A 144179-nucleotide genomic window follows, 5' to 3' on the forward strand; every position below is an offset into this window, starting at 1 on the left:
GCACTGCCCTGCAGTGCAAATTCTGAATTTCCTCTGCCTGAATAACTGCCCACATACACCACAGCTGCTTAACTTCAGCACCAGAGCCCCTCAAAGTGTGTCAGAACTCTGCGCCAATTGTACTGCCTGTCAGTGTGCGCATTTCCAAGGGTCAGGGACCCTGAGCCCATCTATCCACAGGGCACTTGTGGCAACTGCTGTGAGTTCTTGCAGGGTGTGATCTTGGACAACAGGGACGCACTCCCCATGGCAGTAGAAATTCTGAATTCACTCATCCTGAATATCTGCACACAGAAACCTCAATTACATGGCTTCAGTGGCAGGGCCTTTAAGAGTACTTCAGTGCCCCTTGCTGACAAATGCACCATGGGTTCCCCTGTGAGCCTCCACTGGGAGCGTGCACATATCCACCACAGGTATAGCAGCAAAAGCTGAGTCTGCCCACCCCACAACTACAGAACTCTGGACACCACAGTCATGCCTTTCCAGACACAGGTGTCCTTAGACCCATCACCCCAACAGATGGTTCCTAGGTGCCACTGTGAGTCCCAGCTGGACATGCGTGATTTCAATAAAGGGTGCAAGACAGCAAAAATTGGGACACCTCCCTCCACTTCTAGACACTGCAATTGTATCTTTCCACCTCACAAGCCTACATCAAGAGAACCAAAATAGCTCAAGTAGTGAGCTACACTAGATTACCAAGCTCAGAAGACATGAGAGATCACACCAGTAGCACCATCCCCAAAAGAACCTGAATATCAAACCAATTGGACCTACAATTAAAATATTACAGCAAAACATGGAAAGACAAAAAAGCAATCCCCAAAGGAAAGAAAAAGGAATCATCAGAAAGGAAGTTAAATGAAAATGAGGCTAGTAGCATATCAGAAAAAGAATTCAGAGTAATGTTTATAATGATGTTTAAATGGCTGGATGACAAATACACACAACGCAATGACAAATATACACAACTCAATGAGAACTAACTATAAGGAACTGAATGAGAATGTCACCAACATGAAAAGGAACCAAGAATAGATGAAGAACGACAGCTGCAATAAATAACACAATGAAAGGCTTAAAGAGTAGAATAGAAGATGCTGAGGACCACATCAGTGAATTAGAATACAATGTAGGAAAACACACAAACACAGCAGCAACTGGAAAGAAGACTTAAAAAGCAAGAGGAGAGCCTAAAGGAGCTTTGGGACAACATAAAACAAAACAACATTCTCATAATATGGGTACAGAAAGAAAGGAAGAGAAACAAGGAATAGAAAACTTGTTTGAAAAAATACAGAAAACTTCCCTGATATTGGCAAGAAAAAAACTATGCAAGTCTAAGAAGTACACAAACAAGTTGAACCCAAAAAGACCAACACTAAGCCAAATCATATTTAAATTTGCAAACCAATGACAAAGTAAGAATCTTAAAGGCTGCCAGAGAGAGACAGAAAGTTACCTACAAGGGATTTCCTATTAGAATATCAACTGATTTCTCAACAGAAACATATCAGGCCAAAAGGAAATATACAAAGTGAGATAAACAACATAGAGACTAAAAAACAATACAAAAGTTCAACAAAACCAATAGCTGGTTCTTAGAAAGGATAAACAAGATTGATTACAAGAACCTCTAGCCAGGCTCACCAAGAAGCAAAGAGAGATAACTCAATAAACAAAATCAGAAATGAAAGAGGAAAAATAACAACAGACTCCACCAAAATACAAAAGATTGTTAAAAATATTATGAACAACACTATTCCAACAAACTGGACAACCGGGAGGAAATGGACATATTCCTAGAAAAATACAACTTTCCAAAACTCAATCAGGAAGAATCTAAACATCTCAATAGGCCTATAACTATGGAAGAAATTGAAGCAGTCATCAAAAAGCTTCCAGCAAACAAAAGCCCAGGGCCAGACAGCTTCACGGGGGGGAGTTTTTGCCAAACATTCAAGGAAGAACTTAAACATATCCTCCTCAGATTCTCCAAAAAAATTCAAGAGGAAGGGACACATTCTATGAAGCCAGCATTACCCCAATACCAAAACCAGATAAAGACAACACAATGAAAGATAATTATAGGCCAATATCCCTCATGAACATAGATGCCAAAATCCTCAACAAAATTCTAGCAAATGGGATCCAGCCAGTACATCAGTAAGATCATATACCATGACCAAGTAGGATTTATCCCCAGGATGCAAGGATGGTACAATATCCGCAAATCAATAAATGTGATACATCACATAAATAAATTGATAGATAAAAATCACATAGTCATATCAATTGATGCAGAAAAAGCATTTGACAAAATCCAACACCAATTTTTGATAAAAGAAACAAAAAATCTCAGCAAGGTGGGAATAGAAGGATCATACATCAACAAATCCACAGCCAATATCATAGTCAATGGGCAAAAACTAAAACCATTTTTCCTAAGAACAGGAACAGGGATGCCTTTTCTCACAACTTCTGTTTGACATAGTACTGGAAGAATTAGCCATTAAGATTTGATAAAAAGTAGAAATAAAAGGCATCCAAATTGAAAAAGAAAAAGTAAACCTCTCCTTGTTCACAATGACATGATATGGTACATAAAAAACCCCAAAAGATTCCATCAAAAAATGATTAGACTTAATAAATGAATTTGGCAATGTAGCAGGATACAAAATTAACGCCAAGAACTCTATGGCATTTCTATCCACCAATAGTGAACTTATAGAAAGAGAGACTAAAAAAAGCAACACTATTTACCATTGCCCCCTCCCCCCAAATTAAGATACCTAGGAATAAAATTAACTAAGGAGGTAAAAGACCTATATGCAGAAAACTATAGGACACTGAAAAAAGAGATAGAGGAAGACATAAACAGATGAAAGAACATACCGTTTTCATGGATTGGTAGAATCAACATCATTAAAATGTCCATACTACCCAAAGCAATCTATAGATTCAATGCACTCTCCATTAAAACACCAACGGCATATTTCACAGATCTAAAAAGAACTCTTCAAAAATTAATCTAGAATTAAAAAAAAAAAAACACACAAAAAACAGCAACCCCAAATAGCCATAGCAATCCTGAGAAAGAACAGAGTAGGTGGGATCTCCATACCAGATTTCAAGCTGTATTACAAAGCCATTGTTCTCAAAACAGCCTGGTACTGGCACAAAAACAGGCATATAGACCAATGGAATAGAATAGAGAACCCACATATTGACCCAAATCACTATATGTTGGAAGCCGCCCATTGCCTTCACTAGCAGAGAGGCGTGGACAAGGAACTCAGAAGGCTGGTCAACCTTGAAGCTCTGAAAGATCAGAGCCAACCACCCACTGTTTAGTTGAGACAATGGTAGCTAAAGCAACTTCCACCTTTATTAGTTTTATGAAAATTCTTGCTGATTGGCTATTATTGGAATTGCCTGCCTAAAAGATATGGGTGTATCTCATAGTCTTAATAAAAGGGATAGCAAGGCCAGAGTGGGGTGGAGTCCTTCTCCTTGAATTGGACTCCCACCTGACTCCCAATATTTCCAAATTAATATTTTCTAATCTCTTTCTTTGCATGCAGCCTCATCCAGAGACCAAACCCTGAACCTGAACCCTGAACCATGTGAGACATGGGGTGAGGGACACTCGCAACTGGCAGCCCAACATGGGGCACTTGCAACTATGCTCAATTAATATTCGACAAAGGAGCCATGAACAAACAATGGAGCCAAGACAGTCTCTTCAATAAATGGTGTTGGGAAAATTGAAAGATATATGCAAAAAAGTGAAACTAGACCACCAACTTATACCACACACAAAAATAAACTCATAATGGATAATGGACTTAAATATATGACAGGAAACCATAAAAATACTAGAGGAATCCATAGGCAGAGAAATCTCAGACATATGTCGCAGCAATTTCTTCACCAATACCACTCCTAGGGCAATGGAAACTAGAGAAAATAAACAAATGAGACCACATCTAAATAAAAAGCTTTTGCACAGCAAAAGAAACCATCAACAAAACAGCAAGAAAGCCCACTGTATGGGAGAACATATTTGCAAATATTATCACTGATAAAGGTTTAATCTCCAACATTTACAGGGAACTCATATAACTTAATAAAAGGAAGATAAATGATCCAATTTAAAAAAATCGGCAATGGACCTAAACAGAAACTTTTCAAAAGAAGACAGAAGGAAGGACAAGAGACATATGAAAACATGCTCAAAGTCACTAATTATTCGAGAGATGCAAATCAAAACGACAATGTGGTACCATCTCTCACCTATGGCTATCATCAACAGAATGGCTATCATCAACAAATCAGCAAATGATAAGTGCTGGTGAGGATGCGGAGAAAAAGGAACCCTTGTGCACTGTTGGTGGGAATGCAGATTGGTGTAGCCACAGTATGGAGTTTCCTCAAAAAAACTAAAAATGGAACTCCCAGTTGACCCAGTAATCCCACTTCTAGGAATATATCCCAAGAAACTAGAAACACCAATTAAAAAGGATAGCTATGATATAGTATGCACACCTATGTTCATAGGAGCACAATTCACGATAGCTATGATTTGGCAACAGCCTAAATGCCCATGAGCAGATGAGTGGATTAGAAAACTATGATACATTTACACAATGGAATACTACACTGCTATATTAAAAAAAAGGAATTCCTACCATTTGCAGCAGCATGGATGGAACTGGAGAGCATTATGCTAAGTGAAATAAGCCAGGCACTGAAAGAAAACTACCACATGATCTCACTCATTTATAGAAAATAAAGAACATTACAACATGATAAACAAAAAGGTAGACACAGAGGCAGTAAAGCACTGAATAGATTGTCAAATTACAGCTGGAAGGCTGGGGACTGTTGGGGAGGGGGAAAGAGATCAACCCAAGGACTTGTATGCATCCATATAAGCACAACCAATGGACGCAAGACACTGGGGGTGGGAGGTGGAATGAGGGCATGTGACAGGGGATAGGAGAGGCTGAGGGAAGGTCAATGGGGGGGGGGAAAGGAGATAAATGTACTACTATATGTAATACTTTAAACAACAAAATAGAATAGAATAAAATAAAATAAAATAAATAAAATCAATTGACCATAGATGTATGGATTCACTTCTAGAATTTCAATTTTATTATATTGATTTATATGTCTAGCTTTATGTCAGTATTATACTCTTTTGGTTACTGTAGCTTTGTATTAAGTTTTTCAATTGGAAAGTGTGAGTCCATTGACTTCATTATTTTTTTAAAATATTTTTTAGCTCTAAGGGCCACTTGAAATTCCATATTAAGTTGAGAATTGGCTTTTCTGTTTCTGCAAAATTTTCCATTGGAATGTTGATAGAGTTAGCACTGAATCTATAGATTTCTTTGAGTAGTATTGCCATATTAATAATATTAAGTTTTCCATTCAGTGAACAGAGAGTGTATTTTTATTTATTTAGATTTGCTTTAATTTCTTCAAGCAATGTTTTGTAATTTTCAGTGTACAAGTCTTTCACGTCGGTTAAATTTATTCTAGGTGCTTTATTCTTTTGGATGCAATTGAGAATGAAATTGTTTTCATTTATTGTTGGGTTATTTATTGCTGGTGTATTGAAATACAACCATGTGTGTGCATGTGTATGTGTGTGTTGATCTTTCACTTTGCTGAAATTTATTAGCTCTAATAGCTTTGTGAGTTTTTTTTCTATATGGTAGAGTCTTTGAGATTTTCTATATAGATGATCATGGCAATGTGAATAGAGATAGTTTTACTTCTTCCTTTCCAATTTGATGTCTCTTTTCTTCTCTTTAATTGCTCTGGCTAGAACTTCCAACACATTATTGAATGGTAGTGGTTAAAACAGGCTTCCTTATCTTGTTGCTGATGTTAGGAAGAAAGTTTTCAGTTTTATTACATGGATTTTTCATAAATACCCTTTATCATTTGGACTCAGTTCCCTTCTATTCTTATTTTTATGAGTGTGGTTTTTTTAATCATGAAAGGGTTTTAGATTTTTGTCAAATGTCTTTTCTGTATCAATTCAGATGGTCATGTAATGTTTTACCTTCATCTTATCAATGTGATATATTACATTGATTGATTTTCTTCCATTGTACCATTCTTGCATTCCTGATATATTTCCCACATTGTCATAGTACCACATAGTATAATTTTTAATATTCTGTTGGATTTCATTTGGTAATATTTTAAAAGATTTTTAAATCTATATTTATAAGAAATATTGGTCTATAGTTCTCTTTTTGGTGTCTTTGTTTGCCTTTAGTATCAGAGTAATATGGCTATTGTAGTATTAGTTAGTGTTACCTCTCTTCTATTTTTTAGAAAAGTTTGAAAATTGTATTAATTTTTCTATAAATGTTTAGTAGAACAAATGTGGCTTTAACTTGCACTCTTTAATTTTCTAAAGAAATTGAACATTTTTTCATAGATTTGCTGCCATTTTTTATATTATCTTTTATGAAATTCTGTTCAAGTCTTTCACCTATTTTCCTTGGGATTCTGACCTCTTCTTAATTTGTAGAAGTTTTTATGTTTTCTGAATGAGTCTTTTGTCATCTCATATGTATTTTTATATCTTCTCCCACTCTATAGTTTTTCTTTTCATTCTCTATTTTTTTTTAAATAAATCATTTTATTTATTTTATTTTTTATTAAGATATTATATTTCTACATATCTTACCATTTCCCCTCCCCCCCACACTCCCGTACATGCCTTCCCTCCCTAGAGTTTTTTCATCCATTGGTTATGCTTATATGCATGCATACAAGTCCTTCGGTTGATCTCTTATCTTAAGGGTGTCATTTGATCGAAAGAATTCTTAATTTAATAAGCCATCTTTGCCTAATTTGCAAATATTTCTCCTGTGTGTTTTTCTAAAAGCTCTATAGTAATTTTACCTTTCACATGCAATCTACCTGAAACTTTTGTGTAACTTTTGTATATAAATATCCAATTGACCCAGGACCAATTCTTTCCCTGCTGGCCTGCAGTATCACCTTTTTTATAACTCAGGTAAATGTATATGTGTGTGTTTTTCTTGGAATTCTTTATTCCATTCCGTATGGTGGTTTGTCTATCTATACATGAGTATTACATTATTCAAATTGCTATAGCTTTAGTATATAAATCTTAGTATCTGACAGTGGAAGTCCTCCAACCTTTTTTTTTTTTTTTTCCCCAAGATTGCCTTCAGTATTCTTTGCCCTTTGTATTTTCATATTAATTTTAGGATTAGCTTCTTAATTTTCACAAAGGAAAAAGGAAAGGTCTACTGGGATTTTGATTGGAAGTGTGTCATTGCACAGCACTTTGGCAACTGAAAAAAATAAAGGACACATGTGATATTTGGAGATAAGATCAGAAGAAATATTGTTAATTCAATAAAATCTGTTCAGCGCCCAATTTTTGCTATTTCCCTTATGAGGTGTGGTGGTGTGTAGGGATACAGTGGTAAATAAGACACAGTATCTACACTCAAGGAGCAATCTAGCTAGTCATTGAGAATCTCTGTAGAATAGATGCAATCTGTGTTGTTTTTAATCATGACAGTTTTATAATGGGTGAGATTAGACACATGCTGAGGCATTTTATGATCATTTGTAAGTGTCTTTGTTATGAAAATGGGCACTTTCCTGATCTTCCTGGGGTTTCACTTAAGAAATAGAGGCTCAGAGTTTAGTAACTTCTTAATATGTACCACTAAGCACTTTACAGATTATTTTATTTCATTCTCATAACATCACCCAACATTGAAGTAAATATTATTATCCCCATTTTCACAAATGAGAAAACTGAGGCTTAAAAATTGAGTAATTTGCCCAGGATCATAAAACAAGAATATTTTAGATCAAGTATTGGAACCAGGTCTTCCTATTTCAAAGCTAGTGCCTTAACCAGTACATAAAAAATTAGAAATGATATAAAATGACTTATCCCTATTATTTAATTTCTTGCAATGTTTGCATGTGAAATGTCATGACAGAAAAGCCATGATAGGGAGTCTTAAACAAGATAGAGATATATGAATATGTTGATGTTTCTATTGTGCTCTGGTGGTAACAGTACTGGTGGAAACAAAATATTTAGAGTGATAGGGAAACTGGGATTAGTTATTTGGTCCAGTTGGGACTGAAGAGAATAAAAATATAACTAATATTGAAGGATGGAACTTTGGTATTACATGGCACAGTTAACAATAGTAAGCTATATAATGTCCAATCACTGGGATATTCACATTAAATTAATATATTGTATGTAACTATAGTTTAATTTTTTTTAAATGATTAAAATTAACTAATTAATTTTAAAAAACAACAACAACAAAAAAAAAACAATGGCCACCTGGCATGAAGTGCTATTTCATACAAGGCATCTGAGAGACCCCTGGGCTGTTCCTGAGAAATAGTATGAAGGCATGAAGAATGCAAAGACTACAGGACAGTGTAGGTCCTTCTAATATCCTTGTAGAAGATGATCCTTGATGTGTGTGAGTGCCAACACAGGAAAATGAATGAATATCATACTGGCTATAGTATATTGACTGGGGTGTGATGGGTAAAATGGACTCTTGATTTCATTCCCCAGTGAACTCACAATGAGAGTTCCATGTTCCAGGGTTGTATTATCAGGGCAGGTGTGTGGAGCTGCAGAATGGGAGTGATAAACAGAATGAGCTCTCTAAGGATCTTCATTAGCAGATATCTGAATATTTGATCCTTAGAATGAAAATAGATGTTCAGCCCATTAAGGGCCTACTTGATCTTCAAAACCAAAAATGTCTAAATCTGGTGAATCAAGACTTGTTGTGAGCCTAATTTGTAGGCATTCAGGGCCACTTACCCAGTTCCTGAACCTGAGACAGTTCAGTGTCCAAGAGTGCCTGCAATTGAACGGGGTCTAGGGCTCTTGGAAGAAAACCTGGAACAACATATACTGTAAATCTTCCTCTGGACTTTCCCACAGAAACCTGTGAGTCAATGAGCAGGGTAAATGTACACTGCAAAGGCAAATACCTTAATTATTGGGGGATTACTAATTATTCAGTTAAACTGTGGTTTATAGGGCAGAATAAGATTGCTCTCTTTAAGTTTAGCTCAAATAAGGCCTTCCTTGAGCACCCTATTTAAAAATGCAAACACCTGCCCATCTAGAATTCCCTGTCCTCCTTCCTTGACTTACTTTTTTGCTGTATAGATTGTGTTGTATTATTTACAAAGCTAGTTGATTGTTTCCTTTTGTTAGAATAATAGCTTTATGAGGGTGGTTTTATTTGTTTTATTCCTTGCTGTAAACCAACCCTTGCATATATTTAATACTTAATATTTATTGAATAAATAAAAGTGAGAAATAGTTATGAACTGATTTTTCCCCACACAAAGGCTCATAGGACCCTGAGCCCACAATGTATTTCGTTCCTTTGTTGCAAAGAACATAAAGGAATAGTTGAACTCAAAGTCTAGAAGTATCTCCATAATGACACCTCTATCATAGCAAGAACAGAGCTTTTATGCTAGGAAGGGCCACATTCTGAGCCCTTGGAACACCCTCTGTGTACATCTGTATATCAAGAAGTCACCGAGAAGCAAAACCCCATCCCTGAGGGATCACATAAAAAAGGATCATCAAAAACCTAACATGAAAGAACAAAGATTTATTTCACATCTCTGTTTAAGTCACTTGTATAGTCTGTGAAACTGATAAATGTCTTTAAAAGTATATTCTCAAAATTTAAATTTCCTTTATAGGAGAAGCAAGGTAGTAATGTATCATGTATACATTACTCAGAAGAAGATAGCCTGATAGTGTGGGGGAATAGACTGTTGAAGACAATAATATGGCACAATAGTGTGTTCTCTTATGGGATGACACAAATGTTCTTAAACCAGCAACCAATTCTCTTAGGGTTATAATAGATGTATTTGGGGAACAAGAGGTAGAAGTAAAAGTGAAACCTTTTACTATTATCCTTAATGCTCCTGCACAATGTTTGCTTCTTATCCAATAATACTGGACTCTGGCATAGAGTTCTTAGTACCCAGGGGCAAAATGCTTCTGTCAAAGGCAAACCTTTGGTTCCCTTGAATTATAAGATAAGTATGTTACATGGTCAATTCAGGCTTCACATGCCAGTGAATAGCAGTTCAAGAAAGTATAAGTTGTCTTCTGGGGTGTATACTCCTTACAACTAAAGGAAAATAAGGCTGCCGCCAGATGAAGGGTAAGGAAACAGTATGCATTGCTTGACAATAAATTCATCAGGTCACTTCCTAATAGTACATTAGCGATGATGAAAATTATTTTAAAAACACACACACACCCTATATATGCAGGGCCATTAAGGGCTCAGCTCTTTCAGGAATGTTAGTTTGAGTTATCTCTTTGGCTTAAGAATCCCAACCAGCTAAAGGTAAAGGAAATATGGAACATAGGGTAAAGGAGGAAAATCATAACATCAACTCTGGCCTGTTGATTTATAAGTGAAGGCTATTTCCTTCTTTCCCAAGTCAGATATATATATCTATAAATTTTAACTAAGTTCTATTTTCTCCCAAAGTATTTCCCCATTATTTTAAATAAGCTCTAAATTAATATAGTGATTAACTTTACAACTTAGTCTACAGGTAACATACTATAGAGAGGAGTTGGTGATAAACCTGGAGGCAGAAAGCACATCATCCTGAAATCTGGACTTGGAACTGTATGCATTTACTAATGAGACTTTGGGTTGACTTTGAGAAAGAAGCTGAACACATTTTCTATAGAATTGGGGAGGTTACTCATCATGTTAGAATGATTATTTTCCTCCGAAGATTCTTCTCCTCTTTCCCTCCCTCCCTCCCTCCCTCCCTTCCTTTCCCTCCCTCCCTTCCTTCCTTCCTTCCTTCCTTCCTTCCTTCCTTCCTTCCTTCCTTCCTTCCTTCCTTCCTTCCCTCCTTCCTTCCCTCCTCCCTCCTCCTCCTCCTCCTCCTCCTCCTCCTCCTCCTCCTCCTCCTCCTCCTCCTCCTTCTTCTTCTTCTTCTTCTTCTTCTTCTTCTTCTTCTTCTCTCTCTCTCTCTCTCTCTCTCTCTCTCTCTCTCTCTCTCTCTCTCTCTCTCTCATTTTTGGAAGTTTAAGTCATGGGAGAAGATTATATGCTGTTATGAAGCAATTGAAGGGTTATATACAGGATTGGGTAGACACTTGTTATTTTTTTGCCATCCAATATAGCTGAAGTTTATTTGGGAAGGACCTCTCACTGCTACCTGCTAAGCTGAAAATGTCAATACTTGTTTTTCAAATGTCTTGCACCTACGTGAGAGCTGCCAATTAGATATATCTACCAATTCAAGGTCTTGGAAGCTAATAACACAAAAACACAAGCGTCATATGCTCTGGTGACAGATGCCAACTGTGGCCATATCCTGAACCATCGAGGAGTAATAGTTCTAGTAGTACCCTCCTATTCCCAGCTAATGACAGGTCTGTGCCCAGGAAGCTTGCATGCTATTCACTCATTTGTGCGTAGTGCTATCTTCCATGAAGCAGTGCTGTGGGTGATAAAGGATGCTGTTTCCTAGCTGGGTGTCTTCCAAGCGTTGGTGTCCTAGATAGAGCTAGCAGTGTCAACTTGTAAAAGTAACTGCTAAATTTTCAGGAATTTTGTGAGCCAGTCATTAAATATAATTCTAAACATTAAATGATATACACTTACTAGTATATTTAAGTAAATTATATATAAACCATAGATAACACTCAAAACCCATCATTTTCTAATTATTTTACTGTTATCTATAGACTTAAGGTTATTTAAATCTATTGTATCTGTATGGTATATATCTTTTCCCAATGACATATTGTGACATAAATTAAGAGCTTGATAATAGCCATATTGGAAGTATTTACACTACAGAAATTGGCAAACACCACAAATCAGGGCTTACTTTATTATTTTGTTGGTTGTCTAAAGGTAAAGTGATGAATACATGGTAATAATACAGGTTAAACTTAAAAGTGTGTCATGTCTATAATCATTAGACATTACAAAAATTAAGATTTTTTTTTTTTCCCTAGAGAGCTGGTTTCATGGACCAAAAGTTTCATTTTCTGAACCTCCCAGCTTCTAAAAGCAACTTATTATTCTTTCTAAAAAATCTTTTTTTCCTGAATACATCAGTCAGAATATGTTTCTAAGGACTAAGAAAGTGGATAGATGCACTACTCTATTTATAATGGGACAGGTAACTTTTCAGTAGCATGTAACGAAAATCCCTACAATGAGCACACAGTGTTCAAGATGAGCAGGATTCTTTCTGCATTTCATTCTGAAACTTAGCCTCAGCCTATAACAAAAGCATCCCACCCTTTTGAATAGTAGTCCAATTCCTACTTAAAGATGTTCATCTTTCTACACATCCTAATTTAACATTTATTCCACACATTATAACATACATCTACCTTCCCCAAATGTAACTTTATGTTCTGATGTGGGACTATTTTACATATTTTCTGAGGAACTGTGGTATTCATATGAAAAGTCACAAACATTTATTGAGTACCAACAATTTATAAAATACTGTAGCAGAAATTTTGGGAAAATAAATTAGAAAGTTCTGATTTGTCCTTGGAGAACTTTATGTATTAGGAAACAGAAGAGGTTCAAATTTCTATGAAACCAGCCTATTTTAGAAAGATAACCACTAAGCAATCATACCATCTATAACAATAAGCCAATCTTGATAATGAGTGTCATTCAAATAAAAATGTTAATTGTGTTTGGGGTTTTTTAGTTGAGAGGAAGACTGATATGAGCCTAGAAGCCAGACAGATCTGGGCTTGAGAAGTGACTCAGCAATTTGCTTGCTATATGTGTCAGTTAATAGTTCAATCAGGAAAGCAAAACCACTAGGAATGATGTGGAATAAGAAATTCATTATAGGGATTAGACCTCACACAATTGTGGGAGAATATGTGGTAGGAAAGCTATGAGGTGCCCACATAACATCTGGCTGTGGGGATTCTGTCTGCCAGGGAGAAACAGGAGTCTGCGAGAGACCCTTATAGGGCCAAAGCTCAAAATCTCATTTGTAGCCACTCACCTTGGCCCCAGCTAAGGAGGGCAGATGGGACTAGAGTCATGTGAGGAGACATTGAGGTTTGTAAATCTGAGAAGAGAGCTGAAGGAACAACCAAAAGGATCACTGTGCTGAGTTTATTTCCCACCCCACAGTTGCCATCTTTGTTGGGTAGAGCAAACCCTTCCTTACAGCTTTATCTTGGGCAAATGCAATAGCTCCACCCTCTGGGCTAGGGGTGTCGAACTCAATCAGAGAAGGGGCCAAAATCTAAAATCCAGCCTAAATCTCGGGCCAAATGGTTTACTGAACAGTCATAAACTGACAATGTCATAAACTGACAGCTGAGTGCAGTGATGACAGCGCGGTGCGGGCCACATTGCAAGGCCTGGCGGGCTGGATTTGGCCCGCGGGCCTTGTGTTTGACACATGTGCTCTGGGCTCTCTGTGTGGAGCTCATGTTCTGCTGGAGTCAGCTGCCTGAGCAGGCCTGTAGAGGTCCAGCAGACTCAGGGGCTGTCAGTGACTGAGTTGTGTGGCTTTGGGGTGGGGGCCTTTCCTCCACTTTCCCATGAACCTGATTGCGCCTCTCCATCACAGGAATTCCCCTAGTCCCACCATTTAGGCTCCCAGAGGCCCCACCCTGCTGAGTCTCCTTTCCCCAAAAGGTCTGGAATTTGAGACAGACTGAGTTGTGTGGCACTGGGGCCAGGTCCACCACTCCCATATGCCCCTAAGACTGCCTGCTATCTCCCCCTCACGGGAGATCTGCTGTCCCCACCCTTCTGACTTCCAGTGGCCCCACTGTATGGAGCTCCAGCTCCAGCAGAATGTGGGACAAACTGAGTTGTGTGGCCCTAAGATGGAAGCCATTTTCCCCTCAAACTCCTGACCAATGGTACAGAGCTTTCAAATGGCCAAATCTTAGTCTGTTTGGGCCTGATAAACTTTGTTGGCCTCACTCTGATGACTCCTTGAGACCCCACCCAAACCCAAATGTTTGCGGTACCTGGTGAGGGGCAGCTATACTCGTTATATCCTGGGATATTTGCTGAGTGGCTTCAGACCAAGCACTGACAACAAGTTTAACCTGTATCAATCTGGTGAACATCACATGCCCCTTCCTGGTGACTCATTGAGTACCTACCTCATGTAATTTTAGTAAAGACAGACACTCTTTCAGTAACTGAATCTATCAGGCAGCCAGCAGACGGAGGAAGGTCTTGGGGTACCTTAAGTCTTTTGCTGGTCTGCTCCTGGCTCAGAACTGGTAAAAGCCAGCCTTGGAGCACATCTTGGTCCTTCCCAGACACCCCAGTCCTAGTACAGGCAACCACAAATAGCAGATTGCTTAGTAGCTCCAAACAAGTTGCCAGGGCCAGTCAGAGGAAGCAGCTGACATTGACCTGCACCAGAGAGCCAACAGGTCCCAGAACAGACATGCCAGCTTCAGACAACTTCAGAACAGTATCCAAATAGCTTCACAAGCAGTATATACAGACATATATATCTTGGCCAGCAGCAGAACCTGCTGAGGTGAATTCTGCTTCATATGGTCAGCGCCTGCACAGCAATTCATTCACAGTAATTGGGATTGATTCTCACAGTTGGCCAATGTAACAGTTGACACCAAGCATGATAGCAAGAATTAACATAATTAAAATGTCCATACTACCCAAAGTAATCTATAGTTTTATGCATCCCTATCAAGATACCAATGGTATATTTCATAGAAGTAGAACAAGTTTCAAAAATATATCTGGAATCATAAAGAAATCCTGAGTAGCCACAGCAATCTTGAAAAAGAAGAACAAAGTTGAAGTATCGCGATACTTGATATCAAACTATACTACAATGCCATACTATTCAAAATAACATGGTACTGGAACAAAAACAAACATATAGATCAATAGAACAGAATAGCTAGTCTAGAAATAAATCCAAACCCTTGTTATCAATTAATATTTCACAAACGAGGCAAGAACATAAATTGAGTAAAGACAATCTCTTCAATCAATGGTATTGGAAAATTAGATAGATGCAAAAAAATGAAACTAGACAACCTTCTTATACCATACACAAGAATAAACTCAAAATGGATTAAAGACTTAAACAAAATGGATTTGACTTAAACCCCACAAAAATCCTAGAAGAAAACATAGACCATAATATCTTGGACATTTTAAAAATATCTTAAATTTTTAAATTAAGTTAGAGAAAGAGAGAGAAAAACACCTATTTGTTGTCCCACTTATTTATGCATTTATTGGTTGGTTTTTGTATGTAACCTGACCAGAGATCTGAACCCCGCAACCTTCGTGTAGCAGGTTGATGCTCTAACCAACTGAGCTACCTATCTAGGGTTCTCAGACATTTCTTGTAGTAATATATTTTTTTAGATATTTCTCCTTGAGCAAATGGGGAAAAAAGAGAAAATAAAGACATAGGCCTACATCAAACTAAAAAGCTGTTGCACAGCAAAGGAAACCATCAACAAAATGAAAGAAGGATCCACTGAATGGGAGAACATAATTGCCAATGATACATCTGATAAGGGGTTAATAATCAAAATTTATGAAAAACTCATACAACTCAACAACAAAAAAACAAACAATCCAATTAAAAATGGGCAAAGAAGTTGAATAGAGACTTTTCCAAAGAAGACATACAGATGACTAATAGACATATGAAAAGATGTTCAGTGTCAGTAATCATCAGAGAAATGCAAATTAAAACCACAATGAAATATCACTGTCAGAATAATTAAAATCAATAAATCAACAAAAAACAAGTGTTGGCAAGAATGTGGAAAAAGGGGAACTCTCATGCATTATTGGTGGGAATGCAAACTGGTGTAACCACTATGGAAAACAGTGTAGAGGTTCCTCAAAAAGTTTAAAATGGAATTACCTTAAGACCCAGCAATTCTACTTCTGGGAAATATCTGACGAAACCCAAAACACAAATTCAAAAGAATACATGCACCCCTATGTTTATTGAAGTGTTATTTATAATAGCTAAGATTTGGAAGCAGTCAAATGCCCATCAGTAGAGGAGTAGATAAGAAAGCTGTGGTACACTTACACATTGAAATACTACTCAGCCATGTAAGTGGAGGAAGTGTTTCCCTTTGTGACAACATGGATGACCTGGAGATATGCTAAGTGAAATAAGTTAATCAGAGAAAGAGAATTATCCTAGGATTTCACTTATATGTGGATTCTTGTGAACAAAATAAAATAACAACCAAAATAGAAACAAACTCATAGAGAACAGACTAACAGCTCTCAGAGGTGAGGGGATTGGGGACTGGATAAAAAAAGGTGAAGAGATTAAGCAAAACAAAAACAAAAACAAACCCTCATAGACACTGACAACACTATGGTGATTACCAGATGGAAAGGGAAGTGGAGTATGCAGAAGAGGGTAAAGTGGTATAAATGGTGATGGAAGAAGACTTGGCTTTGTGTGAACACACAATGTATTATAGCATTATACACCTGAAAACGATATAATTTTATTAACCAATGCCATTCCAATAAATTCAACTAAAATAAAGAAAATCCATAAATAGACCCACATACAGCCAGTTGAGCTTTTTTTTTTTTTCCTTTTCTTTTAAATCCTCACCCAAGGATGTTTATTGATTTTAGAGAGGGGGAAAGGGAAAAGAGAGAAACATACACACTCCAACCCGAAAACTAGGTATGCGCCCTGTCTGGGAATCAAACCTGTAGCATATGGGATAATGCTCCAACCAACTGAACCACACTAGCCAGTATACAGTCAATTGAGTTTTAACACCATTTAATAGGCAATTCAATTGAGACAATATAATTTTTCAACAAATCGGGCAGAATAATTGAATATTCATATGACAAAAATCCTAACTTAATTTCTATCTCGTGCAATATATAAAAATTGACTCAAATGAATCACGAAACTTAATATAAAATCTGAAACTGTAAAACTCCTAGAAGAAAACATAAGTGAAATTTTTTGTGACCTTGGTTAAGAAATTATTTATTGTACATAATATTAAAAGCACAATCCATAAAAAAAATTGGACTGAATAAACATTTAAAACTTCTGCTTTTTGAAAGACACTCTCAGGAAAATGAAAAGACAATCTACAAAAATAGCCACAGAAATCTTTGTAAAAAAACTCAAACATTTGATAAAGGACATGTATTTAAAACAGGTGAAGAACTATCAAAACTAAATAATAAGAAAACCTTATAACAATGTGCCAAAGATTTGCATGCATGCTGTACTAATAAAGATATATGTAAGTATCACAAATAGGCACATGAAAAGATGTTTCACATAATTAGTCATTAGGAAAGTGCAAATTAAAACCACAATAACATACCACTACACACCTGTTAAAAAATCTAAAATAACTGATATTACCACATATGAGAACATGAGGCAACTGAGAGTCCTGTACAATGCTGATATGGGAAGGCAATATTAATTTAGCTACTATGGAGAACAGTTTGGCAGATTCTTATAAAGTTAAATATACACATATCATATAACCTAGCAATTCCACATCTTGATATTTATTCAAGAGAAATGAAAGCATATGTCCACACAAAATCAGCATGCAAATCTTGATAGAGGCTTTATTCATAATCTTCAAAAACTGCAATTTAAATGTCCTTCAGTGATGAATGGATAAACAAACTGTGGTATGATCCATACAATGGGATACTACTTGGCAATATGAAGAAATGAACTACTGCCGAAACCGGTTTGGCTCAGTAGATAGAGCGTCGGCCTGCGGACTGAAAGGTCCCGGGTTCGATTCTGGTCAAGGGCATGTACCTTGGTTGTGGGCACATCCCCAGTAGGGGGTGTGCAAGAGGCAGCTGATCAATGATTCTCTCTCATTGATGTTTTTAACTCTCTATTCCTTTCTCTTACTCTCGGTGAAAAAACAATAAAAAAATATATTTAAAAAAAAAGAAAGAAAGAAAAGAAAGGAACTACTAATGCACATATCAACAAAGGTGAATTTCAAAAACTACAAACTGCCTAGCCCATGTTACTTAGCGGTTGAGTGTTGACCCATGAACTAGGAGGTCAATTTCCACCCAGTCAGGGCATATGTCTGAGTTGCATGCAGGAGATAGTGAATAATAATTCTCTCTCATCATTGATGTTCCTATTCCTCTCGCTGAAATCAATAAAAACATTAAAAACAAACAAAAAACACACCTACAAACTGAATGATTCTATTTGTATGACATTCCAGAAAAGAAAAATAAAACTATAGTAAGATAGCCAAATCCGGTCGAGGATCCAAGATGGCTGCTCGGGTATACACCTAGCAGCAGCAGCTCACAACAATTTCAAGGGAATACAACTAAAATGTAGAGTGGACATTGTCCAGAGCTACAGGTAGTCGACTGACTGAAAACTCTACAATAGGAAGGAGGGAGAAAACCAGAAGGAAAATCAGAGGAGCTGAAAAAAAGCCTAAGGTACCGAGACATGCGGCGCGCTCGCACGCACGCGCGCGGAGAGGTCGCAGCCGGAGAGGAGGAGAGGGCTGGGTGCTGCCTGGCGTTCCCGAGCAGGAAGGAAATAGAACCCCCAGCCTGGGCTGAACCCCCGAACCGGCAGCGCTGAGCCCCAAGTTATGTGCCAGACCCTGGGGACCCAGGCTCCGGCAGGGGGAGACAATCCCGGGGGACGGCGAAATGCGGGGCCCCCGGAGTCGTGCGCACATGGCGCGCAGAGGACTGAATGTTGACTCTGATGCTGGATTACCCTAGCCGGAAGAAACAAAGCCTCCGGCGGCAGCTCTGAGCCTCAGTCTAGACCGCCATGAACTCCAGGTCTGGGCCAGTCCCTGGGGACCCAGGCTCGGGCAGGGGGAGACGGAGCTGTGAGGTGGAGTCCTGGGAGCGCGGCGAAAGGCCGAGCCCCCGGAGTCGCGCACACTGTGCGCAGAGGACAGTCTGTTGACTCTGATCCTGGACTCCCCTAGTGGGAGGAAGAAAGAAAGCTCCAGACTGGAGGAACGCCACGAGGAGCAGGAGCCCCTGCCGGACACCGGCCAGCCGGGCGCCAGCAAGGAGCCGGGCGACGGGGCCCCCAGTGGGGGGGGTGCCCCTGAGCCTTCGACTGCTGAGCGCTGGCAACGGAGCCAAGGATGGGGGCTACTTCCTGGGCGGCGCCGACCCCGGCAACAGGCTGGAGCAGCGCGGGAGCCCGCGGAGAACAAAGGGGTGCCACAGGCCAACCTGCTGAGCTCCCAGGACAAGGAGGAAGAAACCAAAGAAGTTCTCAATGTGAAGAAATCAAGTGAGAGCAAATGATAGTAAAATTACTTAAGAAAGAATACAAAGAAGATCTTGAAAAATCAAAGACTACGTCAGAACTCAATGCACCAGCCAACATTGCAACATAAATGCGTTTTGTTTTTTTTTTAAAAAAAAGAGAAAAAAAAAGAGAAAAAAGGGACAGAATGTTGGAACAGCGGCGACCAGGCCTAGAGTGGCCAGGCACAAGGCAGTGGCAGCTGGGCCTGGAGCAGCAGTGGCCAGGCCCCAGAGCAGCAGCAGCCAGAACAAGAGCATCAACGGCCAGCACTGGAGCAGCCAGACCTGGGGCAGTGGCAGCCAGGCCTGAGGCAGAGGCGGCCAAGCCCAGGGTGGCCAGTCCAGGAACACCCAGACACGGAGTGGCTGGGCCCGGAGAAGCCGGGCCCAGAGCAGCCGGGTTGGGAGCAGCTAGGCCCAGAACAGCAGTAGCCAAGCACGGAGCATCCAGGCTGGGAGCGGCCAGGCTCGGAGCAGCCGGGTCGGGTGCGGCCAGGCCTGGAGCAGCGGCGGCCAGGCTGGGAGCGGCCAGGCCCGGAGCAGCTGGGTCTGGTGTGGCCAGGCCCGGAGCAGCGGCTGCCAGGCTAGGAGCGGCCAGGCCCGGAGCAGCAGCTGCCAGGCTGGGAGCAGCCAGGTCCGGAGCAGCCGGGTCTGGTGTGGCCAGGCCCGGAGCAGCGGCTGCCAGGCTGGGAGCGGCCAGGCCCAGAGCAACAGCTGCCAGGCTGGGAGCGGCCAGGCCCGGAGCAGCCGGGTCTGGTGCGGCCAGGCCCGGAGCAGCGACTGCCAGGCTGGGAGCGGCCAGGCCCGGAGCAGCCGGGTCTGGTGCGGCCAGGCCCGGAGCAGCGGCTGCCAGGCTGGGAGCGGCCAGGCCCGGAGCAGCCGGGTCTGGTGCGGCCAGGCCCGGAGCAGCGGCTGCCAGGCTGGGAGCGGCCAGGCCCGGAGCAGCCGGGTCTGGTGCGGCCAGGCCCGGAGCAGCGGCTGCCTGGCTGGGAGCGGCCAGGCCCGGAGCAGCCGGGTCTGGTGCGGCCAGGCCAGGAGCAGCGGCTGCCAGGCTGGGAGCAGCCAGATCCGGAGCAGCAGCTGCCAGGCTGGGAGCGGCCAGGCCCGGAGCAGCCGGGTCTGGTGCGGCCAGGCCAGGAGCAATGGCTGCCAGGCTGGGAGCAGCCAGGCCCGGAGCAGTGGCTGTCAGGCTGGGAGCGGCCAGGCCCGGAGCGGCCGGGACCGGAGCAACCGGTCCCAGAGCAGCCGGGTCGGGTGCGGCCAGGCCTGTAGCAGCAACAGCCAAGTCCAGAGCAACTAGGTCGGGAGCGGCAGTGACCAGACCCAGAGCAGCTGGTTGTGGAACGAACCAGAGCAACAGAGGCCAGGCCCGGAGCAGCCAGGCCCGAAACAGCTCGCTCCTCGCCTGTATCTGCCCACAGCTGCCTCTCAGACATGGCTGGAAACTTTTGCGGGAACTTGAGGGTCTGCTGAATCAAGTGATGAAGGCTTAGATCTGGATGTGTTGAGTTAGTATAGCGCTGGGGTGCTGATCTGTGAGTGCCTTGGGTGGGGCCTGGATGAGGCTGGTTGACCTATTTGGAAATGTCTTTTGTGTGAAGTGTATCATTGGGCATGTGGAAGTATTATTGATATGAGAAAATGCTAAGTAACAGATTTACTATCTGAAAAGGGATTTACTATCGGGGAAAGGGAGGGAGGAAGAGACTGAACATAAACTGTGCACCTATGGATGAGGACAATGGGGGATGGGGAGGGGGCAGAGGGTGGGGTGGGAACCTGGTGGAGGGGGGAAGAAAAGAGGAACCTTTGTAATAATATGAACAATAAAGATTGATTTAAAAAAATAAAAATAAATTAAAAAAAAAAAAAAAAAAGATAGCCAAATCCTGTTTGGCTCAGTGGATAGAGCGTTGGTCTGCGGACTGAAAGGTCCCAGGTTCGATTCCAGTCAAGGGCATGTACCTTGGTTGCGGGCACATCCCCAGTAGGGGGTGTGCAAGAGGCAGCTGATCGATGTTTCTCTCTCATCGATGTTTCTAGCTTTCTATCCCTCTCTCTTCCTCTCTGTAAAAACTCAATAAAAATATATTAAAAAAAAAAAACTATAGTAAGACAAAGTATATCAGTGGTTGCCTGGAATCAGGAGTTTGGCAAGTATAATGGTTGCACAGGGAAACAAGGAAAATTTTTGGACAATTTCAATGCTTCATATCTTCTGTGATGTGGTTACATGACTGCATACTTTTGCTAAAACTCATTGAATTGTTCAATATTTTGGAGTTGGAGAGTTTACACTTCCACATTCTGAATTGTGTGTCCTCCATCCAATGGTAGGTAAAAATTCTTTTTTTTTTCTTCTTGTTTTAAATTTGCTTAAATCTTCCCAATGATTTATGAAGCATGTGGCTCTTTGTAGATGTTCCAAGCAGAATCAAAAGGACCATAAGTATGGATCACTCTATCTAGAGTATGAAACAATAACTCCCTGAAATTAAATGAAATGTTCCAGAGGAGAAGGTGAAGGCACCTTGATTTTGCTCCCAGAGACTTTCTAAAGAGCCGCTAACCATAAGAAATGATTCAAGAAAAACTAGAATTAGATGGAGTAGGAAGAGAGGGAATTGCCCTAGTAGGCCTATTTAAGAGGGAGATGGACACTGGCCTGGATTCTGAGATTCCTGGGGGATCAAGATAATGATTGACAGCAAGGTCTTTGAGGGCCTCTTAGGACTGCTGCTATTAAAAGAGCTCTATCAGAGTCACTTTAGAGTCTCTGAAAGTAAAGAAGTGCTAGGCAGCTCAGAAGCTTTTTGTTTTATTTTCTAAGTAGAGCTTATGTGCCTGGTGTCCTCAAATGGTTACATCATGTGCACAACAGCTGTAAGTCTGAATGAAAAAACATACGACAGTAATAACAAAATTACAATTACAGAATTGCACTATTTGGTTATAATTGCATGCATGGAGCACATGCTAAGGATTGGCTCTGAATGCTTTTCAAGAGACATATGAAAAAGTTGTCATTATTATTTCCACTGTATATTTGAGGAACATGAGACCTAAAGAAAATAAATCCAAGGTCATGGAACTCGAAGTAGGTGGAACAAGTCTTACAGCTTTTAAGATAAAAATAAACTTTTTAAGCAAAGTTATAAAAATCTTATTAAAAACAATAGAATGCATATCTGGATAAATATACACCAAAATATTTTTTATATTTCTTGTCAATAAATAGTCCTAATCAAATGTTATTCAAAAGATTAATATTCCACTTGAAACTAAGGATAAACTCTAATCCTTAAATTTGTCATTTCAACTCATATTTCCAAAATAATTATTCAGATTGTCTTAAAGGAAAAAAAGAGTAACAACTATTTTCATTTTAAAATATGCAATATTATTTCAGTACACAAGGTAGCATTATCTACTATTCTGTTATTTAGCTGGAATAATAATTTAAAATTTCTACATAATATAAAACTGTGCCTGAAATTCTGATGACATTTCATGTAAAGTGTTTTTTTTTTTTAAGTATATTTTTATTGATTTCAGAGAGGAAGAGAGAGAGAGAAACATTGATAAGAGAATTACTAATCAGCTGCCTTCTACATGCCCCCTTCCAGGGATGGAGCCTGCAACCCAGGCATGTGCCCTGACCTGGAATTGAACTGTGATCGGCTGGTTCATAGGTAGATGCTCAACCAATGAGCCACACCAGCCAGGCTCAAGTATTGTTGTTTTTTCAAACCATGTTGAGTATGTTCAAATCTAACCAAAGAGAAAAAACTAAGGCAAACACAAATAGATTATCTTTATGCCATTTATGTCAATGGACAGATACTTAAGGCTTTGTTAAAGATTTAAGTCTGTTACTTGATGATGTATGCTTACCCCATTCCCTCTCCCCAATAATGTGACAGGATGTCTGCTTGCAAAATGTCTACTTTCCTGCAGTCACTCTTGATTTTAATATAACAGGCTATTATTATGACTCAACTTGAACATTAGTCATCATGGAATGACATTGTCTCTACAGACAAATATTGATCACAATAACTTTTAGAAACAGAATAAAAGCAAAATAAAATTAAAATTAATTAATTAATTTATTTATTTATTTTTAAATATATTTTTTATTGATATTTTACAGAGAGGAGGAAGGGAGAGAGATAGAGAGCTAGAAACGTCGATGAGAGAGAAACATCGACCAGCTGCCTCTTGCACACCCCCTACCGGGGATGTGCCTGTAACCAATGTGCATGCCCTTGACCGGAATCGAACCTGGGACCTTTCAGTCCACAGACCGACGCTCTACCATTGAGCCAAACCGGTTTCGGCAAAATTAAAATTAATTTAAAAGTATGAGTTTGAAATGCTTTAGTTTTCTAAAAATAATTTTATTGGTTAAAATAGCTCACAAAAATCTGTATTTAAGATGTTCACCTTGTTACAAAAGTAATTTAAGGTAATCTTCAAATCTACAATATATATAGTAGAATATTGTTTTCCTTCTATTATAATTGGCAAATGTAAAATCAAAATTTCCAATATATGCTATTGAAAGAGTTCTTTTAAAAAGAATGCATATTGTTTATAGAAATTTATAAAACAAAATATGTCTCTTTACTGATACCATTGGTCTTATAAAACATGTCAATTCTCAACAATTTTTTAAAATGTATTTTCATTGATTTCAGAGAGGAAGGGAGAGGAAGACAGAAACTTCAATGATGAGAGAGAATCATTGATCAGCTGCCTCCTGCACACCCTCTATTGGGGATCAAGCCTGCTTCAACCAGGAATTAAACTGTGACTTCCTGGTTCTTCGGTAGATGTTCAATCTCTGAGCCTCACTATCAGGACAATTCTCAAATATTTTAATTAAATTTATAATTAACAAAAACAGGTTTTCTTAATCTTCTGACAACTACTCACCTATATATTATAGGTGGGCCTCATTTAAAATTTTCTGTCACCTTCAAATGTTAAGAGTAGCAAATTAAGTATTCAGTTTTCCTAGGCCTCATTTGCTGACATATTTTCATCTATACTTTTTCTTTATCAAATTTCTCATTTTTTGGTTTATAATTTTAGTGTACTGCAAGTCAAATAAAAATTGCCAACATTAGATTTGATTTAGAATACTATTGCTCCAAATGATCCAGGCTTATTTCCTTAAGAGCAAAATAAAATTAAGTAATTACCCAGATACTAATAACTTAGGTCCCAGTGTCTAATTACATGGACTAAATTGACTATGTTAATACAATTCTCCCTTTCACCTTGTTGCTAGGCATTACAGATTGCAAGCTCCTCGACTTACAATGGTGTTGTGTCCAGTTAACTCATTGTAAATTGAAAATGCATTTAATACCAAACATCATAGCTTACTTAGCCTCGCCTACCTTAAATGTGCTTAGAACCCCTACATTATCCTATAGTTGGACAAAATCATCTATCACAAAGCCTGTTTTATAATGCCCAGAGTCACAAGGGAGTATCAATTGGCATATTGCCACCCAGAGAAGAGATGAAAATTCTCAATTTGAGTAAGTCTCTACTGAATGCACATCACATTTGCACTATTGTAAAGCTGAAAAATTGTAAGTTAAACTGTTGTAAGTCAGAAACTATCTATTTTTTTGGTATTTTGTGACATTAAAAAATTTTTTTAATAAAATTTACTCCTCAATTTGTTTCCATAAAATACAGATTAAAATGCTGACAAAAAGGAATATAATTTTGAAAATAATACTTGAAAGAATTAGAACTGTATTTATGTTTAACCTTAATAAAACAATCAAAAGCTTAGGAAGAAAAAACTGATCCTATGGAGTGGGAAAGACAAGAGGAATGGAAAGTTTTCATGTTTCATTGGTGCCTATTTTCACAAAAATCTATAAAATAACTTCCTGAGCATTTATCATGCTGTACAAATCAGTAATATCTGAACTAAGGTATTCTATGAATAGGTTTATATATCTAAACAAAAAAAAGTAAGTGAATCCAATTACTCTAAAAGTATTTTTAGACTGAATTTTGCATAAAATAATTTCAAATCTATCCTTTGACAAGGGAAATAAAATATATGTTTTCTAAAAAAATAAGAGATTCAAAATAACCACAATTAAAATGTGAAATCCTTAGCTAGTATTATTTAAAATATCATGCATATTATAAAATATTAAAACACTTTACCTAGGCCTTCCTTTGCCAGGTAAGCTCTTTTAAATGATTGATTTTAGTTTAAATGTTTACTTTAAATGAGATAAAACACATTTAGTATAGGGTTTTTAGTGTTTGTAATGTATTTAACTCAGATAATGTATTCTTATGTATACAATTTCCATTCTGAAATGATTCATTTGATAAGTGGTAGTCAAATTTTTCATTTGATAAGCAAGTATAGATTACTGTTACCTGAGTTTTAGTTTATAAAACACTCCTTTCATATTTCTGTTTCCATTTTTTATTTTAAAAATATAGTCTTTTAAATAAGATATGAATATTTACATATTAAATTTCAAAGTTAATATGCAAAAAAGCATGCTTTCAAAATACAAACCTAAAAATTATTGGCTTTACACAATACTAGAGGCCTGGCACACAAAGTTCATGTGCAGGTATGGTCCTTAGGCTTGGCCTGTGATCAGGACTATCTTCCCCAGCTGCTGGCAGCCGGCCCTGACCTCTGCCACCACCTATCCCCCAGTTTGCCTTTGGGGGATCAGAGCCTGCTGGACAAGTGAAGGAACTGAGAGTGGTCAATGTGCCTCATAGCAACTGGACAAGTGGTCCATCTGGTTGTTCTGCCATTCAGTTGATTTGCATATTACTCTTTATATATATAGATTTCAGAGAGTGGGCCACTTTGTTCCATTTTTGTTGAAATTCATGGATCTGGCAAACTCTTAATTTCTGAGGTATGGGAAAATACAGTGTTAGAAGAGAGATTTCAAAATCAGAATTAAAAAAAAAAAAAGTAGAGAATCTGTTTTTCTGTTGCTCACAAATTTGAAGATGTAGGACATCTTGAAAATGATTAGGTTCTGGACATGACAGATGAAACTTCCAGTCCATTGCCAGCATTATTGTGAGGTTCAGTTGAATTCAATGTAGCTAAGAGAATTTGGCTGGAACAGATTGTGTCAGAGAAAATAAACAGTAAATAAGCTTTCTGTGATATTTCTCCTGACGAAGGGAAAAACTATCCTACCACCCTCCCTCTCTCCCTTCCTTCGTATCCTTTCTTTTTCTAAAAATATTTAATCTTTCTCTCTTTTAAAGAACATGCTAATAATTTAAAGAACAGTCTGTAGACATATGGCAGAATTGACTGGATATATTCATCAAAGTAAATGGTTGAATTTACTTTGGTTGAATTCATGGTTGTTTCAATCATGTCCATGCTTCACTTTTGTTCTCTTGTAGCTAACATGGATCATTCTGATTGGTACCAGATCATGATGTAGAAAATTTAAGTGGTAATCTTGATAATTTAGAGAGAAAAATGTTGAGGTGGAAACAGTGCCTATTATCTAGTCTAGTTGATGGAATTTATTGGATGATTGGTCAGCTCCTAATTTTCCTATCACTAGTAAAGTAGGTATGAATTATGTGCTTTGAGGAGTAAATTTGCTTTTTATAATCTATACAAAAGAAAAGTAAATTATAATTTATTATAAATTATTATTTTAAAGATAAGTTAGTTTTATTTGCCTACATAAATTCTAAGACATAATTCAATCTGTTATTTTTTCATTAAGTGTATTGTGGAGTATTATTACTTTTTTTATTCTAATTTCCCAGCCTTTAAATTTATTCCTCATTTCTTCTTAAAGACTTTACAATTTTAGTCTATACAACTCAGATATTCCCATGTAATATTAGTTGTTTTGCTTCAAAATAAGGGATCAAATTCCTAAAAGAAGCCCTAAAGAATATGGCTTTCCTAATATGCACAAAATCTTTTCAAAGTTATAGACTGGTTAGATACAAAGATTTTATGTTAAAAATTATAATTTGATTTTTATACTAGTATATATACCTTTAATGATAGAGTAATCTTATTCTATCTTTATTCTGATTCTTTAAGCTATCAGAATCATGGCATGACACTTGATTAACTACCAAATTTCACTTTATAAAGTCAAAAGTATTCTCTCTTTTTTTTGACAATATCTTGACTATAGAATTTCTTGTTTGCAAAGTTTAACAAAATTAAAGTTTCCTAAATTCAAAAAATGCTTTGAGACTTATCTTTTTAAGAAACTCAGTTTCTTAGTAGTGTAGCTAATTTAACCTGTTAAAACTTAGACTTACAATACTCAATTTTATTTCTTGCTTTATCACATTTTGAAGTTTTATATTTGAATAATTTTATTATCTAAAAAATGAACTTTTAAAATGGTACTAACTTATGAAAATATTATTGAAATAACAACTATACTATGTAGTCTAATTGTTTTGAATAAGTTTTTTTGAGAAAATCTAAAACACTCATGACAAACCATAAGCATGAATTTGCTAAGTGTTTTATTGTATCATTGATTTTCATTCCTTGGTTCCTGTTTTTTGAATGTGACTAGCATTTCATTTTACCACATATTGACACTAATTCCATTTAGTGAATTTGAGTTTTAACTCAAAGTCCACATATACAAGATAGACTATATTATATGAGAGGGCAGGAAAGGCTCTCTTTGCCTATATTAATTATTATGGCAATCACCATTTAGGAATTATCAAGAATTGGATTACATGTTTAATCTACATATCCATAAAAGGCTAAGTGACTGACCGTATGTCCATCCAACCGTCCAGCCAGTAAATATGATGTGCAATTTAAAAATAAATGTTGACTTGTGGATCCACGATATATTGGGTCGGCAACTAAGTAATTGCGGATTTTAAAAAGAAAATCAAAGACAATTTTTTCATGGAACTAAATAACTTTATTCTGTAATGTATTACCCATTTTGATCAATGACCTTTTGCCATCTTTCAGGCAGCATCATAATCCCACGTTCAAAAAACTTCTGGTTTTTATTAGCAAAAAACTGAATCAAGTACGATTTGACATCATCATCATTATTGAAATTTTTACCATTCAAGGAGTTTTGTAAAGATCGAAACAAAAAGTAATCAGATGGTGCAAGGTCAGGACTATATGGTGGATGTGGCAAAACATCCCAACCAAGCTCCATTAATTTTTGCAGAGTGACCAAAGATGTGTGTGGCCTTGCATTGTCATGATGGAATACAACACCTTTTCGATTTGTCAATTCGGGCCACTTTTCTTCAACTGCATTGTTTAATTTCGTTAGTTGTTCAATGTAGACATCAGAATTGATCGTTCGGTTGGGTGGTAAGAGTTCAAAGTAGACAATTCCTTTGTAATCCCACCAAACTGATAACAAAACCTTCTTTTGATGAATATCAGCTTTTGATGTTGTTTGAGTTGGTTCACCTGGCCTGCTCCACGATCTTTTCTGCTTGATATTGTTGTAAACAACCCATTTTTCATCGCCAGTTATCAGTCGTTTTAAAAATGGATCATTTTCATTACGTTTCTTTAGCAAATCGCAGCTGCTAATGCGTTGCGTTAACTGTGATTCTTTCAGTTCGTGAGGAACCCATGTATCGAGTTTTTGAACATAGCCAAGTTGTTTTAAGTGATTTTCAATGCATGTATGTGATACATGAAGCTTCTCTGCAATCTCACGTGTTGTACTGTGACAATCCGAATTGATTATTGCTTTGATTAGGGCGTCATCAACTTCAACTGGACGACCAGAGCGTTTTTCATCTTTGAGTGAAAAATCACCAGAACGAAATTTGGCAAACCAATTTTGACACTGCCGTTCTTTTAAGGCTTCGTCACCATAAACAGCACATACCTTTTTATGAGCTTGCGATGCGTTTTTCCCTTTGAGGAAATAAAAAAGCAAAATATGACGAAAATGTTCCTTTTGATTTTCCATTTTTCAACGAACGCCAAACGAAAATTACAAAACAGATCAAAAAACTTTTTTTACTGATTAACAGCTGAATAGCCAACTATCAAATAACAAAATGTGTTTTACATTTGTACTACGTCTGCAAACCTAAAAATTCAACTGAAGCCATATATGTGTGAAACCCGCAATTACTTAGCTGCCGACCCAATATATAAAGCTCTTGCTGGCACCAATCTAGACAGAGTAGGAATATTCTTAACCTGAACTCATCTTTGAACATGGTCAGTTATATGTTGCTTTCTCTCCAGTTTGAAGAGCGTGGTACATTAAAGTTGTAAATACTTCATCACAAGGGAAATTAGTCAAGCACTCTGAAAGTGTTTTTACTCTTACTGAGGTATACAGGAAGATATTAGATATTAATCAATTTATCAGTCATTGTTTTTATCAATGTTGTTTTTATATCATGTTTTTGTTGTTATGTCATGTTATTGTTTATTAATTTACATATTATTTTCATATACATTTTACTAGTTTTCTTTCATCTCTGACACTTCTATTATAGAGAAAGGGTGAATAGCAATATTAAATTCTTCTAATTAATTTCCTTTCAATGTGCATGAATCCATGCACCAGGCCACTAAGTTTGAAAAGCTTTGTTGTCTCCTCTGAATACTCAGTGTGGTCTGTTTGACAACGTATGGAACATAAGCCTCAATTTGAAACCACTGAACTCTGTGATCATGAATGTGCAAACACTGGACCATTCAGATTCCAAGCCTGACTAAGTTAAGATATTTAATAAAGTGAAAGAATATTATAGATGTTATAAATTTCACTGAAATAATTTTTATCTATACTTTCAAATGTCATGGATAATTCAGTTATATATTTCCCCAACTGTCCATTTGTGGTTAAAATAACTTTAAAAGAGCAATATATATATATATATATATATACATCTCAAGGCTTGAAGATCACTGACCATCCAAGACTCAGTACAAGAGGGGCATAGGGAAGATGGTTTCTCGTCGTTTTTAACTTTCTCCTCTCTAGAAAATGAGTAGGTACCTATCCCATGGCTAGAAATAAAAGAGAACCCCACTAGAACAAAGAGTTTATATGCCAGCTAAAACTTCTGGATGTCTCCTGGGCACTTAGGCATATTAGCTTTTCCCTTTTTCTCCATGGATGTTCAGTGAACTAAAGGAATACTTTCCTTCAGCTTTCTTTGCAATAAAGCAAAAGTACTTACACAATCTAAAAGAATACTAGAAAATATTTTACTTCATAAAACTAACAAAAATACAAATGAGGCCTTTGGGAAAAACTGGACACATAGATCCTATACACACTCTAGACCACTATAATTGTACTCCCAGTGCAGTAGCCAATATTAAATTTGTTTCTAAAAATAAAAAAATTAACCAGTTGAAATGATACAGTGTATTTTAAAACACTTTATAACACTGTTTAAAATGATACTTTATAATTCTTTGAATAACTTCTAGATTCTCAAAAAGAAAATCAAATTTATCAGCATCTACTATCTTAATACTTGCAGTTTAGAAGGAAAAATATATTATTAACATGAGGATGTTTAAATATCTATTTTATTATTTTCTGCTGTACGTAACTGTTATTTTTAAAGGATCTTTATTAGTCTATTAGTTTCAGCCTACAGAATATTTTTAAATTCTAGTGAAAGCTCCAATGTGGTGTTTAGTGACTAAAGCAAAAATTTTAAAGTTTTTCTTCAGACTTTCAGAATGGGTTAGGTACATAGTTTTTTTCTAACAATATAAAAAACATTTATTTTGTTGCTGCAACCAAGAGAGTTGAAATCTGGATAACCATGCCATTTTAATTATCATATTTCAATGTATTTCAATGGCTTACTTAACAAAGACAAACATTCTATTTGCATTGAAACAAATACTTTATCCTGTTTCTCCTTCAAAGGAAGTTGAAGTAAATGTATCTACAGTAGAAAAATTCAGCTTTTCTAGCTTCAAAAAACATTATGGTTAAAATTTTTGTGAACTGGAAATGTACCCATAACTTGGGCCTAACACATGAATATGTTCTGGCAGAAGACAAATGCCCTATAAGAGAAAGTAATTATATATGCACAAGAGAGTAACATAACAGCTATTAGGAAAACAATCCTTGTGAATTTTCTAACTTTTATGCCTACAAACTCACAACCATTTAATTGTATTCCAACTCTTTAAAAAATTTAAAATCTTAAAATCTATGCTCAAGCATTAATGCATTCTTTTCAATACCAAATTGAGTATGATTACAATGATTAATTCAAATTTTATTAAAGTATTAATCAATGTTATGCAAGGTCATAAAAATATATGTAATAAACATAATGACTATTGTTTATATTGTTTAACATTCATACAAATCTGCCTTGTAAATCAGATGTCTGGAAATTTGTCGATTGACATTTTACTACTGATGAGAAACAGAATTTAAGCAGACAATAAGAGATTGGAAGAAAAGATGATAATTAGTAGATATTTGTTTCATAAATAGTCAAAGGAAACTTTTAAATCCTTCACTGTTCCTACATGCTCACTGAAGTGAAGAACTAGTTCATATACCTTTCAAAGCCTTAAAAAAACTTATTGAGTACTCAGTCTGTTACAGCTGCTAAATTATTCCACTTGCATCCTATTGGAATATCAGGTGCTCTCTATGTATTGGTGCAAGGTTAATTTTCTTTTCTTTCAAATAAGCACCTAAATTATGCGCAGAAAAGTCTTTCACGTTGAGTCTGTTTCAAATAACCTCTTCTGAAGACTAAAACACCTTTCTTGTTCTTTATCCCTCCCCATCCACTGGTAAAAAACGGGCATTTTGACTTTTCCTTTTAAATTCTTTTGATCAAAAATGCATAATCAACTTTGCTTCTTGGTGTGTGTATGTTTTTTAAAAGAATCATTCTCGTTCTCCAACTTCATAGATATAATAAGGAATTTAAACTTTATACAATATTTGAATCTTTAAAGTTATGGTTACCCAAAATAGTAACTACTTTTAATAAAATACAACTAGGAACGTCTAGTTGTATTTTACAAAGATAACTTTCTGAGATAAATATATGAAGATTCTTTGAGTAATTAAAAATGAACCCATAGATGTACCGAGTACAGTAGCACACAATTTGTATGTCTACTTTTGAAAGATATTTATTTGCAGCGGAATATACACATTTTAATAATTATGTCAAATGCCTTTTAGAATTACACAATCATTTTAGTACACTGCGTACACACGCGCACTGTGTTATATATGTATCACTTTCTCACCCCACGCAGGAAGGAGTCAATTGCCATACTCCAGAAATGACAATGGAAAAGGAAAAAGAAACAGGAATTACATAAAAGTCGCACAAAAGGGCAGTGCTAGGGGGTTAAGCTGTTGAATAAAAGAAACGCCACAAACTAAAGGGGAAAAAATTAGTTGCTTTAAATTGGAGCTTTCCGCAGGCTGTCGCGGTGTGCGAGAGCGGGAAAGCCGTTTTTTGAGGAAGCGGGGCGGGACCCCGACCCCGTCCCCCGCCTCCCAGGGGGTCTTTCGGGGGGAGGCGGCCGTGAGCCCCGCTGGAGCCGGGGACCGCCCCAGGTGAGCGCGGGCGGGGGGGGGGGGAGGGGGAGAGAAAGCGCCGGGCGCGTCCACAAAGCACCCGGGGCCGCCCCTCTCGCTCCGGCTCGGCAGCTCCGGCGGCCGCGCAGAGGCGGCGGCGGCGGGGCGCGGGCGGAGGCGGGCGGCCGGGGCAGAGGCCAGGCGGCCGCGGGGACGCCCGGCGCCGGGAGGCCCGCAGCCCGCGCCGCCGCCGCCCAGGGCCGCCTGCGCGCGCGGCCGCAGCAGCTGAGCGCGCGGCCCGGGTCACGTGGTGCGCGTGTCGAAGGTCACAGCGCGCTCACAATGGAGCTCTCGGAGTCTGTGCAGAAAGGCTTCCAGATGCTGGCCGATCCCGGCTCCTTTGACTCCAACGCCTTCACGCTTCTCCTCCGGGCGGCTTTCCAGAGCCTGCTGGACGCCCAGGCGGACGAGGCCGTGCTGGGTAAGCCGCCAGGCTCGGAGCTGGGTCGGCCTGGGCAGAGGGCGCTGCGAGGAGAGAGCGAGCCGGAGGGAGAGGGGAAGCCCCGGGAAGAGGAAGTCACCGGGCTCTGCCCTTCGCTCCGGACGGAGAGCGGGGTGGCGGCTCTGCCCAGACCCAGAGCGGACCCTGGCGTTACTCTGTCCCCAGTTGGCACCTGCGCATAGTCAGCTACAGGCTCCTAGCCGGGCTCCCACTCCCAGGCTCTTTGTTCTGTTGAAAAACCCGTGTTTCAGTCTTGTTTGTGGCCTAAACACCGACGGTTCTCAGCCTGGTCCGAGGTGAAGGCTGTTTGACACTTGGATTTCATCAGGCGATTCAAGCTTTTGGTGCTCGGCTGGCAAAGGTTTTAAAGGCTCTGCTTCCAAAGTAATTACTAGGTCAAATAGGGTTGACACCTTCCAATTTAGGGAATACCTCAGGCTCCTCTGACCCCTGCAGCAGGGCAGTGCAGTGTGTTTGCACAGGGTGCACACCCAGAGCGTTAAGACGCGGTGCACAATGTTTGTTCCGCACCAGTGACCCGGGGCGAGGCTCAGTGGTGCGGTCAGTGATTGCGGAGTGCCGTGTTTGTATGGATTGAAGACATATTTTAAGACAGTTCGCTTCTAGGTACTTTTCTTAAATATAAATATCCCAACAATTCAAATGTTTTTTTTTTCTTCTGTAGTTTCATGAACTAAACACGTACAAAAGATATGAAAGTGGAAGTTGTGTAAACGAAAATAGTAGCCACCACCTGGGTAATCTCAAAAAAGGGATGGCTGTCAAAACTTGAAAATTATGTTTAATAGTCTGAACTTGTGCCCTTGCCTTCCTTGAGGTGTTACTGTCCATGAAGGCATTTACACTATAATTAATCAATCTTTAGAGGGAATGTATTCATTCTTAAATTTGCACCACGTGAAACATTTATGTCCTTATTTTCCTCTGAATTTACTCCACCCAGTGTTAGAATGGCCACTGTATAGTTATTTTTTCTTTGGAAAATGTTTCCCTAAGAATACTAAAAATATCAAGGCACAATAAAAGAAGGTAATTGAGATGGGAAATAGCAGAATTATTGATGTGTGCTCTTTATTGTTTTGCCATTGACCTTGTTGCTCATCTCATTTACTTACAATTGCCAGTCCTTACAATGGAATTCTTTTTGTTATCTTGTTAAAGGGGCGGGTGTACCCAAATTAAAATATCCCTTTAAGAAACATGACCATAAAAAAAACTTATAGACATCACTGGCACTTAATTTATTTTAGATCACCCAGACTTGAAACATATCGACCCAGTGGTTTTAAAACATTGTCACACAGCAGCTGCAACTTACATACTGGAAGCAGGAAAGCAAAGAGCAGACAAATCAACTCTAAGGTATAGGATTTACTTAAATTCCATTATCAAATAATATATTTATTACAATTTTAGTTTTAAAATAGGAACTAAACTTTGATTTCTGTTTTCCTTTAGCACTTACCTAGAAGACTGTAAATTTGATAGAGAGCGAATAGAACTGTTTTGCACAGAATATCAGGTTATTTACTTCAATTTTTAAAAATGAACAATTATTGTCTTTTCCTATTCTGTTTGCAAAGATGTTTTCTTTTCTTTTTTTCCCCACCCTCCAGAATAATAAGGATTCCCTAGAAATCCTACTGGGAAGGTAGGTACTGTGTAAAGTGTCAAGTTGAGCCACTTTTCACTTGCAGGTATGAATGAAGAATGCTGGTGTGAAACAAAGTAGGGTAAAAAAACAGGGATTTTGACCAAAAGAGAAGGGGCCAAAGGGCAAGTTAAACAATTGAAGTTAAGCTAATGTTTTTAAAAGATGAAGTTTATTGATATACTTTTTAAAATGATCTTTTACTATTCAAAACTTGAAAATGAAGTTTAACAATGTTTTAAATTCAGAATGGATTAAAATTTTATGTGTGGTGGTGGTGGGGGGTGTGTGTGGAAGCTAGAAACCATTCTTAGTAAAGAAAAATCTTGAAAGTTTTCTGTAGTTATTATGTACAAAATTATCATTGTGTCTTTCAGTATAGGCAGATCTATCCCTCATATAACTGATGTTTCTTGGCGTTTGGAATATCAGATAAAGGTAAAGTTTAACTGTTCTCTAAGGGTGGTTAGGAAACTTAAAAAAGTAGAGTTGAACACTGAAATGTGTTGTGTTGTTTTAGACCAATCAACTTCATAAGATGTACAGACCTGCCTATTTGGTGACCTTAAATGTAGAGGTATTTATACATTTGCCCTGTCTAAAAATTAAATGTGTAATGGAATTTCAATTTTCTTGATTTAAACAGCATTTTTTTTCTTCTCTAGAACACTGATTCCCAATCCTACCCAGAGATTAGTTTTAGTTGCAACATGGAACAATTACAGGTACAGTATTAGGATCTGTAAATATGTCCATCTTTTTATAGATGTTTGAGAATTATGCTTTTGGAAAGTTCAAAAGAAAAATAATCTATCTGTCAGTAGATAATGAAGATTGGGTAAGGATTTAATGGGAAGAGGGCTTCAAGAGCAATATTTTAACGTAGACTTCACTTTTGAAATTAAGATTATACTAATAGAGAATTGATCTATATTGGCTGTTCTTTTCAGTTAAACTTTTGAGTGCATTGTTGAGTGTAAATTCCTTCTATTTGTGATGACTTTGATCCAATAGGACAAAGCAATATTATAAACATGGCTTTGAAAATGTATTCTTTGTTTTCAGAAATTGAATTAAACTTTCAAAACAGGATTTTTAAACTGTGTTTTTAAAAGACTTTTTATAAAGGGGGAACTATTAATAAAATTCTAAAATTTTATATTGCCAATGTATGGCAGGGAAAATTCACCACTACATTGATTAATGGACATGACAATGAATTTATTTCTTACCACTTAAAAATGAAGATGATTGCTTGAAATTTTGGTGAAATTGAATTTTCCAAAAGACATCTTCTGCAGTTTTATTTAATGTACCAGTTACTCAACTTTAAATGTTCAAAAAAGGTGAATACAGGATAATCTTTGTTAGATAACTTGAGAAATTTAATTCATATATGCCTTTCTTGTTAAGAAGATTCGGTTATGAATCATTATTTCAAATCTGAGGGCAAGTAGCCCATTTGAAAATGAACTATTTTAGAGGAAAACCTTCCTTTGATGGTCTGTCAAAGGTTAATATCCTTGTGAATTTTAAACTGTTTATAAAATGTCTCCCGACTTTTTTCTTGAATCTTTCTCAAACTTGGATATTTCCTTTCCATGTTTTATCTTAAAAAACATAGTATTATATACGTCTTTTAGGATTTAGTGGGGAAACTTAAAGATGCTTCGAAAAGCCTGGAAAGAGCAACCCAATTTTAACCTGGGGAAGTTAGCGACCCGCCCGCATCTGGAAGACCAGAACTCCTGGAAGTCCCCATTGGCCGAACCGTCGTTTGGGTCCTCTGTTTTTAATAGAAAAAAGTTTCTTTTTGGATTTATGTCACTCATCAATTTTGACACTTTTTTTTACACGTATGAAAAAGTTGAGGAAAATTCTGCCGAAGTGTTTGAATCTTTAGTATTAACTGTACATTGATCCATTTTGATCATTTTTCATGTCTTAAAAAAGGAAGTAGACAGTATTTACATTCTGAATAAATGCTTTCTCTCCAGAAGAACTGAGCGTTTGTTTTAATGTGTTTGTCAATTATTACTCTGAAGACAGAAGGATTAGCGTTAACTCTTAACGACTGTCTTTCCTCTGGATTAAAATTAAACCTGGTGGGGAAGATGCGATCTCCCGGCCTGAGACTTGGGGAGCCGGTGCAGCCACCCTGGGCGGGAGCTGGCCCGTCCCGCTCCCGGCGCTGGGGACTTGCCCGCAGCCCGACTCTCCCCCGCGGGGCCCGAAGCCCGGCCGGCCCGCTCCGCGCGGAGCTCCCGTCCGGAGGGCGGCTGCCCCAGCGCGCCCCGCCTCGGCCGCTGGCGGGAGGGGAAGGGGCCGGGGCCGCGGGAAGACGGGCCGCGCTGTTGTTTCCGCGATCCCAGCTCGGCGCAGGTTCCGCGCCGCGGCGCCCGAGTCTGGGCCGCAGCCCGTGGGGGCGGCTGGGCCTGGAGGGGGCGGTGACCCGGCCCTCCGCGGCGGGAGCTTGTGGAATGGAGCGCCGCGGGCGGAGGACAGAAAAAAGGAATAGCGGGGCGGGTGCGTGGGGTGGGCCGAGCTGCGTGCGGGGAGGGAGCGATGCCCGCGCCCGGAGCTGGGTGGCGCGAGTGACGTGGAGGAGAGATGCCTGCGAAGCGCGGCCGTCGCGCGGCGCGAGGGGGAGGGGCGGGCTGGCGACGCGCTGCGCTGGGAGGGGGCGGCCGCGGCCCGACTACACCGACACTAATTCCCTGGCCGCCCTTAAGGAATGAGGGAGCACGTGACCAGGGGGCGGGGGCGGGGGCGGGCGGACTCCGAGCCATTTTGGAGCCGGTGTCAGTTTCCACTCGGCCTTCGGCGGTGCATTTTTTTCCACCTCCCCTCCCCCTCCTCGCCCGCCGCCCCTCCCCCCGCGCTCCGCACGCACACTCACGGCGCCCCCCACTCGCTCGCTCCCCCCACAGCAACTATGAAATAATAATTGTGGTATTAAAGGCAGAGATCGGGGTGAGACAATGGGGATGGTGCAGGGGGAGCCCCGATCCGGATTAGGAACACCTCCCGGCCCCGCAGAATAATACTGATCGCGCCCCCTCCGCGCGCTCCCTCCCCCGAGTGCGGAGCGGGAGGCGGCGGCGGCGGCGGCTGAGGAGGAAGAGGCCGAGGAGGAGGCGTTGGAGGCTGAGGAGGAGGAGGCCGAGGCGGAGGAGGAGGAGGCGGAGGAGGAGGAGGAGGAGGCGGAGGAGGAGTGGAGGAGGAGGAGAGGAGGAGGCCGGGCTCCGGAGGCAGCATGAGCAGAGCGCGGCGGCCGCGGCTCCTCTCGGCTGCGCTCGTTGCCCATTGACAGCGGCGTCTGCAGCTCGCTTCAAGATGGCCGCTTGGCTCACATTCATTTTCTGCTGAACGACTTTTAACTTTCATTGTCTTTTCCGCCCGCTTCGATCGCCTCTCGCCGGCTGCCTTTTCCGGGTACGTAGGAGTAGGAGCGCCCCGGGCCGGGGCCGGGGGCCGGCGGAGGCCGCGCGGGGCCGGGGCCGGCCGCGGGAGGACTGGGAGCGGCCCCCCCGCCCTCGCCCCGCCGGCCGGAGGGCGCTGACAGCGTGGGCACGGAGCCCCGCGCCGCCGCCGCCGCCGCCCGCCGGGCCCCGCGCGCCGCCCGCGCCCGCGAGCACGCGCCCGCGCCGCCCGCCGCCTCCCGCGGCGCCGGGACCGACCCGCAGCCCGCGCCGCCCGCGCCGCCGCCAGCCGGGCTCGGCTCCGCTCCAGCCGCCTCCCGCTCCGGCCGGGCGCGCCGCGCGCGGCCCCACGATTTAGTTCCTTTCTCCCCCCCGCGCCCCTCTGCACCCCCGCGGCGCACATGGCCCCCGAGGAGAACACTTCTGCTCGCAGCCCCTGCGACTCCCGCGGCCGCGGCGCCCTTTGTTGGGAGGTAGATTTTGATGAAACGGGGACGGGTTCCTGAAACCGGGAGCTGCTCGGGTCAAGTGGCTTCCCTCCTCTCCCGAAGAAAGGGCTTTTGAGGGGTTTGAACAACCAGAGAACGCCCCCATTTTATAGGGACGGGTTACGTGGGGGGCAGCGGTCCCGCCAAGGTGAATGTTAGACGGGGGCGAGCCCAAATAAAAATGTTATTAACTTAAGTTGGAGGGACACTTGTGTGAAATTGGATGGCTTGTAAGATGGCGGTTCCCAGTTGTTCCAAGGTTTCCTGCGTTTGTGTTTAAAATGGTAAAGTTTTCAAGGTGTTATTTGTTATTAGTCTTGAATAAGTTATCCAAACCTCACTTGAGACGTGCTCCCTGGGAAGTGGCCATTTCAAATTTGGAGGTTTTTTTTGGAATGATGATGGTGACTGGACGTTAGTCTTGCAGGTTTCCTTTCTTTTCAAGCTTTTTCCTCTTTTTCCCTCTCGGAGACCACAGTTTTTCTCTCAACCTCTACAATGGGTTGCACTTAGAACCTCAACTTAAGTCCACTATGGTTTATAGATTTTGCTAAATGTCAGCATAGGTCATATGGTAAAGAGATGCTTTGCAAAAGGAGCACCAAAAAGTGATTGAATACAGTTACGCAGTCTTTTGGGTTTGACAGCGATATTGTCTGATCTTTTAGTCCCAAAGAGGTACAGTTAATAATTGGAAATAAACAAGTACAGAGACTTTAATCATTTCCAATTGCAATAAAAGGATTTAGTGGGCTTAGTTGTCACGGTTCAATATTTGAAAGAGAAGGATGCATTAACCCTTTCCCTTAAACTAGGCAAAATCCTAGCATATTTTTCCAATGCAAGTGTAGGTTGGTGGTACCTAGAATATTATGAGTAGTTCATTTTATATTCTTAACCTTCAAATTCTGGAAACATATTATAAGCTATATGAAACACTTGAAACTTAAGGATGCAAATTGTTGACAATATATACTAATTTATGAGACTACGTTAACATTTGAATTAGACTAATCAGAATCTCTCAGAGGTTGATTTTATGAGCAAATTTATAAAGTTTTAATACTTGAGTACATTCCCATACTTTACCCCGGAGTGCAAATGTTTGAAATAACCTACCTGTGCAAGTTATACATCTAGTAACAATATATTTAAGATCATGGATAAGTCATTGTGTGTGCACTTGTGTATACACATACGAACACTTTTGTAAGAAAATTGAGCATTTCATTGTACTTGATATTCTACCAAGTCTTTAAGCAAAATTTTAAGCAAAATTCTCCCTGGGAGCCAAGCTAGCCCCTACTTCACCCATACTTGCATTGGGCTGTGAGCCTCTACTGGGGTTTTGAAATTCATTTGCATTTCTTAGATTGCAATAGTCAAGCCAATTGTTAGCATAATAAGAACTTGCTTCTGTTTTCCTTCATTTTGACGTTACTGGTATTAGGCCTCCAATCAAATTGACAGCCCCAACTAAGTATGCCATAATGGCAAGTTTTAACTCTTGAATATTTTTACCATTGTACGTCTGATGCATTTTTGCTTGCTTAGTTGACAGTTTCTAGGATGGAACCTTAGAAGGTTTTCACTTCTAAGGTGCAAGTGTTTCTTAAACCTTATCAGCATGTCAAATGTTTTCAGTCTTCATTAAGCTGCCAGTACTTTCAAATGGTGTAAAAAGACAAAGACCCTGAGTTTTATATAGTAACAAAGTGATACTTATTAGCATCATAAATGATAATAGGGTTGTGGCCAAATTCTTCTGAACTTAGGTAGAGGAGTTGTGTGAATTAAGACTTTAAGATGAATTTGAAAGGGTTTTGACCAAGTATATGTGACTTAAATATTTAAAGCCAGTCAATAGATAACCCTTCGCTGAGGTTTGACTGTTCTGGTGTGTTATATTTGTGTTTGGTGTTGGTTTTCTGTAAAGTAGAGAAAGGCAACTCTTTTTATTGAAGCCCCTGACTTAATGTTCATGATCGGTGGCATTAGTGTGGTGTGCTTTCACGGGCGTGGGCAGGTCCTGTGGTGTCAGAAAGAGAGTTTTCTTTAACAACAAAGAATACTTGTTTTTAATCACCAAGTGCAATGGATTTAAGCATTGCTACTCTTTAGGGATATGCTCCACCCACAGCTACTCTGCAACCCTACTTAGACTTATACCAATACTATGTTGACAGTATTCTTCTAAACAAGTAACCCAAAGGTAACTGAGGAGTCACACATGAAGCTTTCTGGTTGAAGTCACTGATTGCCCCTATAGGCACTTTCATAAAAGAGGTGTTGTTTTTACCATTTTTTTAGTACTCTAAAGCTTTTAGTTTCAGCCATTGAGGTATGTTTATTGGTATTTCCCTACTCTACATAAAAATTTCCTAAAAATTACAATCTTAGATGTATCTTCAAGTTTCACAAGCTGCCAGATATCTATTCAAGGTAACTTGGAGAATGTCCTTCAAGAAGGTCTAGAAACTTAGTCTTATTTCAGGTTCTGGGAGTAAAATGTATTTTTCAAGAATACTACACGAAATAATTGGCTTCCTTGATTGTCCACTGGTGTATGATTGCTGATAGTTCCCCACTGTGACTTTTTATAACATATAATATCTGTTGGGAATATCGTTTCATCGTACGAGGGTCTCTGTGGCGTTTAAGCTGAGAAAATGGCATTTGTTTTTCTCTTCCATGGTTGCTCTGGGTTGACAAGGTGTTGATTTAGCTTTGGGAATGGGCTGTGGTCACATGGTTCTTTACATATTGTCGCTATTGTGGCGATTAAAGAAGTTTTTCTAGTCTCCAGCATAGCTCAAATAAAACAGGGCTTTTCCCCTTCTCCTCTTCTTGTAAATTTCAGTTTTTAGTCTTTTCAAAACTTTGTATCGCTCATCTAATCTGCAGCAGAACTTCATATTAAAGAAGAAAGCTTTAGAGAAGTTCAGTTCAATAAACATCTCTGCAATTTGAGCTCTGACGGTTTCGGGCTAAGTGCACAGTTGGCAATTCTCAAAAGATCCTTTCGTGAAATTTTTGATCTAGTGATTGCAAACAGGAGAGACCGAAAGAGTCAAGATCTAAAAGAAGCTCTTCGCACAGCATCGACGTGGAAAGAGGCCCCCAAGAGTGTCCGAAATGGCCGGGAGTGCGGTTTGCATTTCCCTTCACCACTCGCCTACTCTGGGGTCCCCCAAACTGCCCCTCTGGGTCGTGGCGGGCCGGGATCTCGTTCCCCGGAGCCGCGGGCCTCGTGGGGCGGCCCCACCCCCGGCCTCGCGCCCGCGCCCACCCCGCCCCGCGCCGGCCCGCCCCCGCGCCGGCCCCGCCCCCGCCGCTCTGCCACCGCTGCCCCAGCCCGCACGCTGCCTGCCGGAGCTTGGGCTGGGCCCGGGTCCGCAAGGAGTTGTAGCTGTGGCCGGATGCCAAGTGTAAGTGTAAGTTGCTATGGAAACCCCGACAGAGGCGAGTTCCGAATCCGGAGCAGACGGAGCCGCGGAGCCCGGTGCTGCTGGATCCGCCCCTTGCATCCCGGCCCCGGGCGTCCGCGCTCAGGCCCCAGCCCCAGGCCGACTGGAGGTGCTTCTCCCGAGGCCCCAGCACCCAGCTCCGGAAATGCCAGGGATGCAGATAGAGCAGAATTTATTTTCCCTTTGTGTTGCCTAAAAAACGTGCCAGGTTCTGGTTGCTGGAAGCGCCTAAAACAGGAACCCCTGGAAAGCCGAGGCATGCTCCTGGGTTTCGATGGAAGATCCATAAGGCAGCTTTATAATAAACGTGGGAGACTGAACGAGCCCTAGCGGCTGGTAAATGTCTGTGGGGACTGTGGGGCTTCTAGGCTGGAGGACAAATGGAAGAAAGAGACCGAATACTCAGCTCCCTGCCCCCACCCCAGACCTTTCCTTGTCCTGCTGGAATGACCTGAGGACCACAAGTTAACTTTAGTTGGAACCTCTTTCACCCTTTCAGGATAATTGATTCAAGCCTGATTAGTGTATTTCTTCTGTAGAATTCATTGGGATAGTAGCTGTACAATGTTAAATGAGTTTCAGGAACACCGGCATTTCAGAATGTAAGGTTACTAGGAGTTGGAGATAATGTTGATTCTCCTGTGAATTATGGCCAATATTTCTGTCTTGCAGGATCTTTTATTAAGCAGAAATGCATCGAACAACCAGAATCAAGATCACTGAGCTAAATCCCCACCTGATGTGTGTGCTTTGTGGAGGGTACTTCATTGATGCCACAACCATAATAGAATGTCTACATTCCTGTAAGTACAAAGTTTTAGACCTTTTTTGTGTCATATTTCACACTTTATCCTGAAATAGGAAAACTGACAATTCTGCCGCCCATGGGAATGTTGGTACAAAGTGATGGAATTGTTTCTTCTCTTGCATTTAGTGACTTTTTATTGATAAATATTTAATAAAATATAAGTATGTAATGTATAAATGTCCTCAGGATATTAGTTTTATTTAATTTAAAATAACTTTTGGCATTTACCAGTTTGCTACTATTATTCATTTTTAACACAATTTTAATGCTTAGTATATAATTTCTAAATTTGCAAAAATGTGTTTTTACTTCTAGTCTGTAAAACATGTATTGTGCGCTACCTGGAGACCAGCAAGTATTGTCCTATCTGTGATGTCCAAGTTCACAAAACCAGACCACTACTGAACATAAGGTAGAATATTTTTAAAATCATTGTGTGGTTGGAATTACATAATTTAGCTAACGTTTGCCCTGTTTATTTCTTCATAGAAAATCTACCCTCTAATTCCCACCTATTGTGTATGCTTTTTTTGCAAGGTAGCCCTTAATTTCATGCCATGTTAATAATGACTAATTGTAAACAAAGTTCAGTGTTATTCAAGTGATGTTAAGATTTTGAAAACTGAATCAGTTTTTCATTTTTCATTGTTTTCTTGACAAATAATAGGCAAAATTGAATGTGTTCAAAGTACTTCTATTCTCTATTCTCTTTCATAGATAATTTAGTAATTTGAAGGGCATACATCTCATGACTCAGTAAAATTGGAAGAATTTATTGAATATAAAATATTTTTTCTACTGATTTAAAAGTGCTACTACATAAAGAACTTTTGTTATCTTATTAATGTAGTTATAGACAGTCATAGTCAAGTAAAATACAATAGCAGCAGGAAAACAAGGAATCTATAATAACTTGTGAACATTTTAGTTTTTGTCATATTGATAGTTTATTTTTTAAATTTATTTTTCAGGTCAGATAAAACTCTTCAAGATATTGTATACAAATTAGTTCCAGGGCTTTTCAAAAGTGGGTAAATTGCTTAAAATTTAATTTTTATAAAGTATTTTATCAGTTTTACCTGCTATACCAAATGTTTAAGTCTTTCCACCCCCTTTCCCCTCCCCCTCCTCTTCTTTAGATGAAATGAAGAGAAGAAGGGATTTTTATGCAGCTCATCCTTCAGCTGATGGTAAACTCTTTGAGGGGGGAAGACATTTTATTTGGAGGGAGAACTTTCTGTAATTTATTAAAATTGAATTTAATCCAAATATCACTTCTATTCTCATATATAATTACTTAATTTTTAAAATTTGACTTTCATAATGTCTTTATAGCCACCAATGGCTCTAATGAAGATAGAGGAGAAGTTGCAGATGAAGATAAGAGAATTATAACCGATGATGAGATAATAAGTTTATCCATTGAATTCTTTGATCAGAACAGGTAAATTCTTTAGGAAATATGATTTATACTTATATGTTTATTAGATACGTTGTTCCCCTAATAAATTATCTGTTTCTTAGATTGGATCGCAAAGTAAATAAAGACAAGGAGAAATCTAAGGAGGAGGTAAGGTTCCATATTTCAAAAGCATAAAAAAAATTTAGATTCTAAATTTTATGAGTGTATGTTGCCTTTAGAATATTCTAGGGTCAGATGATGCTGTCAAATGGAAGAAATTTGTCAAGTTTGATGTTTAAGAGTGACTTATATATCTGATAGTTTATAAATAGAATTTAATTTACATATGATTGCTATTGTTACAAAATATTTTAAATAAGTAATGTTTAATGCTTTGACATACTTAAGATTTTTTATTATACCAGGAATCTGTTCATTTAGTATTTATAAAAATAGTAAATGCAAAGTATAGTTAAGAATTTAGTCATATCCCACTTTTGGGGATACCTTATGTTATTCAGACAATCTAAAACTTTTTTTTAATCTGAAAGTTAAGAATTTTAAAAAAATACTTTTCTGAATGTACTTAGGTTAATGATAAAAGATACTTACGATGCCCAGCAGCAATGACTGTAATGCACCTAAGAAAGTTTCTCAGAAGTAAAATGGACATACCTAATACTTTCCAGGTATGTACTTTACAATATTCTTGCATTTTATATAGATATTTTTTAATTCAATGACTTTTTTTTCTTTTTGGATTCTGAATCCCAAAAAGCAGTAAATTTTTTAAATTCAATTTAGTACTTAACTTGGAAATATCTCTTAAAATAAATTGTTTTATGCTATGAAAACAAATCCCTTAATAATTTCAAGAAATATCTGTCCCCATTTGAGATTTCAAGAGTGATTATTTGTCCAAATGTTTGGAGAAAATGTTTTTTAAAGCACTTTTGGGTTATATTTAGACCAAAAAAATAAATAAATAAAAATCTAGATTTACTTTTGCACTGTGATATTTAATTGAAATATCATTTTTTAATAGATTGATGTCATGTATGAAGAGGAACCTTTAAAGGATTACTATACACTAATGGATATCGCCTACATTTATACCTGGAGAAGGGTAAGTAGCATATCTGATACACATTATTTTGGTAAACCATAAAGAGTTAAAATTAATTTCTTCCTTTTAACTTTATAGAATGGTCCACTTCCTTTGAAATACAGAGTTCGACCTACTTGTAAAAGAATGAAGATCAGTCACCAGAGAGATGGACTGACAAATGCTGGAGAACTGGAAAGTGACTCTGGAAGTGACAAGGCCAACAGCCCAGCAGGAGGTATTCCCTCCACCTCTTCTTGTTTGCCTAGCCCTAGTACTCCAGTTCAGTCTCCTCACCCTCAGTTTCCTCACATTTCCAGTACTATGAATGGAACCAGCAGCAGTCCCAGCGGTAACCACCAATCTTCCTTTGCCAGTAGACCTCGGAAATCTTCAGTGAATGGGTCATCAGCAACTTCATCTGGTTGATACCTGAGACCTTAAGGAAAACAATTTTAAATTCCTGATTTATATAGATATCTTCATGCCATTACAGCTTTATAGATGTTAATACATGTGACTATCGTCCAATTTGCTTTCTTTTGTAGTGCATTGAAGTTGGCTATAAAAGAAGGACTAGATGTGATATTGATATGGACGTTAATTGAAAAGAAAGATTGTTCCTATGAAGAATTGGTTACTGAGAGGCAGACAAGAATTTTTTCTGTGTTAGGAAAGATATGAAATGGTTTCTGTAACCGTTGTTTGGATTTGAAAATATTCTGCAGTGGATATAAACATTTGGCCATAGTTTGTTAATCTCAACTAACGCTGCCTATGTTAACATTCTTCTTGATTGTTCTTGTTATTAAGCTGTTTTGTGAACCTGTAGAAAACAAGTGCTTTTTATCTGAAAATTCAACAAACAGAAAGAATACGCATAGAATAATGCATTCTATGTAGCCATGTCACTGTGAATAACGATTTCTTGCATATTTAGCCATTTTGATTCCTTTTTGATTTTTACTTCTCTGTTGCTACGCAAAACCGATCAAAGGAAAGTAAACTTCAGTTTTACAATCTGTATGCCTAAAAGCGGGTAACTACCGTTTATTTTACTGACTTGTTTAAATGATTCGCTTTTGTAAGAATCAGATGGCATTATGCTTGTTGTACAATGCCATATTGGTATATGACATAACAGGAAACAGTATTGTATGATATATTTATAAATGCTTTAAAGAAAATATTGTGTTTCATGCATTCAAAAATGGTTGTTAAAATTCTCCCAACCGGTTCGACCTTTGCAGATACCATATGTTTGAGCCTTTTCGGCATAGAATATTTTTAATGTGGATATTTAATTCTAAAGTCTGTTCCTTTGGAAGTAATTGGCAAATCATATTGACTTTCTCTAGTGATACATGTTTACTTTGTTGCAGAAAAACTTTTAACAAAGGAATTTGGAAATAGTGTCTTCATTTCCCATTGCTTATGATGAAATTACTGTGTTTTAAAAACGTATATTGATCACTACAATCTTAAGACAAATTTTAAAATAAACCAGCAAATTGCTGAAGGAAGACATTTTATCTAAAATTATTTTAATATGTGATATAACAGTAGTTTAAAATTTAAGAGTTGCTTTTATAGTTGTAAACAACGGCATATGCCATCTATCTAATGTCTGGAAATAGAAGCAATTTACCATGAGCTTCTACAGGTATTTTTAAATAGAATGAGCATATTGAATTTAAAATATGAATAACCTCAACAATTTTCGGTTTGTATTTTGCTTTGGTCGAACTTGGTGTGTGTTCATCACCCATCAGTTATTTGTGAGGGTGTTTATATGAATATTGTTTCATGTTTGTATGGGAAAATTGTAGCTAAACAATTTCATTGTCCTTAGTCTGCAAAAGAAGCACAATTCTATTGCTTTGTCTTGCTTATAGTCATTAAATCATTACTTTACATATATTGTTGTTACTTCTGCTTTCTTTAAAAATACAGTAAATGAAGTTTTATGAAACTACAAATACATATATTTTTATTTTGACCTAAATTTGTACAGTCCCACTGTGTTGTTTCTAATTATAGATGTAAAATTAAATTTCATTTGTAATTGGAAAAATTTCAATAAAAGGGATATCATTTAGAAAATAGCTAAGACTGTAATAAAAATTTGCTATCAAAAGCACAATGTGCGGAAGTTTTGGAAATCCTATTGTGGATAACAACAGATAAAAGCTAAAGGGAATCCATTGCTGTCTTAAATAGTGATGTTGGTAAGAAGTACATGATTTGTTGTATAATTGCTTAAAAACCCAATTGAAAGATGTATCTGTTTATTTCCTTTATAACCTTTGAAGTAAAAGTTACCCATGTTTGCCAATTTTGGTGAATTTAACTTGTTTTACTAGGCCTCAACTTTTTTCATATCTAAGAAAAGTTAATGAAAATTGCAAGTGGTATTTTTACTTTGGATGATTGTATGTTTAAAAAAATGAAAAAACTTTTCAAAGGCTAAACACTTCAAACACTAGTGGGCTGTCATTTGACTTATTCAAAACCAAATTGTAAAATCAACATGGGACTTAGACTTTAGTGATGAATTTATTTTTGAAGTTACTAAAATATCAGATGTTGCATTTATGGCTTAATACTTTTATCATACTTGAAAATGTACATTTATTTTATTTGAAAGGATTTTTCCCCCCCACTCAATTTGAAAATTGCTTAAGCAATTAAAGGGTATTTCAGCCAAAACGTCATTGTCTTTTAATAAAACAGAAGATTACAGTGATTTGAATTTTCCTATAACCAGCCATTACAGTTTGGCAATTAAGATTTAAAACTTGTTAAACTACTATTTTAAAAATTTCAACCTTGCAAAAACCTATAGCAAAGCTAACTTTGTAACTCTTAGTAAAAGCAAGGTACGTGAAAGTTTGGCTTTTGCATCTGAAAAGTATTCTAGGATTCTATACTACAAAGTTAGTGCTAACAAAATATTCCACAGAAAATGCCTAAATTGATTTCACAGATTTTAGCTTAAAAGCAGAGAATGAAGCTAGTTGCTGTTGTGTAAATAGTGATCTATCTTGCTTTTCACATGCATACCACTTTACAACTACTTTTTGCTTTTAAAATTGCCAGCGGGCCGCTAATTGCACTGCACTGAGTTGGAAAAAAAGAAAGCTGACTTAACCTATCAGCCACATTTCTTCCTTCCCATTTCTGTATGTGCCAACGTTAGGATCTCTGGAGGTGTAATACAACAGGCAGAGTAATGTAGGGACTTTTCTTCATCCTTTTCCCTTATTCTTTCCCCAATGTTTAGAATTTTAGTTCACGTGTGGAATTTGGTACACTCATACAGGCCTACCAAGATAAAGTTAGGTTATGAAAACTTAAAAGGCGCTTAATATGAACCCATGTGACATGCTGTTTGCACTGTCCAACAAGAAATGAGCATGTTTGGTTTTTCAAAAATGGCTTACAGTAATCTTTGAAGGGATAGGATTTCAATTTTAGAAACAATCTGCATAGGGACCCTAGACTCTTTAAGAATCCTGGAGTGAAGGAAGTTACGTGTTTTTTTTTTTCTTTTCTTGTTTTAAAGGTTTGATAAAAATGTATCTTCTCATTGCCCCTGGAATGACAATGGAAATTCTGATTTAGTTTAGTGCTTTCCCTGATACAGTCTAATTCGAATATTATCCAAAACAAAAGGCCTTGGTGACATTACATGTAAGTAACACTTTTTAAAAACATACTTTTAAAGACATCTTTTGGTGCAAAGAGCATAGAGCACAGTTCCAGCATAAGGCTCTTGGGTTAGATAATGTCATTTCACTTGAGGATATTTCATGTATAAAACGAACAGTATAACAGGTGATTTTTGCTAAGATCTAAAAAAAAAGAAAAAAGAAAGAAAGTAACTCCTCCAAAATAAAACCTAGAGCTAAACTGGGACTATTTTAGATAGGCTGGTCCTTTACAAGGAAGAGATAATATCACCTAGAGCCTCCCAGAAAATCAGACTTGGGAAATAGCCCCGTGAAGTCCTTGAGTCTTTAGATCTTGCAAATCTCAAGATCGTCCAGTTTTGATTATGAAAGTCTGAAAATGTTTACACAGTCGAGTGTTTCCTGTTTCCGTAGTTAATTTTTTTTACCGTTTTTTTTTCTTCTTTTGGTTCTTGAAACGGATTTCCTTTATTTGCACCAGTTTCTTTTTCTTAGTGTGCAATTTCTAGGTCGCATAAAGACTTCACTGTCAACTTCTGTCTTCAAGTCGATGGCATCAAAAGTCATTTATCTCTGGAAAGGCTACTTTAAGATCCTTGTGGGTTTTCTGAAGGAGTTCAAGTGTATGTGGGAAAACTCATCCCGAAGTCTCATTTAACCTCAAAAAAAAAAAAATAAAAAAATTAGTAAGCATTCAAAGGCTCCCAATGAACGAGCTCACGTGCTTCCCATCTTTTAACTCTTGCCTTAAAACGTCCCTTCCAGAAGGAATTCCCAAAACTAGCAGGTGCTGCTCCCTCAGAATCATATTTCAACACAAATATTACTTCTTGCTCTGATTGCTGGGGGGTCAGCATGAAATCCAAACTTCTCAGAGGACGTGATTTCAAGTTCGGTACCGATTTGGCGCTCTCCAGCCCGCTATCCTAAGTGGCTAGAACCCAATCTGAGAGAAGAAAGAGGCTTGGAAAGCCTAGGACTACGGGGTGCTCCGGGAAGCGCGTTGAGCTGGAATGGAAGGAGTGAGAGCTTCGCGCGGAAAAGTGACCACTGGGGATGGGTCTGTCCAGGAGCTGCAGCCTTAGGTCTCAGCCCCCCCTGGAGTGGAAGGTACTCGAACAAAGCCAAAGACAAGCGCGCACTGCGCGACTTGGGAGATAAAGCCCCGGCGACGGTGGTTGGGGTGGAGAGATAACAGCTTTCCCGCCGCTGGAAAAGGCTTTCCGAGGTCTAGCGCTCGGTGGGAAGCGCGGGACGCCCGCCAGCAGGCGATGACCTCCCGCTCCGGCAGCGCTGCCTCCCTGGGCCGGCCGGGGACCTCTGCCCGGCGGACGCGCCGGGAAGAGAGGGCTCTTCTCCCGCCCGAGGTCGTACTCGCGGCGCCCGAGGAGTGCGGGAGCCCCGCGCAGGCCGCCCCGCCCGCCGCGGGGACCGGCCGCCCCGCGCGAGCCCAGGCCGCGGGCACCGGAGGCCATTTTGCGCGTGCGCCGCTCGCCCCGCGCCGCTCGGCGGACGGATCCGCGTCCCGCCAATTTTGAAAGCTCCATTCTCAGGCCTGCGGGGCTCGGCTGGCGGGGAAACGAAGTCGTGTCTCCAGCGTCGGACCCGCGGCCACCGGCCGCGACGGCGGGGTGCGCGTGGCCGGACCAGGAAGGCTTCCCGGGCGAGGCACGGGCGCAGCGCCCGCAAAAAACTGACCCCCGCCCTCAAAGCACGGAGGCCGCGGCCTGCCCTCCGTTTGTGGGCCATTCCAGAGCAGCGCCTCGCTCTGCCCTCTGCCCTGCCTCAAATCCCATGCCCCTTCTCCTTCAGTAGCCCGGGTGCCCTTGGAGTTAGGGATTTTGGGGGATCTATGGTAAACGAAATTAACAAAACGTAAAACTGCCACCCAAGGTTCCCCTAGGCTGCGCTTCGCGGGCAGCGGCTGGAGAGGGTCCCCCAGTTGAGCTGGTTGGGTGGGTGAAACAGGGTCCGGCCCCTGGGAGGAGAACTGGGCCGGTGACAGTGAGGAGGAGGGGGCGGTGTGCGGCGGGAACCTCACAACCTGGTCAGGAACCACGCGATGGGACCCAAGGGCGACGCCTGGAAGGACACCTGGGCGGCCGCTGTTCTCCGCCCCCGGCGAGGGCGGCCCAGGTGGAGGGCGCCTCCGAAGGCGCCGGGGACACCACACGGGCTCCCTGCGGAGTCGCGCCCGCGCACACCCCGGAGACCCGGAGGGGAAAGGAGGGCCCCGGGAAGAAGGTCCCGGCGGCGGCACAGAAGTGAAAGCGCCCTGAAATGGGCGCTGCTGGGCGAGGCCTCCATCGGCGCCGCCGACCGCAGGGGCCGCCATTTGGTGACAGATTTCAGTAGCTTGTGTTGCACGTCACAGCAGGCTTGTCTATGTGGCACGATTTCTTTAAAGCCGCGGCTTAAAAAAATGCAAATTTTCTCCCTTGGGCTCTCTCCTTCCCCCTCCTCGGGGTGAATCCTTCCCCACTCCCCGCGGACGGCCTCCCGGCCGCGCGGGCGCCCGCTCCACCCCCGAGGGCCGGTGCGGAGCGCAAGCCCAGCAGACTCAGTGGGGGTTCCCTCCCCGCTTCCCCGAGCCCGCAGCTTTCCTCCCCACAGCGAGAACGAAGAACCTCGTTTCCTGAGGGATCGTGACGGGCTTTGTCCTTCGCCGCCCGCACCCGCCCCGTACCCGCCTCACACCTCGGCGGGAGGCGGGGAGCGCGGCGGGCCCCGCGGCGGGAAGCCGCCCCACAGGCCGGAGCCCGGGGAGGGAGTGCCCGGCGCTCCCGCGGCGCCCGGAGGCTGCAGCCCGCGGGGGGCCGTCTTCGAGGGTTTCCGCACCGCCCCGGGCGCGAGGAGCCTGCCGAGCGGGAACAAAGGCCCCGGGGAGAGGCGAGGCGGGCCGCGCGCGAAGCTGGGCGTTCGCTGGCCCAGGAGGTGCGGGCCGTGCCCCGCAGCCTGCGGCCCCGCCTCCCGAGACCGAAGGAGCCGGTCTTCGAGACCTAGCTGCCATGTTGCCTTCACGGAGGGCGCCAGTAATTTGACGCTCCAGAGGCGGTGACACCCCCAACCCAGGAGCCCCTGGGCCCTCCGTGCGGCCCAGCTGCGGGCGGGCGGGGGCCTGCGGGCGGCCAGCCGGCGTCCCCACCCGCCGCCGCCGCCTTCCCTCGCCACCTTCCTCCCGGGCTGCGTGGCTGCGCGCTCCGCAGAGGCTCGGTTGCCAGTAGCAACCACACGACGGCGGTTTGCAGCCGGTACCGCCGCCTCCTGGTACACCTCGGGGTCGAGCATTTGCAACTCTGGGGGTGGCCCTCTCGCCCCCGCCCCAGGATCTCATCAGGATCCTCAGCTCCCGCTCAAAAGCCAGCTCGCGGGCTTGGCCCTGCCCCCACGGCAGACAATAGGGAGCTGGGAGCGCCCGCTGTGCGCCAGCAGCCACCTGAGCCCCCCCCCTACCCGCCCCCCCCCCCCAGTGGTGCTTTGCTTAGTCCCTGTCCCAGGTGCCCTCCTCACCACCTTCAGCCGAATTTTTTTGTCAGTGGCTAGTCCATTAGGAAGGTGTGTGTGTGTGTGTGTGTGTGTGTGTGTGTGTGTGTGTGTGTGTGTTTTAACATCAGAAATAAGGATGGTGGAAAAGAAATGTCAAGACACCCACTACCTTTCTAGTGACATCCACACAAAGCAAAGCACGTATAGTTGTGTCTGCTCTTGGTAATGGCTTTCCTCTGGGTTAGAGCCACAAGCAAACACTACTACCTTTCATCTTAGTTTGCCATGAATAGTGTGCACGAAATCCATAATGGATTATGATAGCGCAAACATTATATCCATATACGTGTCCTTATTATACAGAAATTGATGGGACATTTCATTCTCCCTCCCCATCATTTAATGATCCGCATCACCCCTTGGCAGTGTGGACTGAGTCACCACACTGATGCATAAAGAAAATGACTGACGTTTAACCCTTATGAATTTTTCTGCCTTAACTGTTTTTCAGTGGGTCTAGGACACCCATTTATTTTAAGTAGAACTCTTGTTAGTGTTTTAAACAGGTTTTTATTGAAGAAAAATCTTCAAAGTATCCAGCAAAGTCTTTCATTTAGCAAGTAGAATAACTTAGGAAATATGTGCATTGCTAAATTTCTTCCCTGTTAATAATTTCCCTAGCTTTAATTAAGTTGAGTATTCTTTGTGGGTTGAGATTTCATGTAAATTACAGATGTGCTGAAATTTCTAAGTTTAAAGCTCCATGAGGACAAGCATCTGTTTTGCTTACCTTTGTATGCTCTGGAGTTCATTTGACATGATTCAACAATTTCTAGAGGATTCCAGAAGTTTAACAGCCCTTATTAGAAAAACAAAACCTTACTGATAACTACAATAAAGCTTGGATATCTTTAATGAACTCAATGGAAAGCTAAACATTTTCCAGGCTATTGACACTAATCAGATATCCTTATTTATTATGCCTTTACGTAATTGTATTTCAGATGTGGTAGAGTGGCATTAACTATCTTAACAGTTCAACAGGAACATTTAAGGGGCTAGTATTGGATATTGCAAAGCTAAGACAATGCACCTTGACATTTCCTATTTAGTTTAAAACATACTGAAAGTAACTAATATGTCTTAACCATATCAGATGGTAAACTCAAATCAAGATGACTTCTAAAATGACTCCTACTTATGGTGTTGTAGAAGGTTTCACCTTTAAGCTGCACAAAATGTCAAGTTCACTAAATAAGACAGTTCACTTCAAAGAAGAAAGTTAGTACTACTTGGTTCCTGGAGGCAACATAATGACCTGTAGCTTGCCCAAATACCCGCGCCCTCCCACTACCTTAAAAATAGGAAAGCAAGGCTTTAGTGAAAAGTTCCTTTCTAAGGTCTTTCAAGAATGAAAAGCTCCAACAACTTGCTTTGGACCAAGATAAAGAGATTATCTCCCTTTTTCATTACAACTGTGTCTTTCAATGAATTGAAGGATAAGATCAAAGTGCATTCATATTCATGTGAATTATCACTATTGACTTGAATAATGATGGATTTCATTGTTTTATTCAATCTGAAACCAGAAATGCTGCTGCTTTTGAGTCTCCACCCCTAAGGCTGTAGGATTTCTTCTAAGAGGACTCAAAAGCCAAGCAATTAGGTTTGACAACCAAGTCATTTCCATAATGTACTTCCGTACAGAGGACCTTTTATTGGAATTGGTTACATTTCTATAGAATTTTACCACGTAAACTTTGACTCTTTTCCAACCTCCTGAACAAAACTCCAAAGTTCAATGAACTCACTTCCAAAATACATAAGTATAAATTGTACTGGGAAAATAGAGTAATGTTTAGAAAGCATCTAGCTGTTCATGAATCAGAAAATAAATGTTATCAGTAATTAACTCAGGACAGTATTTTTGCTTTGAACATGATTCATTACAGTTTGTTTTCTAGTGTAACTGAAGGACTCAGAGTAAGCTTGGGAAAATGTGTTTACCAGCTGTTTCTAAATATGCCTCATCACAATTTTCTTAAAATATTTTCACATGGGTTCTCTTCAGACTACCCCATCATTTTCTAAGGAGAAAGAGATTATGGGATCTAGTGGACCTCACCCACTCTTATCAAATGGCCATTCTACTCATATTTTGAAATTCTTGTCACTTTGGAGAACACCTTTAAGAAAATTTATTACAATAAAGTAAGTTTACAACTGAATAATAAGAACAACCTTTAATACAGACTTAAAAAGATACATTTTCATGAACTTTAATATACACAATTCATATGGTCTCTCTAAGCTTAGAGACTCTAGTGCAACACAAGTCTAGTATGTTGTAATGGTCTGCAGTGGGTTCTGGGAATATCCTTTCTTGGAAAGATAATTGATGCTAGTTATTTGTAGCAATCTCAAACATTTGCCATACATGTAAAGCATTAAGCATCACATTAAAAAAAAGTAACGTTTTTCTATCCATCTGTGCTACAAGAAGTCGGTATTTCCACTGTCCTCATTTGATGTACTCTTTAACCAAAGAGTTAGTAAGTTTATTTTTCTTTGGAATTTGACCATAAACATACTGGCATTATTTGAATAGTTCCAAGTGTATTTGTAAACTCCCAAGACATTTACTTATAATTAAGATAAGCAACTATGTATTATTTCACCAGGAAAAGGAAAAAAACAAAAAACAAAACACCACTTCTAGAATAAAGACCATTTATTTATAATCCATTTCCTATCTTACTAATGGGAAAGGTATCAGCATTTTCTTCTTATAGGTGGTAATTAATATTTTCTTATCTTTTAATATATAAGAAACTTTATTCTAAACTTTAAAAAAATAAATATGGGAAAATGTTGGAGTAGGAGGTAAAGTAATTCAGCTTTAGCAGCATTCAGATATTTCCTCCGAAATACCAAAAACTAAAATGCCAGGAGTTGCAAGTTGCAGGGCAGGTATCTCCTTTAAAGAATGAGCTGCTGTGCCTCCACGTCTTCCAATCTTGCCTGCGTGTTAGCCCGGCTCCCTATGGGCTGACCGTCCCGGTCAGGGATGCAGCGTGGATGATTTTTGTGAAAGCAGAGACCTTAAACGCCTTCTCTCTGTACTTTCTCATTTTTTCCCTAGGCGTCAGAGCATACAGTCAATTGTTCTTCGGCGTAATTAATGAGCAATAAGTTTTGGCTTAGGACTTGATAAAGCGAAATGACGTAAAAATTTTTGAGGCTCGCACATGCGCAGTGAGATACAGCCCCCCCCCCCCCCCCCCCAAAGTGCGCTTTTGGCTCTTCACCCGCCGCTGGGGCTCCTTCCGCGCGCGCGCGGGGTCCGGGCAGCCGGCTGTGCCCGTAGGGGCCGGGCTCCCTCACCCACCCGAACGGAGAGAGAATGGAGACCCTCCCCGCCCCCGAGGACTCTGGGCCCCGAGGGCAGAGCCGGCGGGAGCCGCGGGCCGGAGCCGCGGCCAGCTTTCCTGGCTGCGCAGCGCTGGGGCCTGGGCGCCCGGTCCCGGTGTCCGCCGGCCCAACCCCCCCTCCCCCACCCCCGCCCCGGGCCGCCAACCGGGCAGGCGCGGCGGGGCCTCCGCGGAGCCCGCGGGGGTGCGGCTCCCGCGGGGGCTCGGCCGCGGAAGCAAAGCGAAAGCACAGGCTCCTCCATCCCCTCCCGCCGCCGCGGCGGCTCCGCGGGGCCCGGCCCTCGCCCCCCCCCTCCCGTCCCAGCCGGCGGCCAGCGGGCTGCGAGGAGGCCGGGGCGCGGGACCCCCAAACTCCCGCCCCGCGCGGCGCCCCGGGAAGCCCCGCGGGGGGAGGCGCCGGCCCAGCCCGCGCCGCTCTTCCGCCCTCGGCCGCGGGCCGCGCCCCCGCCCTTCCTCCCGCCGCGCCCCCCCTTCGGCGGCCCAGCCTCTGGGGGGCCCAGCCCCGATCCTCCTTAGAATGTGGGCGGGACGGGGGGCTCTCGGGGTTCCAGAAACTTCGGGATAAAAGAAAAGCCTGGGAAGTCGGGGAATCTACATGCTGACCTCCCCTCCAGCCCCAGCGCCCCGCCACCCTGAACGCAGGTGTCTGCGGGGCCGGGGCGGCGGGCTGGGACCCGCACTCCGGCCGCGCTGGGCCTCTCGGCGCCGGGTCCGAGGCACCGGCTGGGAGCCTCCGGGCGCGGGGCGGGCGGAGTCCGCACCAAAACTGCACGGGCAGCTCGGGTGCGGGTTGGAGCTCCTCTGTGGCACTTTCCACCTCTGTCTCCTGTGTCTCTGACAGAGGCTGGGACGGAGTGCACCGGTATCTGCCTTCTCCCGGAGAAGTCCAGCGCCCCCGGGGTGTTCGAAGTGCGGGCCTGGGCGGCGGGAGCCCTGGCTGACAGACCGCCGGCAGGGCGACTAGCGCTTTCTGTCTGGTGACAGGGAGCTGGTACACTTTTTAAGGGTCACCCCGGGAGTCTGTAGAAAGATGATAGTCACACATCTGTGTGTCTCTCTCTCACCAAGCAGCAGTTTTGAATTTATGCATGTCCCCTTGTCTTAGAAAATGCCATGCTATATTTCAGACTTCTACCTTAGAATCATTAGTTTTCAATATCCATCACTTTGTGCTACATGGTGTTTTTGGGGATGAAATTATTCTTGTGTAATCCCACTAATGACGGTCTACTGTAGGCGTGGGGGAAATCTGCATCACTGAATTAGTGGAAAAGATATACCTGTATCTTTAGAAGTTGGGTGCCAGCCAAGTCACTGTCATCATAGCATTTCATTGACCTCAACACTAAAGAAAATCACCAAAACAAAACTTAAAACTTTCAGGTTTAAACTGTAAAGAGTTGCCTTAAAAAGGCTTCAAAAGCTAAGGTAAGATTGGGAAATAAGACACAAGCATAGAAATGTTCATCTTCCCCTCCTCGAGAGAGAGTCCAAGAGCCTTCTGCCCTGCTCACAAACTTCATGACAGAATTAGACTGTCGGCTCAGACCTGAATGTAAAATCCTGACGTCATCCCCCCCTCCCAAAGAAAAGTGTCAACGCAATATTTAAAATGTAGTATGTTTGCTTTCCTCATTATAGATAATATTTTGAATCCTCATAGTAATGGGGTATGTAATCCTTTATTTTTAACTCAAGTATGTAAATGAGTTATTTCAATAACTTAGATTTAGTGTTGGCAAAATGATTATTGTGTTCTCATAACTTAAACATTTGCAATTGCCAAATGAATGCCTGTTTAAATGCTAACACTATGTTTTTATTATTTGGGGGAGGAAGGAAGGACATTTCACACCTAGATAAAACAGCTAATTTTTCTTAAAAACAAGAAGCCCCTTTATTATTTAAGGAATGTTTTAGATAGTCTTGCCTCTTCACTTTAGTTACCATAAGTTCCCCCTCTTTACTTCCAAAGCACTTACATTGTAATTACAGTCATTAAAACAGGGCAGGCTACAGTATATGCTTGTTGAATGAATTAATACTTTGCATGTCTGTCCCCTACTATATTTCATGTCCTAGAAGACAGACACATTCTATAATTAGCAAAGTGTCTAGCACATATGCATACATAGTTGATTCACCACTCCAGCAGTTTTTAAAATCTGGGTGTTTATATCTAATTAGCATATATAAAGCTTTGATTTAAAAATTCAGCTAGGAGATAATGAAAAAGTAACATGTATGTTAAAATTAAAGTTCTTTTAGGCTTGTGTAGAATATATTCCCATGATGACGGGATTTTCTGAATTTCCAAAGCAAAATTTTAAAGAGAAACGGAACAGAATTTTCAGCTGGCTTTATACTGTCATCTTTTTTTAGTCTCATTTGCATAAATAGAGGAATGCAAAGATGATTTTGAAGTTACATAAGATTAGCTTTTTATAGAAGAGCCAAAGTCTTCCAAACAAGTCTTTCATAGAAACATTTTTGCAACTTGTCCAGATAATGTTTCATTCACAATCAAATGTACAATTTAATGTGTCAAGAACATTGTATGTCTGTATTTAAAGTCAGCTGGTACTTATTTTAAGAACTTTATCTTAAATAGCATTTTAAAAAAAACACCTAAAGTATCCCTTTTAATAGCTCTTCCTCCTCACTGATAGAAGTGTGCATGTGATCATGGGGACATTCAATTCACTTTGTAAAAACAATATTTTATTTTAAAGTTAGGAAGTTGAAAAGTGGGTCAGAAAATATAGATTGGCTTTCTTGTCAGTAAAAGTATTCTGATGCCATATTTTATATTTGAATTGCTAACAATTTATATTATGATCATTTCATGTTACATTTAGCCATTTAAAGACGAAGTAAAAAGAGGAAGCTAGAATTAAGGAGCCAAGGATCTAACTTCTTTAACATCTCCAATTTCAGATATAATATAGGAATCCTATATTGTGTTTTATCAGGTACAGTACAACTTAATTCATAGGCATTAAATGTTAATTATGACAGACTCTCAGAATCTATAGTTAAAATATATTAGATACCATTTGAATTAAAGATTTCAAACTCTGTAGCATTCCATAACTAGACATGTTTATAGATTTACACCTTTTTCACCACTGAGCTCTTACCTCAATATTTTTAAAATAGAAAATACATAGGGAAAAAAAGAAAAGAAACTACATAGTAAAACTACCATTAAAAATGGCAGCTGTACTAACTTGGGTGTTTAAGGACTGAAATCAATTATAGGACCTTTTAGTTTTAAGGGGACCTCCCCTCCCCCCATAATGCAACAAGAAACTGAAAACAAAATTACAATGAAAGTTTATTTGCAATTTTAATTATTTGCTCAATCTGTCGTTCCCCCTTCCCCCATCTCGAAAAAAGGAAACACAACCACTTTTATTTTAAAGGATTTTTCCCTTGGTTAGTGTGGAGATCATTGTGAAACTTAACCCTTGGAGTTAGGTAGAGGGGTTTGGGTATCACTGGCTTCTGAACTGCAGAGCAGAAGACATACATTTGTCTTACTGAGCACATTGCTCTCTCTGATTGCGCGTCCATTCCCAACTATTTGGGGCTCCACAACATGTCAGGACTTCATCAGAAAACTCAAGTCAGAATGAGATCTTCAAGATCATTTTATAGGACTCACACCAAACATAAGAAGCAGCGAGGTTGAAGGAGAGAAGTCAGGAGGTTTCCTGTCTGGGTGTGACTCAGCAGCAGCTGTGGCTGTCTTCTCCACACCTGGTGAGATTTAGTTTCTGATGGAGAAACATTTTAAGTTGACACCTGTGATTGAAACATTTGACATACAGATTTTAGAGAAGTTAGGATCCAGTAATAGATTAGGTACCTATTATTTGTTAAGAGAGACTTGGTAAAGAGCTAGTTATATAAGCTAAGGAAGGTCAATTAAGATATTTGAATTAAGACTTTACAGGTAAAGTCCCCCCCCCCCCTTTTTTTTTAGGAGTGTCACTCAGCAACAAAATAAAGCCTAAGTTTTAAAAAGTACAAATGTTTAAAAATCACACAAAAGTGAGGAAACAGCAAAGCTAGTAGTAGGAGGAGAAAGTCACGGAACACAGGACATTTATCACATCGTTTCCTCATATGCTTTTCTCTTTGAATATCTAGGAGTGCTTATTAAATGCTTTCAATACAACATAAATCAGTGTGTAGACATCGTTGTCTTGACCCACCAGGAATTCCAAAACTTGAAGTGCCAGATATTTAAAAGCTGGAGCAAAGGGGAAAACTCTTACTTGAAGGTTGCATTGACAATCATGTATTTATCAGATTCCACAATGCCACATGGAGATTCCACTGTGGAAGCCAAGACAAGTTCATTGCCCAGTTTCCTTGTCTCTGCCCTTGCCCGGGGCTCCCGGCCCGTGGGGCTCCCGGGGCACGCGGACAGCTAGGTGGGTCTGGGGTCGCTTGTAGGAACCAGTGCTCCGGAGGACGTCCTAGGCACCAGGCTGGCGACACTGGAGGCGCACGCTCCTGCAGCGGATGGGCGCATTTGGCACTTCGGGGCGCCCCTGCAGGCGGAGTTCCCCTGCGGCTGGCCGTCTTTGGGGGTGCGGGTCCCGGTGGCCCTGACATCACTCCCTTCGGGGACTGGGCCTTGCGGCGGCGAGACACCCTTGCAATGTCTCGGTTTCGGTGGGTTGACCGGTCGCGGGTCCACAGAGAGGACCCGTCGGCTCCCGTCGGAGGCCGAGTTGCTGTCTTAGTCCCCTGTCCGCTCCCAGTTCTCCCAGGCCCCTCGCGGAGGAGCCGCGTCGCCCCAGAGCTGTGACCGCCGGGAGCGGTGGGCGCCCCGAGTCAGGCCGGAGCTGCAAATGGGGGCTGAGCGGCGCCCCGACGGCTGGCAGCGGGAGCCCGGGTGGCAGGGCGGCAGCTCCACCGCGTCTCTCCCTGTGGGAGCGGAACCAGGAAGCCCAAACCCAGTTTGTGCAGATGGTGGCAGAGCTGACACCAGACCTCAGAACATGAGACTCTGCAAAGCGCCTAGAACCCCCTACCCCAGCCCTCACCTGAACCCGCCGCACACGGAAAGCTCAGGCCTTGCTCCGCACGCGTTGCCCTGGGTCCTCAGGCCTCTCATCACCCACATCCCAGGACGGTAGCCGGCCTTTGTCCCCAAAACCCTTCAGTGGAGTCCCCGCTTGCCCGCCCCAACCCTCCCCTACCCCGGGCTCCAATCCCATCCAATCCCCTGCCCGCCGAGTTTTGGGGAGGAGAAGCCGGGGCTGGAGGACAGCATCCCTCAATTCCTCCAGCTCACTGCCAAGGTGTGGAAGCTGCCAGTCCCCGGGGACCGCGGGGCTGAGAGGGTGAAGCTCACAGATTGGTGAGCGAGGGGCCCAACGCCCCTATTAACATCTTGATCGCAACCAGGCATGCGTCAGGTTGAAAGTCAAAGCCAAACGAATTGCCTGGAAGTCATTTTATGTGAATGGGAATCTACCCTAATCACTCCCGTTTTATCCGGGTGCCCCTACACTTCTCCCTGCCTTTGATCACCTTCACTTCTTCACACCAAAGGAATTCCAGAGCCGTTGACACATTATTTCTCATTTTGCATTAGTGAAAGAGCCATGATATGCTTGAATATTTCTCAGGAGATTCAAAGTCGGTAAAGACCTAACTTTGAGAAATCATTTTGGTGTTCTCATTTCACACATCAGCCAGAACTCTTGCAGACTATAGAGAGGGAGGGACGGAGGGAGGGAGGGAGGGAGGGAGGAGAGAGAGAGAGAGAGAGAGAGAGAGAGAGAGAGAGAGAGAGAGAGAGAGCGCTTTGTTTCAAATCTAGTAACAATAATGATGGCTCTCTTCTCCCCCTGCCCTTCCTCTCTCATTAAACATGATTCCACCACCATCTGAACTCAAAGTTAAGATAGCATTTTATCACTGTGTCATGAGAAACCTTCAATTCATTGGATATGATCTTTAAAACATTAAAATTAACATGTAATTAAAAAATTAAAAACATATTGAGAGGGCAAAAATGTTTAGTTGTAGTATTTACTCGGTTGATTTTTTTTTTAAAGGGGAATTATTATTGCACCTAGATGGTGTGTGTGTGTGTGTGTGTGTGTGTGTGTGTGTAGGGGGGGTGTCTTGTTTTTTGTCACTGGGAGGGATTTTGGTATTTTATTCCTGTATTTTTGGGAGGAGGGGGCATCAGGAGATGTATTTAGAATGGAGAAAGTGCATTTTATAATCATTAAAAACTTTTTATTTAGGGATAATTAAAAATTCACATGCAGTTGTAAGAAATAATACAAGATCCCGTATACCTAAAAATTGTATCATGGTATCACAACCAGGAGTTGATATTGGTAATTCATTGATTTAATTCAGGTTTTCCCAGTTTGACTTGTACTTGTGTGCTTGTGTGTGTGGAATGCATTTTTTTCTGTGTGTCTCCATCACCACAATAGTCAAGATGTTGCCCTTTATAACCATATCCACCTCCTTCTTGTCCCTAACCCAGGGCAAATGCTATTCTGTTTTTTATTTTAAAACTTTTGTTATTTCAAAATTGATAATCTTTTGTTGTGAAGTTGTTTTATGTGGATTAATTTACTTTCTTCTGCATGTGTGTGTGCTTTAATGCATGCATGTATACTCCTTAAAATACTCAGACCTCATATATATTGGTTAATTAAAGTTTATTAGAGCATATTATATTTTAAAAATGCACCTTTTATAAAGGCCCCCCCCCCTTGGTCCTATTTAATGGCCTTTGTGAATGTATACTTGCTATTTACATTATATTAAACATTTGATATGAAATATGGAAGTATAGATACCACTTAAAATACAGAATATCGTGTTTTAGTACAATAGTGGTAGGTTTTCTCTTCCCATAAGTATACAATGTAGAATATATTATGGAATTTAATCAATCCAAACTATTAGGCTAAATGATCACCAAAGTGTAAGTGACTTAGATGTGGCATTTTAAATAGCCACCTATTTTCACTTATGGTCTGGCTTATGAGGAATGGAGTACAAAAGGAATATAACTTAATGTTTTAAAGTGATCTGTACTTGACTAATGTCTTTTTAAAAGTAATTTATTTTTTATTGAATTTATTGGGGTACAGGTTTCAAGTGTACAACTCAATCAAACATCATCTGCACACTGCATTGTGCGCCATTGCCCAAAGCAAAGACTCTTACCCTTCCCATTTCCCCTCCTTTATACATCTCCACTAACACTCACCCCTTCTTCTCTGCCTGTCACCACACTGTCTTTCCCTCTGGCTATCAGCACATTATTGTCTGTATCTAAACATAAACACACACACACACACACACACACACACACACACATATTTCCTCCCCCTCTTAATCCATTCACCTCTTTTACCTACCCTCAACCCCCCTTCCCTCTGACAGTTGTCAATCTTTTCCATGTATCCATATCTCTGTTTCTATTTTATCAGTTTGTTTATTAAATTCATGTAAGTGAGATCATATGGTATTTATCATTCTCTGACTGGCTTATTTCATTTAGCATAATACTCTCCAGGTCTATGCATGATGTTGCCAAAGGTAAGATTTCTTTCTTTTTCAAAAGCTCAATAGTATTCTACGGTGAAATGTACCATAGCTTTTTAATCCACTCTTTGATTAGTATCTTGATGGAACGTTAAGATTTTTATTTTCCTGAGATATTTATTTTAACATATTTAATGTTACCTAGATTTAATTTAAGCACTTCTTTTTAAAAATATATTATTTATTTAAAATGTGCATTTTATTGATTTCAGAGAGGATGGAAGCGGGAGAAAGAGATAGAAGCATCAATGATGGGAGAGAACCATTGACTGGCTGTCTCCTGCACACCCCACACTGGGGATGGAGCCTGCAACCTGGGCATGTGCCCTGGGTCAATACTCAACCATTGGGCCACACCAGCTGGGCTAAGTACTTCTTTAGTTATTTTAAGTAGAGACAGATAATGAATATTGTAATATGTTTATTCTTTAATTAAAAAAATAACCTGTAAGCTTTTTTTATGAAAACATTTTTAATAGTAAACTAACTTAATCATTCAAATTAATTATTCTAAAAAAAAATCACCTGGATTCAAAAATGCTTTTAAATGAGCCACTATCTGTATACATCAGTTATATATTCTGATCAAGTTTCTTTTTTCAGTTATATGACTTCATTTTGGTAGTCTAAGACACCACTACATTTTATTCCTGACTTTGACATAATTTCTACATACCTGGGAAGGTTTTATTTTCTTACTTTTATATAAACTATTTAAACAAATACATGGCATGTATTCAAGGTAATGTGAAAACCATTTCCATATGGACATCATGATAAATCAGTAGTTCAGTTGTTAAAAATTTTTGAATTCATTCACTATGAAAGGAACTTTAAAGATGAAAATTATTAATGAAGTTTTATTTTATTTTAAATCTCTGCTCTCTTTCATTGTGCTTTTGGTGGTCTTATGAGAGAATCTGTCTTATAAAATATGTCCAAAGTAATTACTAAAGCCAACAATATTCTTCAGAATAATTGGACAAAAATAAGTTTGATTTCTAATTAAACTTGTTCCTGGAGAGAACTGTGTACAATGTGTCTATAACTTAGAGTTATTTTTTTCTCATTGAGATTTGATTTTTTTGAAATCAAAAGAGCATACATGAAAATATTAAAAAGTTTAAAACCTCAAACCTGTACGTTTGAACCATTACATCTCACTGCTATAAATGTGAACTAAAACAAAAATAGGCTCTGCATTTTTAATGTTTTAATTTTTATTTATCTATGCATATTATAAAAATTAAAATGTACAGACAATATAAATATTAAGTAAGAAATATCTACAATCTGTGATTTTTTATTTTCTTCTGTTAATTTGTATTTTCAATTTTTTTATAATGCACATATGGTTTTAAATAGTAATAATAATAAATAATTTAAAACAAAAAATGAATTTTGATACTTTTCCTCTTTTGATAATGACTGTCACAGTAGAGGTAATGCATTGTTAATTCTACCAATTATAGAATTTGAGCAATTTAGGGTGATTGTTTAGATACAAAATATAAGAATCATGTTTTTACATATTGAAATATAAGACCACTCTTATGTTGTTTAGGAGGTCTTTAGAAAAAAACTACTAAAAGTTCCAAGAAAGTTATTTTTAGAATTATTTTTAAATCAAATAAACATGTTTGAAGTGGGGAGTAAAGTTTAAATTAATACTTTGTAATATATTACGTATAATCTATAGCAAATCAGTAAGTATGCACATTTTCAGAAGAGTAGTAAAACAGAAGTTTGCATAACACTTTATGCATCTGTCTGAAGCTAATTTGCAAGTTGAATCAACTTAATGGATTCAGAATTTAAGAAAGTAATATATGTTGACATAAAATGATTTTAATGTCTGGACCTAATTAATGAGCTAGCACCTCAATTTGCTATGAAAAGGAAAAGCCTATGTTAAGCATTTATAATGTATCTAAACATATCCTGGTAGGCAAATGTTCCATGATTCTCTAACAGAAATTATTGTTCTATAGGATAAAGACAACTAGTGGAGCAACTTCAAAATATGAACTATGCTATTTAAATTTGATGCATTTTGTCAATATAAAAGGAATCTTATATTGTAAATTATATCTTAAAACACTTTTTTCTTTTCTTCTTCTTCTTCTTTTTTTTTTTTTAAAGATAGGGAAATAGTTTTTTTTCACCTATGTTTAAGTGAAAAATATTCTATGGAACTATAAAAATTCTGAAAATGTAGCACCTAACAATATGTCCTAAAAACAAGATTATCAAAATTTTATTCTATGTTCTAAATGATTGTTCCTACATGGACATTTATCTGTTTTGTTATCTAAACTTTGGTACATAAGTAGAAAATAATACAGTAAAGGGTAGGGTCTCATTGTTTTTTTAGGAAAAATTAGACAATTAAGGAACAAAAACAAACCCCAAGCTATTGAGCTTATGAAAGTGGGTCTTAGAAATAGTGTGGATTAAATTTAAATGTTATATTTTAAATGTTTCCAAAAGGTTTCTTAAATATTTTCTAATTCCACTTTATACTTTAATAGTTTTATTTTTCATGACCTTTGCTCCTGACTAGAACCTTTTCCTATTCTTCTTTTTCTAATTAATTTCTACTCATTCTTTTAAAAAATATATGTTTTTATTGGTTTTAGAGAGAGAAGAGGGAGAGGGAGAGAGACACATTGACCAGTTGCCTCCTGCATGCACCCACTGGGGATGGAACCCAAAACCTGGGCATGTGCCCTGGCTAGAAATGGAACCAAAGACACCTTTCAGTGCACGGAAGACACTCAACCAACTGAGCCACATTGACCAAGGTTCTATTCATTCCTTATGGCTCTGATTAGATGTTAATTCCTCAGAGAAACCTTCCTTGGGCCCTCAGAGTAAGTTAAGTCTCCTGATTTGTGCTTTCCTTGCTCCTAGTATTTCTTTTTCATATTTCTTATCATAATTGCAATGATTTCTTTTCTGTTTTTTTGGTTTTTTTCACTAACTGTAAATTCTATACCTAATAAAATGCTTAGCACTGAGTAGATGTTTAACATGTTCAAATAGAATGAAGGAATAATTATGTTTCTAAGTGTTTTCATATCTATTAAAAAATCAGATTATTGTAACAGCTCGGGTAGGTAGTGTGGGTATCTTCTTCAGTGTGGATTCTTAAACCCAAAAAGGATGGATAATTGCCCTCATCACAAAGAGAGTTAGAGGTCAAAGTGGAACAAAGACCTGTTTCTTAATTGCTGTCTGATCCTGTGATCCTTCTGCTTATAGGAATTAGTAAACTATTTCTAAGTGGTTTTAGAAATTCCTAGTAAACCTCAATGTTAACTGTGAAAACAAGTTGTCTGTTTAGGCCTTTGGGTAAAGAGGCTGTCCAGTAATTGTGCATGACAGGCTTTTGAGGTCTCCTTAAGGACCATTATGGGAGCTTGAGTGGAGGCCAGATGCAGAGGACTAACTTTGATAAATAACTGGAGGTTTGAGGGAGGAATTGTATTTAGGGCTTAAACTGGTCTTAGAGCTCTAGAAGACCTTTCGGCTTCCTGTGATTTCTAAGAAAAAGCCTTATCAATCCAGAAACTCATTAAAGCACGCAGGGAGGAGCATATAATCCACAGGGGGTTGAGACCCAAGAGAGTACTTCGGAGAGTTATTGGTCTGAGGCCCTACCTGGATCAGGGGCAGTGCAGAGGAGATTTCATCAGAGCTCAGTGGGGTCGGCTGCCTGTGACTGACTGCCTTCTCTCCAGTGTGGAACTCACATGCTCATTGAAAACTACAGTCAAAGCTCATTTTCATATTTCTTTATATAATTATAAACATGTAAGTTCCACTCATTTTATCTAAAAAATATTAAATTGAACCTGCCATAACTTGTATTCTCTACATGCTCACTCAGTTCATGGTGATGGCTGTGACCTAGTCTAGTCAGTTTAATACAGTAATCATGGAAGACAGCTACAGTAATGTTAATGGTAGAATAATATCAATTCAAAGATTATACCCTTTGGTATGCATTCTAAACCTGGCAATAGGCCAGTTTCATTGGTAAATGGTAAATGCCATATAAGTATCTATACTAATAAAAACCTAAGTGGCATCTTGCCCTTGTTGTACAAGATGGCCATCACAAGATGGCTGGCAGGGGAGGGCAGTTGTGGGTGATTAGGCCAGCAGGGGGGGGGGCAGTTGGGGGCAATCGGGTCAGAAGGGGAGCAATTGGGTCAGAATCAGGACAGCTGGGGGTGATCAGGATGGCAGGCAGAAACGGTTAGGGATGATCAGGCAGGCAGGCAGGCAAGTGGTTAGGAGCCAGCAGTCCCAGATTATGAGAGGGATGTCTGAGTGCCGATCAGGCCTAAATAGGCAGTTGGAGGGGTCCCAGATTGGAGAGGGTGCAGGCTGGGCTAAGGGATACCTCTCCAGAAGTATGTACTATGTTAAGTAAATAAATAAATGCATGCTCTGCTTCCTTGCCCTCTTAGAATTGTTGCTAGTTTGTTCAGTGAGTCAGTGGTCTTGGTTTCATCTTCCTCTCACCTCTCCCTAATTGAAAATGACATATCAAGTGTGGTAGCCTATCACTCATAAACAATGAGTTAACAGTGAATCACCAAACAAAATTCAAAGATGCTAAGCATAGTATTAACTACAATAAGAATAATTTAAAAAGAAGAAAATGGACTACTTTTGATCATCATGTAAAAAGATTATACATAGATTTTTTGTGATTCATTATGACCCTTTAAATAAATTATAAGACTCTTGAAAAAGAGTCTTGGCCATTCATGGCAGACCTGGGAATTATTCAGTCTTCATTTTCATTTATTTCCCTGAGAATAAGTCCTGTAAACAATAAAGTTCCCTATGGCTTCCCATTTCACTTAGAACAACATCACAGAGTCTTAATTTGACCTGTAGCCAAATTTGATCTGGCCCTAACCAAGCTCTCCAGCTTTATCTCTTGCCAAATCACCCCCACTTGACATTTCAGGCTGGTCTGACTTTCTCATGGCTTCTTCAACAGTCCGCCACAATTATCACCAATTTCTCCATCTTCTTCACACTAATCAGTTTCTCTTCTAAATATCTCCCTTATCTCCTCCCCTTTGCTATTGCTGTTCTCTAGGCCATCTTCACATCCAGTGTAGATTCCCTACAGCAGCTTCCTAGGTGGTCTTCCAATCTTGCTATGTTTAACCTTTCTTCCCAGTGTAATCATAGGGAGCCTTATTTACAAAGTGCAAATTTGACATTAATGTTCAAATTGAATTGAAATGAATCTAATTCAAAATGCTTCAGGATTTTGGTTTCTGTTAATTTCTTAGCCTTCTTTCTCTAACCTCTCTCCCCTCTTGTACTGTAGTCATACTGCATTCTCAGTTTTGTCAACACACCAAACTGTTTTGGTTTTCAGCTTCATTTGTGTAGTTCATTCTGGTTGGAATACTCTCCAATCCATTTACCTCACTACTCCCTCCAAATTTTTAGCAGGCAATCTTCCCCCGAAGCCTTCTGATCTAAAATTAGATGTCACTGCTCCTGGGTTGCCTTTTCTGTGTTCTTTATATTCTGCTCTATTCTATGTTTGACACAGTAATTAAAAAGACTATATGCACCAAAAGAAGCATTCTATTTAAACATGAATCACATTCTAGTTTCATTTGTTGCATACATCATAATGTGTTCCTTTTGTTTACCTCTCACAGCCCCTTTATAAGTTCCTTGTCTAAGGAGATGCATCTGTCCATGTAAAGATAATTGTGTGTTCAACACCCTATCTATTCTTAATAGATATTTTTTTAAAATTACAGTTTACATTCAATACTCTGTATTAGTTTTAAATGTACAATGTACAGCATAGTGGTTAGAAAAATCATGTTCTTTGCATAGTGGACCCCCTGATATTTTAAGTATCCACCTGGCCCCATACATAATTGTTATATTATTATTGACTATCCTCCTTATGCTGTGATTATTCTCCAACTACCAATTTATACCTCTTAATCCCTTCACAATTTTTACCCTGCTCCCAAACCCCCTCTCCTCTGTCAAGTAACACTCAGTTCTAGGTATCTGTGAGTATATTTCTATTTCATTTGTTTGCTTATTTTTCCCCCCTCTAGATTCCCCATATAAGTGAAATCATATGGTATTTGTCTTTCTCTGTCTGACTTATTTTATTTAGCATAATACCCTCTAGGCCCCTTGCTGCTGTTACAGAAGCTAAGATTTCATTACTTTTTTATGGCCATATAGTATTCCATTATATGTACAACAGTCTTTTTTATCCACTCATCTATTGACGGGCACTTGGGTTGCTTCTATATCTTGGCTATTGTAAATAATGCTTGCAATGAACATATGGGTCCATATGTTCTTTTCAATTACTGTGTTTATTTTATTTTATTTTATTTTATTTTATTTTATTTTATTTTATTTTATTTTATTTTATTTTATTTTTTATGTATTCCCAGGAGTGGGGTTGCTGAGGCATAATGCAATTCCATTCTAAAATTTTTTGAGGAACCTCTATGCTGTTTTCCATAGTGGTTGCACCAATTCACATTCCCACCAACAGCACATGAGGATTCCCTTTCCTCCACGTCCTTGCCCACACTTGTTGTTTGTTGATTTATTGATGATAGCCATTTTGACAGGTGTGAGGTGGTATCTCATTGTGGTCTTGATTTACATTTTTCTGATGATTAGTGTAGTTGAACAACTTTTCATATTTCTCATGGTCATCTGTATGTCTTCTTTGGAGAAGTGTCTATTCAGGTTTTCTTTTGGGTTGCATGTTTTTCTGGTGTTGTGTTGTATCTGTTCTTTTTAAATGTTTGTTATTAACCCATTAATGGATACATAATTGGCAAGTATCTTCTCCTATTCAGTAGTTTGTCTTTTGATTTTGTTGGAGGCTTCCTTGTTGTGCAGAAACTTTTTACTTTGATGTAGTCTCATATGTTTATTTTTTTCTCCTATGTTCCTTGTCTAAGGAGACATATCAGAAAAAATATTGCTATAAGAAATGTTCAAGATTTTACTGCCCATGTTTCCTTCTAGAATTTCTGTGATTTCAAGTCTCACATTTAAGTCTTTACTCCATTTTTAGTTTATTTTTGATATAGTGTAAGAAGGTAGTCTAGTTTCATTCTTTTGCATGTATCTGTCCAATTTCCCCACTATCATTTATTGAATAGACTCTCTTTATCCTAATATTCTTGATTCCTTTGTCATAGATTAATTGACTGAATAGGCATGGATTTATTTCTGAGCTCTCTATTTGTTCCATTGATCTGTGTTTGTTTTTATGCCTTTAGCCTTGCAATATAGTTAGACATCAGGTAGTGTGATACCTCCTACCGAGTTTTTCTTTTTCATTATTTCTGTTGCTATTTGAGGTCTTTTGTGTTTTCACACAAATTTTTGGATTATTGTTCTAGTTCTATTAAATATGCTATTGGTATTATTTTAAACCTATTTTTTTCTTTAAAGATTACTATCTAGAATAAACTTTATTTTTTTATTTTTGTTAATCCTTACCCGAGGATGCTTTTCCATTGATTTTTAGAGAGAGTGGATGGGAAAGACAGAGAGAGATAAAGATTGATGTGAGAGAAACCCATTAACTGGCTGCCTCCTGCATGGTGATCGAGCCTGGAACCGAGGCAGATGCCCTTGACCAGAATCCAACCCAGGACCATTCAGTCCCTGGGTTGACACTCTATCCACTGAGCCATACCTGCTAGGGTGGTATTTTTAAAAATATATATTTTTATTGATTTTAGAGAGGGGGAGAGAGTGATAGAAACATCAATGATGAGAAACACCAATTAGCTGACTTCTGCAGGCCCCCTGAATCCCATGGGGATTGAGCCTGCAACCTGGGCATGTGTTCTGACTAGAAATCAAATCATGACCTCTAGTTTCATATGTCGACACTCAACCACTGACCAACTGGGCTCTATTGGTATTTTGATAGGAAGTAGTGAATCCTAACAGATATTTCTTGAATAGATTATTCACTCCATGGTAATTCTAAAATATATGGTAGAAAAGACTCAATTCATGGGGTCAGCGAACATTAAATATTATTTCATCAGAATGGAAGGCATTGATTAATTAATCAGTAATATACAGTAATAATAATAATAAAATGATGATGAAAAATATGGTCAACATAGGAAATTGATTCCTTTAGTTAGCACTGTTATTTACCAAGCACTTGTGTTTATTTTATACCAAGCCATGTTCTAACACTTTAGAAATTTTACTTCATTGTAGTTCTCACAATAATTTTATGAGGTATTCTTAAATTTTACATATGGTGAAATTGAGACACAGAAATGTTATAATAAGTAACCTTGCTGAGTCCCACTGCAAGGAAATGGCAGCACCCAGATTTGAACCCAATCAGTTTACCTCCAGATAAAGGCTCTAATTACCTCAGTATATTGTTTGTCAACATAGGCAGTCATGTAACAAGCAGAGCAAGTGATTCCTTCTATTTTTAAAGCTTTGAATTTCTTTAATATTCTCATTGGACTTCAAACAGAATGCCTGGATCAAGTACCGGTAGTAACACTGACAGTCAAAGGTGAATTCTTTGTTGTGTATTGGTTAATTGTATGCAAAAATCACTTCTTTCAAAGCTTGTATGAACTATAGTGCAATTTCATAGTAAATGGTCGTATAAAAAGTAGTTTTAGATAAAAATAAAACATTTGCAATAATAAAGAAGTAATAATTATTTTTATTAATAATAACAAAAGTAAAAACTTGGAATCATACATTTTTAACATATTTTATAAGTTTGTGATAATTTTGAATAAAATTGGAAAGTAAAGAATATATACGGTAGAAATAACTTCACATTTAAGTAAAAAATATAAAGAAGGTCATCAAAGGATAATACCAGGAGAGTAAAAAGACAGCTCACAGAATGGGAGAATATATTTGCAAAGCATATATATGATAAGAGATTAATATTAATAGGAGATATATATATCTCCTAAGATTCAACTAAAAACTCCAAACAACTTGATTCAAAAATGGCCAAAAAATTTGAATAGACATTTCTCCAAAGAAGTTATAAAAATGGCACATGAATAGATATTCAACATCACTGGTCATCAGAGAAATGCAATTCAAACCACAGTGAGATACCATTTTATACACATTGGGATGACTATTATTAAAAACAACAACAAAAAAGTAAGTGTTAGTAATAATGTGGAGGAATTGACACTCTTGTGCTTTGATGATGGGAATGTAAAATGGTGCAGCCATTGTGGAAAACAGTTTGATAGTTCTTCAAAAGTTAAATAGAATTACCATTTCACCAAAAATTCCACTTCAAGGTACACAGTAAAAATAATAGAAAGCTGGGACTTAAGTGGATATGTGTACACCAATGTTCATAGCAACATTATTCACAATAACAAAAAGGTGGAAACAGATGGACAAAATATTGTGTATACAAGTGAATGGTATTCATCTTACAAAGGTAATGAAATTCTGATACATGCTACAACAGATGAACCTTGAAAACATGCTAAGTTTGGCCGAAACCAGTTTGGCTTAGTGGATAGAGCATTAGCCTGTGGACTGAAAGGTCCCAGGTTTGATTCCAGTCAAGGGCATGTACCTTGGTTGAGGGCACATCCCCAGTGGGGGGTGTGCAAGAGGCAGCTGATTGATGTTTCTAACTCTCTATCCCTCTCCCTTCCTCTCTGTAAAAATCAATAAAATATATCTTAAAAAAAAGAAAAGAAAAAGAAAGCATGCTAAGTTTGAAATAAGCCAGACAAAAAGGGACAAATATTATATAATTTCATTTATATGAGGTATTTATAGTAAACAAATTCAGAGAGACAGAAAGTAGAATAGAAGTTACCAGGGGCTGAGAGTAGGGAGAAATGGGGAGTTAGTGTTAAATTTGAATAAAGCATCTGTTAGTGATGATGAAAAACTTCTGGAAATAATAGCGGGTGATGGTTACACAACATTCTGACTGTACTTAATGCCACTGAATTGTACATCTAAAAATGGTTAAAATAATAAATTATGTTATGTATACTTTACCACAAAAAAAAAAAATACAATTAAAAAGTTGCAAAACAAAACAGAAGAGAAGTAACCAGGGCAAACAAATATTTATTTTTTTAAATATGTCTTTTAAAGATTGATTTCAGAGGAAGTAAGAAAGAGAGAAACATCAGTGATGAAAGATTGGCTGCCTCCTGCACACCCCACACTGGGGATTGAGCCCCCAACCTCGGCATGTGCCCTGACTGGGAATCAAACAGTGACCACCTGGTTCATAGGTCTACACTCAACCACTGAACCATACTGGCTGGGCCAGACACTTACTTTTAAGGAAACAAAGTTGATATGTTAAATATCTTTGTACACAGAAAATTGAGGTAATATGTATATAAATTATATATATTTATATGTAATATGAGAATGAATGGGTAATTTTTTTTGTCTTTGGAAGCGTTTGATATTTTCTTTCTAATTTATATATGCAGTAGGCATACAAAATCAAGTAATTAGGTCTATGTTACATTGAAAGGAATTAAAGGAAAGAGCTATAATTATTTTGAGTCTATTTTATAATCTCCACTTGATTATTAGTTTCTTGAGAGTAGGAGCTGCCTTCACTCATGTATGTAGTTCTATTCCTTGCCACTTTGTAAACCTTGATCTGTTTTTTGAATGAATGATTTTGGGCAAGATTAGCAAGGTTGTTTCTGTTTGGGGCATAACTGGATTGCAATGTAGGTATTAGCAGCAATGTCTCCAGTATGGCACTGGAACAAGAAAAATACAAAAGGAGCTCAAAGCTATAAAGTTGGGGGTAGGGAAAAATTATGAAGATGTATCTTATAAGTTAAAATTCAAAAATAGTTTCACACTATTTTATCAGTGTGTGTAGAGTGCACTAAATTGTTTTATAAGCATTAGAGTATAATATATGAATTATTTTTAATATTAGGTATTAGATAGATCATGTTGGCTCCTTCAGGGGAGGCCCCAATGAGGTCATTAGCTGCTCCTTAGAGACCTTGTGCATCAGATATAGCAACTATTTCAGACTGCTGTAATTTATGGATTCTAATTTTTCATGCATTTGCTCACTAAGGATCAGTCATTATCGATTCCTAATGGGCAGGTAGATAAGAAAAAATTTATTTTTATGTTATATATACTTTCCCCCACTGTCTTCCCTTTCCTCCCTTTACCTCTTTTGTCTCTCAGTGTCTCTTGTATCATTATCTGTATTTCTATGACAAACCTGTAATTAAATAACAAAGTTTCCATCCATGCTGTGTAAGAGATAAAAATCATGTCCCTAGGGACTTAATAATGATAAGAGAAAATTTAAGGATTAGAAATTAGGGGCAGTATTTTCCCTAAAGAATGATCTTATTCAAACAAAGATATTTATTTATTAATGAATTTATTTGGGTTACATTGGTTAATAAAACTATATAGGTTTCAAGTGTACAATTCTATAATACATCATCTGTATAATGTGTGTTTACCATCCAAAGTTTAATCTTCTTTCATCAACATTTATTTCCCATTTACCCTCGTCTACCTGCGCCCATCCTCTAAACAGATATTTTAAATGGAAATTTTAGCTTTTAATTGTATAGGTTCAGAGATTTAATTTTTTTTTTCAAAATTCTCATTGTGCTACTGTTTGGACTAAGGAATATAGGGAAAGTATGATAGAGCAGAAGTTCCATGCAGGAGTCTAACTTGGATAATGAATACAGGAATAGAAGGAGAGGAATTACGTGTCATTTTGTTGACATTATTTTTCTTAGTCCAGATGCAATAGAAAAATGGAGGAGAAAGTAAAAAATTCCTTTGAGTATATGGACAAGTAAAATACATTTTGGGGGTAAAATATTTTACAGCTAAAATTGTAAACTGAAATTTTCCAAAATTGGAGGCTTTTGGTATATTAGCTAAATATTGTAAGTAATAATAAACACATAATTAAGTTAAATATTATAGGATTAAATAGATGAATTCATCAAATTCTTACCATAAAAGTTCAAGGTTCTTGAGATTTTAATTTGAAATATATAGGTGGAATAATCCTGTTTATATTGATTTTCCAATTATATTTCAAAAGACAAGCCATTACACATAAATTTATCAAGTAAGGAAATAAAGGAAATACTAGAATCATCAGGGAAAAAGAATAACACAAGCCTTGACCGGTTTGGTTCAGTGGATAAAGCGTCGGCCTGCAGACTGAAAGGTCCCAGGTTTGATTCCTGTCAAGGACATGTACCTTGGTTGCAGGCACATCTTCAGTTTCGGGGTGTGCAGGAGAAAGCTGATCAATGTTTCTAACTCTCTCTCTTCCTCTCCCTTCTTCTCTGAAATAAATAAAATAAATTTTAAAAAATAAGAAAAAAATAATACAAGCAATAATCATGATTCTTTTATTTTTAAAATTGTGATTCTTTTAAAACCATTCTAAGTATACTTATAGTTTATATTTTTGCCTCATTAATATATTTATTATGAAACTTTACATATATGTAAACAAATTTAGCTTTTCTTTTTCTTTGCTCTTCTTTTTTTAAATGGTGCATATTTATTATAAAAAAATTTCAAGTTATATTCAACAACTACAACAACTACCTAATTTAAAAATGGGCACAGGACTTAAATAGACATGTCAACAAAGATGATGTACAAATGGGCAATACACAAGCACATGAAAAGACATTCACCATCATTAGTGCCAGGGAAATGTAAATCAAAACCACAATGACATACCACTTAATACCTATTAGGATGCCTATTATTTTAAAACAGCATGGAAAATAAGTGATGGTGAGGATATGGAGAAATCTGAACCCTTGCCCTTTGCTGGTTGGAATGTAAAATGGTGCAGCTGCTGTGAAAAACAGTTTAACAGTTTCTAGATGACGGTGATGATCACACATCATTGGAAACTATTCTAGGCATACGTATAGTTTATATTTTTTGCCCCATTAATATATTCATTATGAAACTTTATATCACTGAATTGTACACTAAAATGGTTTAAGTGGTAATTTTTATGTTATGTGCATTTTTTTTTACAATTTTTAAAAAATGAAGTAACAGCCGGGACCGGTTTGGCTCAGTGGATAGAGCGTCGGCCTGCGGACTGAAAGGTCCTGGGTTCGATTCCGGGCAAGGGCATGTACCTTGGTTGCGGGCACATCCCCAGTAGGGGGTGTGCAAGAGGCAGCTGATCGATGATTCTCTCTCATCAATGTTTCTAACTCTCTATCTCTCTCTTCCTCTCTGTGAAAAATCAATAAAATATATATTTTAAAAAAAAAAACTAAAAAAAAAAAAAACTGAAGTAACAAAGCAAACTACAAAGAAGAGATCGATAAATTGTTTTAGCCCAACTTTCTAGAAATGCTTGGTAATTCTAGTACCCTATTCTGTGCTATAGACTTTTTTGAGTGAGATATTTCCTAAATATATCTATGGAAAAGATATAGATAATCATATAAGCAACACTTATGATCATAGGCATGTTTATTTGTTAAACATGGCTAGGAGCTATGACCTAGCCATGAGCAGGAGTGCTATGTGCCTGCAAAGTTAATCAGCCTGTGGTGGTTTAAACTTGAAACAGTGGTTTAAACTTGTATTTGATGGTCTAACCAAACAACTTAGATGTAAAAATGATCACTAAATGAAGTGCGAGACTATGAGAAGCCACAGGTTACATCATTAAATGTATCTGAGATAAGCATCATTATTCTCTGTTCATATTATTTGATAATACTATTTATCTTATTTTAATCCTAAATGTTATTGTAAAGGTTTTCCTTTTATTCTATTTCAAATGTTTCTGGATGTATCATTATAAAAGAATATTGGTAATATATCTGTTATAGATCACTAAAATATGTTTTTAGAGAAAAGATGTAATAACATCGGTTGAATAGCCTGCTGTAAATTACATAAAGTTTAGAAAGTCAAGGGCACTTTGTTCCAGTTTGAACTCCATCATTACATTTCTAGTAACCTTAGACTAAAACATCATCATAAAGCACAAATGGCCATTGATTATTTTACATATTTTCTAGTTAGGCAAAGTTAATATAAAGAGTGGGGATATCCAATAAAATGACCAAAATGTAACTAGTATTTGTCTCCCTTTTCCTACCTCCTCAAATTTAATACATATTATTTATTTAGCAACAAGAAGCCGAATGCATGAAATTTGTGCAAGAGTAGACCTTCCTTCCCCCTGCTGCTGGCACCAGCTTCCTCTGGCACCCGGGAGCGGGGCCTTCCTCACAGCCCGGCTTTGTCCAGAAGATTGTCCGGGAGGATGTTCAGTCTAGTGAGCATATTGTGCTTTCATTATTATAGATTTAGATTATCAATAAAGAATGTCAAAATTTCTAACCTTTTTTCTACCATTTATTTGTTGTGTGATAATTTTTTAACCTTTCTCAGCCTCAATGTCCCTAACTGTAAAATAGACATAATAATAAGGCCTACATCATAGGTTTGTTATGAAAGGTTAGTTAATATGGAAAACAAATCTTTAAAACAATGCATGCACCGAAACCGGTTTTGCTCAGTGGTAGAGCATCGGTCTATGGACTGAAAGGTCCCGGGTTCGATTCTAGTCAAGGGCATGTACCTTGGTTGCTGGCACATCCCCGGTAGGGGGTATGCAAGAGGCAGCTGGTCGATGTTTCTCTCTCACTGTTTCTAGCTCTCAATCTCTCTCCCTTCCTCTCTGTAAAAAACCAATAAAATATAAAAACAAAACAAAACAACAACAAAAAATAATGCATGCATACAAGTGCTCCACAAATATAAACTGTTTTTATTATTGTTGTGAGGATGGTAAATCTACTCTGTAGTCCATCCTAAAATGATATTGTGAGACCTGATAATACAATATACTTTCTTATATAAAATAATTTATTTTTTGGAGATAATGTCAGATATGATTTGAAACCCTTCATGAATGTGAGGTCTTAGCCAAATGGTCCTCCTGCTCCTTGGCCCTGAGATAGATCCTGATAAAATTTCTGTCATAAACTCTAAGTTCATTTGGGACCAGAGGAAGACCCAACAGTTAGAGGGGGGAAAAAACCCCCAGAAAAACCCAAAACAAAACACACCAACGAAAGACTTCACTAAGAGGAAATAATCTGAACTGAACTCTGAAAGACCTAATTCACAAAGGCTGAGGATGATATTATACAACGTGTTTCACAACTTTTCTTTGCATTAGTCCTGACAGCCTGTCAGGTCACAAGCTAGTATTTGCAAATCAGGGATTTTAATTCTCTAAACCCAAAAGCCGTTCTTATTTCCACACTATGCTGCTTCTTTGATAATTATAGGTTGTATTATTCCGTGTCTTGGTTAATTATATGCTTCTAAATATCCCATTAATTTTTAGTGGCTAATTTTTTGTTATTGCTGATTTTTTCCCTTAATTTTTATTTGCATATACTATGCTAAATTGTAGTTTTGCTTTTTAATTTAAGTTTTGCTTATTTCTGTTTTCCCCCCACAATTTCACTCAGGTTCAATATCTTTGCTGAGGCCTCTTCTGGACCTGGTCCCAAAGACTGCTACTTTGGCTCTTTGGAGACTGGAAAATTATAATGATGACCTAGCAGAAGCAGTTTTCAAGGGTGACATTCTTCCTTATTTATTCACTAGTAGCCCCATGCACAAATCTGTGTGCCAGTAGCTCTCTGAGGGACCTGGCCACTCTGTGTCCACTGCCCAGAGGCTCTCTGTGGCCCAGAGGCCCATCGAGCACCAGCCTGGCCAGAGGCCCATCCAAGGCTAGGAAATGCAAATGACTTCCCTCCCTGTTCTCAGGAACTCTGATAAAGGGCTTCCTTCCTCTTTCGCAGCCAGCTTTCACCCCTGTGCCTCTCCCACTAGCCCCTCCTGTCACACTATCCTCCATCCTTTGGCCACCTGAATTTGACCTTGCCTGGGAGTCGGGTGCCACTGGACTCTGCTTAGCCAGTTCCTTTTCTTATGCCTCTGTGATGAAGCAAGCATTTCGCCAGGTTGCTCACACTACCTGCTCTCAGCAGCACCCCCCCCTCCCGGGCCCCCCCCCCCCCCTCAGGCAGGGATCAGAGGACCAGGAGCCACCATTTTGTGGCTATGGGTGCCTCCATCTTTGTGATGAAGTGATGGTTAATTTGCATATTACCCTTTTATTAGATAGGATTGGCAGGACAGAATGTAAGACTTTTAAAAAGTTATGTTTTTGGCTTAAAAAATTTGATAGTTTGGGTACATTTGCAAGCTTGTAGGCATTAGAATTAAGATTTTAAAAATATATATATTATTGATTTTTTACAGAGAGGAAGAGAGAGGGATAGAGAGTTAGAAACATCAATGAGAGAGAATCATTGATCAGTTTTGACAGAATTAAGATGTTAATACACATTTACCAAAACCGGTTTGGCTCAGTGGATAGAGCATGGGCCTGCGGACTGAATGGTCCCAGGTTTGATTCCGGTCAGGGGCATGTACATTGGTTGTGGGCACATACCCAGTAGGGGGTGTGTAGGAGGCAGCTGATCAATGTTTCTCTCTCATTGATGTTTCTAGCTCTTTATCCCTCTCTCTTCCTCTCTGTGAAAAATCAATAAAATATATTTTAAAAAATATTTTTTAAAAAAGATGTTAATACACATTCAATTCTTTGACCTGAACATAATAATCTCTTTATGGCATTCTACTTTGAGGCTATATTCAGCCTTTTCCCCCATTGTTGTTAATATAAAGAGAAAACATATTTTAAAATGTAATGAGATTGCACATTAAGCAATATTTCTGTGTATGGGAGTATTAAAATTATAGGGTCAGTCTTAGGTATATAAAGCCAAGCTAAAAGTTGTTTACAGAAATCTTTATATACAGGTGAAATTAGGTTAATGGCAACTGTAAGAAATTGCTTTAAAGCAAGAGGAAGAGAGCTCTAGCCAGTCAGACTCAGTGGATAGAGTGTCGGCCTGCCGACTGAAGGGTCTCAGGTGATTGGTTGCAAGCTCCTCCTTGCTTGGGCCCTGGTTGGGGCTCATGCAGGAAGCAACCAATCTATGTGTTTCTCTCACATAGATATTTCTCTCTGTCTTTCCCTCTCCCTTCCACTCTCTCTAAAATCAATGGAAAAATAACCTTGGGTGAGAATTAAAAAATATATATAATAAAGCAAGGGAGAGAGAATATGTTTAATGAAAGGTTTGGTAAAGCATTTTTACCAAGCATGCAAACATGTCAGGCCTTTAAGGGCATTTAAGAGTGCCCTACTACTGTATTTCTGTACAGCACCACAGAATAGTAGTTAGGAAAAGACTTTCCTCTAGGCAGGGCCTTGCACTGTTCATTCCATTCTGCTAGTTTATAACCTGGAAATGTATCTTTCTTGATATATTTTTAAGATTACATTCTTATTTGTGTCACCAAATGACAAATAATCCAATTAAAATTGGCAAAGGACTTGAATAAACCTTTATCCAAAGAAAACAGACACATGGTCAACAAACATGAAAAAATGCTCAACAGCACTAGTCCTTAGGAAATGTATATCAAAACCACAGTGAGCTAGCACATTACCTATTAGGATGGCCATAATAAAAAAGGAAAATAAGTGTTAATGAAGATGTGAAGAAATTGGACCCCTCATACATTATTGGTAGGTGTATAAAATGGTACAGCTGTTTAGAACAGCTTGGCAATTCCTCAGTAAATTAAACATAATTACAATGTAACCCAGCAATTTTACTCAATAATTATATTTCCAAAAGAATTGAAAATGAGTATTCAAAGAAAACTTGTACAAAATGTTCATAGCAGCATTATTTACAATAGCCAAAAGAATGACTGGATAAACAAAATGTTATATATCCACACCGTGTAATATCATCAGTCATAAAAAGGACAAAGTACTGATAGATGTTACAACATGGGTGAACCTTAAAAACGTTATGCTGAGAGAAAGAAGCCAGACTTAAAGACTACATATTGTATTATTTAATTTATATGAACTATCCAGATTATGAAAACCCATAGAGACAGAAGCAGACTAATGGTTATCAAGGACTCCAGGAGAGAGGAATGAGGACTGCTTAACACATACGTTGTTCTTGTTGGGGTGATAAATCTATTCTGGAACTAGAAAGATGGTTGCACCACATTGTGAATGCACTAAATGCCACTGAACTGTCTACTTTAAAATGGTTAAAATTGTAAATTTATGTTATGTGTATTTTACCAGAGTTTTAAAAACTAAACACAAATCCTAATTGTTGAAATACTTGTCTTATTTTTATAAATCAGAGAGTCATTTACTAATGACTATTTTATCTCTTCAAGGAGTCACAGAAATTTTATTTTTCTTATAGGTATTTCTTCTATTATCAAATACTGTTGGAATTTATTTTTTCCTGGACTCTTAATCATTCCTTTGAGGGTCAAGTATGTATTTTGGTATCCCACATAGAAGGTTCTTTTTTATTTTAAAGAAAAAAAGATTTAAAATATAATATTACCAAAACTGTGCTAATCTATATATATAAAAAGACAGTGACTGTAACAACCAAAGGCTCAACCGAACACTGGAAGTCAGTCCTGTAGTCAGTGCTGGATCAGGCCTGGAGAGAGGCCTTGAGAGAGAAGCAGGGTCTGATCCATAACCTCTGTGGTAGCTGTTAATCAGCCCTTGCCTCTCTCGTTCTCTCTGGGCCTGGCCAGCAGCATGCCTCTCTTTCTCTCCAGGCCTCCACAGGGGCTGCTGATCAGCCCTACCTCTCTGATCAGGCCCAGAGATAGGCCCAGAGGTGCTGACTGGCATAGAAACCAACCAATCAGAACAAAACCTGGGTGATATGTGAGGAACCAATGGCTGTCTAGAAGGTGGAGCTTTTGACACTGAGTGGCATAGAAACTGACCAATCAAAACCTAATCTGGGTGAACTGCAAAGGCAGAACCTAAAGTGAAAACTGAGGACAGGTTTTAAGGAAGTTGGAGGCGAGATCAGGCTTGAGAGCAGTTGGGGGTAAGATCAGGTCAGCAGAGGATAGCTACCCTGTTTCCCCGAAAATAAGACAGTGTCTTATGTTAATTTTTGCTCCCAAAGATGTGCTAGGTCTTATTTTCAGGGGATGTCTTATTTTTCCATGAAGAAGAATACGGTACACATTTATTGTTAAATGAAAATAAAGGAAATTTATTACCTGTATACGGTACGGTAGTACGGTAGTTGTCAACACAAACCAGACAAACTGTGAATCCTACAGTATCAAGAATTTACTCATTTATTCGATGACAATCATGTCATCATCTTCTGGAACATCATCATAACAATCCAATTCCTGAATTTCCTGGTGAATTTCTTGTGACTCCATTTCTTTCAGAATCAGTGGACCAAATCTCTCATGTTTAGCAATAGCATTCTGAGACAGAGCCTATGGGGGGTGGGGGGGGGGTGAGGGTGGGGGTGGGGGCTTATTTTCAGGGGGATGCCTTATATTTCACTCAGAAGGAAACCTGTAAGTAGGTCTTATTTTCAGAGGATGTACCACTGTTGTTTATTTTATTTTATTTTTAAAATTAATAATCTGTGTACATATTTTACCATTTCTCCCTCCTCCTATACATACCCACCTGTGTGTTTGGTTTTTTTTTGTGTGTGTGTGTTTTTTAATATCTTATTGATTTTTTTTACAGAGAGGAAGAGAGAGAGGTAGAAAATTAGAAACATCGACGAGAGAGAAACATCGATTAGCTGCTTCCTGCACACCCCCCACTGGGGATTTGCCCACAACCAAGGTACATGTCCTTGACCGGAATCAAACCCAGAACCCTTCAGTCTGCAGGCCGACGCTTTATCTACTGAGCCAAACCGGTCTTGGCTGAACCACTGTTTTTTAATCCACTCATCTGCTGATGGGCACTTAGGTTGTTTCCAAATCTTAGCTATTATAAATTGTGCTGTTATGGACATAGAGGTACATATATCCTTTCTGATTGGTATTTCTGATTTCTTGGGATATATTCTTAGAAGTGGGGTTACTGGTTCAAATGGGAATTCAATTTTTAATTAAAAAAATTATTTTATTGTTTAAAGTATTACAAATAGTAGTACATATGTCTCCTCTTATCCTCATTGACCTCCCCCTGGACTCCCCCTGGCTGGGCTGAGGGACACTCCCTCTCCCCCACCTGCATGAATTTCATGCACTGGTTATCTAGTGTTCTAGAAATGTCAATTAAATCCATCTGATCCAGTGTGACCTTTAGAGTCTCTGTTTCCTTGTTAAATTTTTGTCTAGAAGATCTACCTAGTGAAGTCAGAGGAGGTGTTAAAGTCCCCTACTGTGACTGTATTGTTGTTGATCTCTCTGTTGAAGTCCTTTAGAAGTTTTTAAAAATATATATTTAGGTGGTCATATAGTGGGTGCATATATGTTTATTGGGGTTATATTCTCTTGTTTGATAGATCCTTTCAATATTATGTAGTGACCTTTGTTATCTCTTGTGATGGCCTTCATTTTAAAGTCTATTTTGTCGAATATTAGTATTGCTACTACAGCTTTTCTTTTTCTTTTCCATTTACATAGAAATTTTTTTTTCTATTCCTTCACTTTCATCCTGTGTATGTCTTTTGTTTTGAGGTAGGTTTCTGTGGACAGCATATAGTTGGGTCATGTTTTCATATACATTCAACTACCTATGCCTTTTTATTGGAATATTTAATCCATTTACATTTAGGGTTATTATTGATAGGTACTTATTTATTGCCATTTTAATTCTGTATGGCTAGGTTTCTCTCTCTGTTTCTTCTCATTATTAAAGCAGTCTCTTTAGCATTTCTTGCAATGTTGGCTTAGTGGTTTGTTTAGCCTTTTTTGTCTGGGAAGCTCTTTATTTTACTATCATGAATGATAGCTTTGCTGAATATAGTAATCTTGGTCTCAGATCTTTGCTTTCTATTAACTTGAGTACTTCATGCCGTTCCCTTTTGGCCTGTAGAATTTCTGATGAGAAATCAGGTGTCAGCCTTATGGGAACTCCTTTGTAGGTAACAGTTTTCTTTTCTCTTGCTGCCTTTAAAGTTCTCTCTTTGTCTTTAATATTTTGCATTTTAATTATGATGTGTCTGGGTGTATGCCTATTTGAGTTCTTCTTGATTGGGGTTCTCTGTGCCTCCTGAATTTGGGTTACTTTTTCCTTTACCAGGTTAGGGAAGTTTTCTGCCATTATTTCTTCAAACATGGTCTTTATTCCTTCCTCTCTTCCTGCCTCTTCTGGCACACCTGCTATTCTAATATTGTTATGTTTCACGTCCCACAGCTTCCTTAAGCTTGCTCCCTGTTTTTTAATTTTTTTTTTTTTGTTCTCTGATTGAATTTTCAACTCTGTCTTCTAATTCACTGATTTGATCCTCAGCTTTCCCTAATCTGCTGTATATTGCTTCCAATGTGTTCTTTATTTGTGTTATGTCATTCTTTATCTCAGACTATTCTTTTTTTATAGTTACTATATATTTTTTCATGTTGTTGAGCATCTTTACCATCATTACTCTGAGCTCTGTTTTTATCTGCACTTCATTTATCTTTTCTCTGAAGAATTCTCAAGTTATTTAATTTGGGGGTTGTTTCTCTGTCTCCTCATTTTTGGCTCTCTGTTTGGGTTTATGACTGTGTATTTGTGAGATACTCTACACTTCTCAATCTCTAGTGCAGGACAGTGTTAAAGGCTGTTTCTGACTAATTAGATCAGGCAAAAACTCAAAGCTTCCAGAAACTGCCTCTGCCTACAGACTGACAGGATTCCAACTTCAATTGCCTCTTCCCCCCTCCCTCCCCCGCAATGGTAGGGCAGTTTCTTCTGCCTTGAGCTAATTGTTATTTTTAATCTCTTAAGTCACCTCAGGTCAAGGTATTTCCCAATAAAGTGTGTCAACTGTCTTTCCTCCCCAGGCAAAGCGTGGGAAAGATGTCCTCCACTGCATGAGGAAATAACTCAGCCCAGGAAACTTAGGGTATCTGCCTTCTGAACTCTATTCCCTGAGTACCCAGTCCTAGCTTTTCCTCTCACAGCTTCCGTCCACTTTACCCTTCCTTTGCTGCAGCACAAAGTGGTGGTTCCACAGGGAATTTTGTATGTTGGGCCTTTAAAAGGGAGCCTGAATTTTCAGACAGCACCTCCTGCTTTTCACAGCTAGATGTTATGTGTGTATCCTCCTCAGTTTGGTGCTCTCTGCTGCGAGGCCCAGCTTAGGGATTAGATCCCAGAGTTCTCAGTGGCACCTCTCTCCCCCACAGCTGAGAGATATCCCTGGGACTTCAGTTGCTGTCTGTGGGTGCCCAGCCAGCCCTTTCATGCCTCCGCCCCTCCTACCAGGCTCTATGTGGTCTCCACTTTTAGTCCTCATGTATCAGGGTTCTCTCCTGCAATTTTCCCATTGATTATTCAGGAAGCTTTTCTGTATTTTAGTTGTAGTTCCAGTTTGTTCCTGAGAGCATGTCCATGTAACATTCACTTACTTTGATGCCATTTTTAATCCTCTCTAGAGGTTCTTACTAGAAGTTTTCTAAGTGTGAATGATGTCCATTAGTTTAAAAGAGGCAAAACTATATTAGGGCAGAAAAGTGATGACAATGTGAAGCATTATTCACAAGTTTCTGTCTTCTTCACCTACCAGTCCTTTAATTCATTTCTCACAGGAGATTTAAATTCTATCAGGTACAAAGTCCTCTGGTTTTGCTTTTTTATTTTTTCCTTTAAGAAAATTTCTTCAGTGAGAAATGGGAAAGAAGAGAGGAATGAGGAATTTAGGGAAGCAAAAATTAGGAGAAAGGGGGAATGAGAACAGAAAGTATGATTATAGGCTCTGTAGTCAGTAATGACTATTACTACCCAAGGAATTTTCTGTGAGTTTAAGAATTCTACAATATAAAAAGTCAAAGTAGCTTAAGGTAATGTTAAGAAATGTACCACCATTATTTTCCTACAATTATGAGAAAATAATCTGTGGAGCACTCGCCAGTATGGCTCATTGGTTGAGCATCATCCTATGCACTGAAAGGTCTCAGGTTTGATTCCCAGTCAGGGCACATACCCAGGTTATGGGTTTGATCTCTGGTTAGGGCCCATGTGGGAGGCAACCAATGTTTCTCTCTCTAAAATCAATAACATTTTTTTAAAAGAATAATCTGTGGGAAACTACTTTAAAACTCTTCTAATTTTTACAATAAATTAGTAGGTATTTGGTTACTGACATAAAATTAGACTTTACAACAAATATTTTGATATCTCTATATGTTACACTTAAGAAACTAAAGAAATATATAAAATCAAAACATTATTACTAAATAGTATTTTTTTTTTATATCATTAATATACTAGAGGCCCGGTGCACAAAATCTGGGCACTTGGCAGGTGCCTCAGTCCAGCCTGTGCCCTCTTGCAGTCTGGGAGCCCTCGGAGGATGTCTGACCCCCGAGGAGGCAGGAGAGGCTCCCGCCACTGAAGCTGCACTCACCATCTGTGAGCCTGGCTTCTGGCTGAATGGCGGGAGTGCACTGACTACCAGGGGGCAACTCCTGCATTGAGCATCTGCCCCCTGGTGGACAGTGCGCATCATAGTGACTGTTCAGTCAATTTGCATATTAGCCTTTTATTATATAGGATTATATAGGATACCAGGTTTTGAGATCAATGTTAAAAATATGCTTGGCGTATTTTCTCATAATTTTTTGCATTTTAATATTTTAGCCTAAATTAATAGAATGCATTAAAAACAGGTGCTATGGCACTCAGTCATTTTTTAGTTGTCTCTGTAAGAAATAGACACAATCTAAAGTAGAGGATTAACTGGGTTCTGTAATAAAAGGAAAAGTTAGGAGACCATTACTGTGTCATTATGTGAACCATAAAATCACAGTGAGTGTTATAGCTAAATACTTCCTAAAAATTTAATTTTCTTAGCTATATTAAGGAAATCATGTTTCAGTTTTATTTCATTTCTTAATCTGATAAAACTTATATATATAGAAAATATTTTAAATATGAAACATTTACATAATGTTAAGTCATTTATATTTACCTTTAAAAAACATTCCTAAAAATGAATATATTACATGTCCCATTGTTTGGCTAGTTTATTTACCAGGAAAAGTTTTATAATGTATCATGAATATTTTGCCTTTATATTTATTCAATGATTGATAAGTATATCTTAAAACCTTGTTGTTATTTCAGGATAACTTAGGACACCAGAAAGATTAGTTAAGGTCATGAAAGGCCTACCAGGCTTAGAGACTGAGGGCAAGTAAAGGAAATGAGTTTGTCAGCTGACAGTTTAGTCGCACAGGCTAACAACCTAAGAGTTCATATGGGTCAAACAAATACTTTCAGTGTAATGCAGATACATCAAAATCTCATTAAGTAATTAAATGATGAATTTGTGGAATATACAATTTGCAGGAAATATTTTATTTATAAATGCATGTTTTAGAAGAAAACATTTGAAATGTAATATGACTTGCCTTGTTTTTGTTTAGTTACTGAACGAAAGCAATGGAGAACATAAAAAAATAAAAATGATGTTGCAGGATGTTTTCCTTTAGTATTTAAAAGCTGTTGAGCTTCATTATATTTTTATTTTTACATTGGTTTTAGTCTATTTTAACTTTTTATTCTATAAGTGTTCAATTCACTTTGTGTTTTATCTATTTTATCCTGTTGCGTTTCTACAAAGAAGCTGCTGCTTTTGTGTTATGAGTAAATTGCTAGACATTCTCCTCAACTAGCTCAGGCAACAGTTGATTGTGGAGCACTGATACAGCTGTGAGATGCTTGGAAGATTTGTAACCTGGAGTCAAAGAAGATTCAACCTTGGCATTTAGTTGTACTGCAAGACATAATGCAGGTAATGGAGCATATTTTAAAATGGAGTTATTAAAGTATATGTTTATTAGATAAATCTGATTTTGCTTAGTAAAGCATAGGTGAAGTTTTCATGATGTTTCTATACATTATGGGAAGATAAACTTTGAATGATGTTCAAGTTTTTTTATTGCAAATTCATTAAAAATGCACATTTCAATCTTTATCTTAATTAGCAGAAGAGAAATCTGTAGATGGAAATGGGAGGGAAATGCGGTAAATGAGATATTAATTCTCAAAGACTTTGATAAATTGGTTAAGAAATTATTTTAGTTTGTCACTCCTCAGGATACATTGAGTCTTCAATCTGACTCCCAACATAGAATATTCCAAATCAGTCAGGGGCTGTATCACACAGCGAGTACTGTAATGTTAAAAAGATATGGACATAACTTTCTAGAACATGTTTGTATTCAGACCATATTGGGCAGGAAGGAGGAGGAAGAGAAGGATCACCTTCTCTTATAAACTGACAGCTCAGTGCCTGGACCTCTCTTGTGAAGGTTGTGCTGATTAGTAAAAAATATATAGGAACCAAAATTGCCCCCACAACTTTATAGAAGTTGCTAAGCAATATAAATACATAATACAACAAGAATATGCAGTTTAACAAACATGTAAAAATGATTAACTTTGTTATAACCAAGGACTGCATATGAAAACATTAGTGCAAATATCTTTTCTCCCCTATTATTACCTGAGAGAAAAAAGAGTAAAGCAGAAGTGTAGCCAATTGGTTAAGAGCACAGTGACATTAAACAGGACCTGAGTTTAAGTCCAAGTTCTCCCACTTAGTTGCTATGTGACATTGGATATAGCTTTTTAACTTTGTGAACCTTTACTTCCTCATCTGCAAAAAGAGGGTAACTACTTGAGAATTATACAGAGATTTATTGTGAGGATGAAAATACAGGTAAAGCACTCAGATGAATGCTTGGCACATGGTCAATACTCTATAAATGAAAGGTATTAGTATTAATACTGAAGGTTAGAAAGTACTTGGTAATATTTATGTACATTGGTAAAAACACTATAAATTGTGTCAACTTGTGGAAAGTTGTTTGGTAAAACTAATCACTATAAATTGTGTCAACTTGTGGGAAGTTGTTTGGTAAAACTAAGTCACAAAAGAGTCTATGGTTTCTCTAATGATCAACTTGGCTAGTATTTCATCCTAAGGAAAGAATTCCACAGAATGAAAAACTATATTCATGCAAGTGTTATTGGAGCATTGTTGGTAATATCAAAAAACCTCAAATATTTGGCAGGAGTTTAGAGGTTAAATTATAGCAGTTTACTTAATGGACTAACATTCAACAAATTAAAAAGGCAATTGTGAATCCTACATGGTAACATGGAAAAGTGATTATAATGTAAAAAAGGACAAAATTGTGTATTACATTTATGCACAGTGTGCTTCACATACATTAAGTGTGCTACCCTTAGAGTAGCTATTACTCTCCTTGTTTAATGGAGGAAGAATGTGGAACTTAAGTTGCCCCATGCAGCCTGAAGTTATGTTAAAGGTGGAACTGGAATTTGAGTCTAAACCACTGTGCCATACAGCTTCACTTAAGTACTTCTTGACAAAGTATTGAAGAAGAAATTCACAACAGAAACAGTGAGAAGTTCTCCCACGATTATGTTTAATTTGGTTCTTAAAGTGGTGACACTGTTAGAGACAAAAAGAAGTAAAATGACATAAAAGTAAATTGAAGCTGATGGGGTTGTGGAGGGATTGAACAAAAAAGACGAAAAAGGGAAACAGCTCATGGATACCAACAACAGTGTGGTGATTGCATGGGGAGAGGATGGTGGAGATGAAAAAGGATAAAGGAAGGATAAATGGTAATGGCAAAATAAAAATAAAAAGTGAGGAAAAAAGCAAATTGAGAAAGAAACTATTGTCATGCTTAGAATGGTTTAGAATTAATATATCAAAATTATTTCCTTCATATCTGGATTTTGGTTTTCCAGATAGGTTCACCTTAGGACTATTGCTTAGTCTATGTTGATTGAGAAAACTAAGGCAGTGTTCTAAATCAGAGGCTGGTTATCATGAGGAAACTACACAAATATTAATATATTTAGTAATTTTTTTTTTTTTTTTTAATGCCAGAGGACTTAATGGCAAACAGATTGTAACATGAGTATTTCAAAGGTTGCTGCCAAAGAGTTTGGAGGGTCTGAAACCGGTTTGACTCAGTGGATAGAGCATCGGCCTGCGGACTGAAGGGTCCCAGGTTCGATTCCGGTCAAGGGCATGTACCTTGGTTGTGGGCACATCCCCAGTGGGGGGTGTGCAGGAGGCAACTGATCGATGTTTCTAACTCTCTGTCCCTCTCCCTTCCTCTCTGTAAAAAAATCAATAAAATATATTAAAACAAAAAACAAAACAAAACAAAAAACACACACAAAAAACAAAGAGCTTGGAGGGACAGCTGTGCAGATACATTCTGGGGCAGGTGCCCATAGGTAACCTCCCAGACCTCCCTTTTGTTGAGTTTGAGGCTAAGTGATAATAGTTTATAAGCAGGGTCTGTTCTAGGGAATCCATTCCAATTTTTTTTTTTTTTTTCTGTAATCTGGCTCCCACATGGAATTCCCCTGTAATTTCAATATTTCATGGTACTTAAAGGCCTGGGACTTAGAAGCTCCCAGAGGAGATTACTGCATAGATTTCTCTGAAGGAAAGGGAATTGTTATCTAGAAAGCAATAAGAGTTACCATTCACAACCTGAATATCAATGAAAATAGAGGACTCACCTCCAAATAACCTGGCTTCTTTCTCACCAAATTTCTAAAAGTGGAATATATTGAGGTTATTGGGAGGACATTCATTCAGTATTTTCAGACAGTTTAAAAAATATAAACCTCAAATAGAGATTCAAAAAAAATAAGGTATATCTTTAAGGGTATAGAAGGAAAAGATGTCGTAGGAAATAAAAATAAAGTAACATACAATTAATAAGGAGAGAAACCAATGGACATTATTTGAATTTTCCTTTTTTAAAAAATACTATTTTTAAAGGTTACTTCTGTGTATAGATTTTAAACTATTTTACTGATAACCAAAGGGAACTGGGGCTAACAACTAGAAATGGCAAGTGTTTTTTAAAAATTCTGTTCAAATTGTGTCATTAATTTCTATGATTGAACCACCAGTTACTGAATACACTGATAAAAAAAAAGTACCTCTTACTTTGAAGATGTTATTTATTTTTTTAAATATATATATATATTTTATTGTTGTTTTTGGAGAGGGATAGAAAGTTAGAAACATCGATGAGAGAGAAACATCAATCAGCTGCCTCCTGCACACCTCCCACTGGGGATGTGCCCACAACCAAGGTACATGCCCCTGACCGGAATCGAACCTGGAATCTTTCAGTCCGCAGGCCGACGCTCTATCTACTGAGCCAAACCGGTAGGGGTGTCGAATTCAATCAGAGAAGGGGCCAAAATCTAAAATCCAGCCTAAATCACGGGCCGAATGGTTTACTGAACAGTCATAAACTGACAATGTCATAAACTGACAGCGGAGTGCAGTGATGACAGCGCAGTGTGGGCCACATTGCAAGGCCTGGTGGGCTGGATTTGGCCCGCGGGCCTTGTGTTTGACACATGTGGTAGGGCTAAAGATGTTATTTCTTTATATTTGTCCTGCTTATTGATAAAGGCTGACGTAGAATTCTTCTCATAATGTTGTCTCTTCTTCTACCCACTCTTTCCTACACTGCAGAATTATTTTAATCAATGTCAAAACTCTCATTGTTTCTAAAGATTAGTCTTGCTTTGGAGCTACAGGCAGTGAGGCGAGGACCCTGGTGGCTGGAAGTGTGAGGGGTGAGGCAGAAGGAACCATGGGGCTGTGGAGCCACAGTGCTTCCCAGAAAAGTGCTTCCCTCTGCTCCTGGCCCTCCTTCCTGTCTGGCGTGTTAGGGCTGGCAGCACAGCGGAGCGGTGAGGAGTGCTCCAGGGAACTGTGTTCGGAGAGTGGCAGCCCTGAGAGTACTTGGTGAGGTGAGGACAATAGCCTCTCTATTGGCTAGAAGTGTGAGGAAGGAGGAGTCAAAAAAGTACTTTATGGACGAATGATCTTCCACATTTGGGCTAAACAAAAAAAAGTAAGTTCTACTTTTTTATTTTGGGAGTTTTAGCTAAAAATGCTGTCTTTTGTAAACTTGGTCTCTTGTAAATTTTGGCTCTTCTCGAGCTGACAAACAGGAATACATTTGATTAGGTGTTCTGAAACATTTCAGTTATTGATAGAATTGTCTTGTTATAGATGAGGAAACTGAAGTAGCGAGGTTACAGGATTTATTCTGGTCAGACGGCAATTTGTGGTGGAACTGCTTGAAAGTTACTCAAAACCTTTCAGAGATTTTTCATTTTTATGGTGTGAGAAAGAAAAGTGTATGAGAGCTCGTAATTCTTCGTTTTAACCTCCTTCTTCTATTTGAAAGTCTCACCAAGTACCTCTGTTTTAATCCTTGATGGCTGGTTTCCACATGTGTGACTATTTTTTCTCTCACAGACCTGATTTATGTCCTTAGGACCTAAATCAAGTGAGGAGTTTTATTCCAGCTCAGCAGCAGCTAGGAGAGGAGTGGTGCTTCCAGGAAATGGCTGGTGTGGACACTACGGAAACATTCACCAGTGAGTGTCTTCTATTCACTAAGTAAATAATGTAAGGAAAGATTCCGTGCTGGCCAGCTGGTTCTTTTCTCCCTTATAGAGAATGATGAAATGATCAGAGGAGAATACAATTTTAAAATTCAGAATTTTTGCAAATATTCTTCTTATGCCACTCATTCCACCTATATATAATTACTAACATTGTAAACTGTGTGAAACAGGCTTAGGAAGCAGTAATTAACTTCTTAAAAATCTACATGTTATTAATAAATATCTGAGTTAATAGGGACTTAGTAGTGTATGACTTAGAGTAGGTAAGGAAGGACGGGGAAAGGGGACAAGAGCTTGGTAATTAAAAATTATCTTAAAAGCCTTACAGACAACTATCTTCACAGATGCCTGTAGATATGTTGATTTCTGTTCCATCTTATTCTTTTTATAACATTATTTTTTATTCTAGAAGGATTGAAAAATACCCATAAAGGCAAATTATGTTTATGAGGTTATATATATTATACCTAGTTTATTCTAATATTTGTTTCCACAAATACTCTCCTATTTACTTACCGTAGGTGTAAATGCAAAAAGATAAAGTATAGACCTGGAGAGCATTATGCTAAGCAAAATAAGTCAGTCAGAGAAAGATAAATATCACATGAACTCACTCATCTGTGGAATATAATGAACATAAACTGATGAACAAAAACAGATCCAGAGACAGAGAAGCATCGATCAGACCATCAAACCTCAGAGGGAAGGTAGGGAAGGGTGGGGGTAAAGGGAAGAGATCAACCAAAGGACTTGTATGCATGCATATAACCATAACCAATGGACATAGACACTAGGGGGGTAAGGGCATGAGGTGGGGGACAGGGGACAATGAGGAGATAAAGACACATATGTAATGCCTTAATCAATAAAGAAAAAAAATAAGTAAAAAAGAAAAGAAAAATGTCTCTTCTATGTTCTTTGAGCAAAGAAGAGAAACCAAATGTGTTAAACAAAATAACATTTTAATTATAACATTACTCAGTAGTTACCTAATTTGTTAGTCATTTTTTTTTGGATAGTTTGTATGCTAGTAAAAACATATATTGTAAATTCTCCTGTATTTTTATTTATTGTGAATTTTAAAGTTATAAACTCTTGGTTAATAAAATCTGAGTGTTTTTTTTACAATTCAGAATATGGAACAATAAAATATAATTCTGTAATCTCAGATCACTAAGTCACTGAGAACTTTATAAATGAGGCTAACAAACAATTTATCACCATCATCATTATAATCACCAAATAGTATTTGAGACTCTTAGCCCACACAATATTTCCTCTATCTGATGGCACATGACATTCTTTTTTTTTTTTTTTTTTTTAAGTATTTGTATTAATTTCAGAGAGGAATCGAGAGGAAGAGAGAGAGAGAAACATCAATGATGAGAGAGAATCATTGATCAGCTGCCTCCTGCGCACCCCCTACTGGTGATTGAGCCCCCACGAAACCTGGGGGGGAATTGAACAGGCGATCTGGTTCCTGGACTGATGCTCAACTGCTGGACTGCCACCTAACATTCCTTTAGTCTAAGGCTTGTTTCCTGTGCAAGAAATGTCACTAAATGTGTGTGCTGAGTGAGAGAAGGATGTTTGTATCCTAATGGTTTCGTCAATCAGGTTTGAACAGAGCATCATAATGTATTTTTTAAGTTTGAACAAAATTGTTTCTCAAACTTGGTTTATTTTCCAGTCATTGTATAAATCCTCCTAACATCTTTTAGATATTGAGGGAAAACACAATTTTATTTATATTTTACATTTATTTACATTTGAATTTCTAGAAGTACATTAGGCATAGTGTACTTACTAAAATTTGAAAGTACTTTAATTAGCATTTCACAAACATCTATAAGGCATTTTAGCTTATTAAAAGCTTTGAACTTTGTTAGCACAAGAATTATATTTTGACATAAGTTATGTTCATCATCTTATTAAAAAATTTAAACTCATGGTCTACAGGAAATAGTTGCTGTGTAATCACTATGTTGTCTGACGAATTTGCACAGTTAATTTTGGGGGCTTTACTTTTATCTGTGGTTTTAGATGAATAAACCAGCTTGCTATAAAAATGTAGTATAAGTTATCTGCATCAAAGCACTTTTGCTCAGGATAGAACTCTGGCCTTGAATTAATTGTATATACTTAACCATTTGTGTCATAGAAAAATTTCTCTATATCTCCTTTAATTTATACCACAGTTTTACCACTATTGGTAGCTACTAGTTTCATGTTATTTGAATTGTGACTAGTGTACCTGAGGAACTATAATTCTTAATTTTATTTACTTTTAATTAATATAAATTTAAAAATTGATTATCAATTATTGGAATGCATTTAGGCATGATCAGAACAACTTTGGTATGTGAACTAACTTTTCAACTGTAAACTTTTTGAAATCTAAACAGAGACTAGAGTATTCCAATGAAAATGTAGCAAATTAATTGAGTTGTGCCATAAGTATACAATATGCATTGGATTTCCAAGTCTTGGTATGAAAAAAGACTGTGAAATATTTCATTAAAATTTAAGGTATTAATTAAATATTGAAATCATAATATTTTGTGTATATTATGTTAAATAATGTATAGTATTAAAATTAATTTTAAATAAGCCAGTCAGAGAAAGACAAGAACATGTTTTCACTCATGTGGAATCTAATGAACAAAATAAATAAACAAAATAAAAACAAACTCATAGATAGAGAACAGACTGACAGCTGTCAGAGGAACAGTGGTTGAAGCACAAAGAAGTTCCCTATGTTGTAATTTATAGTGGCATATTTCCTGAGTGTAATATTATGAAGTTATTAAAAATGTTGGGCTGGCTTCATCCTCAAGAATAAAAGTGGATAGTGGAAGCTCGTGGGTAGCTTTAAGGAATTATTCAGAAGGAGTCACACTAAAAACTGCTGACCACTTTTATAAAAATACTAGAGGCCTGGTGCATAAAATTCGTGCACGGGGAGGGGGTTCCCTTCAGCCCAGCCTGCACCCTCTCCAATCTGGGACCCCTCAGGGGATGTCTGACTGTCCAACTAGCAATTGGACATTCCTCTCACAATCCAGGACTTCTGGCTCCTAACTGCTCACCTGCCTGCCTGCCTGGTTGCCTCTAACTGCACCCCGCCCCCCATCAGTCTTATCACCCCTAATTGCCTCTGTCTGCTGGCCTGATCACCCCCAACTACCTCCTTCTACCAGCATGGTTGCCCCTAACTACCCCCCCCCCCAGCCTATCTTTAAATTGATCAATAAGGCCACCTAAATGCGGATAAATGACAATTCTTGACATTCTTTACTTTTTAATGAAACAAAATAGAAATTTTTGTAGGGCTTAGGAACAGTGAGTTAGAAGTAGTGTTTGAAAAAAATAAATTAAAAAGCAATAGTTAAAAGAAATTAGAATTCCTGAGGTATTTGATATGCATGATTATTTTTAAATTACTTTGCTAAATACATAGATATCTCTCTATATTCCTTCCTTTATTCCTTTTGGAGGATCTCTTCCTTTTGAGTTCTTTTTATGAATTCTCATGATAGATCAGTTGATTTTGCTTTTTCTCCAAAATCTGCTTTGTGACCCAAAAGATTAGTTAAGATTAATATGTTTAGATCAACCCACCCTTTTTTGGCCAATTTTTAGATTTTCATCTTTTTTAAAAAATATATTTTTATTGATTTTTTACAGAGAGGAAGGGAGAGAGCTAGAGAGCTAGAAACGTCGATGAGAGAGAAACACCGACCAGCTGCCTCTTGCACACCCCCTACTGGGGATGTGCCCCCAACCAACGTACATGCCCCTGACCGGAATCGAACCTGGGACCTTTCAGTCCGCAGACCGATGCTCTACCTCTGAGCCAAACCGGTTTCGGCTTGAGTGGTTCTTTTGTATGACTCTAAAACACTACTGCAAGAATTACAGGTAGAAAGAACATCACCTTTCCACACCCAGAAAGCCCACCGCACCCAAGGCATTTTAGAAGGTATGAGATGTAAGCCTCAATCATACATGGCAATTGCAGGCTGTAGTTGGTCCACAAATGGATGTGTTTTATTTGACATATACTATGTTGTCTCCCACAACATTCTTTAAAAAAGAAAAAATTTAATTGCTTCTAGGCCTTTTGGCTAAGATCAAGTGTAGTATCTGTTCTTATCAGTTTAATATCTGATACATCCTCTATCCGAGGACAATATATTAAATGGATTTTTAATGCTGGGAGTTGGAATAGGAGCTTGCTCCGTCCATTCCACGCATCGACCTGGTATTGCAGTACCTCCAGGAACGGAGCAAAAAGAAAAGAAAAAAAAAAAAAAGAAAGAAAGAAAGAAAGAAAAAAGAAAGGAAAAATTAAAAAAGTTACTAACACACACACACACACACACACACACACACACACACACACACCCAGGAAATTTCACTTTAAAATATCAGATTTCTGGCTTCTCTTGAAAAACCCAAAGATCTGACAATAGTATATTCCTACCTGGCCACCCTATGCTGAAGCTGAGTAAATGCTGCTCTGTCTAGCTGCTGCCATTACTTTTGCTGCTACTAAACTGGGTATTTTTCTTACATCCTCTGGCTTCACTATTCTAGATACTTGCCTAGGCCTGTGGACATTTCAGTTACTACTCTTAATCTACACAAAGAACTAGCCATAAATAACAGTTTAGAGGAGGGATTGAGGTCACTAAATAACTAAAGCAAAATAACTCTTCATGTTTGTCTCACAAAATTACTCTTGCCTGATTCAGCTGGTTTTATCCATTTCGGTCATGCCTACTGTACTAGTACTAGAGGCCCAGTGCACGAAATTTGTGCACGGGGGCAGGGAGGAGGGTTGTCCCTCAGCCCAGCCTGCACCCTCTCCAATCTGGAATGCCTGAGGGATGTCCAATTGCCCGCTTAGGCCTGATCCTACCGGGATCCAGAACAGCTGGCTCCTAACTGCTTGCCTGCCTGCCTTCCTGATTGCCCCTAACTGCTACTGCCTGCCAACCTGATCACCCCCTAACCACTCCCATGCCAGCCTGATTGATGTCTAACTGCTCCCCTGCCAGCCTGTTTGCCCTCAACTTTCCTCCTCTGCTGCCTGGTCACCCCTAACTGCCCTCCCTTGCAGGGTTGATTGCCCCCAACAGCCCTCTCTTGCAGGCCTGGTGCCTCCCAACTGCCCTTCGCTGCTTGCCTGATCACCTACAACTGCCCTCCCTTGCAGGCCTGATCTCTTCCAACTGCCCTCCCCTGCTGGCCATCTTGTGTCCACATGGGGGCAGAATCTTTGACCACATGGGGGCAGCCATATTGTGTGTTGGAGTGATGGTCAATCTGCATATACTCTTTTATTAGATAGGATAGAGGCCTGGTACATGGGTGGAGGCCAAGCTGGTTTGCTCTGAAGGATGTCCCGAATCAGGGTGGGGGTTCTCTTGGGGCATGGGGCAACCTGAGCGAGGGACCTGTGGTGGTTTGCAGGCTGGCCATGCCCCCCCAGCGACCCAAGTGGAGGCCCTGGTATCTGCAGTTTATTTACCTTCTACAATTGAAACTTTGTAGTCTGGAGCAGAGCCAAGCCTCCTGCTCGCCCGGTGGTGGAAGCCATTTCTGTTTGGATTTGTTTACCTTCTATAATTGAAACTTTGTAGCCTTGAGTGGAGGCCTAGGCCGGCAAGGCCAGGCGGAAAGCTTGACTTCCTCGGTTGCCAGGGAAACACCTCCCTCCTGTTCTCTGTGGCTGTAGCCATTTTGGTTGGGTTTATTTGCATATTTGCTCTGATTGGATTGTGGAGTGGCTTGTGGCTGTGGCCTGTGGAGCGGAGTGGTGGTTAATTTGCATATTACTCTTTTATTAGGTAAGATATTGCTGGGCATGCCTATCTGCACTCTTCCCTTCTAGTTAGCAAGAAGTCATTTTAATAATCCATTCATCCAGCTTTAGAGAGTACTAATTTTATAAATGTTGTTGATCTTAAAAGTCTCCCCTTTTATTCATCTTGTTTTGTTTTAAAATTAAATCTAAAGTTATACTGAGCATTTTTTATTATTCTAAATAGAAGATATTGATCCATTTAAATGGTAATACTTCACACCTGTCAGTGAGAGCACTATAAGCTCAGTCTTTTATTTTTTACTAGAGGCCTGGTGCACAAATTTGTGCACCAGTGGGGTCCCTCAGCTTGGCCTGCAGGACTGGGCTGAAACCGGCTCTCCGACATTCCCCAAGGGTTCCCAGATTGTGAGAGAGCACAGGCCAGGCCGAGTGACCCCACCAGTGCATGATCAGGGCCAGGGAGGGATGCAAGAGGTTGGCCAGCCAGGGAGGGACCACAGGAAGGCTCCAGGGCATGTCTGGCCCATCTCGCTCAGTCCTGATTGGCCAGACCCCAGCAGCAAGCTAACTTACTGGTTGAAGCATCTACCCCCTGGTGGTCAGTGCACATCATAGTGAGTGGTTGAGAAGCCTTAGCATATCATTAGCATATTATGCTTTGATTGGTTGAGTGGATGACTGGATGATGGGACACTTAGTATATTAGGCTTTTATTATATAAGCTGCGGGGGTGGAAACCTGAAAACAAATATCTGTGTTCTAAGAACAGTGTAGAATAAAATAAGAAGAAAGCAACTGTCTAAGAATCAAAGAGTTGTCACCCCAAATTTTCACATTATTAATAGTCAAACAACTTAAGCCTCATAAATGTTTATTAGGACCATGGAAAATCTGATACAGACAGAACTGAGGTGGGATGACCTCCCCCACCAACCCTTGTCAAGGAGGCTGCCTCAGTTTCTTCATTCAACAATGAGCTATTCTTCAAGCCCAATAGAACTAGTTGAAAACAAATGACTAACAAATTTGAAGACTGTATATTCAGTTGTCTACAATGTAAGTAATAAATGGGCTTTGTTATTATTTTTGAGCATGGAAAGTGCAACTAAGTTCATTCTCTCTGACAATTTGCAATCTAAAAATGTTAAAAAATGATTAATAACCCTAACATTTAAAAATGTGATATTTTAACTTAAATGTAGTAAGAGCATGGATTAAGACAAGAAGGGAAGTGTGAAAAAGTAAATGCATAATATTTTTAGTGTATATTAGAAATTTTTTGAAGAATAATTAATAGTCTTTATATATTTTTTAAAGGATATATATATCCCCATCATTTTCTTTAAAAAATATTTTTATTGATTTTAGAGAAGAGGAGAGAGGGAGAGACAGAAACATCAATGACCAGCTACCTCCTGCACACCCCCCAGTGGAGATTGAGTCCACAATCTGGGCCTGACCAGGAATTGAACTGTGACCTCCTGGTTCATAGGTCAATGCCCAACCACTGAGTCATATCCAGCTGGGCTATTTCTACCATTTTAAAAATAAGAAACTTCTTTCCATATTGAGAAATAAGCCAAAATGTTTATATTTATTTGTCTCTTCTTTTATTCTTTACTTACTAGAGGCCTGGTTCACAAAATTCCCTCAGCCTGGCCTGTGTCCTCTTGCAGTCTGGGAGCCCTTAAGGGATGTTCAACTGATGGCTTAGGCCCACTACCCTGGGCAGTCAGACGTCCTTAGCATTGCCCAGGGGCAGAAGAGGCTCCTGCTCCTGCTTCTGTGCTCACCACCTATGAGCTTGGCTTCTGGCTGAGCGGCGCTCCTCCCTGTGCCCCTGGGTATTTTTCTTACTCCCTCTGGCTTCACTACTCTAGGCACTGACAGGGGGCGGCTCCTGCATTGAGCGTCTGTCTCCTGGTGGTCAGTGTGCATCATAGCGACTGGTCATTCTGCTGTTTGATTGATTTGCATATTAGCCTTTTATTATATAGGACTAGTGGGCCGGTGCATGAAATTCATGCACATTAAAAAGGAATTAATTAGAAGGAAAATTTTAATATTGCTATTTTCCCTTTCTCTATAATAGAAATGTCAGAGATGAAAGAAAATTAGTAAAATGTATATGAAAATCTTCCTCCTGTCAGAGTCTGGGGCACACTGCAGAGTCAAATCCCTGACCACCCATGTGCTCCTCAAAATTGCGCGAGACCCAGACCCAGCTGGCCCCACCCCTGTCAAGCTGCACCAGGTTGAGGTGCAGTCTCAGGTCCCCTGGCACACCCTCAGGTCCCCGGCCCAGGACTGGGCCAGGGGGGTGGCTTAAGGTCCTCTGACTTGGGGCAAAGGATGCACCTTAAGGTCCCTCATCAAGCCCTGCCGGGCAGGGCGCACAGCATGAGGCCAACCATCAAGCCCCACGTGAGGTTCCCTACCCTGGGCCGGGACAGGGGGCAGGCCTTGAGGTCCCCTGTCAAGCCCCGCTGGGCTGGGGGTGTAGCCTGACATCCCCCATCAAACCTTGCCAGGTGAGAGTTGCAATCTCAGGTCCCCTGCCCTGGCCCGGTGCCACACAGCCTTAGGTCCCTGGTGATTGCTTGTTACAGGAACTCCATCTCTGTAGTGGGCACAGCCATATTGTGTTACAGGAACTCCACCTCTGCTTTGGGTGCAGCCATCTTGTCATGGCGTGAGGGTTAATTTGCATATTGCCTCTATATTATATAGGATTGTTATAATAGTAATGTTAACACATTGCAAATGGCTCAAGAGAATTCTTGCATCATATTAGACAGTGTTTTACAAAGTATCATACTTTAAAAAGATATTAGCTTGTAAGAACATCCATATTATAAAAGGCCAGGGTCTGTCATGACCTAAATGACAGATGGATGATTTGTCACCAGGAGCACCTCTCAGTCCCTCCCCTGTGGCCCTCAGGCTCCTATCACAGCTAGGCTGGTGGCCGGGAGGTGGGTAGGGTGGTGGTGGGAGGGTGGTCGGGGCTGGGCCAAAGGCTTAATGACCTCACTGCTGTTGTAGTGGTTATGGATCAAGCCTGGAGAGAGAGGCAGGGCCTGATTCACAGCTGCAGTGGTTGCTGGCAAGGCCCAGAGACAGAGAGAGGGGCAGGGCCTGATTAGCAGCTGCCATGGAGGCTGTGGATCAGGCCTGGAGAGAGATCCAGAGACACTGACTAGCATAGAAACTGACCAATCAGAACCAAATCTGGGTGAACTGTGAGCAGCCAATAGCTACCTAAGAGGCAGAGCTTTTGACACTAACTGGCATAGAAACTGACCAATCAGAACCAAATTTGGGTGAACTGTCAGCAGCCAATAGCTACCTAGGAGGCAGAGCTTTTGACACTAACTGGCATAGAAACGGACTAGTCAGAACCTAATCTGGGTGAACTGTGAAGGCAGACCCTAAGGTGGGGGCTGAGGAGGGGTTTTAAGGGCAACAGCTCTTTGGTGTAAGTGTAAGAAAGTGGTTCAATTTTTAATGACTGGTTTGGCAGTATAGTGCATATGACTGGCTATTAGTCCAGATAATAGGGATTATATATTCTTGTCTGACAAGAGCATCTCCTGCTGAAAAAGGCTTACCCCCATTTAAGCAATCTTATCCTATATAATCTATACTAAAAAAAAGGGTAATATGCTAATTAGACTGGGTCGATCGACCATCTTTCAGATGTCCAACTTCCTTCCAGACAAAGCCATGGTGGTGGGGGCTGAGGCAGAGGCAGTTAGGGGCAATCAGGTCAGTAGGGGAGGGCAGTTGGGGGCAACCAGGCCAGCAGGGGAGCAGTTAGGGGTGATCAGGCAGGCAGGCAGAAGTGATTAGGAGCAATCAGGCAGACAGGCAGAGGCAATTAGGAGTGATCAGGCAGGCAGGCAGAGGGGTTAGGGGCAATCAGGCAGGAAGGCAGAGTGGTTAAGGGTGATCAGGCAGGCAGGTGAGCGATTAGGAACCAGCGGTCCCAGATTTTGAGGATGTCCAACTACCAGTTTAGGCCCAATCCCACCGGGCCTACACAGGCAGTGGACATCCCCAGAGGGGTCCTGGATTGGAGAGGGTGCAGGTTGGGCTGAGGGATCCTACCCCACCTCCATTCCCCCCACCACCCGTACCCAAATTTCATGCAGTGGGCCTCTAGTATATATATAATCAGCTCTGTTCAGTGGGCTCAGTTGTTATGTGTTATTGAGTGCACTCACTGAAAGGTTGCTGGTTTGATTTTCACTGAGGTCCCATCCTTGGTTGGTGCATGTGCAGAGGCCCATTGATGTTTCATTCTCATGTCAATGTTTCTCAATCTCTCTCTCTCCTCAAAAATCAATTAAAGGAAAAGAAATATGTAATTACATTGAAGAAAATTTGGCAAATAGAGAAGAAAAATACATTCCCAATAATACCATCAACCCAGTGTAAATATTGTAGTATGTCGATATAACATATAGCTTTTTTCTCTCTGCATTTTTCTTTGCATAACTACTACTAATCTTGTTTGTTATTAATAATATATGACTATGTCAGTTGTTATTGTACAATAGAAGGTGTAATTTAAATTTTTTAAAAATATATTTTTATTGATTTCAGAGAAGAAGAGAGAGGGAGAGAGAGATAAAAACATCGATGAGAGAGAATCATTAATTGGCTGCCTCCTGCATGCTCCACGCTGGGAGCAAGCCCACAACCCAGGCATATGCTCTGATTAGGAATTGAACACTGATCTCTGGTTCATAGGTCGATGCTCAACCACTCTGGCTAGGCAGAAGATGCAATTTTTAAAAATTAATATTTTTTTTCCCTGGCTGGCATGGCTTAGTTGGTTGGAGCGTTATTCTGAGCACCAAAAGGTTGCCAGTGCAATTTCCAGCAAGGGCACAACTTAGGTTGTGGGTTCAATTCCTGGTAGGGGAACGAACATACAGGAGGCAACTGCATGATGCTTCTCTCATACATCAATGTTTCTCTTTATCTTCCTCCCTCTCTTCCCCTTTTCTCTGAAATTTGTAAAACATATCAAACATATTCTTGTGTGAGGATTTAAAAAAATACTTTTTGAAGATTCACTTAAAATTTAAAATGAGGCTGAGATATTTTCAGATATGAAAGATAAATTTATTGGGTCACTGCTTTTTTTTTCTGAGCACTTGGCAGAGTCTTCTAGAACAGATAATGTTTTACTCTATTATTCTGCTTCCTCAACATCTGGTTAAGTTTCTAGCACATAGTAAGCACTTAACAAACACTCAGGGACTAAAGGAAGAGAGGAAAATATGCACTTACACTAAATACAAAACAAGACAAAATTACATGAGGATGCTTTTGGCTGTAAGTTACAGAATTATCAACTACAATTGGCTCAAACAATAAGGACATTTTTTATTGCACATGACAAAAGTTCAGAATCAGGGCAGCTCCAAGTTTGGTTATGCAGCTGAACAGTGTCATGAAGGACCCAGGTGTTTTTCATTGTTGTACTCAGCCATCCTCGGCATATTGGTCATTTCTTTCATTATAGTTGCAAGATGGATGGAGGAGTTCCAGATGTTATTAGTAGACATGTTCATGTTCAGCAAAGAGGCAGTGTTTCCTCCTGTGTATCTCTGTTTATGACTGAGGAAAACTTCTTACAGATGCTGTTAGCCGATTTCTATTCAGGTCCCATTGGCCACTATTGGTTCATAAGCCCATGCCTTGACTGACAAAGGCTGTGGGGTAGACATCAACAGTCACTGGCACCGAAATGCCAGAGGCAGCGATAGTGAGAAAGAGGAGAAAGATATGCCATAGAAGAAAGAGTAGTGATAGGAGGCAGGTTGGAAAAGCCTGTGGTATAGTAGGGTGGGCATTTTGCAGATAGCAGTTTTGTAGAATTGTCTAAATTTGGAGATGTAAATTATAGGAAATCACAAGTACAAAATCACTAGCCCCAAACAGGTCATTGAATGCTTCCTTACTTTCATGATAAATCTTTCTTCAATGATATACCAGTTTTCCCCACATGTAACATCACTACTCTGGAGAGAACAGAGGACAGTGTAGGATGAAATTGGGTAACAAATTAAAAGAACATAGTTTGCCTTTTTATTAACTTTATATAGTTCAGGTAAAAGACGATATGGCATTTTGTTATTTAAGAAAAGGATAAGGCCCGGCCAGAGTGGCTCAGTTGGTTGAGCGTCTTCTGGTGCACCAAAGAGTTGCCAGTTAGATTCCCACTCGGGGCACATATCTGGGTTATGGGTTTGACCCTGAGTTGGGGAGCATACTGAGGGCAGCTGATCAATGTTTCTTTCTCACATCGATCTCTCTCTAGTTCCTTTCCTCTCTCCATGCATGTCCTTGGATGAGGATTAAAAAAGAAAGAAAAGGATAGCCCTGGCTGGGTAGCTGAGTTGGTTAGAGTGTTATCTCGATACACCAAGGTTATAGGTATGATTCCTGGTCAGGGCACATACAGAATTGACCAATGAATGCATAAATAAGTGGAACAAATTGATATTTCTCTCTCTAAAATCAATACATTTAAAAAAAAATAAAATGTGTGGGGATTACAAAGATAATGGATTTTTTTTAAAGAACCTTAAATTTTATTAATAGTACTTTTAAACAGTTGTAGTCTACTGCATTTTCTTGACTCTTAGAAACTATGTATAAAAGTGAAAATACATAAATAGATGAACAAATCCTTATACCCTCTTGAAACAAATGTTCAGCCCATTATATATATATCTTAGGTGCCCTCAAATATATAAAATAAAGCTGGTATTACAACAACTGTAAAATTTAGATGAAATTGAATTAACATGTTAATAATTAACATAAAATATGAAAATTATATCTAGAAATTACATATAATATTACACTTTATGTTTATTTTCATTTTCTCTAGGCGGGGGGAAGAGAGAAACAGTGATCACCTGTTTCACCTGCTATCTTATTGGTCTTTATGCCATTGCAGCAGAATCACAGAGATACTTCTGGGGAATGTTCCTGTACTAGGTTGATATTTCAGTTTGTTGTAGCTTTAAAAAGTTTTTAAAAACTTTTTTTTAAAGAAACATTTTCCTCTTATCTGCTTCTGGTTCTTGATATTATATATTGACTTCTCATTGTATTTCATGTTTCACACTAGATTTTAAAAATTGAAACATATTTGCTAATCAATGTAGTGTTAATTTGTAGAAGTCTGTCATCTACACTAGCATTGAAAGCATTTGGCACATAATGACCTTCCCTTAATACTTGTTTAATGAAAGAATGAATGCTTTATACAATATTTGGACTTCTAAGATAATTGTAATAACTTAAGAAAAACAAATATTGGATACTAACCTGTATTTTCTAACATTGTTTCCTTTTAGAAAATGTGATAGATAGTACCCATCTTTTGAAAAATTAAGCACCATATATTTTTTGAAGATCTTAAGTGATATGCTGAATGATAGTATGGCTATCCTATCTAATAAAGAGGGAATATGCTAATTGACCTTAACACTGTTGCAAAGATGGCAGCGCTCACAGCCAATAAGGAGGGAATATGCTAATTGACTGCCACGTCCTCAAAGATGGCAGTGCCCACAGCCACAAGATGGCAATGCCCACTCCTCTGAGCCCTGCAGGGGCGGCAGATGCTCGACAAGGCCAGGCCCGCCTTCAGGAGGGCCCGGCCACTTTTTGTGCCTGCTTCCGGAGTCCCCAGTCCTTTCAGCCCCCCAGCTGCCCAGGGCCAGCTAGAGGGCAAGCAAGCCTCAGATGGTGGCTGCTCAGCCATCCAGGGCCAGCCTGAGGCTCAGGAAATCCTTGGATGGCAGCTGCCAACCCACCCAGGGCCACTTGAGGCTCAGGTACCCAGGGCCAGCCAAGGCTTGCGCTGCCAGCAGTGGCAGCAGCAGAGGTGTGATGGGGCATTGCCTTCCCCTGATCGACAGGTTGCCTCCCAACCATGAAGGCTCCCAGACTATGAGTGGGCGCAGGCCAGGATGAGGGACCCTCCCTCCATTGCATAAATTTTCATGCACCAGGCCTCTAGTTAAGACATAAATTGTCAGGGCACTAAAAATGTGGAAAAATCAGAACATTATTTGAAAAAAAGAGATTATAGATATGGGTATCTGTGATTAAGTAAGGGAGGCCACGAATACAATGAAAGTAGAATATTGTAAGTATGTATTGTGCTTTATACATCTCAAAAGATTTTTTTTTACATACATATTATATGGGTCTGCCTTTCTCTCATTATCTAAAATTTAAAATGTGTTATTTTTATAGCTGTTATTCTTGGACACACAAGTAAATCAATGTGTAAATTCAAAAGATGTTTGTTTCTGGCAAGTAAAATGGTTAAGATAAATATCTTAACATCAATATTTATATATATTAAAGTATGCTACTTAGTCATAGATCTCATTTTAAAACTGTTTTTATATGTACAATAAAAATGCAGCTTTTTATTTTATGTAATATTTTTAAAAACTCTTTTAAAAATACTATAAGATGAATGGAATTTAAAACTCGACATTATTAGCACAAGATTCATGTTAATGTTTACTCATGTAAATAGTGCAAAATACTGCCTAATTAGTGTGGTTAGTAAATTTTTGGTACTTTAATTTTCTGTTATTGTAAACCATGCATATCAAGAAGTGCAGAATTGTCAGAGCTTAAACAGCTGACATCTGCTTACTCTCTTAAAAAAAAAAAAATAACAAGCCATTTCAGCCTAATCTACCTCAAATGTGTTCATGTAAATGGAGGTCCATCTATTGACCTGCATTCTTTTCAGCTCAGGATTGGTCCACATGGTTTATGCAACCAGGAAGGCTGATTTGAAATGCAGATGTCAAGACAGTGAAGTACCCTCCCCTTTTTTTCTTTGCTGTATCTGTCAGGGAGAAAAATGGCTTGCACAAGGGTCAGTCACCCATACTCACTTAATTACTTTTCTTGGACCCACAGAACTGTCACAAGCTGTGGTGGATGTGGAGCAGTTCCTCTGTTAGTACTTTGTATCCAGGAGCCAGAAATTGCTTTGAAAAGGATTGCTGCTTCGGACCTCAGTGATATTTCAAAGCATTCTCCCAAGTTAGCACTGACAGTAGTGGATGCAGGAGCTATTGCTCACTTAGCCCAGATGATTCTGAACCCTGCTGCTAAATAAAGGTATTTAAAAACAAGTTAAAAAACAGATTTCTGTTAATCTAATAGAAAATGTGTATGGTTAAATATATTTTCAAAAATAATTTATAAATTATTATTGAAAATAGATGTGATTATATTATGTATTTAGTCTTGTGGAAATTATGCTGTAAGGATTATATAATAAAGACATGCCTGGGGAAAATATGTGCAATGCTAAAAATTAGAAATAGCATTAGTACTAACATTAATTGTTAAAATAAGGAATCAAAATTAATGATTGAATCTCAATCAGAGTGGGAAGTCATCTAAAGGTTTTCTAGCTCACCACTAATTATATTTAAATTTCTTATGAAAATTGTCATATTTGTGTTTGTCTTTTTGTTTATAGATTTTTAAAAATCTGATTTTCAGTTAATAGTCACCAATTATACTTTTGTATGCTAATAATTTGTTATATCCTATAAGTTTTAAAATTGTTAATGTTAACTAAGCATATATGGAAAGTTCTTTGAAATGTTACAGCATCATGACAAAAATAAGATGTTCGTTCTGCCTGATCTTTTTTGTACTATATTGTCACATGTATTGTAAATTAACAATTGAAGTATTACATAATTAAGTAATACTATTTACTCAGAGTCACATTCTTTGATCATCTGTGATAGAAATTTAAATAGTCCACAGAAAACTAAAACATTTAATTTGGAAAATAGGGAATTTAAGAAATTCAGTATTTAGGTATAAGATTAGGATAAGAATGTCTCAAAACTCAGAAATCTTAAGTGATGTTACATATGTAATTGTTTTTCCTTCTTTTAAAGGAATTTGACTATATTAAGCTATTTAAATTATATCTGATCTGTGCAGTGGACTCTATTGATGCTTTGCTTTATTTCGGTTTTTGCTTGACAGCCTCAGGTCCTTTCCACTCTCAGGTTGCAAAATAGTCTGTGGGTCTGGCCGAAATGGTGGCTGAAGTAGAGGTTTTTCCATTTGTACCTACCTGCCTGCAGGACAAAGATGAATATGTGAAGAAAAATGTTTCTGTTTTTAATTAAAAAGATTGTACAACATACAGCCACGATAAAAATAAAAAGCTTTTTAAACACAATAATATTAGTTAGTTCTCATTGTAAAGTTAAACATCAGTTTGTATACGAGGCCCAGGTGCTGTGCCACACGACTGGGCTGGGTCCGGGCGTCTCATGGCGAGCACTGTGCACATTCGGACTATATAATTCCTTGTTGTGGGGGACTGTCCTGCACACTGTAGGGTGGATGTTTAGCAGCATCCTTGGCCCCTTCCAGTAACATCTTTTTTCACTGTGACAGTCAAAAGTGTCTCCATATGTTGCCAAATATGTCTCAGGGGACAAAAGTGTCCCTTGTTGAGAACCTTTCTGGGTTATATCAATGGAGTTTGAGACAGAAAACTCAGTTTCTAATAGTTTCCTGCTTTCCATTTCTAGATTGTGGGGGCTGTAGACCTTTGCTATTCTTATCGTTTTAGGTCAGCTGGGATCAGTAAGAGGGTGTCCAGTTCCAGGTGGGAGAGACCACCAGGCCCCCAGCCTAGTGTGACTACTCTAGTAGCTGCTCTGACGTGGTGGTTCCTGCTCTGAGTTCTTAGATGCCAAAGGAATAGGGTAAATTCTGCAGTTGCATCTTTTTCCTGTGTATATCATGACTAATCAATTTCATTTCACTAAAGTTTAAAGTCCTCATTCTTTATTTACCCTAACTTCTTGGTTGAGATTTTTTATGTTTGAAGTGTAAATAGCTAGTAACCATTGTTCGCAAGAGGGGATAATTAGGCTAGGATACTTCAAGTCTGACATTGTCATTCAGCATTCAGTGAGTAATCTGCTTCATACTCACAATTGTGATTGGGGCTTTCAGTAGTTAGCTAGTTATGAACTAGCCCTAGGCTTAGTGTCTAGGTGAGGAATTTTGACATCTATTAGAATAGGGATAAAAGTTGTGCCATAGCTGCATGAAAATTGAAGCACAGAGTAAGCTCCGTACAGGGAGTATATTTGTACATTCAGAATAGGATTATTATACTTGTATATTTCTTTAAAAAGTAGAATAATTTCACTAAATCATATTTCAAATTTCACCAGGTGTTTTTAGGTCCTAAATAAAAATGTTTGGCAATATTAAAGTCATGTTTAAAGATCATCTTATGCTTTACAGTCACAATTACCCCGCTTTCTTTTCTTTCCCTTAGTTTTAGCAGTTGACAGTGAATGCAGGAGGAGTTGCCGCCAAGATTGACTGCATTGGATCTTGAAAACATAAGGCATGATGAAGCTGGGCTATGTGGTGGCTCATTCTGAGAACCTGGCAATGGCTGTGATCATTAGCAAGGTTTGTTCTTACTTGATTTTCTTCTAGCAATTGCAGTGAGATATTCTAAGATAGAACAATAGTAATACTCTCCCATCCTATCTAATAAAGAGGGAATATGCAAATTGACTATCACACTGTAACAAGAGGGCTGTGCCCACAGTGGAGGCCGAGTTCTTATAACAAGCCTTAATGAGCAATCAGCAGGGACCTGAGGCTGTGGTGCTGGGCTAGGGCAGGGGTCCTCAGGCTGTGCCCGCCTGCCTGGCAGGGCTTGACGGGGGACCTCAGGCCATGCCCCCTGCCATGTGAGGCTTGATGGGGACCTCAAGGTGTGGCCTCTGCCCCAACCCAGGCTGGGGAACCTCAGGCCACGTACCTTGCCCTGGCGCCAGACTAGGTGACCTGTGGCTGTGCTCCCCATCTGGTGGGGCTTGACAGGGGTGGGGCCGGCTGGGTCTAGATCTAGATCAATGGGGTTGGGGCCTTGTGTGATTGTGTGGGTCTTGTGTGATTTTGAGGCACATGTGGGTGGGCAGGAACTTGACGCTGGTTCCCATGGCATGACCCAGACTCTGACAGGAGGAGGATTTTCATATACATTTTACTAATTTTCTTTCATCTCTGACACTTCTATTATAGAGAAAGGGCAAATAGTAATATTAAAATATTTCTTCTAATTAATTCCCTTTTAATGTGCATGAATTTTGTGTATAGGGTCACTAGTAGATTATAAAATGTAACTGACTAGAATGAAAGGAACCTGAAGAATTTTTCAGCCTGTTTTTAAGACTTATTAGTAAGTTTCTAAAAGCAATGCTTAAAGTGAGGTTTACTTTGTAAGCAGTTTAAAGTTTTACTCAGTATTTACCCTGTTTCCCTGAAAATAAGACAGTGTCTTATATGAATTTTTGCTCCCAAAGATGCGCTAGGTCTTATTTTCAGGGGATGTCTTATTTTTCCATGAAGAAGAATACGGTACACATTTATTGTTAAATGAAAATAAAGGAAATTTATTACCTGTACACGGTACGGTAGTACGGTAGTTGTAACACAAACCAGTCAAACTGTGAATCCTACAGTATCAAGAATTTACACATTTATCATCTTCTAGAATTTACTCATGTCATCATCTTCTGGAACATCATCATAACAATCCAATTCCTGAATTTCCTGGTGAATTTCTTGTGACTCGATTTCTTTCAGAATCACTGCACCAAATCTCTCATGTTTAGCCTATGGGGGGCCTTATTTTCAGGGGGATGTCTTATATTTCACTCAGAAGGAAACCTGTAAGTAGGTCTTATTTTCGGAGGATGTCTTATTTTCAGGGAAACACGATAATATCTACAAAATATCCATACCTCTGAGTATTAGTATTACCTGTATTGAAATATTCAGTGCATTCGTATCCTGAAGGACTAAATATTTACAAATATGTAAAGCATACTTTGATTAAAGACAACTGTTACAAAGTATATGCCCAGTGATCATTCTCCCCATATCTGTCATTTGGGAGGAGATGGCAACGGCGAGGACGTCGCTTTTTATCCACTGTCCTTCATGAACTAAATTTCTCTTTTTAGATGAAGGCAACTCAGAGCACATGTCAGACAATGATGCTTTGTGTCCTTGCTCTAGGAATTTGGCCTCATTTCTATTTATAACTTGGTATTAACCCACCAGACAGTGTAGCCCTGATACATAGTAGGTGCTCAAAAATATTGATTGAATGAATAAATGTTAATCTCCTGAGGAGCGCTTCAGGGCTGTGTGCTTACAGTGTCTCCACCAACCCTCTAGGGTGTGGGTTTCTTATCAGCATAGAAAGCCTGCTGCTGTATGTTAAACAGAAGTGTGGATTTTTTTTTAGCCCTTGCTAATCCTCAGACTAAAAGGAGCCTCAGATCTTTATTTTCTACCTATTCCTTGATAATTCTTTGCTTTGCTCACTTTTTATCCTACGCTTTTCCTTTTGTTCTATTACCAAAGACTATGATAGTGACTAGAACATGAATGCTGCTTTCTGAAGAGTCGCTGTGGGGATATTACTGGGATTTTTTATCTTTGGTTCTTTTTGGATCGGCAGAAAGCTGATACAAGGAAAAAATGATGAAAGAAGCAGCAATTGCTTTGCTTCCTGTTTTCCTCCCAAACTGACCAGGAGGCGCCCCTCCTTTGTTGAGGGGCTGCTGGCCTCTCCCACCTGGGCTCAGTCAGTTGAAGATGAAGGTGGCAGCAGCCGTTTGAGTCAAACTGCACAGTTCTGTGTCTTTGTCCAACATAGTACTCTAAAGACTAATACTTCACATTTAAATAATACTTTGTAATTTTCAAATCACGTTCTTGCTTCTTATCTAGTTTCTGTTCGTAATAAGTGAGGGTGGGGTGGAGGAGGCTGACCTCTTTTCCTTCTGCTTCTTCAGTCTTAATATGTCTCAGGATGAACTTTTTGGAAAGTTGTCTCATTCTGAAGACAGGTCTGACCTTTTGTATTGGCAGACAAAGATTTTTAGTTGGAAAAAAAGAAGTCAGTAAAGAAATATGGCGGGTATCTTCAGGAAATTGGTTTTAATAACCAAATTTAAAGTCACAGGGAAAAAAGAGTATATGATCATTTAGACTTTGCTATAGTAGCACAGCAATGTGACCTTGACTTTAGTGGTACTAAAAGGTGATAATTATGATAGTCTCAAATTAGTTAGAAAGTTATTCCTATACAGAATCTGGAATTATAATTTGATTTGGCAATTTGATTCTTCCTTAGATATAGAAACAGATGTATTTGAGGCCCTTTAGTTAATTGTTTTATTTAGATAAAACTGAATCCTAAAGCGCAAAATACAAGCATGTACTATCTATGTAACAAAAGTAATCCTTTCTATTTTGACAATCGTGTTAAAATGGGCAAAACTATCACTTAAAAGTTGACCAGGATTAATGGAAATTTATTTTATTTTTTATTTTAAAAAAAAATATATTTTATTGATTTTTCATAGAGAGGAGGAGAGAGGGATAGAGAGCTAGAAACATCGATGAGAGAGAATCATCGATTAGCTGCCTCTTGCACACCCCCTACTGGGGATGTTCCTGCAACCATGGTACATGCCCTTGACCGGAATCGAACCCAGGACCCTTCAGTCTGCAGACCAACGCTCTACCATTGAGCCAAACCGGTCCCGGCGATTAATGGAAATTTAATTACTAGTTTAGGAAAGGTTCTAGTGAATATAGTTTATCTAAACATTACTTAAATAGAATTCTGGCTCATATTATTCATTGGATTTCAAATCTCTAGTAGCTATTTTGTTGTCAGATTGATTATACTTAGTGAAAAGGCAATTTTAAAGTATTCCAAATTAACTTTTTAGAAAAGGAAAATAAAAGGTTTTAAAATGTGAGCATTTGCCGAAACCGGTTTGGCTCAGTGGATAGAGCATTGGTCTGTGGACTGAAAGGTCCCAGGTTCGATTCCGGTCAAGGGCATGTATCAATACATTGGTTGCGGGCACATCCCCAGTAGGGGGTGTGCAGGAGGCAGCTGGTCGATGTTTCTAGCTCTCAATCCCTCTCCCTTCCTCTCTGTAAAAAAATCAATAAATATATATTTTTAAAAAAAAATCTGAGCATTTAAAATTTGTCCCATGGAATCTGGTTTTACCTACATACTAATCTGTGGCTTCTGTTGTTTGGTTAAATGCTTCTGTATTTGGGGAGTAAATACTAGCAGATACAGTTTTAGTTGGATTGTAACAGATAACTATCGCAAATTAGTTCTAGTCATTTTATTGACTTGAAATATGATAGCCCCTGTGCTGTGCTCATTTATTGAACCATCTAGGAAAAAAGGATCAAGATCAAATGATTTCTTCTAATGTTTGGGAGACACGGGAGACTATTATATTTACTCCTGCACTGGATTCATAACACTTGCTCTTTTGATCAACCCTGCAGGGTGTGCCCCCGTTGTCAGTCTGCTTGTCAGAAGAACCAGAAGATCACGTTAGGGCTGCCATGGCCTGCGCCATAGCACAGATCGGGAGACACACTCCAGAGCACACACGGGCCGTCGCAGTCGCACACACTCTGCCAGTGCTGCTTTCTTTGTATATGTCATCAGAAAGCTCTGAGGATCTTCAAGTAAAAGTAAGTGCTTAATTCTTCTGTTTCGTGAAAATTTGTTAGATTTTGACTGAATATGTAATTTAAAATGTCTTAATTTTCATTATGGACAATTTTGCTGTTATGAGTCAAGAAATACAAATTTATCAGAAGAACTGAGGGGAGTCTTCATTGAAAATGGATTGCCCTTGTCTCTGAAAATCAGTGACATGTTTTAAAGAAAGAGCTCTGCAGATGCAAAGTTATTTATAAAATGAATGTCTGGTTGTTGCCTTCTACATTTCTGCTGACTTTTCTTATAAAATATGAATTGAAGAATAATAGGATTTTGAAGTTAGAATTGAATGCAGACAACTTTAGTCCATCTTACATTAAAAATTCAGCCCAGCCCTGGCCGATGTGGCTCAGTGGTTTAGTGGCAACTTATGAACCAGGAAGTCAAGATTTGATTCCCCTCAGGGCACATGCCCAGTAGAGGGTGTGTTTCTCTCTCCCTTTAATGTCTTTAATTTGTATTTTAAAAGAAAAATGTCCATAGTATTCATCAAATTAAACATTTTGAAATATTCATTAAAAAAACTCCAGCTTTCTGAAAAAAATATTATTAGCTACTAAAATGATTCACAGAACATGAATATAAAGTAGGATGGGTTAATTATGGAATTTCAAAGAAAGAAAATGTTTTCCAGCACACTACATTATTAGGGAAACATGTAACTTTTTGAAAATAGTTTTTAGAATTGACTTGGATTGCAGTACACAGAAATGACAATAGTTCAAAATAAAATTAACAATAGTAATTTAAATAATATTTAAATATAAATTAAATCAATAAATTAACAAGTAAAAAAACACACTTGTTGAAACAACTTTAAATGATACAATGAGGCAGGCAGTTTATTAGAACTGTATAGTTCAGGGACTCTGACAGTTATATATTATAGTGAACCATTTATGTAATTATTAATTTACTAGAGGCCTGGTGCATGAAATTCATGCTTGGGGGTGGGGGAGGGAGTGGTGGTATCCCTCAGTCCAGCCTGCACCCACTCCTGCACCCTCTCCAATCTGGGACCCCTTGAGGATTGCTGGCTCCCAACTGCTTGCCTGCCTGCCTTCCTGATTGCCCCTAACCACTTCTGCCTGCCAGCCTGATCACCCCCTAACCACTCCCATGCCAGCCTGATTGATGTCTAACTGCTCTCCTGCCAGCCTGTTTGCCCCCAACTTCCCTCCTCTGCCAGCCTGGTCACCCTCTAACTGCCCTCCCTTGCAGGGTTGATTGCCCCCAACTGCCCTCCCTTGCTTGCCTGATCACCCACAACTACCCTCCCTTGCAGGCATGGTCCCTCTCAACTGCCCTATCCTGCTGGCCATCTTGTGGTAGCCATCTTGTGTTCACATGGGACAGGATCTTTGACCACATGGGAGCAGCTATCTTGATCTTGTGTGTTGGAGTGATGGTCAATCTGCATATTACGCTTTTATCAGATAGGATAGAGGCCTGGTGTACGGGTAAGGGCCAGCTGGTTTTCTCTGAAGGGTGTCCCAGATCAGGGTGGGGGTTCCCTTAGGGCATGGGACGACCTGAGTGAGGGGCTTGTGGTGGTTTATAGGCCAGCCACGCCCCCTGGCGACCCAAGCCAAGGCCCTGGTATCTGGAATTTATTTACCTTCTATAATTGAAACTTTGTAGCCTTGAGTAGAGGCCTAGGCCAGTGAGGGCAGGCGGAAAGCTTGGTTTCTTCCATTGCCAGAGAAACCCAAGCCTCCCTCCTGCTCTCTGAGGCTGCAGCCATCTTGGTTGGGATTAATTTACATACTCTGATTGGCTGGTGGACATGGTTGGTGAGCGTGGCTTGTGGGTGTAGTAGAGGTATGGTCAATTTGCATATTACTCTTTTATTAGATAATGCATATTTATAAATTTAAAATTTTACAATTTATACATTTTATAAAAGTGAATTTACATATATTAGCTGTTATTTCTCTACATATTCATTGAGTGAAGTTGATTTCTAAGATTAACATGTTTTTGTTTTTTTTTAAGACTTTCTGGATTTGGAGCTTCTCTTATATTTCTCTGATGTTGAGTGCATTCCCTAACAATGCTAGGTAGGAAGAGTAAGACTGAAAATGTGCTAAGGCCTTTTCCAATTTAACAAATCCTGTGACTTTTTGACTTTCTGGTTAAGAAATCACAACTCCATTTTCAGTTTTGAGTTGTTCAGGACAGCTTATTTACATATATGTATTTTTAACTTATATACATATTTCTCTTTTGGCCTCAAATTTCTTTAAATCACTATAATTACTGTTTTTCCTTTCTCCCGCTTCCCTTCCCATTCCCCAAATTCCCCTTCTTTCCTCTTCCCTCTTCCTCACTTTACACCCTCCGGGCCCTTACCTCTGGTCCAATGACTGTGGCCTCTTCTGCAGGGTCTCTATAGGCATAACCTGTGCTGCCCAGGCTATAACAGTAGTTTTATTCAACTTCTATATTATCAGCAGATCCATTATGACTATCCTAAAAAAGTCTCTATCACTTTACATTCCTCAACTTAGCAACATTTATTTTCCTGTAAATTTTGGGAATAAAGGAATACTTGAATTAGAGCATGAATAATTAATAGTAGAATCAATAGTAATTATAGCTGAAAAACCCTTGCAAATGGTCTTTTAGGTAGCACTATACAGGGGTGGACAAAATTTGTATTATAGTTGTAATACAAATAAATAAATAATAAATAATTAACAAAGAACAATTAACAAGAATAAACTCTGTTTCACATATCCACTACTGAAAACCAACTTTTGCCCACCTTGTATACTTCTTTTTTTTTTTTCTTTCTGTATTAAGGTATTACATATGTGTCCTTATCCCGCATTGTATACTTCTTATATACGGTACTACAAGTTTATATAACTTGTTTTTTAATGATTATGGTATTATGATGTATAAATATCACTGGAGTAAAAGTAAGATAATTTTATTGGGTTTTATTTTAACAAAGGTGGTTTTAGGAAAACATTTAGGTTAACTAATAAAAATTAAGGTTTCTTCTGTCTACATTTGATACCATAATTACTTTAAAGAAATACACTGGGTGTTAAATTAAATTATATTAATCATTGTCCTATTAACAATCTTCTAAGGCTTTAAATCCATTCAAATATTTTCTTAATGTAGGGACTTAATCATCTTTTTTTTTCTCTTCCTCCAGGTCTCTTAGATTCTATCAGTTGTTGGATGAGAGTCCAAGCTTGTTGATTTCACACTATCTCAGGAGGGGAAAATGCAACCAAGAGCTTCAGGAACTGTCTAATAGTATTTCTCATTTACAACTTTCAAATTATAAGGCGATGTTGAAGTTTGTTTTGTGCCAAAGGCATGTCAACTTCTTAAGCACTCTCTAATTGGTTCTGATCTAAGAGAACCAATGAGTAGTCCTTTGAAATTTCTTGTATATTTTTACATAACCTTACTATCTGCCTGTGCCTATATTATATCAAATACCTGATTAAAAATTGAAAAAATACATCTTTTATTTAATAGGATTTCCTATATATTTTTTAAAATATTCAGGTAATTTCATTTTCATTTAGAAGCATCCTATTAAAATGTTCCATGTTAATTTTGGCATTTGAATAAGTTCATTCTATCACCTTAGTTATAAAACTATCTCTAAGATAATATTTGTTTTATTGTGTTCTTATCATGATGGTTGGCCCTTTAATTTTTAGCAGTTTGATTGAAATATATATATATATATATATATATATATATATATATATATATTTATTTAAAGTGTACAATTCATTGGCTTTTAGATATTCAGAATTTTGCAACCATACTGCAATCTAATAATCTAATTTTAGAAAATTTTTATCACCTCCCATCGCTCTTTATCTTCCCTATTTAGCCTGAGGTAACTATTAATTTACTTTCTGTCTTTCTGTATTTGTCTCTTTCAGACATTTAATTTAAATAGAATCATACATGTGGCATATTGTGCCTGGCTTCTTTTACTTAGCATAAATTTCAAGGCATATTCTTGTATAGCATATATTGATATTTTGTTCCTTTTTATTGAAAAACAATATTTTATCATATTGATATATATTTTGTGTAGCCATTTACCAATTGATGAACATTTGGATTATTTGTACTTTGACTATTATGAATAATGCAGCTATAAACATTATTGTACAAGTTTTTATGTGGACCATGTTTATTTCTCTTGGGTAGATTCTTAGTAGTGTAATTGCTAGCTCGTATGATAACTGGTTAACATTTTGAGGAACTGCCAAATTGTTTTCCAATGTGGGCAGCATTTTGTATTCCCATCAGCAATGTGTATGGATTCCAATTTTCTACATCCTTGCCAACACTTATCATCTTTGTGTTTTTATTTATAGCATTTCTGGTGGATCTGAATTGGTATCTCATTGTGGTTTTGATTTGTATTTACCCGATGGTTAAAGATGTTGAAAATATTTTTATTTGCTAATTGTCCATTCATAAATCTTCTTTGGAGAAAGATCTAATTAGACCATGTGCCCATTTAAAGATTTGGAATCAGCAGGGTGGAGCAAACAGCAATAGCTGACCATAGCCCTGCCTGGAAGAGTCCTGTGGCACACTGTGCAGGAACAATGATCACTGCAAGCACCTCTGAGAGAAAGCCGCCTCGAGTTCTGCCTGATGCCAGACAATCCAGTTTCTCCCCGTATGAGTCTGGGTCCTCAGAGTTCTGCCCAGAACTGGAGTTCAGAGCAGTCAGGAGCTTGTATCTCCCTCCCTCCAGATTGAAAATGACATCAGTGAACTCAGTTGCCAGCCCTTTCTGCACATGCTCTCCTCCTTACCTCTGCACTTCACTTCTGCATCTCTGCTCCTCCTCCGAGTCTCAGTGTGCTTTTCTCTTTACTTCTAATTGTAGAATTTCCACTCAGCCAGCCTTCCCATGGTTCTGGATGATACCTATTTTGTCTTTTAGTTGTAGTTTTAAAGTGGTTGTGCAAGGCAGCAAGTTCAGGTGTTTACCTATGCCACCATCTTGGTTTTCAACTCTCCTTCATCACAATATTGTCTGTGTCCATGCATATAAGTTCTTTGGTTAATCTTTCCCATCCACCTCCCAAACCCTAACTTGCCTCTGAGATTGCTCAGTCTGTTTCATGTTTCTATGTTTCTGGGTCTATTTTATTCATCAGTTTATTTTTGATTCCACGTATGAGATCATGTGATAGTTGTCTCTCTCTGACTGGCTTATTTCATTTAGCATAATCATCTCCAGGTCCCTCCATGCTGTCTCAAAGGGTAAGAAATTCTTTTTCCTTTTTTTTTTTTTCTTTTCTTTTTTTTACAGATGCAGAGTATTCCATGATGTAAATGTACCACAACTCCTTTTATCCATTCATTTACTGATGGGCACTTGGGCTCTTTCCAAATCTTAGCTATTATAAATTGCACTGCTATGAACATAGGGGTGCATTTATTCTTTCTGACTTTTGTTTGGGTTTCTTAGGACATATTCCTAGAAGTGGAATCACTGGGTCAAATAGAAGTTCCATTTTTAATTTTTTGAGGAAGCTCCATTCTGTTTTCCATAGTTATTGTACTAGTCTGTATTCCCACCAGCAGTGTACTAGGGTTCCTTTCTCCTCCACATCCTCGCCAGCACTTGTCATCTGTTGATTTCTTGATCAGAGCCATTCTGACAGGTGTGAAGTGATACCTCATTCTCGTTTCAACTGCATCTCTCTGATGGTTAGTAACTGAGCATTTTTTAATATGTATGTCTACTTTTCAGAGGTATCTAGTTAGGTCCTCTGCCCATTTTTTAAATTGGATTGTTTGTCTTCTTTTGTTAAGTTGTATGAGTTCCTTACATATGTTGGAAAGTAACCGGTTATCAGATGTATCATTGACAAACATTTTCTCCTATACAGTGGTCTCCATTTTTATTTTTTTATGGTTTCTTTTGCTGTGTAGAAGCTTTTTATTTTTATGTACTGTAGTCCCACTTTTTAAAATTTTCTCTTTTGTTTCTCTTTATACACCAATAATGAACTCTAAGACAGAGAAACTAAACAAACAATCCCATTTACTATTGCAACAAAAATTAAGGTACTTAGGAATAAACTTAACCAAGGAAGTAAAGGACCTATACTCAGAAAACCTCAAGATGTAAAAAGAGATAGGAGATATAAACAAGTGGAAGAATATATTGTGTTAATGGACTGGTACAGTTAACATAATTAAAATGTTCATACTACCCAAAGCAATCTAAAGATTCAATGCAATCCCTATTAAAATACCAATTTCACAAATACTTCAAAAATTTATATGGAACCAAAAAGACCTGAATAGCAGCAGCAATCTTGAGAAAGAAGAACAAGGTAAGAGGAATCACAATACCAGATATCAAATTACATTACAAAGCCACTATTATCAGCAGCCTGTACTGACACAAAAACAGGCATATAGATCAATGGAACAGAACAGAAACCCCCAAAATTGACACAAGACATTATGCTCAGTTAGTATTTGACAAAGGAAGCAAGAGTGTACAATGGAGTAAAGATAGTCTCCCAATAAATGGTGTTGGGAAAATTGGACAGGTACATGCAACAACAACAACAAAAAAATGACACTAGATCATCAACTTATACCATACACAGGAATAAACTCAAAATGGATAAAAGACTTAAATGTAAGTCGTGAAACCATAAAAATCCTAGAAGAAACCATAGGCAGCAAAATCTCAGACATCTCACGTAGAATTATGTAGTTATGAACAGCAATTGATAAATAAAGCTCTTTCTAAATATTTAAAGTAAGTACATTTTAAAATTATTCCATGTGAAATATGTTTAGATATTTTCTAACTTTATATAATACTTGAAAAATTAGTGGCTTAAATATATGAGAAGCTGTTTATAGTAATTTATATAGCATTTACTCTAAAGGTAGATTTAAAAAAACATTAAAGGATTTTAAGGCATTTGTTACTGTTCTATTAAAAATCACACACACACACACACACACACACACACACACACACACACACCCCTCCAACTAGGTACATAAGCTCGTAGTTATTTTGGTCAATTCTTCATAGGGATAGGCAAGGAAAACTGGCCTTGCAAATTCCACAGTAGGTTATAGAAGGGAACTAGTTGAAAGAGGAAACGGATGTCAGAAGTACAGAGATTCTAATGTTGGTGAAGTAAATGCATTAACTGAACACACAGACTCTGTGAATAACCTGTCACAGATAACCTTAAGAACTTAGGAAATTCCTTTTCATCCCAAGTTTTCTAAGCTCTTTTCTTACGCTACCTAAACTGTTTCTTATCTTTCCTGGCTGAGAGGATAGAAGGTTAACATTAAGCATTATGCTACTGCAGACATGCTTTCAATTTTCATGGAAAGCTTTCTTAGTGTAGCTCTGCTCATGAATAAACAAGGAAGCAGGCATGCAAAATGGGTAATCAGTATTCCTTTGTCCTAGCTTCACTTTCCCAAGTTTCAAAAGTCATGTTTTCAGAGATTTAAGACAGAATTTGGAAAGAACACCATCAGGCTCAGATTTTACATGCATCTTCATTTACTTAGGGAGCTAAAATGGGGTGACAGGGGGTTTCAATAAAAATTTCAGTGAAAACAGCATTAGAATTGTCCCTTTCATTTTTCCTGTCGAGTGTGCTTCTCACCTGGGAGAATATGTGATTAGATTTAGGAATTTTGGTTAGTTGGCATGCGTGTTCCTTTTGATCTAACGGGATAGTCCAAACAGTGATCGCCCCTGGAAAACTGGAAGGAGTGGATGATAACCTGAGAGTACCCAGGCCACAGTATTTCCAATCTGGCTGGCTTTCAGGTTTCCTTCTCAGACTCTTTTCATTCCTTCTCAAAAGAAACCTACCCACTTCTTTTTGGTATTTTCTAGCTTCATCTGTGTCATCATTTTCTCACAGTGCATAACTTTTTGCATGTTTTTAAACATCATTATATTCAATATTGCTCATTTCTTTTTTCTTATGTCAGCCAAGGATTGCTTGAAGTTTGATTTTTTAATACCTCTTTACACCTATTTTGTTTCCTTGCAATGATTTTCTTTGACTTATTGCATAGAAAAAATATAATTTTTATTCCCAATTTTGTAGCTTTTATTCTTATTTCCTATTAGCCTGCTTGTCTTATGAACTTTTTAAGAATCTGAGAAAATAGCCCTAGTCGATTTGGTTCAGTGGGTAGAGTGTTGCCCTGCAGACCAAAGAGTCCTGGGTTTGATGCCTTGGTTGCAGGCACTTTCCCCAACCTGGGCTCTGGTCGAGGCATGTGCAGGAGGCAACCAAGTGGTGTGTTTCTCTCACATCGATGTTTCTCTCTGTCTTTTCTTCTCTCTTCCACTCTCTCTAAAAATCAATGGAAAAAGTATCTTCGGGTGAGGATTAACAACAACAACAAAAAGAATCTGAGAAAATAAAGGTAGTTCCCATCGTTTTTAATTAAGAAATTTTTTTCTTAGATGATCACATTGGTAATGAATAAACTGGTCTATATACTATAAAACCTCCTCTGATGTTATGTTATTAGTGAACTTGCTATTATGTATTTCTTAACATTGTATGTTGTATGTGAAGGTTTTCACTTCACACATCATTTCATAATTATCAAAGAGAATTAAGCTAAGAAAGCAATAATTATTTAATAGTGTGTGGATGGGTGCTACAATTCCATCATATGCAATTTGGAAAATTTATACTATGGAAATGCTTCCTAACAAAAAAACACTTAAAACACATAAAACTCTATTATGAGATTTTTTCTTTTTTATTTGTGCTAGAGCAAAAATAATGTCTCTCATTGATGACATTCTTTGATATTTTAACTCAATTTGAATTTTGACAATTCCAATTCTCTGGGCAGACCAATCCTTATCCCTACTGTTCTTCCTCCCCCTGCAGTTTATTTAAAATTCAGCTATTATTAGGATCTCATTTAGCTGAGATCCTAAAACAATTTTATTTAGAACTTCAGGAATGGAATTGGTTGAAACTTATCAGTGGTTGACCATTATTCATTTAGTTCCCCTGTTGTGGAAATAAATGCCTATCAATGGTGGCTGAAAGAAATGTTGAAAACCTGGGTTCTAGTCATATTTGTTAAGTAGTCATATTTGTTAAGGGCGATAATAGTTGCTCAGCTTACTAATAAGATGCAAGTGAAAATAATCTGCAATGGTGCATATAACAATTTTGTAAACTGTCCCATTCTGTTTAAGCCAATATAGGCAATGACAGTCAATGATAGATTGCTCATTTGGACCAAAGATCAGGCATTTGGGCAGAAAAGGTCCCATACTTAGATAAATGGAGTTTATACCAGATGATTTACGATAAAGAAAAGCTACATTCCCTGCCCTCATGGAGTTTTCTAATATAAACAAATTTGTCTGGACACAGAGATTAAAATATGCATAAGATTCTGAGCACAAATCAGGCATATTTCATTTAGTATAAAAAACAAATGACAACCTTATATTTATAGGAGGTTGACCTGTTTTGCTAAACTTTCCCTCTCACACTTTATATTTGCTTGTTTCTAAACTTGACTTGAGATTCTACTTAACATAAACCCTGACCTTAAATTCCTGGGTGAGGCCATCTCCCATCCAAGATATCAAGTTTAGAAACGAACCTTGAAAGAATGAAGGATTTATCTGTTGTGTTTTCAAATCACCAACCCTTTTTTTAAGTTCATAAACCCTGACCTTAAATTCCTGGGTGAAGCTATCTCTAACCAAGATGTCAAGTTTAGAAACTAACCTTGAAAGAATGAAGGATTTATGTGTTGTATTTTCAAATTGCCAGCCCTTAAGCTAGGTGCTAGCGAACGTTGTGGCTTGTGTATACTCTGGCTTATTTGGCCACAAAATTCACTATTTAGAAAATATTGACTTGTAGCTATTCTGTTTTAGAAATTAAACAGATCAAATGACAGCCTTAACTATAACTATTGCATTTACCAGTTGTTTAAGGGACTCTAGACTTTCAAAATTTGATTTGCCTATGAAATTATTTTTCTAGTAATATACTTTTGTTTTTAAGAGGTCTTGGTAGGCAATAAAGTTAGACACATATTCACTGATAATTGCTTTAAAGAATGATGAGTTTTATTGTTTATAAAAATAAGTATATTTTTAAAAAATTTAGGATATATGAAAGGATAAATAAAACAATCAAAAACAGCACTTCAAATCTTACAACCTAGAAAATAATTGTTATTAACAAGTTAATATAATCTCAAGTTCTTCTTTGAGGCATTGCTCACATAGAAAAATTTTTAGAAAAGTCTATTCATGCTATACCTGTTATTTTAAAATAAAAGGGAAAAGTTATAGCAGTTTGTTTCACAGAAGATGGAGTTTTCACTTTTTTTTTTTTAAAGTGGGATTAAGTTCTCAATGATAAATTAGGGATATATATATATAAAATATGTATAAATGGCTTGCTTTCATTAATGATTGACTAGTATTTACTATAGAGATTTTAAACTGAGTGCTATTTATGACATCAGTTTTATAGCATTAGATTAAGAATATTATACTAATAATCTATCATTTTGCAAAATGATTTAATATATATATTTTCAAAAGCTTTACATATGCATATAGAATTTGTGTTAATGCAGTCCTATTAAACATTTGAATAAACATTATGCATTACTAATTGTATTAATGTGTTTTTGATATAAAATTTTCAATTCTTTGAGAACTATTGTAATCTATATTGGGTTCTCTGTTTTTTAAATTTCTGTAGCATGTATAGTTTAAATCATACAAATGTAATTGTAATTCCAAAGAGAATGTCATCATTCTCCCATTTTTTTCTTTGCTAATTCAAGTATGACCTTTTCTGAGATGAGTAAAATCATATTTTCTGGTGTATAAGACGACCCCCTAATTTAGGGGTGTCGAACTCAACCAGAGAAGGGGCCAAAATCTAAAATCCAGCCTAACTCGCGGGCCGAATGGTTTACTGAACAGTCATAAACTGACAATGTTAACCAGAAATGTGAATTTAAAATGAGTGGAACAATCTTTTCCTTAACAGTGCTGTTAACCAACTCACATGCTATCAAGCAAAACAGTAATATTGGTATCAAGCAAAACAGTAATATTGGAATGTACCTAAAATGCTCATTGTTTTGTTTTCTGGCTAGATGTCTGACACCGTTTTCCCCGGATCAATGAGTCAATGTTCGGTTTTATTTCTTGGGCTGTAGCAACCCGCAAAACAGCATGGAGGTTGTCATCGGTAATGCGTGATCTGTGCTTGTTTTTGTTCAGATTCATTATTGAAAACATCTGTTCACAAAGATAGGTGCTCCCGAACATGGATAGAATACGGGCAGCATGAAGTCGGAGCTCTGGCATTGAGTCAGGAGGCAGTAGAGGGTAGAAGTCCTCAATTTCAACATCCTGAAACCTTGATTTCAGGCCACTGTCAGACTGAAGCTCGATTATCTCCATCTGAAGGTGATGGGGCACATTGTTGACATCAACTGTAAAAGGATTGGCAAAGATGTCAAAGCCTGAGTGCTGTGTTCTAAAGTCAGAGAAGCGCCGCTCAAATTCACTTAGTAAACGGCTAACTTTGGTAGCCAGCCGACTGCAAGGAAAAGTACCAGAAATAGTGGTTGAGATACTCAAACAAACGGGAAAGTGGGCAAGATTGTCCTGTTCCAGTTGGGACTTCCATAGTTGAAGTTTACGCTGGAATGCTGTGATCATGTCAGACATCTTCGTGATGACTTGTTTGCGTCCCTGCAGCTTCAGATTCAGTTGGGTGAGATGCTCGCATATGTCACACATCATAGCAAAATCACATAGCCAGGCGGGATCCGACAGTTCAGGCAAGGGCTTTCCTTTACTTTCCATGAAAAGAGCAATTTGTTCTCTGAGCTCAAAAAATCTTTTGAGGACTGTGCTCTTGCTCAGCCATCTTACTTCTGTGTGGTATGGCACGTCTCCATGCTCTGCACCCACCTCCTGTAAAAACTGCTGGAACTGGTGATGATTCAGGCCACGTGCCCGTATAAAGTTAATAGTTTTAATGACTGTGGTCATTATGTCATTCATGTCCAGAACTTTTCCACACATAGCCTCTTGGTGGATAATGCAATGATAAGTAATCAAGGGTGTGTGGCAGTGACTTTTTTGCATTCTTTCCTTCATTAGTCCAACCAAGCCTTTCTTTTCTCCGCACATTGAAGGTGCGCCATCGGTAGTTAGCCCCACCAACTTTTCCCAGGGTAATTTAAAATTATTTATAGATTTCTCCACAGCCTCAAATATATCTCTACCAGTCGTCGTCCCATGCATGGCAGCTACATCCAAAAGTTCCTCAGTGACAGAGAGGTTGGTCTTCGTAGCACGTATAAAGATGGACAGCTGCGCTGTATCAGTGTTGTCTGTGCTTTCATCGATAGCAAGTGAAAAAGCGAGATAACTGCATGCCTGTTCGGCCAGCTGTGATGATAGATTTCCTGAGAGTTCTTGAACTCTATCTGCAATGGTGTTTCTTGACAAACTGATATTTTGAAAACTCTGTATCTGGTCTGGGCATACTTGCTCACACACTTTTAGCATGCATTGCTTCAAAAAGGCACCCTCTGAAAAACACCTTGAAGTACGGGCAATTTCTTCAGCCACTATAAAGCTTGCTTTCACTGCAGCATCATTTTTCGCTGTAGCCTTTGTAAACATTTGCTGCTGTGATTGTAGTTTGCCTTTTAGTTCTTTAACAATTTTATGCTTTTCTTCCAAAGTATATTTGCCATACTTAACATTATGTTTGGTGTCAAAATGACGACGTATATTGTACTCTTTCATCACCGACACTGTCTCATAACACAATATACACACTGGTTTGCCCTCTCTAAGCACAAACATGTATTCATTTTCCCATTTGTCATTAAATTGTCTGCCTTCACCGTCAACTTTTCTTTTCCTGGACATTTTGGGATCAATATTGGCAGTAAAAGATGTAGTTTATTGGAAATCTGCATTAGAAGGAAAAAGTTGAAAACTGCACAGGGATAGCTTGATTTGGCAGATGGAGTGGAGAAAAAAAAAAGTCAGTCAATAAATGCCTGGCTGGGTACAGATAGCAGATTCTGTTGCGATTTTTATGCCTGCACTTTATGCCAGGAACTGGCAGCTTCTGCTGTGTATTTTTTATGCCCGCACACTCACTCTCTCCTCTGCTCTGCCACCTGCACAACCACATCGGATGCCGGACTATAGGTCACGCCTCCTGAATCTTGTGTGACTTGTTATCTATGCGCATGCGTCATAGATAGCAAGTACGGCGGCCGGCGAGGCGGCCGGCGAGATCACAAGCCTCCTATGTCACCACGTGTCATTGTGATGGAACGCAGCGGAGTGCAGTGATGACAGCGCGGTGCGGGCCACATTGCAAGGCCTGGCGGGCCGGATTTGGCCCACGGGCCTTGTGTTTGACATGTGTGCCCTAATTTTACAGTTAAAACATAGGTTTAGGCCTATATTCACTGTATAAAACTACCCCCCACTTCTGAGGCAACACCAGTTCTTTTTTTTAATAGACCACCTCTCTGACTCTGGCCAATCTGAGCAGGTTTTTTTACGTTTCAAAAGTCGTCTTATACGCCGGAAAATACGGTATGTGTCCTGCTCTTTAGTCCTTAATGGCATCTAGCACTACACACAGTAGAACAGGCAGCAAGGTTCTCTATGCTCAAGTCTCCTTAAATCCCAGGCTCTAGTTTTCTGAAATATCATCGCCTAGTGCAAAGGAGGACAGATTCTAGAGTTAGAGAAATTGGAATCTCAAAACTACTACAACCTGACTCAGTGGCTTTTGGCAAGTTACTACCCTGTTTCCCCGAAAATAAGACAGTGTCTTATATTAATTTTTTCTCCCAAAGTTGCGCTAGGTCTTATTTTCAGGGGTGTCTTATCTTTTCATGCGCTAGGTCTTATTTTCGGAGGATGTCTTATTTTCGGGGAAACACGGTAATAGCATCCATTTCATTGAATCCTGAGGATTAATTAAGTAAGGGTGAGTGAGCACAGGCCTGACACATAGTTAGCAGTGCCACCACTAGTCTATATGAGATCTTTATACATAGACAAAGGTATACAGTCTCAAGACACTCTACTTCCATTTGGTAGAAGTTGTAATATTCTATTTTTGTTTGAGCAAAACACTTTACTGCCATCTGCTGGAAAATTTTCTTAATAATTATGCAAATAATGATGTCTACAATGTGAACCACACCCCTTTAGATGTGTTGGCGCCCTTGTGAAATCACAACCTGCCCGTGCACGTAAGTGCTCAATAGATAGTATTTGCTACTCTTCTTCCCACTATTACAATATGGGGTTTGAAAGAGAATTCCAGATAATGTTATTATTACATGAAATAATTTTAAAAAATCAAGGAGTCAAAGTTAATCTCTACAAAAAAGAATTGGCATTTTATTATAATTTTTTTTTTCACACAAATGGGAAAAATTCAACTCGAACATAGCAGTACCATCACAAAGTAGATTGGCTAAATTTGGATTGAGGAGAGTGTTATTGATAATGGTAACACTCTTCCAGGATAAAAATTTATCACCCTAAGCCCTGGTGGGTTTGGTTCCGTGGATAGAGAGCTGGCCAACAGATTGAAGGGTCCTGGGTTTGATTCCGGTCAAGGGCATGATCCCTGACCCTGTTGGAGGTGCATGTGGGAGGCAACCAATCAGTATGTCTCTCTCACATCAATGTTTCTGTCTCTTTCTGTCTCTCTCCCTCCTTTCCACTTGCTCTAAAAAAAAAAAAAAAAAAAAAAAAAAAAAAAAAAAAAAAAAATCAATGGAAAAATATTCTCAGGTGAGGAATAACATAATAAAACAAACAAACAAACAAAACATTTTATCACCCTAGGAAAGACTTCAGGTATAAAGATGACTCTTGGAAGCTTGAAGAAATCAACAGCCTACATTGAGTGAAGTGGAAATGCCACAACTGCCATGGCTGACTGGAAAAATATATAAAATAGCTCAGAGGGGTGGGTATGCACTTCAGTATTATAGGGATGGAAAACCTACCAGCTCACTTTGTCCAGAGAACCCACCATTTACCAAAGTGATAATGAATGTATTGTCAAGAGGGTAAGGATCACTGAGAATTTCAGTGGTATGGTCTTCTGTATGCCAGGGTTGACTGGAGGAGACACTGTTACAGAACTGGGTTCCTTAATAGGGATGGCAAGATCCAGACACATAGACACCGGTGACAGAACATAACTGTCAGAAGCCGCCGAAGCCGGTTTGGCTCAGTGGTAGAGCTTCGGTCTGCGGACTGAAAGGTCCCAGGTTCAATTCCGGTCAAGGGCATGTACATTGGTTGCGGGCACATCCCCTTTGGGGGGTGTGCAAGAGGCAGCTGGTCAATGTTTCTCTCTCATCAACATTTCTAGCTCTCTATCTCTCTCCCTTCCTCTCTGTAAAAAATCAATAAAATATATATTTTTTTAAAAAAGAACACAACTGTCAGAAGCAAAGTGTGTACATTATTGCAATGAATTGCAAAATTGATATGGTATCCAGGGACCCAATCCACACAAAGATTAAGAACTCCATGTTTCTAGAGGCAAAATAGACAGACAATCAATAAAGGTATCAATCCTATTTAATAAAGAGGGAATATGCTAGTTGACCCAGACATCATTCCAAAGATGGTGGCACCCATAGCCAATAAGGAGGGAATATGCTAATTGACTGCCCTGCCCTCAAAGATGCTGCTGCCCACAACCACAAGATGGCGGCACCCATTCCCCTCAGCTCCATGTGCCTGCCTCCAGAGTCCCCAACCCCTCAACTCCTCAGATGGCCAGGGCCAGCCTGAGGCTCAGGTAACCAGGGCTGGCAGAGACTTGCGCTGCTGGCAGTGGCAGCAGCAGAGGTGTGATGGGGGTGTCGCCTTCTCCTGATTGCCAGGTTGCCTCCTGCCCCAGAAGGCTCCTGGAGTGTGAGAGGGGGCAGGCCAAACTGAGGGACTGGGCCTCTAGTTTATAAAGTAAACAAACAAACAAACAAACAAACAAACAAACAAAAAACAAGAATGGATGGTTAGGAGTCTAAGGGCAGCTGCCCCAATACAAGTTATAGTCACTGGCTTACTTTCCAGACCTGAGTCAATTCTCAGATCTCGAACCCATTGACTGAAGGGAGGCTGGTGCTGATGAGAATGGAGCCTGAAAGACCTCTAATAAGTGTATTTAAGATATTCTTTCAGTCCTTTTGACGGGTGACAGAGTTTTTAAAAGTCTGGCTCTGCAGCAGGTTCAGGCACTAGTGCAAGCAGCCTTGCCATATCATTCATCAGATTCCATGGTATTAAAGAGACCTGTGCTTCAAAAAGATGCACATTTTCTCCTCAGACTCTGATGGGGCAGCAGCTATGGCTCACACTGAGGTGAGCATAGCCATGGCCAAGAAAGACAAACCCTAAGCAGATGCTGTGCAGGTGTTTCGGGACCTGGCCAATCACCTGCACATCCAACTCTATCAGGACCAAGTGGCCTGGAGTTCCGGTCACCCACACCATGCAGCAATGCTGCTGAGATCACATCTGTGCTGTTCTACCACATCATGAAATAGAAACGGGAAGACCGAAAGAACCCAAAAATGATCAATTTATCCTTTGCTAGCTACTCCCATTTGTTGATGTGGCAATTTGGCTGGTAAGGACTACTACTGGGGACTGCGTGCAGCATGGTATATACTGGCAGGTACTTTGACAATGCCAGCTATGGGTAGTTCTGTCTCTTGGGAGATGTTGAGTCTTGGGAAAACTCTGAAAGGCACTACAATCTGGATGATCTCATGGCCATCTTCCACAGTGGCATCTTTCCCATCAAGAACTGCATGGACATCCATCAGAAATGCTGTGAAGCCTTTGGGTGGAATACTTAGGTGATGGCTGGCCCTGATGTTGTGGTGTTCTTACAAGCAACTCAAGTGAAGAGCAAGCTCACTGCTGTAATTGCCAAGACCTTCAAGGGCAGGGCATTCCAAGCCTTGAGGATGCAGAAAATTGGCATGGAAAGCCAATGCCAACAGAAAGAGCAGATGCAATTATCAAATTAATTGAGAGCCAGATAGAGACCTACAGACAGCTTGAACCAAAGTCCCCTGTTGGAGACTCATCTAAAATCAAGATAACAGACATAGAGATGACCACTCTGTCTGCTTGAAAGTCGGTGACAAGGTAGCTACTCACAAAACATATGGTTTGGCTCTGGCTAAGGTGGGCCATGCAAATGATAGATTCCTTGTGCTGGACAGTGACACCAAGAAGTCCACCTTCTCCAAGGTATTTAAGAAGGAGCACCAGGAGCACCTCATTGAATGTTTTATTGCCGAGCAAAAAAAAAAAAAAAATGGTTAACATGGTGAAGCACCTTCACTGCCTTTTTAACCCGAGTATTTGATCAGGTCTGGCTTGGTACCATCTCTCAAACCAACATCAACCTTATTGGGTCCCTTATAACACTGCAAGCTATCCATTAGTGATGGTCCTGGAGGATTTGGTCATGTTCTGTGCCGTTCCCAACTGCACCATTTTCTATCAAGTGATGCAGTCTGATAGAGCATGCTGTGGTCCTGGTGGCCAATACCATGGGGATATGCTACATTCACACCAATGGTCCCAAAACTGAGGTTATTTACATCCCACAAGAAAGTTTTGAGATTTGACAGCCAAGTCATTAGCCAGAGTGTCAACAATAAGGCCAGTAATTGGAGCTGGAGTTACTCTGCATAAAGTCTTAGCAATTGTTGATTATCTTTCTAAACAAAATATCAGTTGACCTGTTTACCATTAAGCCCCTGGATGCTGACATCATCATGTCTAATGCAAAATGCACAGATGGCCAAATTATCACAATAGGGGATCACCACTCAGAAGGTGGCATTAGGGAGGCTGTCAGTACAACTGCTTCAGTGGAGCCTGACATTCTGGTCCATGGGTTGGCAGTGCAAGGAGTTCCTCAAAGTGAGAAGTCTAGTGAACTTTTGTATATGTTTGGAATTAGTGCCAAACATATTATAGTGGCCATGAAATGTATGTTAACAAACTAATACTATTGACATCTCTACATTTATGCCTGTTAAACCATCATTTAAATCTATAATGTGTGTTCTTTGTTGTTCTTGAAAGCAAAGCAAACTAACTACCTTCCAGTTATACATATACAAGTATAACTCTCATCTTTAGGTAATTAAAGAAGGTTACAAGATTTTTAAGTGACTAATGAAACAACCACATAAAGTTTTATGATGAGACTATGGGCTGGGGATATCTGGGCTAGGGATCAACATAGGGTTGCAATTTCTTAAATGTGTGCATTTTCCTCCTAAGTAAAGAAGATGTGAACTGAAGATTGCAACTGCCTGGGTTATGCAGCCCTATAGCACCATGCTGTATACACTGTTGTCCCAGTTTAAGAATTGATGTGCTGCCATCCTGCCTGCAGCTTCCCAGGTACCATGTAACTGCAGATGCCCTGGAATTTCATCTTCCCTCTAATGGTGTGTGTAGCAGCAGTGAAAGCTCTTAGATTGTCCTCTGCTGCTTGAGGCAACTAGTTTGAAGAGAAGATACAACTAGTTCTAGTCTCCACACTGCACTCTTTTGTGAGGTCTCAATGTCTCATTTGCCTGGTGACCAGATCAAACTGTTAGCTCACTTATATTCATCAACTAGTTAAATTTACTGAAACATTTAAAAAGAAAAAAAATTCCAATGTAGAGTATTCCACTAGGACTGTGGTTGGCAAACTGCGGCTCGGAAGCCACATGCGGCTCTTTGGCCCCTTGAGTGTGGCTCTTCCACAAAATAACACAGCCTGGGCATTAGAAGTGGCATTCAAAGAAGTTTAAATTTAAAAAACTTGGCTCTCAAAAGAAATTTCAATCGTTGTACTGTTGATATTTGGCTCTGTGGACTAATGAGTTTGCCGGCCACTGCACTAAGAGAACCACAAGCAAGGCCATACCATATCTAGTAAAGATCTATACACCATTCGAATAGACTTTCTTACAGACTAATAGTCCTTGGTTGAGATAGAACATCTGACCATGGGACATAAAGTCACTTTGCAGCCAGAGATAACCATTATGAGCTGGGTTCTGTCAGACCCAGCAAGTCACAAGTTGAGTGGGCTCAGTGGCAATCCATCACAAAATGGAAGTTGACAGATAGAAGACTGGCTATGAGTTGGACCAATGGACACAATAAAGCTGTATCAGCTGATGGCCTAGATCCCCATGTCATCTTGCCACTATTGTGCTGGTGTTTACAACTGTGTGTGATCTGACTAGAAAGAGTGTTTGCTAGTCGAAGGTGAGGCAAATTTACAACTGGTGGTGGAGAAGGGTACAAAGTACCAATTACTTCAAATTTGAGATCCACTGCAGCTGCAGCAACTGTAGTTTTCCCATTAACTGTTTCCTCAGCAATAAAGACCAACCAGAGTCCCGGAGTTGCTGGTTACTAGATGGCAGGACTTAGAAGCAAGTGGATCTGAGCACCACAAGGGCTGCACTATAACAGATATTCTGATGCTCCACGTATGCATAACTCCTGGTCAGGGCCAGGGCCAAGGCACCCATCCTCCAGCTGCTGCTACTTTCTAGTAAGACCTTTTATAGCCTTACCACAGATATCAACTGAGTTAAATCCTCAACCCACACTAGAATGAACCTTAATAATTTGCTAAACCTTAAAATTAACGCCTTAAGTTGAACTAAAAAAAGTGAGAACCTTAGGCAACTAGTTCAAATTGGAATCAAACCAAGCCATAACATCGAGTTTTCTCAGATCTAAACCCAAACCGAAGTGCCAGACACTTTGCACATATAGCCCTGCGGACTCTCTAGAGTTAGCAGCTCTTGCCAATTAGAAGCGCCTGACTTTACCCCAGCAGTTTAGCAGATAAATGCCTTCCAAAGTGTGCTCCCACCTGAGGAGAGGGAAACTGGCTAGAATTTAAAAATTTTAACTTGTACTCAGTTATCTATTTGGTTTATATGGGGAAGAAAAGATTAGTTATTTTTCAAAAATTAATTCCATGCCCACTTAGCATCATACCCTTCAAGTCACATCATAAAAATAAGTGACACCTGGCTATGGTTAATTGCGAAGCAAATCTTAGTTCTCACCTAATTCTCTAAATATAGGGAGTGAAATCTTAACCTCATTAACAATGAGATTGCCTCACAACTCAGACAATCCTTGGGCTTCTCATCCAAGAGGATGGGGGAGAGGGTTAAAAAAACAACAGTATTCATGTGAAATTTTATTCTTAGAAGCTTTGTATTGTTGCTCATACAAGAGATACAGATCTCTTTAAGCACCATGAGGGCAGGAGCCATGCATCTTTATATTCAGTACATCACTTAGCATAGTTGCCTGGCACTCAGCCTATGATCAGTAAATAGTGACTGAATGAATGAATGAGGCTGCAGAGGCCCACAAACCAGCCTGCTTGTTGGCACCTTTTGAGGGGACTTTGGCCAGGACATTTTGAAAATGTAGCTCCACCAAGCAAGAATGGGCTCTTTTCAAGCTCTATTCTGTCAGGACTGCTGTCACTTTGTTCACACTTGGCATTGAAATCTGGCTGTGCTGTCAGCCACATTCACTTAAGTTAGCAGTACCTGAAATAGCTGTTCTTAGGACTTTAAAATGGTAGCAAAAAGAACCAGTTTCAACGGAATGAACCTACACTATAGGATGATTTTTAGAGTTTATTAAACAGCATGAGCCTGAATACATATAAGAGAGAGGAAGAAAGAGAGGGTAAGGGAAAAGGAGAGGGAGAGGGAGGGAGCAAGGTAGAGAGAGAGAGAGAGAGAGAGAGAGAGAGAGAGAGAGAGAGAGAGAGAATATGAATGAATCAGATTTTCTGGGTAATTTTGGGTTTTACACAGAGAGCCAGTGACTGGAAGTTGCTAGCTAAATTGTTAATGGCAGCTCTATTGTGAAATAAGTGGATTTCAGCTTCTGAGGTTCTGAGAACTGCCATGGTCCGGTTCTCCCTGAGGAAGGTTTGGTTGTCCAACTCTTTCTTGGGTTCCATAAGCTACCCGAGTATCTGTCCAGCAATTTTAGTTTTACTTCAATGTCACCCTATTGGTTTCTGTTATTTGCCAAGAGAAGGAAAGCATTTTAGAGGAACCAATGTATCAAAGTTGGATGTTGGAAGAATGGTGGTGTCGCTGAAGAAGTGGTGAGGTGGGGAAGGAAAGCTGAATGGAGAGCTGGGATGAAGGCTCTAAAAACAACCACCTTTCTACAGAGTCCCTTATGGACCAGAGGTTGCCAGCTGTTGACTGGAGCTCAGCAGAGGGCCACCAGTGGCCACACTGAGTAAGATTGGTTTTTAAATATTCATTTCAAAAGCTGAATGTTTTCTCTTTGCCCTCTTCTTTGCTTGGGAAATCTCCCCTACAGTTCTAGCCCCAACCACTTGTTTTGAATCTCCCACCCTCAGCTTTTCTTTATCCTCCAAGGTGCCAACTAACTACCAACAAAAGGACTACTTGCTCTTCTCTTTGATATTAAGATATTTCTCTGAATTATTAGCCTTTTTATTGAGCCCAAGGAAGAAACTCAAACAATGACTTAATCCTTGCCCCTTTTTTTCTCTTCCCAAGTATTTCATTGTGAGAATGTGGAAAGCAAATCCTGCCTCTGCTTCTAGCTATCTATTTAGATGAATTTAAGGAAGAAAAGGCTAACCTAGGAAAAGGAAGAGTTGTGAGTTTAAGAAAACTACACCAAATTTATGAGGGAGGAGGGAAGGAAAAGAGGAATTTAGACCATTTATTTGTAACAGGTCTTACTGACAGTTAAATACAGTGGTTTGCTCTGTTCTGCCACTTGAGGGCTATTTAATTAAATTCATGCCTAGGATGCTAACCAGCTCCACATCTAAAATAATTGCTCTCTGTTTGGTGAGATGTAAAGCCAGGGTTGATTTTACCGGGGCAATAGCTCTTCTTTTCTGTGTCACGAATGTCATCTCCACTCTCCTCCCCACGTAACCTGATCTCTGTATTTGATCGCTATTTGGTAGTATACTTCGATAAACAGATGTCTCAGTAATTAAAATCCCATATGGGCAGACTCACCGGTGAGTTACATCTACTTAATAGTCAGCTTAGAACACTTTCCACCCTTGGCTCTTCTCTTGTCCTGGTGTCATATGTCACTGGACTTTAGCAGGATTTAAATATTAGAATGCACACTTGTGTTTGTTTTCCTCCAACTCTCTTTTTCTTTTCTGACTACATTTTCCTCACAAAGCCCTGATTTCTTTCTCCTTTAATTCACCTGGATTTTCCATAGTTTCCCACCAGCATTCAAATTCTCATTGGATGAATCCTCCTATTTTTCATTCATGCCAGCATCCGCAATAATAAAAATAATAATGAAATCAAAACAGTAATGTTAGAACCATGGATTGAGAGTGCCTTTTATTTTTCCCCCCTGAGGCATAACCAAATATTTTAATCTGAATGGTCCCCAATTTTTTCTTTTTAACTATTTGAGATCAAATACAGGTCACTGAAGGATTTTGATGGCAACAAATTATAGAAAGAAAGAATGCATGTTGGAGTAGGAAAGGGAAGTTAAAGTTAGAAAAGGCTTTAGTGTATGGAATTTACCCACTTTTGAGAGAGGATTTAGATGGAAATATATTAAAATGTTTATACCTAAAGAGATAAATGTTCTTATGATAAATCTTATGATACCGATATTCCATTACATAAAACTTGAAAAAAAATTTCCTTTGCGATTGATGATGCATACTGATTTTAGGAACATTCTGATTTCTATCAATTCAGAAGATGAGTGGGCAACAGTCATATAGCAAAATGATTCTCTATTTTCTTACCTTTAAATGGATAGAGATCTGCTGAATTTAACAAAGATTCTTTTATATAAGTTTCTCAGAACAAGTATGTTTCTTGTGAATTCTTTTGAATTCACTATTTATTATGGAATTAAAATAATATTATGAAAAAGCAAGCAACAAATTCAGAAATTAACTAGTACTGTTTTAATTTTATGAAAGTAAATTCTAAAAGTATTTGTGTAAACTTTATTATCTTGATTATATTTAAAAACTAGGTGAAAATTCTTTTGTGGAATGGGAGCTTCATTTTGGTGGTTTAGACATTTCTAGCCTTGTTACATAAACTAACAAAGGCCAGGTAAATAAATAGAGAGATAAATTTAACAACAGGATTCTTAGATAAACAATGACATGGATGAAGAGCCAATATTTCAGGAAGGTAGTCACTGAGTTCAACATGATGGGAATGCTGGGAATGTGTTGTTTTTCACAGTTTATCATCTAGCTTCATTATAGAACTGATGGCTCGTCAGCTGGAATAATTTTCATCTCCCCTCTCACCCCCATGCAGTTTGTGGTTAATCCACTTTAGTTCAGGGCGCTTCTTTCTCTGATCCAAGCCTTTAAGCCCTGTATCCCGCCCCCACCCCTTTCATTCTTTATCATATGTTCATCCATGCTCTGCTGTCAGCTCCTTTCAGATCACTAAAATAAATAAATAAATAAAATTTACTAATTCCAGTAACCCATTTTGGCTTCCCACTGCCGTAGTATAAGTTGGGGAGAATATTTCCTGACCTCCTCACAAAATTGTAAAGTTCAAGGTGTCTTGTGGATGAAAGGGCTTTTTTTGTATATGGTTACATGTGGCTAAGGAGGTTGGGCTCCAGCTCCAAGGATCTGGCTCAAATATAGCTTCTCGCATTTTTCTAGCTGTATGAACTTCAACAAACTGTAACTTTTGTGCTTTTTGGTTTCCTAATGTGGAAAACAGAGATCATAAAAGCACCTAAATCCTGAGTGATGGTTGTTTCATGATGGTTACATGAGACAATTCTTGCATATTATAAGGTCAGAACACACTTAGAACAGTCCCCATTGCTAGCACAATCTCATTGAGGTTAGCCAGTTCCTCACAGCCTCATGTCTCTCCAGCCTCTGGGACCTGTTCTCATTTGGGCACTTCGGAAAGCTAGGCTCTATTCCTCAGGTGTGGTCTGTGACAGCTAAGGATGGGAGTGGGGTGAAAGAGTCCTGGCTGAGGAATGGCAGGTACTTTAAAAAATAAATGTTTTTATTGATTTTAGAGAGAAAGGAAGGGAGTGGGAGGGAGAGAGAGAGAGAGAGAGAGAGAAACATCGATGGGAATTAATCGGCTGATTTCTGCATGCCCCCTACTGGGGGATCGAGCCTAAAACCCCAGCATGTGTCCTGATCGAAGTCAAACTGATTACCTCTCGCTGCATAGGTTTATCTCAACTATAGAGGCAACTGTTAAAAGCCACACCTGTACTTTTAACAGTTGCCTCTATAGTATTGTCCTTTATACTGTAGAAATGGAGGATAGTAAGAATATCTACCCCTGGGCTTACAATGAGTTAAATCAAGTGAACCTCTTCCAGAGGATCCAGGAAAGCACAATATTCTAGGGATGCTTTTGAAAAAGAAATTGGAGGAAAGGAATTTGTAATACAAATATCATTTTATACACATGAAATGAGTTGGAAACAAACAAACAAACAAAAAAACCCAAACAAACAAAAACCACATACAGATAACAAAAACCTAGCATTCCAAAAGGAGAAAATGTTCTTCCAAATGAACACTCTTCTTCAAAGAAGTTCCTTCTGAGTTTATGTCCACAATACAATGCTGTTGTTGCCTAAAAGGTGTTGGAATTTCTTCTTTGACAAAACTTTTAAGGATCTCGGTGCAAATACTGACATTTTATGATACTTGTGCAAATATCTACTTTTCAACTTATTCAATATTGTTTATAATTTTTGGCATACAGTTGCTTATGCAGATTTACCTGTGTGATTTCTTTCATTGTTTGGTGGTTCTTTCCCAAGAATCACTTAAATATTTACTAGAGGCCTGATATACAAAATTCATGCACGTGTTGGGGGTTGTCCCTCAGCCCAGCCTGCACCCTCTCCAATCTGAGACCCCTCGAGGGATGTCTGTAAGCCCGATCCCACTGAGATAAACGGGCAGTCAGACATCCCTCTCACAATCCAGGACTGCTGGCTCCCAACTGCTCACCTGCCTGCCTCTCTGATTGCCCTAACTGCTTCTGCCTGCCAGCCTGATCACCCCTAACCACTTCCCTGCCAGCCTGTTTGCCCCTAAATGCCCTCCCCTGCAGGCCTGGTCATCCCTAACTGCTCTCCCCTGCAGGCTTGATCACCCCCAACTGCCCTCCCTTGCAGGCCTGGTCCCTCCCAACTGCCATCTCCTGCTGACCATCTTGTGTGTTGGAGTGATGGTCAATCTGTATATCACTCTTTTATTAGATAGGATAGAGGCCTGGTGCATGAGTGGGGGCCAGCTGGTTTGCCCTGAAGAGTGTCCTGGATCAGGGTGGGGGTTCCCTTGGGACATGGGGCGGCCTGGGCGAGGGGCCTGTGGTAGTTTGCAGGCCAGCCATGCCCCCTGGCAACCCAAGCAGAGGCCTGAAATCTGGGATTTATTTGCCTTTTATAATACAGTTGAAACTTTGTAGCCTTAAGTGGAGGCCTGGGCATGCCAGAGCTGCAGAAACTTGGCTTCCTCCATTGCCAGGGAAACCCAAGCCTCCCTCCTGCTCTCTCCATGGCCACAGACATCTTGATTGGGTTAATATGCATACTTGCTCCTGGTTGTCTTATGGGCATGGCTTGTGGGTGTAACAGAGTGATGGTTAATTTGCATATTACTCTTTTATTAGATAGGAGGACATTTCCTTTTAGTTCTTTCACAGTTTCATTTTCACATTTGCCTCTTTAATCTATCTGGAATGTATTTCAATATATAATACAAAGTGAGCATCTGATTTGTGTGTTTTTGTTTTTTTTCTGTCCCAAATGATTGCCTGGTTTTCCTAGTACTAGTTATTGAATAATCCATGTCCTCCTTATTGGTGATGTTTCTTCATTTATTGGTATGTTGAATTTTCTTTCACTGCTGTCTATTCTGAAATATTAATCTATTTATCTTTTTTTTCAGAAATTCAAAATAATTATAATTATTGTGGGTTTATAATATATATTAATATCAGGTACAGTGAATCTCCTGTTATCACTCTTCTGTTACAAAGCTTTTCTAGCTACTCTCTCCTGTTTTTTCCTCCAAATGGAAATTAATTTTTTCAACGTAAAAAAATATCCCATTAGAATTTTGGTTAAAAACACAAATAAAATATGTATCTCAGAGCATAACAGATTTTTCAATTTATTAAAATCTTTTTGGCTTTCCCTCACCTGCCAGTAAGGTGCTTGGTCCTTTCAAGGAAGCTAAGGTCAAACTGGGGTCAGGCTCACACTTCATCCAGCACAGCGGCAGTGCTCACTCAGCCCATACCACTGCCTCCATCTCGAAGCTTGCCTGTATCTACTTGGCCCTTATCCATGAAGTGCTGGTGATGGAGAATAAGATCAATGCCCTCGTTAAAGCGGTGGGTGTAAATGCTGAACCTTTCTGGCCAGGCTTGTTTGCAAAAGATTTGGCCAATGTCAACATTAGGAGCTTCATCTGCAATGTAAGGCTGGTGGACCTGCCCCAGCAGCTAGTGCTGTTTCAGCAGGAAGTCCTGTCCCCTCCACCACTTGCCCCAGCTGAGGAGAAGACAGTGGAAGCAAAAAAAAAAAAAAAAAAGAGGAATCTGAAGAGTTTGATGATGACATGGGTTTTGATCTTTTTTTACTAAATCTCTTTTGTAACACATTCAATAAAAAGCTGAATTCTGTTAAAAAATATTTTTGTTCTGTTTTATTTCTTCTATTTTTTTGTATAGATTCCTTCCAGTTCTTGCCAATATTATTGATATGTGAATAGATTTTAATATGTATTATTTCCCAACAAGCTATTATTGGGTCACTGAAAAAGTTATTGATTTTTAAAATAGTTTTATAATTGCTTTCCAATCAGTCTCTTTAGGCAAAAGTATGATCTGCAAATAAAGACAGCTTTGCCCTGGCCTGTTTGGCTCAATGGATAGAAGGGTCCTGGGTTTGATTCTCATCAGGGGCACATGCTGGGTTTGCAGACTCAATCCTCAGTAGAGGATGTGCAGGAGGCAGCCAATCAATGATTCTCTCTCATCATTGATGTTTCTATCTCTCCCTCCCTCTTTCTTATTCTCTGAAATCAATAAAAAAATATATTTTTAAAAGTCAGTTTTTTCTTGGCTTTTCAATATTTTAGCTATTATTCTGTTTATTATCTTATTACAGAATTATTTCAGCACAATTTTAAAGATAGCAGGCAATCTATGACAAAAAAAAATAAGAGAGAGAATAGCAGGCATCTTTATACCCGATTTTAATAATTCCTCCACTGCCATATCATTAAGCATGGAAATTTAAAAATATAGCTCAAAGTAGATTGAATAGAAAGGTGAACCCATCACCTACTTCAACAATTATCAATTTTTTTGCACATACTGTACTTTTCATGGGATAATAAATTAATCTACCCTTTTGTATGCTAATTTGAAAATACCTATAAAAAAATAGATACAGCAATTCCACTGCTAGGCATTAATCCTACAAGTACACCAGCACTTCTAGGCAAAGATATTCAAGAATGCTCAGTGTAACTGTATATAATTTCAAAAAACTAGAAAATAGCCCCTGATAGATGAGTAGAAAATGGTGTATTCATATAATAGTACTCAGCTGTTATGAAAAATTTGGTAGATTTATGTGCTGCTGTGCAAAGATGTCAAAGTTACTTATACAATGGAAAAGGCAAGTATAGAACAATATGTATAATATGATTCTATTTGTTTTTGTTTTTTTTCCAAAGGAGAGAGTCACATGCTTTTATGTGCACAGAAAAATTCTGGAAGGATATGTAAGAAATAATAAAGGTTACCTCAGAGGGAGAATGAAGAGTGGTTATGGGAGATTGAAGAATTACTTCCTTACAGTTTGGCTGTCTTATTATTATTATTGTTATTATTATTATTATGTGCATATAAGTTCTTTGGTTAATCTCTTCCCACCCCCACCCCTGAACGTGCTTCCCTATGAGATTCACCAGTCTGTTCCATGTTTTCAAACCTCTGGTCCTATTTTATTCATAAATTTTATTGTGTTTATTAGATTCCACATATAAATGAGATCATGTGATATTTGTCTTTTTCTGGCTGGCTTATTTTGGTAGCAGAATTGTGGGGAAGCATGGGACTTGGTTGGAATGTCTGTAAGGAGGATTCTCCGAAAGGTCAGGGGACTCTGAGGGGACCTTGCCAAAGGCGGCAGCCCCTGCCTTGACTTTTCCAAACTAATTGATCCCCTGGGTGTTTTCCTAGAATCTTTGTTTAGACTTCAAAATGTCCTTGTAGAAGCATATACTTTCTCAAGGATGCTTAGCCTACTGATTGTATCTAGAGGTTCATTTTAATTCAAGCTGTTGGGACAATAAAAGCCTAAGAAAGCAGGCGAATGAAACTGCTTTTTACTTCTAAAGTAAAAGAGTTGCTTAGCCCTCTCAAGAAACGTGTGTCAGAGCAATCTGTTCATCATCACTCAGGGTCTGCCGGTCAGCCCTGGCACAGAATCATCTCCAGGGTCCCTCATGCTGTCTCAAAGGCTAGTAGAACTTTCTTTTTTACACCTGCATAGAATTCCATGGTGTAAATGAACCACAGCTTTTTTATCCACTAGTCTACTCATGGGCAGTTGGGCTGGTTCCAGATCTTAGCTGTTGTAAATTGTGCTGCTATGAACATAGGGGTGCATGTTTTTTTCTGATAGGTGTCTCAGAATTCTTAGGATATATTCCTAGAAGTGGAGTCACTGGGT

General features: G+C 39.1%; 3 protein-coding genes and 2 pseudogenes across 8 annotated transcripts; all 5 read left to right on the top strand.

Moving 5' to 3' along the window:
- The first annotated feature begins 33201 nt into the window (after positions 1–33201).
- Positions 33202–37159, top strand: COMMD3 (COMM domain containing 3). The gene is made up of 8 exons (XM_084873960.1): positions 33202–33464; positions 34757–34868; positions 34965–35028; positions 35123–35157; positions 35535–35595; positions 35678–35734; positions 35823–35882; positions 36801–37159. The coding sequence occupies exons 1-8, from the start codon at positions 33326–33328 to the stop codon at positions 36858–36860; spliced, it is 588 nt and encodes a 195-aa protein (XP_084730086.1). The 5' UTR covers positions 33202–33325; the 3' UTR covers positions 36861–37159.
- Positions 37160–38247: 1088 nt separating this feature from the next.
- BMI1 (BMI1 proto-oncogene, polycomb ring finger) lies at positions 38248–48554 on the top strand. 4 transcript variants are annotated; one of them, XM_084873899.1, is made up of 11 exons: positions 38252–38592; positions 43207–43337; positions 43658–43754; positions 44314–44369; positions 44482–44532; positions 44678–44786; positions 44867–44912; positions 45335–45433; positions 45790–45870; positions 45949–46087; positions 46170–48247. In XM_084873899.1, the coding sequence occupies exons 2-11, from the start codon at positions 43226–43228 to the stop codon at positions 46175–46177; spliced, it is 798 nt and encodes a 265-aa protein (XP_084730025.1). In that variant the 5' UTR covers positions 38252–38592; positions 43207–43225; the 3' UTR covers positions 46178–48247. The 4 variants fall into 4 exon arrangements, with proteins under 4 accessions (XP_084730022.1, XP_084730025.1, XP_084730023.1 ...); XM_084873896.1 differs by having other exon boundaries at positions 38248–38592; positions 45949–48554; XM_084873897.1 differs by lacking the exon at positions 38252–38592 and adding an exon at positions 42408–42495 and having other exon boundaries at positions 45949–48197.
- Positions 48555–61323: 12769 nt separating this feature from the next.
- On the top strand, positions 61324–118430 carry SPAG6 (sperm associated antigen 6; the record flags this gene model as incomplete). Its single annotated transcript, XM_084865358.1, is given in 15 exon segments — positions 61324–61607; positions 88893–88933; positions 88936–88967; positions 88971–89028; positions 108544–108564; positions 108567–108740; positions 108743–108747; positions 109639–109669; positions 109672–109775; positions 109777–109815; positions 110963–111014; positions 111017–111024; positions 111028–111096; positions 115030–115221; positions 118422–118430. Coding segments are annotated over 15 exon segments (1119 nt in total).
- A 13793-nt stretch (positions 118431–132223) lies between these two features.
- LOC311620851 (transketolase-like protein 1) lies at positions 132224–133387 on the top strand (annotated as a pseudogene). Its single transcript has one exon. The product of its transcript is annotated as a transketolase-like protein 1 (transcript).
- Positions 133388–136516: 3129 nt separating this feature from the next.
- LOC311620862 (large ribosomal subunit protein P1-like) lies at positions 136517–142969 on the top strand (annotated as a pseudogene). Its single transcript has 3 exons — positions 136517–136539; positions 141640–142087; positions 142887–142969. The product of its transcript is annotated as a large ribosomal subunit protein P1-like (transcript).
- The last annotated feature ends 1210 nt before the right edge of the window (positions 142970–144179 follow it).

Source organism: Pipistrellus hanaki (assembly GCF_964339955.1).
Source record: "Pipistrellus hanaki genome assembly, chromosome: 1".
NCBI lineage: Eukaryota > Metazoa > Chordata > Mammalia > Chiroptera > Vespertilionidae > Pipistrellus > Pipistrellus hanaki.

What these genes read in the sequence shown, in the direction of transcription:
- BMI1 (XM_084873896.1), top strand. Translation starts at nt 43,226, where the DNA reads ATGCATCGAACAACCAGAATCAAGATCACTGAGCTAAATCCCCACCTG. An exon ending in AGTTCCAGGGCTTTTCAAAA is followed by an intron (nt 44,370 to 44,481) that starts GTGGGTAAATTG and finishes CCTCTTCTTTAG; the next exon opens with ATGAAATGAAGAGAAGAAGG. An exon ending in ACATTTATACCTGGAGAAGG is followed by an intron (nt 45,871 to 45,948) that starts GTAAGTAGCATA and finishes TTAACTTTATAG; the next exon opens with AATGGTCCACTTCCTTTGAA.
- COMMD3 (XM_084873960.1), top strand. Translation starts at nt 33,326, where the DNA reads ATGGAGCTCTCGGAGTCTGTGCAGAAAGGCTTCCAGATGCTGGCCGAT. An exon ending in TGGTGACCTTAAATGTAGAG is followed by an intron (nt 35,735 to 35,822) that starts GTATTTATACAT and finishes TTTCTTCTCTAG; the next exon opens with AACACTGATTCCCAATCCTA. An exon ending in GCAACATGGAACAATTACAG is followed by an intron (nt 35,883 to 36,800) that starts GTACAGTATTAG and finishes TACGTCTTTTAG; the next exon opens with GATTTAGTGGGGAAACTTAA.